Source organism: Mytilus californianus, unplaced genomic scaffold (genome assembly GCF_021869535.1).
Source record: "Mytilus californianus isolate M0D057914Y unplaced genomic scaffold, xbMytCali1.0.p SCAF_6, whole genome shotgun sequence".
Lineage (NCBI taxonomy): Eukaryota > Metazoa > Mollusca > Bivalvia > Mytilida > Mytilidae > Mytilus > Mytilus californianus.
Genome location: NW_026262712.1, coordinates 81,533,811 through 81,672,123, shown reverse-complemented (window position 1 = coordinate 81,672,123; position 138,313 = coordinate 81,533,811). Strand labels below are relative to the sequence as shown.

The following is a 138,313-nucleotide window of genomic DNA, read 5'->3' as shown; positions in this document are numbered from 1 at the left end:
CTCATTTTCTTGGATCATGTTAAGTGTATGTGATAGTTGTAGTAAAGCTTTATATTTAGGAATATCAACATAATATCAATGATTAGTAAAGAAGGCGAGACATTTCAGCGTGTGCACTCTTGTCTTTTTTGTGATTTGGTATTTCAATAGTTTGGAATATGACTTATTTTCACACATCCCAATTATCAAGATTTCCACAATGTATGCCACCCTTTAAGTGGAAAATGAAGATTTGTTTTATGATTTCTCTAAACCAACATTTGTATTATGTATGACAAATTTTGACCATAGTGTTTCAGGTGATAAGAAATTTTAAAAAATAACAAGAATTGACATTTGTCTTGTTTTTCATCAATTTTGAAGGAATGAGTTACTTTAAGTAAGTGGGTTAACTTAAACCATGACTAAGTGATGTTAATAGCTGGTCCTTTGCCAGGTATACGCATAAAAATGAGATGTTTCTTATGTATACAGAATAAGCCCCTCCCCCCAAAAAAATAAAATAAACTAACAAGACGTATTTCTGTTATTTTGAGTCAGCAAAAGTTATTTAGAGAAGGAGGCAGGTCATCCAACACTTGAAACATCTTATTTTGTTCATCCTGATCTTGTTAAAGCTTCATCAGAAGGAATAGACAAATATGGCCGTGTATACACCACCAAATGTGACGTGGATGTCATCTTTGAATATTTATAATTTGGTTACATGTTCGAAAATACGCTAAAATGTTGTATTGCACATTTGAATCTATGATACTGTGTCGTGAATTTTAGAAATGTCCCTAATGTGAAATAGACGCCGAGATCATTGGCCAGACATGTTTTTTATTAGACACACTTTTTTCATTGGTCACCCTTTTCGCATTAAAGTAACCTTCTGCTTTAGATTGCAAACTGGACTATAAACTAATTGATATACGTGATATATCAGAGTAGAGCAATGCACTGGACGTGAATAGGGGGTTACTTGAGAGTAAATATAAACATTTAGACCGATAAATCTATTTGATTCACTGATTTACAAACTCTGATTCAAACAGAAAGTCCACTGACACTAACTTTAATAATCAAGATGTTTGATTTTTTTCAATTTACAACATATTTGTTACGTTTTGAAGACGTTTTTTTAACAGACATTTGCATTCCTATGGGAACCAACTGGGCTCCTCTTTTGCCGATTTGCTCCTTTATTCTCACGAGGCAGACTCATACATGAGAATTTTTAGAAAAAAGAAAAGAAGCTGGCATCCTAACGTCACATTCTGCTATATTAACAGATGATGTCCTATCACTAAATAATTCAAAGTGTGGAGACTATATTGTGTTATCTACTACACTGTTTTTATAGAGTTATGAGCCTGCACTTATCTTGAAAATGTAGTTTAACTCAGCCTCATGTTCATTTGCCTGTTTCAATTCAGGTACCTCTTCAGAAATTGTCTTGTGTGTTATTGAATGCTTTTTTTTGGTGTTTGGCAGATCTTTGATGGTCATTGTCTTATTAATTCACAACTTTTTACACCTCAGGGTAACTTAAGAGTATGACGTATTGTTTTAACACCTGTCTATTGTTCAATACTGTATGCTGACCTTTAGGTGTCTATTGGTTATTTGAGTCGTTGGGTTGCTGTCCCGTTGACGTATATCCTACCTCTCCTTTGAGTCAAAATATAGGGACGTTTAATCCAATGCCATGTTCAGAAAATTTACCGCTCTCTGTGCGTTAAAGAACAAATGCAACAAATATTCGGGGTTCGTAGGTAGCCTTTGGGAAAGCAGAATTTCTGCCCCTATCCAACATGCATCTTTTTCAAGTGACAGTCCAAATTATCCGCCCATCATTCCGGTCGATCTTCTTTGCAGAACCATCCTTTCGGATTTTACGGTTAATTTGTTCTCGTACTGTATATGTATGAACTATTTTCCACTGGACGACAAACTAACAATTCGATGAATCATTTAATTCTTATTAAAATGAATTAGATAAAAAAAAATTTAATCGTACATCTCTGTCAGAAGAATTGGATTGGAGTTGGAGTTGGGTTGGAGATGCACATTTCATAATTGTGTTTTGTAATTCTACATATAGGACCCTATGATAATCGTAAGTAATAACACCAAAATCATTCCAGGTAATAAAGTTAAGAAACGTTATATTTTGAAAATATAGAAGAAGAATGGCACGTATATTGCTCTCACGCTTGGTTGTTTGCTTAATATCCAGTGACAAATATTTGATGCATATTCAGAAAGAGTACAAATTAATACAAAAAGTTGGTTCCGCAAACTAGGTCGAACGAGAAGAAGGGGGAAGAAATTGGACTGCCAGCGGAAAAGAGAGTATGTTGAATAGGGACAGAAGTTTTGTCTATTAACATACTATCTAATACGGTATTTTGAAGGGTTCTCTAACGTGAAGAGAACGTGGAACTCCCCATACACGAGGAATTGGATTTACCTCCATTTTAACAGGATAAGGGTACGTACACATCCTGCAAAAACAAACGGATGCTCACATTTCCTTTCATTCATATCCACACCATACACATAATGATATACAACTAGCTAACGAATGTCAGTTTCTATTCGATCAAAACACTGTATTTTTTCGATTAATGGACGTATTGACTATGTTTAAGAAGGAAAAGGGTTTCTAACCTATTTTACAATTAAATAAAAGTAAGTTTATCTCTTTAATCATCAGAGTCGCTCGTGTAAACATTTATGTCAATATCTTCCTTCCTACACAATAGAAAGACGCACATATATAATATATGAATAACTACAAAATAATCAGCTTATCTGCTGATTTTGTTGACTTTGTACAGTTGAAGTACAAGGTACTAGAATTATCCCGCTTTATACGTTTTATCGTTATTACGTTTTTATGATAAAAGTAGTTGCGTACAGACGGAAAGTTAATGCACAAAAAACTGATAAAAGTAAACCTATATGATATACATAAATACACAAGTAAATGAACAAATCGATACCCTTGGCTGATTTACTAGTTAACAATAACTTTGATACATGTTTCCTGATATGAATCTTAATCAATGGACTGTGAAGGAAAGGCGAAAGATACCATAAGTACATTCAAATTCATAATTTGAAAATAAACTGACAACGCAATGGCAAAAAACGAAAAACGACCAATAGACAACGATTCAGGCTGAGCAACACAAACACAATCAAAAACCGGGGGTGATCTCGTGAGTACCGGCAAGGTAAGCAGATCCTGTTCCACATGTGGCACTCGTCGGTGATAAGTCTAATTCGGTAGGTCCCATTCGAGGTAAAGAGGACGGAATTGTGTTTACGACAATTAGAACATATCCGTCCTTTTCTGTGAAACAGATCGATATTTCAAAATGGTCAGCCAACTTGTGATGGAGTCAGGAAAATTTTCGAAGGGATGATTTCAACTTCACCACTTGGAACTCTTGGTTTAATACCTTCCTTGTATACAGCAACACTCTATCAAGGAAATGCAATTGAAGCTGAACTCGTATCTTTTTTCGTAAAGATTTGTTTTCCACCTACCCTCATTGTCAATTTCTAGATGCAATTCAAGATATGAGACAGACTTATCTTATCTGTTATATCTTTTATTTCATGTTCGATGGGATAGATGCGTTCAATACAGTCACCATACTTTGAATTATTCAGTGCGAGGACACCATCTATATAACGGAAAGTGAAGTTAAGAGATAATGTTAGCTACTTTTCATTCCTCTTAAATAGCTCATGTATGAAGTCAGGCTCATATTAATAAAGAAACAAAGAAAGCAAAAAGAGTTGATTCCCATGGGAATGCCGATTGTTTTTTGAAGATGACGTCCTCCAAACGTAACAAATATGTTGTCAATCGAGAATTCAAGCATCTTGATAATGACAGTTTCAGAGAGTTTTTGGAAAGTTTGCTATAGCTTGCTATAGCAAAAACTTTACTAAGGCATCGGCCTCAAACCGGAAGTGACAGACTATCTTACTTTAGGATGTGTGTTCTACTCCTAGATAATGTAGTACTGGTGTTTGACAACTAATTCTAGGAAGATGCTTTTGAAATTTTGAGTTACTTCTATTTTGATTAGCTTACAGTTTGAATTAAAATGTACTGAATGTTCATCGATAATTCAAATAATTCAACTTCATTTTGAAAATGGCTATCACAAACACTTTATCCCGGATCTGCGCTGCGCGGAAAGTAAAATCAATACACATCTACACGAGACAGCAGTTTCTACGTTATGCTTTTATCAGTATTCCCCAGACATGCGTGAGATCCATATCAACGGGAGTACTATAATCCCGGTTTCAGGGGTTTCCTCCTATCCTCCGGTTGAAGAGAAAATAAATACCGTGTTTAAAATATTTCATGAATGAACATATTTCGAAGCTTACTACGATTTTTACAATGTTAATTAAAGAGTAAAAGCCGGAGTGTATCGAAAGTATCCAGGTATCTCATCTCGACCCACAACAAACTCGGAATATAATAAACTCGGCCTATTACATAATCGGCATCAGAAAATCGGACTATAACAAAATTCGTAATTATACTACTTGCTATTAAACAAAGTTTGGAGACTTATTGTTTTGCTCAGTTCTTATTATTTTTCTTCTTGGGGTCTATTTAGGGGTATTTTGAGGGGCCAACAGAAGGGAGGGATTTACTATAGAACCCTATGGGATATTTTTTTTTTAATTTTCAAATGACTATAACTTGAAAACAGTAAGTGATAGACACACACGGTTTTCAGTAATGATCACAGGATCACAAAACAAATCAAATGAAATATAGTGGGAGTCCCTCTCGATCAGCCCCACCCTTCCTGTTTGAGAACTTGTAAACGGTTGAGATCCCCACCCCTAAACCATATATATTCTTGTATGGGACAATAAAACAAGTCAAATGAAATATAAGGGGAGTCCCTGGGTGTCACCCCCACCCCATCCTGTTTTGAGAACTTGTAAACGGTCAAGATCCCCACCCCGAAACCATATATATTCTTGTACGGGACAATCAAACAAATCAAATGAAATAAAAGTCGAGTCCCCTGGGGTCACTCCCACCCCCTTCCTGTTTAAGAACTTGTAAAAGGTTGAGATCACCACCCATAAACCATATATATTCTTGTATGGGACAATAAAACAAATCAAATGAAATATAGAGGAAGTCCACAGGGGTCACCCCACCCTCCTTCTTTTTAAAAACTTGTAAACGGTTGAGATCCCCACCCCTAAACCATATATATTCTTGTATGGGACAATAAAACAAATCAAATGAAATATAGGGGAAGTCCCTGGGTGTCACCCCCCACCCCATCCTGTTTGAGAACTTTTAAATGGTCAAGATCCCCACCCCGAAAACATATATATTCTTGTATGGGACAATAAAACAAATCAAATGAAATAAAAGGGGAATCCCCTGGGGTCACTAACACCCCTTTCCTGGGAATGACTAATTATGGGAGCTTTGTTTGGGAGACTTCTTAACAGCATCATGTTACAAATATTTCTTGTATTAAGTAATTTTTTTTAAAGTCGGAAAAAAAGTTAAACACCCAATCTACACATTTACAACCTATTTGAAATATTACACATCTACCGTTGCAAACTTTCCACAGGTGCTATCCAGCACTTTGATTTGTTTTAATCACAGTGATTTTTTTACAAAAGACGATTTATTCCTCTCTAAACAAGATACTTGTAACTACGCTGGTCATTCTTTTTATGGAACTAATTCCTTCAATTTATATTTTATAGATATAAGAAGATGTGGTATGAGTGCCAATGAGACAACTCTCCATCCAAGTCAAAATTTATAAAAGTACTAGTAAACCATTATAGGTCAAAGTACGGTCTTCAACACGGAGCCTTGGCTTAGTTTGGAATGAGGAATACCTATATAAAGGGCAGAAAAGTCAAATGTTTTAATACTTTTGCAAGAGTAAAGAGACTTATATTGTATGTACTCTAACAAATCTTTGGATTTTTTTTAGTATCCACATCTGATTCACGCCACCACTGGAGAAGGCAGTTTCACAAAAACTTTGAAGCACGGCTTTGGTTGCTGATAAAATGTTTTTAATTTAGAAAGAGGTTGGAAATGTAGTCATTTTGACACGAGCCAAAGTTTTTAAAGACAACAAAAAAGTCTATTGTAATAAAGTGCACCGTTTCAATGCTGATGATGCATTTGACAGAGTGTAACCGAACTTTCTATTTTTAAAATAACTCAGTCCCAGATTTGTTTGCAAAACAGGAGATAAAGTACACGTAAGCAAATAATGCCAAACCAACAAGAACAAATAACCATTTATAAGCTAACCGGGGTAAGAAAAATATAAGTTAGGTTTATAGTTTCAACGTCGGATAAAACATCCGGATTTGGTTCTGTTCAAATATATATTTCATTAGTTAAACTAATACTAAACATGTGACAGGTCAATACATGTTCCTAAATTCTAAACTGTCTACATATATGATATATACTCTAGGACATAGAACATATATGATATATACTCTAGGACATAGAACATATATGATATATATTCTAGTACAAATAACATATATGATATATTCTCTAGTACATAGAACATACATGATATATTGTCTAGTGCAAAGAACATATATGATATATACTCTAGTACAAAGAACATATATGCTATATACTCTAGTACAAATAACATATATGATATATTCTCTAGTACATAGAACATACATGATATATTGTCTAGTGCAAAGAACATATATGATATATACTCTAGTACAAAGAACATATATGCTATATACTCTAGTGCAGAGAACATATTTGATATATACTCTAGTACAAAGAACATATATGATATATACTCTAGTACAAAGAACATATATGATATATATTCTAGTACAAAGAACATATATGCTATATACTCTAGTACAGAGAACATATTTGATATATACTCTTGTACAAAGAACATATATGATATATATTCTAGTACAAAGAACATATATGCTATATACTCTAGTACAGAGAACATATTTGATATATACTCTAGTACAAAGAACATATATGATATATACTCTAGTACAAAGAACATATATGATATATATTCTAGTACAAAGAACATATATGCTATATACTCTAGTACAGAGAACATATTTGATATATACTCTAGTACAAAGAACATATATGATATATACTCTAGTACAAAGAACATATATGATATATATTCTAGTACAAAGAACATATATGCTATATACTCTAGTGCAGAGAACATATTTGATATATACTCTAGTACAAAGAACATATATGATATATACTCTAGTACAAAGAACATATATGATATATATTCTAGTACAAATAACATATATGATATATTCTCTAGTACATAGAACATACATGATATATTGTCTAGTGCAAAGAACATATATGATATATACTCTAGTACAAAGAACATATATGCTATATACTCTAGTACAAATAACATATATGATATATTCTCTAGTACATAGAACATACATGATATATTGTCTAGTGCAAAGAACATATATGATATATACTCTAGTACAAAGAACATATATGCTATATACTCTAGTGCAGAGAACATATTTGATATATACTCTAGTACAAAGAACATATATGATATATACTCTAGTACAAAGAACATATATGATATATATTCTAGTACAAAGAACATATATGCTATATACTCTAGTACAGAGAACATATTTGATATATACTCTTGTACAAAGAACATATATGATATATATTCTAGTACAAAGAACATATATGCTATATACTCTAGTACAGAGAACATATTTGATATATACTCTAGTACAAAGAACATATATGATATATACTCTAGTACAAAGAACATATATGATATATATTCTAGTACAAAGAACATATATGCTATATACTCTAGTACAGAGAACATATTTGATATATACTCTAGTACAAAGAACATATATGATATATACTCTAGTACAAAGAACATATATGATATATATTCTAGTACAAAGAACATATATGCTATATACTCTAGTGCAGAGAACATATTTGATATATACTCTAGTACAAAGAACATATATGATATATACTCTAGTACAAAGAACATATATGATATATATTCTAGTACAAAGAACATATATGCTATATACTCTAGTACAGAGAACATATTTGATATATACTCTTGTACAAAGAACATATATGATATATATAATTAGATTCTACCACTGCATCGAGTGTGATACGATATTTATCTACTCGAGACAGTTAAATTTTCAAATTTAAAACGCGAGGCTCGCCGAGCGTTTTAAATATTTGAAATTTAACTTTCGAGAGTGGATAAATATCGTATTACACGAGATTTGGTGGTGGAATCTGTTTCTCTAATGATTTTCAAACAATACGCAGTCAAATTTATTCCGTCTTTTCGAATGATCTGCAAAAAGATGTGTTCTTTCTATGTGACGTCATCAGGCATGGTTGCCTTTTTTCGTGCCGTCACAATAGGAAATTCAGAGGAAAGCAAGAAAACTCGACGTCATAATCGGATTTTAACCAATGAATAACTGAGATCAAATGAACCACACGTTGATTAATTTTTTTATATAATGGGTGCAGAAAGGGATAAATTGACGAAGAGTTAGAGAAACTCTATTACAAAGAACATATATGATATATACTCTAGTACAAAGAATATATATGATATATATTCTAGTACAAAGAACATATACGATATTTGCTTTTGAAGAAAAACATAAACGATCATCTAGTACAAAACATAATGTAGATCCTATTTAAAAGGTCTGTAAATATCTGTAAATGAGAAACCTGGTTTGTGCTGATCTTTGTATATTCTAAATTCCAAAGGCAGTATTTGTTTCTAAACTAAGAAAACTCACCTTCAAAACATGAATTTTTGTTTTACTTTTTTGTGTAAATTTTTAATATAAAAATGCGTAATCCTATGTTTTTCTTTGTACTTTTACCGATCACACATCTTCACATAACTTGCAATCTCACAAATGTTTGTGTTTAGTGATCGGTGATATGATCTTTCCTTTTGGAATATATTAGGTCTATATGCACTCACCAAGCACTAATCTTAATCAATTTCAAATATTTACCCAAATATATGAACGTATCTGACTTAGATATTTTTGACAAGTTTTTCCGATTTTAATTGGCAAATTCTGTTTATTTAATGTTCTGCAATTGAATTATGTTTGTTTATTCTACATTGGCTAGAGGTATAGGGGGAGGGTTGAGATTCCATAAAACATATTTAACCCCGCAGCATTTTTGTGCCTGTCCCAAGTCAGGAGCCTCTGACCTTTGTTAGTCTTGTGTGTTTTTTAATTTTAGTTTTATCATTTATATGTTTTGGAGTTTAGGGTTACGTCCATTTGCACTGGACTAGTACACATTTTTATTTAGGTGCCAGCTGAAGCACGCCTCCGGATGCGGGATTTTCTCGCTGTGTTGAATACCCATTGGTGGCCTTCGGCTGTTTTCTGCTGTTTGGTCGGTTTGTTGTCTCTTTGACACATTCCCCATTTCCATTCTCATTTTTTATTATTTCGGCGATTATTGAAAAATAGAAATTCGTCTTTTTTATAGTTGTTAAGTAAACCTGAGACTACTATAACACATGTGTTATAGTAGTCTCAGAGTAAACTTAATATGTTTATGGTTGGATTATATTCGAGAATTATATCTTATAACATGACGTATTCTTATTCAGCCACGGTATCGTCTCGACAAATATAGGACTGAGGGCTTTAGCCTGAGGTCCAATATGGGTAGAGAGGATATTGAAAACATAATTTATCCTATGGAAAGGAAGAACAAATAATACATATACTGTAACATTGAATAAACCGATTCCTCCACTCAATTTCATATATATTATTTAATGATCCAATAATTCTGATAAAAACGCGAAGTCTTCTCTGACACATACACATTGTTTCAAGAACACGGTCACAATAACGGACATCATTTAAAAAAATAGGAATGTCTTTATTTTGTTTTTGTTTAAAAACAACAGTCTTCAAACCATTCCATAAACGGCAGGGTTATTTTCAAATAAAGGCCAGCGCATTGTACATGACTCCATAAATATGATTGGTCTGATAAGGATTTTGTTGATATGGCCCTCCAAATCAAATTGCATTAGAAGACGATATCAGCCCTCTGGTCTGATATATATTGTTCCGTTTATGCCATACCATGAACACAAAAACAAAGGGTATCACAAGAAAATGTGATGATAAAGGTTTGATAATCAGCAATTTGATCATTTTTTTGTAAATGCATGATTCGCAGGAGTATACATATACATATTAAATCATTATAGGCCACATCGATCTTCTGAGGGAGCACGTTTGTGATAAGATCGGTTTGAAACTTGAGCGCCGGTGGACTTTATATGCATATGACTGTGCCTTATTAATTAATAGGGTGGTGTATACAAGAACGGAATTGTTACTTCAAAGTTAAGGTCACAAACAATGATATGTCTTTGTATGTTAATTCAACATCATTAGAACATATATTGTTAGAACGATGAAATTTTGATTGAAAACCAATATTTAAAACTTAGTTTTTTAATATCGCAGACCCTAAGTTCATGTTCATATATGTTCGGAGCGTTGTAAATCGTGTCTGATCTAAATCCTGAAAACTGTGTGTCTTTCAATTAAGAAACTTTATAAAGATGATGTGGTATGATTGCCATGCAATTAGACAACTCTCTACCAGAGACTGAATGATGTAGAAGTTAACAACTATAGGTCTACGTACGGCCTTCAACAATGAGTAAAACCAAACCCATACTGCCAAGCTATAAAAGTCCCCAAAGTGACAATATAAAACAAATCTTACGAAAAAAACAGCCTAGTTTGTTTACAAAACAATAAACGAAAAACAAATAAGATAAAAATAAACAAACGACAAACACTGAGTTACATGCTCTTGGGACAAGCACATACACAATGTGGTGAGGTTAAACATGTTAGCGGGTGCCCAACCCTCCCCTAAACCGGGAACAGTGATGCAACAGAACAACACAAGAACGAATTATACAAAACAATAAACGGAAAACAAATATGATAAAAGCAACAAACGCCTACCACCCAATTACAGCCTCTTCACTCGAGAACGGCACATACAGAATGTGGCGAGATTAAACATGTTTGCGGGCGTCAAAACCTCCTCATACTGTTACTGTTGTACGTGTAACAGCACAACATAAGAACAAACTATGAAAATCAGTTGAAAAGAAAAGGGTTAACACATCAGATCGATACAAAGCACAAAAATATAGGGCATGTCTCTTGGATTTTTTTAATGAAAGGAAACTAACACGAACGAAATGTCCTTTGTCCAATGTTTAAATCAATACACTATGGGTAATTTCTATCGATGGATTACTTCATTCTGTTATAGAGATTTCATTCAGAAGCCGTCTACATAAGACTCATCAGTGGCGTCCGAATCAAAACAAATGGAAGGCCAAATTAAGTACGAAGTTGAAGATCATTTAAAACTGAAAATTCCGAAAACTTGTGCCAAAATCTAAAGTGTTCATGGCTACTTTCAATAATATCAAGTTTATATACTGTAAACATACTGACCTATGATTGGTAGTTCCAAAGAAAAATGAGACGATCGACAATTTCATACATGGGCATGATGAGTAAGAATATATAAGTGTTTGGGTAAGCAGAAGTTGATTAGCGATGGATGTGAAAACGTATCACACGGTATATCATGCTCACACGAAGCTCGATACCAAATTGCAGTTCTGATTGTAGTCATGAAAATAATGCGACGAACATTTCATATATGGCCATACTGTAAAAGAACGTGTTAGTTAGTATTCGGTAAACAGAAAGTTGATGAATCATAAATGTAAAAACACATCACACAGTGAAGCATTCTCAAACGAAGCTTAATACCAAAATTAAAGAAGCTTTTATTCGTAGTTCCTGAGATAAATGCGACACCAAATTCATTAGACAGACGGACGGACGGACGGACAGAGGGACAGACGGACAGACGGACAGAGGTAAACCAGTAAACAACCTTCTTTCGGAACGAGAGTATAACAACAACAACAAAAAAAAACCCCAAAAACCCAAATGATCCTCCCCCCCCCCCCCCCAAAAAAAAAACAACAAAAAACAAACAAAAACAAACAAACAACCAAATTTTGTCCAATATATACTATCGTTTGGTTATTTTGACTTCCATTTGGAAACTAATTTCAATTCATTTCGATTTTCAATTTTGGACAATAGTATTTTCTCATACAGACATTAATTTATTCTTACATCTGTTAGTGTTATTCGACATTTATATATGACAACTCTTTGAGAAATTCATTTCAATTTTTGAAATTGTAATGTGGCATTTATGTATGACATAACTTGTAGTTTTCCACGTCTAGACTTATATCTGTTTTACCATATAATGAAATATCATACAAGTAGATGTTATTCTACACTCTAAAAGCCTGCAGGGTTGCATTCAGACGAATATTGTAAGTCTTTTCGATCAATTATGTCTCCCTAGATGTCTTCGTGATTGAGAAATAGAAATGTTGCTATGGCTAGTACAGTATATTCAACTTTCATCTCGTCTGAGTCAACAATGTTACTTCAATAATTTCTATAATAGTAATATGTCCGTTTTATTTCAATTTTTCCTTCTTTTGTAACAGTTTTCTTGTCACTTGCGGATACCACTTGTATCATATCCCCTTTGTTTTTTGTAAAGTAAATTCAATGCTTTTATCGTATACCATAAAAATATAACATGTAGAATTAGAGAAAATATTATGATCGTTAGAAAGATTTACCAAAAAACACAAGTTTCAAGTCTCCACATCTTCCCTTTGACTAACGGCTTGTGAAATTTGTCAGCTTTTCAACAATTTCTACCAAAACATATTTTTGTCAATTATTAATTGGAATGAGTGTCGTAACATCATCCACGACTCACTAGGTAAATACTGCTAGGACTGGATAAAACGAGAAAAAGCTGACAAAAAATCCTTATATTCTTTTTTTAATTTAGTAATGAACATACATGTAGTTGATATTCGTATTAAATATTTTAAAGAACATTTTACTCCTAACAACAACCACAATAGCCCTATTTCTCGTATCTAACATGAACTACAAGAACTCGCCAAGGAATTTGTTTATGTCCCGGCTGATAAGACTGCTAAGAATATCATTATTGTTTGACGTAAATTTTACATTGAAGTTCTGCAAAAGGAAATAACGAATTCACCAACATTCCAACTGACTCCATTTTCGGAAAATGACATCTGTAACAAACATAAACTTTAAGCTACCTCTTTACAAGCAGAACCAAATACAATGCAAGTTCCAACTATGTACCGGCTTCCGAAGCTTTACAAAATTCCTTACAAATATAGATTTATTTCGTCTTCAAGCCATTGTTTCATTACTAAACTGCATATCCTGCTTACTAGTACACTTGGTACAATCAAAAACCTGGTAATAAATTGTTCAAATAAGGCCTTTCAAAATAGTGGCATTAATAACTTTTGGAGTGTCAAAATTCGTTGGAAGTACTTGATAAATTGCATGCTTATATTGGTGATTTCGAATCTGTTCAAAGTCTTGGTTTTTCTACCCGATATACCACTTTGCCTCATAATCTTATTAAGAAAAAATTCACACACCTAATCAAATGGGCATTTAAAAAGTCAGAATGCGAATATATATGTTCATACTCTTTGAGGTTATTTTTTAGTAACAACAAAAAAAAACTATTTTAATATTTGTTCCATAGGTACTTAATCACAATTCCCTAATGACAGCAGTGCTGAATATCAATTATAGGAATTTAACTTTCCGAATGATTCCTGAAATTTAGCATTATATTTTTCCAACCACTCGCTCAACATAGGAACGGAAGTGACGACGCCTCTAAACACACGAATGATGTTCACTAAAACCAAAGTTTTTGACGGAAATGCAACGAACTCGAAAGTTGTCTATTGGACCTGCTTTGATACGATAACTGCCATTGAATTTTTTCTAGATAACATTTGTGTTCGCTATAGAGATTCCGTATATCGTCTAGTCATCGGAATTCCTATAGGGACTAACTGTGCACCACTTATTGTGGACTGTTTCTGTATTGTTATTAGTTACAATTTATGACTAAAATCAGCAAATAACCATCGAAACAACATCTAATACAAACATTTAATAACACTTTTAGATATTTGGATGATATATTGGCTCTCAATAATGACGACTTCAGTATGTACACTAAAGAGATTTATCCTGCTGAACTGACTTTAAATAAAGCTAATACTAACAATGAACAGTATCCTTTCCTGAATCTTGGTATCTATATCTTTAACGGGAAGCTTAATACCAACATTTATGATAAAAGAGATGATGTTTCATTTCCTATTGTTAATTATTCATTTTTAGATGGTGACGTTCCCTTGTCAACATCTTATGGTGTTTATATATCTCCACTTGTTCGATTCGCTCGTGTATGTAACAACGTATTTGATTTTAACGAAAGAAATCTCTGTATTACTGAAAAATTATTACACCAGGGTTTTCGATATCACAAACTAATCAAAACATTTACTAAATTTTATCATCGGTACAAGGACATCATTCGTAAATATAAATCAACATCTTATACGATCAGGTATTTCACATCCAATCTTTTATGGTAATATTCTATACAAAGCACAAAAATGTCGGCACTCACCTCAAAAGATAACCAAACCTTTAAACAGACTTATTCAGAAGGGATATATATACGATACTGTTGTCAAATCATTAAAGATGGCATATTTTGGTATTAATATTGATTCACTCATAGGGTCTTTGCATCGGAAATAAACGCATTTATTCTAAAACCAGTTGTTGGCATGATATGGGTTATGTTCTTCTCATATATTTTATGATGGTATGATACTAAACCCCTAACGGGAGGGATTGTGCTTGATTTTCATATGATGAAGACAATCTTTCAATCATTATAATTGAGGTCTGGAGCTGGCATGTCAGTAGCTGCTAGTAGTCCTTTGTTAATTTATGTATCATTGTCATTTTGCTTGCTTTCTTTTGTTACCTATTCTGACATCGGACTCGGACGTCTTTTAAATTGAGTTTTACTCTGCATATTGCTGTGTGTTTGTTTATTCTACATTGTCTATAGGTATAAGGGGAGGATTGAGATCTCACAAAACCCCGCCGCATTTTTGCGCCTGTCCCAAGTCAGGAGCCTCTGGCCTTTGTAAGTCTTGTATGTTTTTTTAATTTTAGTTCATTTAAATGTTTTGAAGTTTAGGGTGACGTCCATTTTCACCGAACTAGTACACATTTGTATTTAGGGGCCAGCTGAAGCCCGCCTCCGGGTGTGGGATTTTCTCGCTGTGTTGAAGACCTATTGGTGGCCTTCGGCTGTTTTCTGCTCTTTGGTCGGGTTGTTGTCTCTTTAACACATTCCCCATTTCCATTTTCAATTTTATTTATTATAAATGTTAAATCCGTATCGTGTGCGATGGTCGAACATGGTGCATGTTTTATAAATAAGAGACATGATGAAAATAGGGTTCTCACTTAGACGAATAGATGATGGTCTCATGTAATTCGTACTGACTTTATATTTTCTCATTTGAGGGGTCTTATGATGCACCTTGATTCTATCTGCCGAATTTAGTCATCATGTTGAAGTTATAAAAGTAGAAATGATAAGGTTATTAAAGTTTTTTCCGTCATTGTACCTTGACAAGAATGAATTAAAGCAGTAATAACATTTATCTTTAGAAATTTGAACTCACCCTATTAAAAATGATGAGTTTATGAGCTTGTCTGAAGACTTCCTAGTGATAAACCTGCTTTTAAAAAGTGTCATAGTCGACACTGAGACGTTACAAATTGACAGAGCTTTTTGCAATTGTAGCCTTGACATTCAAAACTATATTATACGTAGTCGATGAAGGCATCAAAATATTAGTATTTGTCAATTTAAGCTGTTATTTATTGTGAATTTATGGAAATATTGGATAAAAGAATAAAATTCCAATACTTTAAAAAACGATTTCCAACTTAAGTATTCATAGAAGGTCGAGCATTTTTATTAGGGATATTGTAGCGAATTCCATCGGTCTCATTTTAAATGTTAATTCTCCGACACATTGCGCTGTTATTGATATAACTAAATGCTAAACGCTTGCAATTTCTTTAAAACTAATAACTTCATCAAGCATTACTGATACAAACTAACTGCGATGGCAATTACATTTTTGGGAGGAATATCTAACAAAAAGGTTAAGAACAGAACAAACACAATCGTCTAACTTTGCCTTAATTAGGTGCAACTTTGCTTTGTGAACAAAAACATTATTTGTACAATCGATTTTATTTACAATCACAATATATCAATTAAATAATGCTTAACCGATACATACGCGTTTTGGTGACCACACTCCGGCAGCGGTAACCAAAGCAAGCGAGCATTACATTTTGTATGAAGCGAGCTTGCGGTTCTTGCTATGAATACATTTTATAAAAACATAATCGTTTGCTGCTTGAACAATACAAAAAATAGTGTTGATCTATAGGTAGACGGAAATTATAATACTATTATCTTAAGTTTCATTCATACGGCGTGTCTATATAGCTAGATGGGAAAAAGAATTATGCGCACGTAAAACTGGTTTGGTTTTTAACCAATGAATGTTGTGCCCGTACAAACTATGCTATCTGGACCATTTGTTATTCATTTAGGTTTTTCTTGTTTAAATCTTTTTTTTCGGGCGAGTGGGTGTTGGTGGTTGATGTGGCCTCTTGTACTATCCAATATTTGGAGATTTCTGTCATTTATTGAGCTCATTTAACACAAAAAAACTCGTATTGTAGTATTGCATTTTATATGAGTTTGAATGTCCTTTTGGTATCCTTCGCCTTTCTTTTATAGAACGAAATATCGCCAAAGAAGAAGGCTAATTGTTGAGCCAATATTTTTATATTTTTTTTGTTACCAATTGCTAATTTTTGCTTCATGACAAATTTCTAAAGTCCTAGTTAGTAAGTAAATAGCTAAAAAAAAATGTATTGGTATTTATATCGAAAGGTCTGACTGCGCTTACTTCACATTATTGTTCATTTAAATTTCATTAAAATAGAATTAAAATAAACTTGATCAAATAAATCAGTTAAGCTTATATGGCTTTCAAAATATTCAATCAACTTCAGCGTGATTTTCAGTTGTATTCCCAGTGGCGTAATTAATTGAAAAACATTGGAAAACATTTGACAGACGCAAAAAGATTAATAATCGAAAATGTCAACCGGGAGTGTACAACAGAGAAATAAACTTTGCTATCGACATAGCAAAATTACAGACTTCGTTGAAGTAAGAAAACAAAATAGTACTAAATTAGAAATAAAACTGAAAATAATTTACATAACATTTTAATTCTATCAGAAAATTATCTAACATAAAGAATTTATAATTCTAAAAGACAATGAACTAGAAAGCTCACTTCAATATTTATCAAACCAGAGAATGACTGATACAATCGTTTACAGTATTGCAAGCTTCAGAAAGTATATACTTGTTAACCTTTAAAAGTCATAGTGAAAACTATTTAAGAGTCTATGAAATCATGATAAGTCATAGTGACAAACATTTGAGAGTCCATGAAATCATGATAAGCCATAGTGACAACCATTTAAGAGTCTATGAAATAACGATAAGTCATAGTGACAACCATTATTTTAGACAGGAGTCAGGAATTAAAAAAAGCTACTTTGTAAACATTTCCAACGTGCTCCTTCATCAGGTTACAGTCGGACTGTGGGTCCGTAGAAAGACATGTCACCCTATCAGGATATATTATTTTGACGCCGAGACGACCAGTCTTTTCTCTTACTAAGCCTATTACAACCAGGGATCGAACCCACGACCTCCAACAATCGACGTGAGCACGTTACAATGATTCCATGGAGGCGGTTCACATGTATTTATTAAACACTATTTGTAAAACAAAATTGCATATTCAGTCATGTAATAGTTTTAGAGATTTTGATATGTAGTGATAGTTTACAAACAAGATACATAGCTAACCGGTCACTTTAACTAGTATGCGATATGTCATCACTGGATATGAATTAATAACAGATTGTTTACAAGATTGACACGAAGGGTGTCGCTAGTGGATCAAGACATGCTGATCTTTTCAAGGCACCGGAGTTAACACCCGACTGTTTGTTGGGGTTCGTGTACCTCAATCTTTAATTTCAGAGCTATAGTTTGTAGACTATTTGTTGTTGTCTTTTTGTCACTTTTCGTCAAGGTGTTGGATTTTTTTTTCGACATATGGCTATTAATTGATCTCTTTGTACTGTGTTGCTTTTTTTAAGTTGGCTTTCTAATCTTATACAATTTTATAAAAAAAAAATCCTAGAATCGGATCCTTTGTGGAATTAGCAACATCTGCACAATCGTAATAAGCACAAGTAAATTCACAATCAGATTTTCAAATGTATTACTCGCTGTTTTCTGAAGTAATGAACCCGGTGTTTCAAGTAAACACTATCATTCGACCTTTTCTTTGTACAGGACTTTATAAAATGAGGTGCTCTCTGTCTTGTCGGATTCAATTTTTAAAACTCTTCTTCTCTGAAATCCTTCTACACGCTATCCATATTTAATGTTGATCGAGTGACAGCAATTGTAGTACATAGTTCCCATTGGAACCAAACGGAAACTGCATGTGTGAAATTATAACAAGCTTGACAGGAATGATGTAGAATGAGCTTGTTAAAATTGACTGAGGAGTTTCACACAAGCTGTTCCCGTCTGCAAGGCGAAGTTTTTTTAAACTTCAGGGGATTCAAGAAAATAAAGCCAGTCGAATCTTAATTTATTAGAAGCTATATTCTCTTGTGGTTATATTCTCTTGTGCAATTAAAAGGGGCAAAATTGCCAAGTGAGTGGTTCAGGTTCCTATTTTATTATTTAACCTTTTTGTTTCATTTAGTTTTTTCTTTAAGGTATCTATCTATAGAGTGATTAGTCATTAAGAATGCAATTCTTCTACTTGTAAGTTTATTGGCCTGGGGGTTTAAAAGCGTTACCGAAGCACATTTTGTAACAAGGGCAAAAGAGCTCATACTTAAAATGTGCGCACGATCAACGCTTTTACAACTCTATAAAATTACAAAAGAAGAATTCAATTCTTATAACTACATTCATATGCTACAATTATGAAATAAAGACTGTTATATCAAGATTTTCGTTTGTTTTTATATGCATTGTAGTGACGTTGTCATGGTGAGCACGTTCAGTCATGAAGTTGAATTTTATTGAGAAATGCAATTTAAATTGGAATGATTGCGATTTCTTTCAGCCAATGAAAAAAATGGATTCTTATGAAACATTCATGTTACGTAATTCTATTTAAAAACATGATAGTTTACAATAAATCTATGAGTCTAGGGAGACGACCTCGATTGCATTTCATAAAGTCAAACCGTCTGATGACCTTTTAAACTTGATGCAATGTACTTTATAGGACATTTTAAGACTTCTTATATGGCTTCATATAAATTAGTTTACGAACGATATTGGCAAATGATCAAGAGTTTTGTTTGTCATGCTTGTGAATGAGCACCAAAGCATGTGTTCAATCTCAGTCTTAATAATCATATTGTCTTCTGCAAAGAAGTCATGACATGAAGGGTGACTGAAATAGACAAAATGATACATAAATGAATCGAAAGTTTACGGATTGAATTCGTTTCACTGGCTTAGTAAAAGCTGAAATCAATGACACCGAAAAGCTGAATACTAAAATGAATGGTTTCCCAATTTAAGTATTATTTATTATTTTTTTTCACTGACTTAGTCTCATCCTTTCGTAGGACAATCATATGACTGTGTCCAGAAAGTTAAGACAACCTGAATTTTTCTTTCGCAAGATTACATCTGTCTACATGTATCACTCATCTGAACGAATTTCAATAGGGAAACACGTGGATCATAAGGAGTCTAGTCAATGATGTGTATGAGACAAGAAGTTTAGAACATCGGGAATCTGCGCAATGTGGTTAAAAGACATAAAAATTAGAGACTGTTAGTTGGCAGCAGACAAATAAGTGGATAGGGTATTCCAGTACATTTGAAATAAGGTTACAATAGAGGTTCAAGTTGCAAGTAAGTATGAGAACCGTTCTTCAACATGTCTTTTTAATTAAGTTATTGATAATAAAGGTTACACCACTGCTGTTGAGAAATGTTTTCTAATTTATATTTGCTGTTTTATAGTTTGAAAATACATGCTCTCAATTATTTTTTCTGTATCGAAATTTAGTACACAATATAAAAATAAGGAGTTGTGATATGATTGCCAATGAGACACAAGTATCCACCAGAGTTCAAATGACGAAGATAAAAGCAATTGACTTACTTTAGGTATTGAACAAAATCTGTTTTCTTTCTGTACTTTTCATTAACCTTTTGTATGAATTCTACCAGACGAGTAAGTATAGTTGTTGAATTTAGACGGTATAAGAAAGTATGAATTCTGTATCATCAAATTAGGTACTTTGAGTATGCATTCAGTTACTTTAATTCTCTTTAATACGGCATTATTTAGTAATGGTTTACTTGTACATGTTTTTGTAGTGGTAAATAGTTGGAGGGTTGAGTTCTCAAATAGCCAATTTAACTCCCCTACATATTAGTCTCTGTACCATGCCAGGAACATTGTCAATAGTCGTCTTTAGAAATATCCTAATATCACTTGGCGTCCGTCGTAAAAGTTTCAAAGATCTTATACTAAAAAAACACTGAACCATTTCAACAAAACATGGGGAATAATCCTTAACATATCTAGTATAAAGTTTGTGGGTTTTTGCGTGAACCAGTGAACCAGTGAACCCCCTTAGAGGTTCACGCCTATGTATTGGTGAGTTTTAATAGCTTCTATGGGCCATTCGGATATTTTCGGAAACAAGATTCTCGAAAATGATCGATCATTTATACAGGTAGTTATCTATGTCTTTGATACGAACCCTCTATGGATAGGCTACCACGCGACATTTTATTTTTCAACGATCCGACAAACTAAGTTCATTTGAAGATCGGATAGTAAAGAAATAAAGACTAGGTTGCAGTCAAAAAATCATTTATATGTTAGAACCTATTTGCCTTTTGACAAAACATATGTGTTTTTAATAATGCGAATGTTTATTAAATATCAAGTATAATGATAACGCAATTATATAATTCATGCTTTGAGACGGTCCCTGTATGTGTTGTGTGTGTAGTTTTAATCTGGGACTATTATACTAACTTAATATATTATGTCCCAGTTTTAAAGCGTGCTTTTATGCATTGTGACAATAAACCTGGGAATAGTTTATTAATATATAATCCCAGAATAAACAGATTATTTCTGAACCTTTATCACGTCATATTTTGTATTTCAATCATAGCCTGGGAAAAATTTCGGAAAGCATGAAAGAAAATGATCAAAAAGGTATATTTCTGTTATAAAAATTTATCTTTCGACGGTCGGAAACACATGCAGTGGTCGGAAAGCAGAAAGATAATTAAACAAAAGGATTTTTCTGTCAAAAATATTTAATTTCATTAATAGATACTACCAGACCAAGAGAATATTCATTACAATTATTAAGTTTAAACTGAGACTAAATTTATCCTTAATAGAATATAATTAAAAATGTTATATATACGTGTATTATGTCCCACAGGTTTGAACAGTGAATACATTTATGAAAATTATATGCAACATATGAGCACCAATGAGCAGGGATGCGTATACATTGCATCTCTGCTTATATTTTGTATAGCAATATATTCATAAAGTGGAAAGTTAGAGTTTAAGAGATTGATTTATTAAATAAAATGTCCATCAGTAAATACTTGACGTTTGTGTTTATTAATATTATATTCTAATTTTAGGAAAAAAAAATCATTGACAGGAATGTATATGAATAATTGAATTTCAATTCTTTTTTTTAATAGTCCAACCTTATAGCATCTAAATCTTTGCAATATGGTACGATTTTGAAAATTGTATTCATTGTGTTTACCAGCTATATCCTACACGTCTTGGTTCATTTACATTATATATCACCCTGTTCACACGACACACTATCGGTTTGCGTTCACACAATTTCAGGATTAAATGGCAATGAATCCGGATTCAAAACACTTGAGGTAGGTAGTTTGACATCCGAATTCAACTATTACACATAAGATTTGAGCCAATATTAATATATGTGATGACGCAAATGCATATTCTTATCTAGAGTATTAGTGCGTATGCGTTCTATCTATTACTTACTTGCGCAAAAAAATACGTGCATGCATAAATATTAATTAATAAATTGGACCTGGCAGTAAGAGCTTGACATGTGACTTTCAAGCATGGTCATCACTTAAGGTGTTCTGACCTCTAGCTGTTTCTCTTTTCTTTTCCTTTTTTTTTTTAGTGAATGTCCTATGATAAACTTTGAGATTTTCGAAATGCTAAGGATTTTCTACCCCAGGAATAGATTACCTTAAATGTATTCGGCAAATCTTTGTTTCGAAATGTTTGGTCCTCAATTCCTTTCAATGTCTTTTTTTGTTGCCTTTTTAACTTTTTTTATTCGAGCGTCACTGATGTAGACTGAACTCGCGTCTGGAGTACAACATTTTAATCCTGGTATCTCTTTAGATCTTTTTATATAAATCGGTTCTTTTGAGAGTATGTTCAGGTTTTCATAAAACTTCTGAAAATAAGATATTCTTCAAAACCAAGTTTTCCTGTAAAATATTTGAATCGATTTAAGTAACTCTCGGAAATCCTTAAAATTTGAGATGTCTTATGAGACCCAAAACACTGTCAGTATATCAAAGGTCTCAACGAAGCTGGTGTGTTACTCTCAAGAAAAATATAGGAACCCTTCTTATAAGTCACATGCCGCAGGGTTTCACTTCACATGGACATTGGACTTTAAATTTATCTATACAACATCAACCATGAGTACAGACATCTTCAATAACGAGTATAAGAATAATTGAAGGCATCCAGAAAACAAAATATGAAGATATGATAGATAAAATAAATGCATCCAGATATTAAAGCAAACTGAGTGCTTAAATTTATATTGCGTTGGTTTGTGCAAATTGCACTAGACATCCGGTTTGCAAAAACTGGAATTTGCAATAGGATTATGAAAAATTGATGTACACTCCCAAGTAATAAATAAAATAGTCGAGCCTTAAAATGTAAATTCAAATAGTAGTTTACATACACTTTTCTATTCACAACTATCCAACATTGCTTTCAATTGACTTGTGCAAGAATCTACACACAATTACATATTTTCAATAAAGATGTTTTAACATCATCATTATCCTATTTTATTCACAGTCAATTATTTCAAATCAAAAGCAAAACAAATCCAGCAACAAGTTTTTGGTGACCAGTCAGCGGTCTCGGGTTCACGTTTTGCTTTTCTTTTTTAAAAGAAAGCCACTTGTTTTTTGGTCAGTCAACAAACATGGCTGTCATGGCTAAACATTTCATTAAGGTAAAATTTGACATGAAGCAGAAATGTTCAGAATATCAAGATCTATCTACTGCACATTTTGACAACAATGTCAGAAGACTCCTTATAGAAGTTGCCCTTCAGAGCTAATTTTGTCTCTGATTAACTGATATTTGAAACATTTCCTCTTGAAAACCTATAAACTTGATTGTACACAACTCAAGAACTTGTAACATTGTGCAAATAATCTTAGGTAGCCCTCTACAAAATGTAACATTTCATGCTGATCTGAAATCAAAGACGAAAACAGAATGATCTTAACATTAGAATTGGACCAAACTGTAAATACATGTTAACACAATTGTAATTTTTAATTTGGTCAATATGATATATTGGTCATAACTATGACCAAGCAAAATAAAAATAACAAAACGTTTAAGTCATTCTTAAATTCAAGAATGCATGATAGTTTATCATTGAACAATATGAGATGCAAACCGTCCTTCTTTTCCAGTAACTATGCGAGTGAGGGATTCAAGCTCCTTCGGTTTAGAGCTTATGATATTAGGTAAAAATACGTGTATATCGTTAAAGACTCATGTTGCCCGTAGACGTCTGTTCAGGTTTTATGAGTTATAAGGTTTTTGCGTTTTGTTGCACTCTCTTTTATCTCATTCAAAGTTATTGGTTTTTGGATGATTCCTTCCTTGCACCAAGGGTTATCGGGCAGTAGTAGTTCATTATAACTGACACCAATACTTGTGTCATACCAAACTGTATAGCTTTAACTAATTTCTGACCACAGGAGTTTGAAATGTAACTACAATATTTTGCGTGACAACATTGGCAATACATGCATCTGGTATTAACCGCAAATTAAATGGCACTTTTCTTAAAAATGCTTTAATCCATGGTTTTGTTGTTGCCTATGCATGTGTTTTAGCTCTTTTAAAATCTAACATTTTATACTATAATTCAATTAAATTGTTATTTGGAAGAAATTTATAAAGTATCTGCACGATATAGCTTTAATCAATTTTTTTGTTGTTATTCTATTGAAAATCAAATTGAATGGATAAAAAGTGAATGCATTAGGCATTTTGAAAAAAAAAAACATTATACCAATGTATTTGGTTCGGAAGGAAGGAAGGACTGGTGATTTTGGTGTTAAACGTCCAGTTTCAATGAGTACATGCATACCAGGAGGTTTACGTGTTGATGTCTAAAATATGAATATTAACGCTGCTTTATGCTAGACCGACAAGCTGAGCAAGTTTTTACATACTAGTTGCAAAGGTAACAATTGTCAGAAAGACATGTCACTCTACTTGGACACTTTTTTTCAGATTCCGAGCTGACCAGCATTTGCTCTTACTCAAAAATGACTTGTGCTTGGCAAAGAGGCAGCAAATGCTAGTTTCCAAGTCCTTTATTTCTCTGTTGCTCTGATACGTTGTTTAAGACAGTTGAAAAATAGAAACAGCACCATCCGTAGAAAAGTTATTAAGCGCATTATGATTCTAACGTAACCCTAAAATCGTGGTCTGGATCTGTGTTGGACATATTGTACATGTTCAATAAACTGCAAACTGTACGTTGTAGTTACTGTGAGTAATTCGAATAACCGACAGCCAAAGAATTTCACGTGCATATATTTTACTCATATATCTAATTCAAATCAAGAAGCAGCAAATACCAGTCTTCAAGTCCTTTATTTCACCCGGCCGTAGATCAACTCCCGCACTTGAAGCGAGCACGCTACGACGATATCACATAAACACTTGGTCTGTGACGCTAATCACTATATGGATAGGATGCAAAACTCTTTCAAATCACAAATTAACTTTTACTGGTTCGAACCAAAACACACCACACGTATATATTTACATTGTCAAAAAAACTTGTTTATCTTCGAGTTAAAAAACATTGATATATTACATGATTTGTTAAAATAGGCATTAACTAATAGAATCTTTAAAATGTACTTCTAGTATTGTTCAATGATCCTAACTGGAACACACAAACGATCGAATGCTACATGTTTACAGCTCAGCATTGTCTGCGACAACTCTACTCTAGGCACATCGTTTCCATAAAGGAAATGAATTAAATGACTTCCACCGAACAACACGAATAAAAGAGCTATACAATTTAGATTTTTGACATGCTTCGTGTTTGTCTAACATGAATCTTCTTCGTAGATATCATTGATTAGGTCGTCAGACAAAAGACTCCTTGTCAAGATAAACATCTTATACTAAAGCCGTTCCTATGGTTCTTGTTACGTAAATGTAAGATATCGGTTTGTATATCATTTATTTGAGTAGCCTTGGGAAAACTATATATGTTGCACAAAACCTTATTTAGCTGAAAATAATGAATTGTTTTTACTTTGGATAATTCAATAGTTGTATCAGCATCTCGCGCCAAGTAAAACCAATAGCTTGACAAGGAAACAGAAACTGTAAAATTGCATACTTCAACGTTCTGTTTCAAACTATCAGTTAACTGAATTGTTTTGGACCCTAAAATATAGACGACATGTGAGTACAAACTCAATTAATTTACAACGAAGTTTATCTTAATGAACAGCAATAATTACCATGCTAGAATTAATTTGGCACGTGCATGCATTCAATATTTCTCACTCCCAAATTTGTGGCAACATTATGAGTTTTTGTCATTGTTAGTAGAAACATTAACGTATGACGTTTTCGACAGTTAAAACTCGGTGAATTATTTTTACGCAATATCCCATGATTGTGTAATGATTCAACTTTTTATGCTTAATACGGACCGTAACTCACCCCTCCTTTTCACTCAAAAAGAAGTGGATCCCTTGCATCCCCACCCCGAAATCATCGTCTGTTATCGAGATATTGTAAGGAACTATATATATGCGGTTTAAATCTTAGATTCATCACGGTCAATTCAAATTTTGCTATTTCAGGACTGTGAATACGATTAATATCAAAGACAACACATACGATCCCATATTGTGAGGCTAAACATAAATAGTGGTTACCCTATATCACCCTAGCTTTAGGTCATACACTTGCTTTCGAAAATGGTTAGAAATTTATATATCTTAGGACTAATTTTCATTTAAATAAATATTCTGACATTCAAAAATGGCGTGAAACCAACAAACAATCATGAGGATTTTATCAATAGGAAGATATTTTTTGTTTTGACGTGATTGATGTTTACCAGAAATGTTACGAATGCAAGATTTTTTATAAGTCACTGACGATGGGAATCCGGAAAATTGGTGCGAGATTACTGTTAAAACATCTTTTAAGATCACATTTGACTTACGTTTTGTAAATTCAAAATTTTAAACATTATACTGGTTTAAACCCACAACTGATCAGTTGTAGTGAATTTTTAAAAAAATAAGGAAAAAGAATGAATCGTTAATTTAGGCTTAGAAAGCTGTGATAATCTTTATGTTTATATATAAATCCAAAACTCAGACGTTTCCAGTCAAACTTTATCGGGGACCAATGATCGAGTTATCAATTAAAGTCAGACTAACACAGTAAAAAAAGACGTAAAAAACTGCGAATTGAAAATTTCAGAATGAAACTTCATAGTTGGTATCTATGTGATTTAGGTACCATTACGTTAATTTCTAAGAATAAATTCACTTGTTTAGATCCAATTAAGCCAATCTGGTTCATGCAGAATTTTCTATCAGAATTCGTTAAATCTTAGTGAAACTAATAAGATCTTTCATAATTCTAAATAGATACATTTAAATTAATTACGTGGTCTTTTTGAATTAATTCGACCGTTCCTTAAGGTTGATTGCAAATTGCATTAAAAAACGTTTGGTTAGAGAACATCTAAGTATGTGTCATGTCATGTCATCATGCTAAATATTTACACACATAAAGAACGTGAGATAAAGGAATATCTAAGTGTGTGTCATGTCATGACATCGTGTGAAATATTTACACACAACTTTATATATCTATATAAAACCGTGACAATTGGCAGATTATTGCCAAACATCCAAAATTATCCAAAATCTTTCCCAAACCTCCTGTCTTAGCTTTTCGGAGACCAGCAAGTCTGAAAGACTTATTTGTGAGAGCTGATGTCTCCTCTTATAAAAGCTCTTCAACTGCAGGATGGTGCAAGACGTTTGGTAACAGACGATGTCTGACTTACCAACAAACACTGAACACTTAAACATTTACTTGCCACTCCACTGGGTCCGTATACACTATATATTGTAATGTAACTTGCAAAACCCAGACTGTTGTATACCTTCTTCAGTGTCGGTGTGGCATGCAGTATGTTGGCGAGACAGAACAGCCCTTCAACAAACGCATGAATGGTCATCGAAGTGACTACACCTGCAAGCCCGACCTCCCCGCAAGTCGTCATTTGAGATCACCTGGGCACGCCCAAGCTTATCTCAAAAACCTTACCATCACTATCATAGACCACAACGAGGTTTGGTCAAGGGCCGACAGACTTGCTCGGGAAAGTTTTTGGATAAGAAAGTTAAGGACAGTTTCCTCAGAGGGCATTAATGAAAAAAACATAGAATGAGTCCCTACCATCACTTGTTTCCAGTTATTCAGGCTTCAGTACAGGACTCTTACAGTTTTAAGGAATTCATTCCTCCTCCCAAACATCAATATTGAAAAAATTTACCAGCGTATTGATTCGTGATAATTTGTATAACGATCAAGATTACTATTACAGTGTGACTACCACATATTACCATCTTATATAAGTACCGTTGTGCAAATCTTTAGACTTTATATTTTTTTCCTTATCCGGTACATATTAAATTTGCTGGTTGGTCCTTTTTATAGACTTCTACATATATATATATATATATATATATATATATATATATATATATATATATATATGAAAGCGCTAGTAAAAGTGATGAATTGAAACCGTTATTATCTTTTAATAATTTTCTTATATGTTACCAGCATACGGATTCTACTTAACCTTTCTTTTTATATATATATATAATATACTGTTTCACTTTTTGGTCTTTTGGAAAATGTTGTTTGTGCTGTATTTAGACCCCTCTACCAAGAAATTTGTTTTGCATGCACACGTATAAAAATTGCGGTTTTTATCCAACGCAATCATAGGTTTGAACGTTGTTTTCAATTTACACTTGTTTATATTTTTTCGTTTGGGCTTGTATTATATTTTCCTTCGGGTTTATATGATCCGTTCATCCTATTTCGACTCTTCAAAATTCAAGAGTCTATCCTAAATTGAGGTAAATTATATGGCCTTCCAAATACCGTTTCGATTCCTAAAATCACTGAAGAGACATTAATTGTCGAAATCCGGATATGGTGTACTAATTTTTGCACCTTTTGTTTGCGGTATACCATATTTTCCGCAGCACAGACAACTTTTTCCAAAAGACCAAAAAAGTGAGAAAGTATATTTAAACAAAACGCATTTGACTAACAGGTCGAACAACGGATGTTCTTAAACCCTGCTGACTGCCATGGCGATTGCCAAATAAACGGATCACCAAATGTAACAAAATGGATCTTAATTATTAATACCAAACAGAAAACAATAAACTTGCGGAAAAGATGGTATACTGCAAACATGAGGTGCATATATTTATATATATAGACATAATCACTCTGAATATCAGCACAACAATGTTTTTGTTCTTCCCTCGCCGGGATTCGAACTCATGCTATTGAGATATCGAGACAACACCGCCTGCAATGTGTCCAGCGCTCTAGACCACTCGGCCACCTAGACTGAACTAAAAATTCAGCTTTCGGTGGCATATCTATTATATACTTCGTCTAAAATTTACCCCGCCAGTTTCATATCTGCAAATTTGCGTTAGCAAATATTTTTTTCTTCCCTAAGCGGGATTCCAACTCTTGTTTCGGTGGCATCGTGGCAACACCGCCTGCACTCTGTCTAGCGCCCAAGATCACTCGACCAACTGTATAGAAAATAGCTTTCGACAATGAGCCAACTCCCTTTTTTTACAGTGGCGTAACAGTACAACATAAGAACACACTATAGAAATCAGTTAAAAAGGGCTTACACAGCGTTTCTAAGACTGTTTATGACGTCTTTACACTAAATCCGTTGGGTGTATACTGATTGATACTTAAGTGTGGGAGAACATTTCTTTATTTATTAGTTGTAATTGGCTTTGGACTAGCTTTCATGAACTGCGAGTACTCTTATTTCGGTGCTTTCCATCTACTGTTTTTATGTTAATAAGCCAATAACAACCAATAAAACATTATTTGTCTAAGACTGAAATATCAATCAGTCACATCCAACATCCATGGATTTATTGTAAAGATGTCATTTTACAGTCAGAGAAAAACATGACCTTGTGCAATGCCAAAATGTAGGTATCGACAGACTGTAGAACCGTTAATGAACATATGTGTATAACATTTATATGTAGTTTGGTTTTAACTTACTGATAACAAAATCAATATGTATATCGATAAAATACAATATTCAAAGATCTAATTACAGTGCTGATTTGGTAACCTTTTGAAATAAGTTTATTTAAAGGATCGATAAGTTTACCCGGATCGTATCTAAATTTACGGGCTCGGTAAACACCATTACCGTAAAAAATAAGATGTTATCCCGTTTATGATGTCTTCTACAGGTACAGCCAAACTTCCAATCCAAATTAGTATCTATTGGAGAATGTGTTAAAGGTTTTGAAGTAACTTGTGGTAATTTACTAGTGAAACATATAGAATCATGTGCAAAACAGTGTAGCCGAGACCATTGATTGGCGCTCTAAAATATCCAATTGACTGGGTCAGATTAGGTGAACGTTCGTCTGTAACGCCCACAACTCACGACGTATTTATTATAGACATTTAAACTGTGGGGTCACCAAAGGGTCTCAACGCCTAAATAAAATAATTCGAAAAACTAATCAGGAATAACCTTTGTGTTTTGATTTATATTGAATACTTAAACGTTCTTTACTTGTGTTTTTGTTATGTTTTGATAATGAATTTTTATGATATCGGACGTTCTTTCAGCAAAAAAGGATTTAACTGGCTTTAACAGTTTAAAAGTTACAATGGATGTGTTGATTATTATCTTTTTTTCGGACGTCAAAGCGATTTAACAATTGCGGTTGTCCAATTATGTCATCTTTTAACTTTTATCTGGTCAAAATTTTATTTTAGAACGAATGCATGATCAACTTTAAAAAGTGTGCAAACACAAAACATATAGGCAAAATATACTTCTTTCCTGTCTTTTTCGTACTTGCAAGTTATTAGACAGTAAAAAGGCTATTTGGATCAAGCCTTGTGACATTTGCATTTACGTTTTCGAATAGGTACAGTCAAGTTTAGCGATTGATAATTCATTGATAACATTCTGGCGTATCACAAACAAACAACTTGTAACGTCTCATTTCATTGGCCGAAAGATTTAAATACAACAACAATTGTAGTGTGCACGTGAATTGACACAGGTGACCGACAATGGAATGTACTACGTTACTACGAACGTAAAAAAACAATGATTTTTGTCGAAATAATTAAATAAGTACTTTGTGAATTTCAAATAGTGGGGTCGAAATATTATACTAATAATTTGTGTTAAGTAATAGTCTTTATGCATGCAGCACATGTACCGCACTATGAAAAATATAAGGATAAAATAAAATACATGTGCCGCTTTTATACGGATGAATGTATGAACCACTTTAATTTCTTTCATATTGACGCTAGGTTACTATCCTGACAATTTCGTAGTTACTTATAATAAGGATCGTATCCTGTGTGCACGTGAATATAGATGTACTATGCAATGTACTATCATGGTCAACACGAAATTCAAATGAATTCAGTGAAGGCATGTTGGTGTAAAAAGGTTTGAAATGTTTCATCGGCGAAGATATTATTTTTGCATGTGTGGAACTAAAAAATAAATAAATACTTGTGAGAAATGTCGTAGTTTGTAAGGAACTGTATAAATGTACTGTTTTCGATTTTAATTGGTTGAAAATTTATCCTTTAATTTCATACCGTAAGAATAGAGCTTTGCATAACATTGTTGAACTATCCGCCAAAGTAACGTGTGGCATGCGTGCGTATTAAAATGAAATACAAAATCATACATGTATGATAAACTTATAAACGAAATATTAAGAAATTAAGGATGACTACTGTAAAAGTATGTACAAAAATGGAGTCACCTTTTATCAATACATTTAGTGAATAACCACACTGTTTAAAACTGATTGTTTTCTATGCAGCTATTTAAATATTTACAATATATAAATTTCAACCGAGGATAGCAAAACAGTTAATTATAAATTAAGAAAGTATATCGCTGGAGTTTATAAAGTACATTTCCTTCCACTGTGCCATGGTTTGCCATCTCCATTTTTTCTCTAAACAAAGCATGGCTGGTTACATGTTCTGAATTTACTTAGAATTTCGGGATTTTTTTTTCAAAATCAAGTAAACTAAATCAGAAAAAAATCACACTATCCTAAAACTTATGAAAGAATATGAATAATGAACATGACAGTTTATAACACAAACCCATTTACTATAAAAATCGAGCAATATCTTTAGTATGTAATTTGGTTATTTTTGTAGTTAAGTACGGTTTCATTTCAAGTACAACGTTAATTCAAGTCCATTGAATAAAAGATAAGGCAGGGTGAGCAACTTGACAAAAAAAAAAAGGCAGGATGACGATTTATGTAAAAAAAAATCAGGACAAACTAATAAATATAGTCAGGACCTAACAGACTGAAAAATAGAAAGACAGGACAGAGATAACAACTAAAAAAATGCAGGACAAAATGTTTCATCCAAGTCCCCCACCCCCAATCAAAATAAAATGGTAGCTCCCTTAATCCAGAACCAATTGAGAGGAGACAGTTGAATTAAATATTTCGACGTGACTGTTAAGATTAAAGTTTAAAATTTTACATGCACATGTATAAAAGCTAGAATTGCCATGGGATAATCAAGAACACAATCATGTACGTGAATACGACGATGGAAGTTTTTAACGACCTTGACCGGCTACGTGAATACTGATCAGTCCATTCAGCTTTATAGTACGCGTGTTCTATTTTTACAGGTGTGAGGTCGAAGGTTTGAATTGACCAATGTAAACGATCGTTCCTTAACGAGTTAATCTATTAAAGTTTGTTTGACTGATTATGTTGCACGACCTTTCGCTAAGCTTGGCCGCAGTTCAGTATACAAAGAATAGTTTGATGATCTTTTCTGCTAACTACTATACTAGTGAAAAACCCTTGGCAACAGAAACATATTCAGCTTTTTTTTTAATCGACCCAATTTACATAGTAATGGACGACTTCGTACATTTTATGATCGAAAATAAAATATGTATATAATATACTGTGCACTGTAGTACGTATATATACTGAGACCCTTTGGCAACCCCACAGTTTAAATGTTTATAATAAATACGTCGTGAGTTGTGGGCGTTACAGACGAACGTTCACCTAATCTGACCCAGTCAATGGGATATTTTAGAGCGCCAATCAATGGTCTCGGCTACACTGTTTTGCACATGATTCTATTACGTTCATTGAAATCAAAAACGTCACTATAGACACGGGCATAGCAAACAAGTCGGGATATATAAACACCGTTAGATGGTGCCAAAAGAACATCACCGTCCAAAAAGAGGAAAATTAAAAATAGGGAACGCAAACTTGTCCCTTTTGTCGTAAATTTTTGTGCTTAGTTTCCCCTGTTAAGCTGAAATGTCTAAATATATGAAAGGATAGTTATTACCGTTTATATTTGATTTATTTAAATCAAGTAAATAAGTTAAGTTCCTTTGGGTAAATTTCGGCAGTATATTTAGAAAATTCTTGATTATTCAACGAAAAAATATCATCAAGATAACGGTAAGTGTTGATGAAATTAATTAAATGGAATTTAGACGGCTCTGTACTGAGGTTGGCCATTGTGATTCCTAACAGTTCAGAGACAAGTCTGGTATTAAAGTGACCCTATTGGCGCCCATATGAATACTTACAACTTGTCGATAAACGTACATAGATGTTGTCGTGTAGAAAATTTACAGCTGTACTGGTATCTCATCACACCCCCAGTAAGTATATCTTGCAGTTTCACCTTTTTCATTTAAGAAGAAGGCTTTATATGAGTTGCAGCAAATGAATTTGCAATCAGATTTGTCAAACGACCATTTAATTAAGTAGGGAAGTGTAATGTAAAGATTTGAAAATTCAAACCTGTCAACCGAATTAAATGGAACATCACAAGGACGTAATTTATATAAATCATCCAAAGAATTGTTCACACTCCAAAAATAGCTAATTCCACAATTTTCATATGTTTAAATACAAAAGTTAATGATAAGGTCTTTCATAAAAGTTAAGGAACTACATGTAATTAAAAGCACTGAAAGATTAGTTGTAAAACACTAACTAGAGGCAGAGATGGAACGATATTTTACGCGTTTTTGTGTAGTTTAGGTAACTAATGCATAGTAGGGACCTTCAAATGTTCAGAAGAGGCCTTAAGCTGAGATGTGGTAATGCTATGATTGTTTACTTTATTTTTTCTCTGTGGAGCGCAATAACCTGAATGTAGAATAATTTGTTAATTCATTCTTAAGAACCTCCGTTTAGTATTCACTTCATACCACCATTACGTTGTTGGCTGCTTTGTCGGTCTGTACCAACACAAACCGCTTTGTGAGTACTTGAAGTTTGTTTCTTATTCTAGAAATAGGCGTATTATGTACCCTTATACTAAGTACTCATTTCTAAATTATTTTCAAAATGTGATATCGAATATCCAAAATATTTATACATTTTCTTAAATGAGAATCAAGAGATTTTTTTTATCAGATTTTCCCCGTTTACACTAAGTTTTACAATACAATGAAAGAAGGTTTAAAATGACATGACGACAAAAGTCTAACTTGATTTACTGGAGTCTAGGCAATAACTATATTTTTTTGACAATTTTTTTTTTATTTGAAAATATTGTTGTGTATTGTTATACATTTGTTTTTGTTTTTATTATATATTCGTGCTGATTGAAGGGTGTTTATAGGTTTACCACTGTCCGTCCGTCCGTCCTTCTTTCTAGTGAAATGTTGGTCGCATTTATCTCAGGCACTACGAATCAAAGCTTTCATAAATTTGGTATCAAGCTTTATGGGAGAATGATATACTATGTGATGTGCTTTCACATTCATGATTCATCAACTCCATGTTTATCGAATACTAACACGTTATTTGTCATTATGACCATGCATGAAATGTTTGTCTCATTCTTCTCAAGAACTACAATCAGTGCAGCAATTTGGTATCAAGCTTCGTGTGAGCATGATATATCGTGTGATACTTTTTCACATCCAGCTGCTTTGTTTAATAAAAAAAGAAAAGCCAACGTAGAAATATTCCGGACCATATGAGTATTTGGACCATACACTTATGGTCATGTCTATATGCGTATATACTCATATGTTCCGACCATACGCGTATGGTCTGGGTATTTAATACGATGAACGTTGAACAGTAATTGCGTAAGGCAAACCCTTCAAGATGTCATTATTCAAGAGTTTCTAGAAATGAAGTTTTGACTTAGATAATAACTTGGTAATCATTGTTACGCAATTAATGAAATAAAATGAATTTTACTTACAAGTGAAAATTATATTAGAAGCATTTTTGCAAGGACATTATTAATTTGACTTTACGAAACACAATATGTCGACTCCTAAATGAACTGTTAAGCAAGAAGTCGAATATTTTACTCATTATAGCAGTTGAAGCATTGACCCCTTCGTTTTTCTTTATTTTGTTGTTTCAATTTTTTTTTTTTTTGTAAATTGAAATTTCTTAAACATTTCAAATCATTTTTAGTTATCTGATTTGTTCATGCTCCTCTTTATACGATTTACAATTACAGTAGTTTATATGTGCTGCCTCTATATTCTTATGTAGAAACCGCTGTTATTGTAAGATCGTATAAATAAGAGTATGAACACATCAGTTAAGTGGAAATTAGAAGAAATTAAAGAAAATCTAATCGAAACGCCGGAGAAAAAGAAAAAAAATGCCCATGCCCCAAACACCTATGGTTTCAAGTACGGACGAAACTGTCGACAGGATAAAGGTGCTTAAAATTGACTCTAGATAGCGAAGGCAAGACAACAAATATACCCAGATTCATAAAATATGTAACAAAGATAAAGGATTTCAGTTAATAATTTGTGCCGATTTTTGTTCATAGAACGAGCTGTGTCTGTTAAGTTATTCGAAAAAAAATACCTATATGGTCTAAATGCTCAAATGGTTCGGCTTGTTAATAACCAAACGAATATATACTCATATGGTTCTACCATACGTGTATGGTATGGTCGGACCATTTGCGTACGGTCCAAATTCTCATATGGTCCGGAACAGATACAAGTTTCTTGTCTTAGGGAGGGATAAATCGTACTTTGTAAAAAAAACTCTGATTCAAACAAAATATTCTCTGAAACTGACATTATCAAGGTGCTTGACACGTGATGGACAACATATTTGTTACGTTTTGAGGACGTGTTTTTCAACAATGACGACATTCCCAAGAGAACCATTTGTGCTGCTCTTCTTGACGACTTATTCCTTTATTCATATGAGGCTAACTTCATTCAGGAACTTCTTAGGAAGAAAGAAAAGAAGTTAGCAGTAACCTTTAACTTCACTTTCCGCTATATAGATGATCTTCTCTCACTAAATTATTCAAAGTTTGATGACTATGTTGAAAGCATCTATCCCATTGAACATGAGATAAAGGATATGACGGATACAGTTAAGCCCGTATCATATTTTGACTTACATCTATAAATTGACAATGAGGGTCGTTTTTTGTTTTTAAGTCATGGTGTTGTCAGTTTATTTTCGACTTGTGAATTTAATGTCCCTTCGATGTCTTTCGCCTCTCTTTCTCATCAACTTCCTGTTTAGCCAGAACTTATATATTCGTGCACATAATGCCCATGTATGAAATCGTCGACTCATTTTTCTTAGAAACTACGAATCATAGATCATTATGTTTATATAATAATTACTATAGGTATTTTCCAAAGAAAATGGTAGGTTAAACCTGGTTTTATAACTAGATAAACCCCCAACTTGTTAACAGTTGTCTATAGTTCCGTAATATTGACAACACTTGGTGAGCAATCAAAACATACATAATAGGTTAATGTGACAATCAATGGACCCAGTAGCCACATCTGTGTAAACATTCAACCAAACATACATAATAAGTTAATGTGACAATCAATTGACCCAGCAGCCACATCTGTGTAAACATTCAACCAAACATACATAATAAGTTAATGTGACAATCAATGGACCCAGCAGCCACATCTGTGTAAACATTCAACCAAACATACATAATAAGTTAATGTGACAATCAATGGACCCAGCAGCCACATCTGTGTAAACATTCAACCAAACATACATAATAAGTTAATGTGACAATCAATGGACCCAGCAGCCACATCTGTGTAAACATTCAACCAAACATACATAATAAGTTAATGTGACAATCAATGGACCCAGCAGCCACATCTGTGTAAACATTCAACCAAACATACATAATAAGTTAATGTGACAATCAATGGACCCAGCAGCCACATCTGTGTAAACATTCAACCAAACATACATAATAGGTTAATGTGACAATCAATGGACCCAGCAGCCACATCTGTGTAAACATTCAACCAAACATACATAATAAGTTCATGTGACAATCAATGGACCCAGCAGCCACATCTGTGTAAACATTCAACCAAACATACATAATAGGTTAATGTGACAATCAATGGACCCAGCAGCCACATCTGTGTAAACATTCAACCAAACATACATAATAAGTTAATGTGACAATCAATGGACCCAGTAGCCACATCTGTGTAAAAATTCAACCAAACATACAAATAAAGCTAACAACGACGCCAACAAAACTATTTTTGATAATCAATTTGACAAAGTCGCCATTGAAAAAGGTTTTTGTAGTTGATAGTACCGTATATTATATACACTTTCAAGACAAAAGCACAAATTACTAGTAAATAAAAGAAAAACTCAAGGGTAAACAAAATCGAAACATCACTGTGAAAACCTCTTGCGTCCGAATCGCACTCAGGACCCACCTGCATCAGGAATGCCCGAACACAAATAAACCAAACATTTTGAGTTTAGAACTGGAACGCTTCCCCCGTCAGCAAAATTAATGAATCAGTCAGTCACAAACCCATGTGCATAGTTGTAGTACACTGCAATAATAGTTTCTTAGTGATAATATCTATTCAAATGAACTAGGTGATACTTGTCAAATTTAAAAAAAAATCTTGCCAAAACAAACATATAAACAAATTCAAATATATTTGGAAAAAATAACAAATAGTCTATAAATGCTAAATTGTATATTTGATACGAGTTACATTTTCTGGGAGAATATTTATATATGTCTTTTTTACCGTATCTCTAAGACTTTTGATCATTTGTACTCTTTATCATTTGCATACGTCTTAACAGCGAAAGAATAATGGAATTAAGTTTCTAATGATTAAATTAACCATATCAGCTGATGTTCGGTGTAGTCAGTCGGATATGTCATGTGTCATGTTGTGATACTAGCAATTCAGGAAATTTTACCTTCTCTAAAATACAACTCCTGAACATGGTATGTCCTACAATACTGATAGTTAAGCTAACTCTCATTTAATTTCATCTGTGTTGTGTTTACATGAATCTCACAAACTTGCAAAATGTTAAAATGGCAGTATCGTTTTCACATTTGGATGCAAGTTGTAGACTCATTTGTGCCATACGATTTTAATCTAAGTTTTTTTCGAATTATATCATCATGTTTTTCTATTGAAAGGATTCCGTTTCACAAATGATACTTTATTCATTTCGATTGACTCCTCCGTACTCAATATTTTGTTTTTACTGAGACTTTGTTTTTCATTTCTGCCAGACAATAATTTATTGAAAATTGCAAATGAAGAATAATTGTCCTGTTAAGAAACTGGTTTATACCGTTATCAATCGGATCTGTTTTCAATCATGCTGAAACAATTCAATCCAAATGTTTCTATTTTTTTTACAAAAAGAAGGCAATTATACGAAAGAGGACAATGACTTTTAAGGCTTTGAAGAAGTGTCGTTTCTTTACATTGCAATTACAACTGTGGACATATTTCTTGCGTTAAGAATTGCATCTCTCAAGTTTGACATTTTAATTTCAGAAATGCTGTTATCAATGTATTTGTGTTCTTATTATCATGAAAGATTCTAAAATCATTATACGAAGTAGAAAATAATACAACAAACACTATTATGCTTCACTAAACACTTATATAACATGCATTGATTGTATACAACAAGTCTATAACTAATTAGTGCTATTGACTTTCATCTCCAAACACTCAGTCATCCTTTAATGTCAGTACAAACAGGAACAAATAATGTACTGTTTAATGAAATGCAAATACATAATGCATAATAGCTTACGTGCTAAAATGTTCCCAAAGAAATAACTATTGCTAAGCATTTTCTCTCTCTTTTACACAGACACATTAGTGATGCTGGCTATTTACCTGTATTTATAACCTATAGAATTGTATAAGTAAACAATCCCTAATGTCCGCGTACATCAACTTTTTAATTTTTAGTTTTTGAACTTGATAGATTTTCATTTCTAGTCAGTTCTTGCTCTCTGTAAAAATAGGGAAAAATGCAGAAACAGTAAGGCTCTCCTTTAAACATACAATATAAAAATTGTTGGAACGAGCGATGGCGATTTTAACGAAGTTAACGCAAAATCAGGAAAGTTCATACATGAAAGGCGACATGTGGTAAAAAAGTAAAGAGAAGATAAAATTCCTTAGTGCTCTGTATATAAAACGTGCGAACGGCAATGTTCTGACAATTTTACTCCTTGCAATTGGGTTTTCAATGATTATCGTTCTTTTTTACTTTTTAGGTAACTATGTTAAGACAGAGGCAGAAGATACCAAGACTCACAAGTTGACGAGAAACTGACAACGCATTGACAATAAAATAAAAACACAAAACAACAAACAACAAACAACAAACAACAAACAAACAAAAATACAAAACACTTTAGCTATCAGACGCTTTACTTTTAACCTGATTGGATATTCCATACCGATATCTCTGCTCAAAGAACGAGTTTGCTTTTGGAAATTCTCACTTCTTCTTGGCTCTACTTTTGAGCATGTTTTAGTCTTAACTATTGACTTTACAGACAGAATTTATCATTTTACTTCTTCCATGCAACACTGACGCATTAACTGCTCGATTGATGGCACCCAGTGGACTGAATAATCTATAAGCGGTACAGGTCTAGTGGTAGTCAATAAGGTATGACACACATTTTAGTAGGGCTAGACGCTTGTTTCTGGAATTAAGTTCTTTATATACGCTCAAGACCAAAAACTAGGAATGATTTTAGTGGTAATCTCAAGAATTTACAAATGTATATTGGTCTATGGTATTTGTGTCATAGTTCTTTTGGTGTAGTGCTTGGTGACTTTATTAATTTTTTGCATCTGTGTGTTATCCCCTTTTTATACTCTTTGGTAATGTTCATGTTCAGTCGGTCTTTCCTCTAATTTGATTCATCGAAATATACTTTTTGGTAATGTTCATGTTCAACCAATCTTTCGTCTAGTTTATTCATAGAAATATATTCTTTGGTAATGTTCATGTTCAGTCAGTCTTTCCTCTAGTTTGATTCATAGAAATATACTTTTTGGTAATATTCATGTTCATTCAGTCTTTCCTCTGGTTTTATTCATAAGAAATATACTTTTTCTTAAGTCTTATAAATGTGGCTTTTATTGATTTTGTGATTGACACGTTTCAACACTAACGCAAATTCAGAGAGCAGGAATTAATTCCGCTTATTTCCAATTATTCCCCTTGTTGTTGATTGTTAATTTCCCGCTTCGACAGGTGAATAATAACGTATTTGGTATTTCAAACGACTAACAGGGCACAGTCTAAAGACATTATGTAATAAAGATCAACTCCAATTACCAAAGCAATATATTTCCATATAATGACACCCCAATGAATCAGTACAGATAAAACAAATCGATATATCTGGCTTTTCTCAAGTAATGCGAAGATAAGGTGACATGATCTGAAAGATTATTCAAAATATATACACTTACAAATTGTACTCTTTACATGCATTCATTTACAATACAATAGACATAACAAATGCAAATTCTGTATATTTGAGTAATTATTTTAATGTTTACTTTTTGGCATCGATGGCGTTCACAAAATTAAAGAAATTATTACCTTAATTAGTAACAATACTACCTTATCATATTGTTAATAAAATCAGTATTTTAAGTGTTTCAAAAGATTTAAGGATTAACAATACTTCAGTAAGTTTTTATAAAACATTATATAAATCCAGGACAAAACCCAGGCCAATCTCCTGCACAGCTCCCGGGATGATACATGTATGAAAGTTTTTGTTCATGTTTACTCATTGCTTACAGAAATCAAAATCCAGTACAACCCCGGAGCCGAAGTCGAGTTATGTCAGCGTATGGAAAGATGGTTGAATTTCTATATCTCATGGTATAGGCGTAGGTAAAACGACTTTATAAGGTCATGTTTTTCTCTGACTTTAATGACGTCTTTACACTAAATCCATTGGATTTTGGATGTGTACTGATTGATATTTTAGTCTTAGATGCATGATTATTTGTATTAATTATTATTGGCTTTGAACTAGCTGTCAAGATTTGTACTTAGTGTCTCTTTTGTTGTGGGGATGTATAAGTTCCCCGTCCACTCTGTGTTTTTGTTAGATGTATTTCTATTTGTATCCATCTAATGAGTTAAGCCTTTTTCAACTGAATTTTATAGTCTGTTCTTATGTTGTACTGTTACACCACTATCAAAGGTTAGGGGGAAGGTTGGCGCCTTCAAACTAGTTCAACCCCACCACATTCTGTATGTGCCTGTCCCAAGTCAGGAGCCTGTAATTCAGTGGTTGTCGTTTGTTGCTGTGTAACGTATTTTCTTTTCGTTCATTATTTTGTACATAAATTAGGCCGTTAGTTTTCTCGTTTGAATTGTTTTACATTTGTCATTTCGGGGCTTATATAGCTGACTATGCGGTATGATCTTTTCTCATTGTTGAAGGCCGTACGGTGACATATAGTTGTAAAATTCTGTGTCATTTGGTCTCTTGTGGAGAGTTCTCTCATTGGCAATCATACCACATCTTTTAATTTTAACCTATCAATTAAGGCCATACGATACAGTTTTGGTCCCACGGGGAATTTTTGATAAAAGTTTGCATACAAGCTAATTTTTATCTAGTCAATTCAAATGTGTAATAAAAAATATACCTTCATGTTCTAATTTAAAAGACAAATAGGGTCGAAAATTTAGACATTTACTGGACATTTCAGTTTCTTGGAAATTTCTATGCTTTGGAAAGACATACTTAACTTTTTTGTTTCAAAAGATAAACGCACGCGAATTTTTTTAAATTCATCTGAAATATCTTCTCGACATCAGTGTTTTGGATTTGTGTAACAATTGTTTGGAAATAATTCATTTTTGTCACATTTTTATGATTTTAGTCAAAAACGGCATTTTTGGTTGTATATTTATCTAATTTAAAAAAATTTCATCGGTGATTTGTTCATCAAAATTTGCACAAATAATCTTCAAACATAATCAAGCTGAATGTCATTTTTAAAAGAGGGTTCATGAACTCGTTTTCAAGTTAAATCAGTCTGAATGATAAAAATGCATCTTTTCTCGATATGTCACAGTTTGACGTTGCGAAAAAGAACATTTTACGTTAGCGACGTCATTATCTCCCTTGTATCTGTATCGTATGCCCTTAAGGATGTTCGCTCCTCTGGGTTTTTGAATTCTTGTCAGATGTTCGGAATCCTCTGGTTTTATCCATGTAGTGCCATAAAAAAATTTGCCCATTAACCCCTACTTTTCTTTCCATAATTTGATTACATATAGTTTAAAATGTCATCTTTGAAAATCTTATAACTTGTTATTTTTTCATCGTTTTTGAAAGAAAAAAGGAGCCAATGATAAATATATGAAAAATCTAGAGAGAATTATTTCCCGCCAGATTTTCAATGGCTTATATCTCGAAAATAAGCACACGGACCTTTCATTTTTTTCTGCTATTTTAGTTTCTTTATTTATATACTATCAATTTAAATCCGCCTTTTAAAAAGCTTGTTATTTTGAAACAGAGTAGCGAACATCCTTAAAATGTTACTATCCGTTCATAGGTAGAGATTAACAGGTATCATCTTATACACATTCGGGTTTCCTACGTTTTTGTATGTGAGAATTCCTGATGAAGGCAAGCACAGAAATGTGCATCGTTGCCATCAAATTTACATACCAATAAAAAGAAATGTGAAGTAGACGTCAATGAGACGCAACATAACAACAAAAACCAAAAACCATTTCGACATCACTACATACACACTGTGTTAAACTCTAGAGTCTAGAAAAATATAAATTTAACAGAAACTATTAAAGATGTATATCAATACCCAAATACCTGAAAGGACAAAAAAGATTAGATATAAAAAGAGTTCATGATATATGAAAGGCAAATCAACAAATGGCGCTTGTTAACTTATTTTTAAGATCTCAGTCCTTATTAACAATCACTGTAATAACAAAAGGTGAATGGATTAAACGAACAACAAAAGTAAGTTTACAAAAGGCACTGAACTCAATCATACCGGTTTGATAGACACCAATGTCACAGATAGAAGCAAAAAAAACAAAAAACAAACCAAAACAATAATATACACTACCGTATCAAAGAATGCTCGCAACTACTGAAAGCAAACTCAAAAGTACTTAACCTGCCAATCATGCCGTCCTATACTCTGCAATCGGTACCTGTATTTTGGAGTAGATTTCATAAAGCAACGTTGTAAACAATGCAAAAAAAACCCACCAGGAATTGGACATTTTTTTTTCAATTTACACTTCATTAAGAAATTGATAGCGAAAATATTTCAATCGGGGCGATGAAAATATCATTTCACAGTTGTATATTTTTCAAATTTATAAAAGAGGGTTTAACGCCACATTCTGTTTATGCCTGTCCAAAGCAAGGAATCTGTAATTCAATGGTTGTTGGCGGTAGCTGTCTGTCAAATCTGTTTCTCCTTTATTATTTGAGAATAAATAAAGCCGTTTGTTTTCTCCTTTGAATTGTTTCACATTTTGTCATGCAGGAGCCTTTATAGCTTACGGTATGGATTTTGTTCATTGTTGAAGGCCATATAGTGCCCTTCAGTTGTTTACATCCCTGTCCTATAGTATCTGGTAGATAGTTGTCTCATTGGCAATCACATCACATCTTGTTATTTATATAACCGTCTGTTGATCTTCTCAGAAATGGAAATTGCAAAATATATAACAAAGATCATGCTTAGGCAAAAGCATTCATTGATAACGAAACCAAAATGGTTTTACAGATTAGTCTCAATGTGCTACATCGCTATATTTCACACAAACATGTATTTATTAATAAAAAAATATCTTGTGAGAATTATACATCCCCTTTGCTGTTTACATGAGTAGTCAACAAGCAGTGATTTTAATCATTTTTTAGTTGTTGTTGTTACAATTAATTCAGATGTACTTTGCTCCGTTAATGTTGTCTTGATTATGTTGGTAAATATACGAATTGTAAGATATATTGTTTTCTATTTGCTTCATTCTCCTCAATACAATTGCTTTTTAGAATTATGCACCAAGTGTTAGTTGTCACGTTTCAGTATTGGTTCGTGGTTGTTTTTATCGTTGGTACTTACACAACAGATGTCGTACAACGTATTTGCCTTTCTAATTGTCGTTTTCTTATTCCACTTACAGGTTTCAGAAAGTTGGCCATTACAATTGCAAAAATGTAGTAGGTTTGTAAATGGAATTAATTGTTTGGTAGCACACTTTATCTACTAGTACACGAATGTCCCTCATTATAATTTTTGATGTAGGTTGTTTTAAGACGCTTTTATAGATTAAACACAAAAACAATAAATGTTTTAAAATGCTTATCGGAATATCAAGCGAGGTAACAAGTGGAAATGAACGGACCAAAAGCTATTTCCTCAAACTGCACTGGCAACAACGTTTTAAAAAAAGATGGTGATTCAGGGTAGATTGAAACTATCTACACGTGTAATTTTCCACACAACTTTTTTAGACCATAATACTATCTAACTGTTTAAGTTGCTCTTAGATTTTGTTCTATTTCACTACCTTGAGTGTATAGTATGAAGTAAGTTTTTACTACTAGGTTGAATTATTAGCTTCGTGCATTTATTGTTTAGAACTATGTAGGTACAAAAAAATGCTCTACTTATTTGGTAGTTAAATATGTTTGCACCTTTTTTTTTAGTTAAACTTTGAAATTACAATCCTGAAAATGAGTACTCTAAACAAATACCATGTAGTTTTATACTAATATGGTACATCACTTTAAAGTACACTATGGTGCTAAGTTAGAGGAGACAGTATTTTATCAAATCGGATGTTAAAATATCAAAAAACAATTAAGAAGATACAAACCAAGGTAAAATACAAAACTCAGGAAATCGCATATTCTCCAAAAGGCACGAGACTCAGTTCATCGGCAAGGTAAGCGTATCATAATATGCGAATCCACACTCAGTCAAATTGCAACAATCAGGAATAGAACATAATCGGTAAATTTACAGATCAAACAACTATTCTGGTATCTAAAGATTGTATACAAAGACACTCAAAGAGAGCATTTGGACAATATTGGTTCGATTTTATATCTTAATTATAGATATAAAACATTCCTTAAATCTTTAACTACATGATTACAAAAATGGAGACGATATGATTTCTATACCCCATAAGAATAACGACACTTTTTGTTATTGAACTTAGTGAACCTATTAAATAAACTCATCATAGATACCAGGATAAAAATTGTGTAAGCCAGACGCGCGTTTCGTGTACAAAAGACCCATCAGTGACGCTCGAATCAAATAATTTAAAAAGGCCAAATAAAATACGAAGTTGAAGAGCATTGAGGGTCCAAAATTCCGAAAGGTTTTGCCAAATACATCTAAGGTAATCTATTCCTTGGGTAGACCATCCTTAGTATTTCGAAAAATTAAGTTTTGAATTATGACCAAATCAAACTGAATGATAAATAGAATAGCTGACTACTGGGCTGGTGCATATTAAAAACCTAAATATAAGATATGTACTCGATTGGAATCACATGTCTGAATTTGGTTTGTCCTCCCAATAAGAGTACGTTGGTGTTGTCTTGTAAATTCTGAATACCTTACACATAAATGCATTTGTATAAGTCCTCCAAAAGGATAAAGAAACCTTAAACAATAGACAAAAGACAATTTTTCAACTAAATAATTGAATGAAATACAGTATTATATGGGAAACAAGTTATTACTTGGATGAGAGAATGAAAAAGGAGAAACTAGAACATTCACACAGTTCATTGATTCTTTATTTCTATATTACCGACATTCAGCTTCTATGAATTACGTTATATCGTTTATATCTCGAAGGGAAATTAACATCCGTCTGTAAATTGTCCGGTTTCTATAATTGATTAACAGCTCCAACATTGGTCAAACATTTCTCATTGGAGATTTCTGTGCTGTCAATTGCTATTGAATTAAACGCATCAGAAGTTTTGAAATAATTAATGGCTACATTACTGGAACAAAATGTCAGTAAGAAAGAAACATGACTTTAAAGATATATTTTTACTAGTCATCTTGAACACAAAAGCATAAATTGATCTTAAACGAATGGAGAAGAGAAATAGACATTTAGCCCTACAAATATAAATTAGTAGAACTTTACACCAAAAATGCACTTTTCCATACAATTAATAATCAGGGGTCAATATTGGTCATTAATCTAGAAGTATGCGATGTCAAAGACACTGAATTAACTGCACTTTCTAGATGAAGAGTAGTTCTTGTACTCAATGACATGCATGAGATGCAGTTTTGTTCCTGTATTGTTATAAATCATATTTTATGGCAAATCTAAGGAAAGATCCGTCTTAATTCCATTTAGTAGAAAAACAAAAATAATACTTGCCGCTATCTTGATGATAATTTTGTTTATTAATAACAAAGAATTCTCTATATATACTGAGGAAATTCATCTAAGGGAACTGACTTTCCAAAAACCTTGTACGCAGGTATAATTAATCTTTTCTGGTTATATTCTGTTTAACACGAAATACTCTATACCAAAATTTACGACAAAAGATACGATTTTTAGTTCCCTACTTTACTTTCCCTTTTATGGTGTGTATATTTCCCAACTCGTTCAATCTGGTAGGTGAACCCCTTTAAAATTTATTACTACAATTCTATCTTATGTTGTGCTCTTGAACCACTGTTACAGGTTAGAGGATGGATTGAACATAGGTAACTATGCAACATACTTTATTCCAATGTACCAAGTCAGGAAACTGATATTTTTTTTGTAATTCAGTGGTTCTCGTTGGATGCCAACTACCATTTTTGATTTTCATTAATTGCTTTTATTTTTTGCATAAATTTATTATTTCTTTGAAATTGTTTCATATTTTGACAGGCCTATCATAGCTTACTATACGCTATAAATTTTGCACATTGTTGAAGGCCGTATCTTGAACTATAGTTGTTTAAACTCCTCTTTCTTTGGTCTCTCGGGGGTAGTTGACTCGTTTGTAATCTAACTACACAAATCTGTATATTTTTTTATATTGAAATATCTTTTGCATTTGTCGGACATAATGTAAACATGAAATATATTAAAAAAAGATTGTAGACTGTGCAATGTAATGTAATGTATTTTATGTTGAATTATACAATTACTAAAATTATTTACGATTTCGCATCAAAATGACGTGGTATCTTTAAACATTTCTTCAATTGATAGAACTAAATCGATTTTTTTTGTATCTGATAAAGGTACAATACAACAATTTGTATATACTTTTAAAAACAGAGACAGACGAACCCGGTAGATTCTATTTGGCACTAGACTTGTAGTTCTTCTACATTGTAATGTGTCGTCGTGACTGTTCTTCAAGTTAAGACAAGACAAGACATAGTTCGCTTTCGTTACCATTCCCACTTCCGGCGTATAGAGTAAATTAGGAATCTATAATCGTTTGGCTTTTTAAATTCTATACCATTGAGATCCTCCTCATTGGTCTCGTGAATGCGTGCTTGCGTGGTTTAATCCATCATTTTCTTCTGAAAATGCCTGTACTTAGTTCAGGAATATGACAGTTGTTTAACATTCGTTCGTTGATTGATATAGTCTAACGGTTGATTTTTTCAGGTTTTATGGCACAAGATTTGTAGTTCTTCACGAATTGGTTGATCTATACGATGTGTCTGTGTCTAAACTAACTAATGACATTTTACCACGTCTTAAATTGTGGTTTAACATCTATGTCGTCTGTCTTCTAAGCAACGAACGTGATCTATTACCGAATATGACTGTTTTGCCGAGTGTGAATTTGCATTGCTATACGACGTGTCTCGGTATTTATACATCCAACATTCATGTATTTATTCATGATGTTTCTGTTGTGGTTTCGGTTGTGTTATGTCTTATCGTTTGTGGTTTGAATTCTGTATTTTCGGTACATTTCACATATGTCTTATTTGTCAGTATAGTCGAGTTTATTTCCATTTTCCATGGATAAATATTGTGTTAGTCCAAATAGTTATGACGTCGTCACAGCTTTTATTTAAAACAGCCTTTCGATACCATCATAGTCTTGACAATTGTTTGGACTAGTATTGTGAAAATAAATGTATGAATTTCAAGATTATATATTCGTTACAAAAATACGTCACTGTTTGTGATGTCTTGTGCTGTCGTTAATGGAAGATGTTCGTTGTTATTCTGCGGTTTACATGTTGTAACGACTACTATATTATTTATTTGTGCGTTTCTCTGTGCTGAGGGTTCTTGCGTTTGTTTGTGCTGTATTTCTGTCACGTAGTGTTGTCATTTTAGCGATATTTTTTAACATTGTCATATAAGCGGGAGGTTTGGCTAGCCATAAAACCAGGTTCAACCCACCATTTTTTCTTAAAATATCCTGTGCCAAGTCAGGAATATGGCAGTTATTATCAAATAGTTCGTTTCTATGATGGCGTTTGTTTTTGTTACACTTCGGTGTTTCTGTTGTTCTGTTGTTTTCCTCATATAGTTGATGTGTTTCCCTCGGTTTTAGTTTGTAACCCGGATTTGTTTTCTCTCAATCGATTTATGACTTTTGAACAGCGGTATACTACTGTTGCCTTTATTTATGGACTTCTACCTCTTTGAATTTACCTTGGATTTTGGTAATTTTGTTAAAAAAATTTGATCGATCCAAAGACTTGAAAAGTTTGATTGATATTTCGTCGCTAAGCACGCGTCATTTAGGAGGATGATCCACGACTTGTCTGCTTGAAGCCAGTATAATTTGTCCGGCTAGGGTGACATGTCTTTCTTCGGACTGTTACATTGTGAACTCAACGTGTCGGATTTATAGACTAAGCAGGCTTCAGATTCATAATTATTCTATCAACATGTTCCAGTTCTGAAATGCATGTAACATTTTCCACTGGAGGTTAAACACCAATTCATTCATCCATCTATACCTATTGATTGTACCAATGCCATATAGTCTTTATTTGAGGAATAAATCAATGTATAAAGTTTAAGTTTGAACCTATTAGTATACATTGAATCACTCGTCTGAAATAGGAAATAGCTGTACAAAGCTTAAACATTTGATCCTGATATAGTTGTATGTCATCTAGCCAGATTATAAGTAACAGCTTCAATAATCTTGAGAAAACAACCCACAAATAACACTGTCATTTTCAGCAATCTGTCTGTTTACAGTATTTCACTATCTTATTTCATTTCAATACAAATCTTACTTAATTGCTCTTTGTATCAACAAACAACTGTACAATAAACAAAATTATTTCAATCTATTTGTTGCAGCTCATTAAAACAGTTACGTAGACTGTTTGTCAATAAAACGGTTTTGTTTTGTTTGATATAATGGATTCGATTTTGACGAAATGTAACAAATTAGTAGTAGAAGGGGTAGGAGACCACGAAAAGGGTGTGCTGAAAATTAACTTAGGTACATCTGAAAATAAATACTATTGCAGTTTGCCATGAAAATGTCATTTCATAGATAGAAAAAAAAAACTACTTTAAAACTGAGAAAAAAATGACGCATAAAAGGGATACACTGCCTATCATTTCGCCTTTTTTCTGAAGGACCATGAAAGTATTATACATAAAATACTTCCATGGTAGGACATGTACATATATCATTATGATAACAATAAAACAACTGTTGAACTCCTGTAAGTTGGGGAATATTTAAAAATCATTGCGATAATAGAACAAAGTAAGTGCATGATATATATATGAATAATTTGATTTTAGTAACAATCAATATTAATGAAAATGGTCTTTAAATATTATAAATTGACTAACAATACGAGTCAATACAAAGATCACCTACAATGGCGATATAAAAAATTAAAACATTGGTCAATGTAGACAAATTATTGGAATATGATAACTCATGATCCCTCATTGTTACCTCCTTAAATATCCGCACTGAAATGACGACCGATTGCTTATACATTTAATTTCCTCAGCAGAACAATTAATATCAAATGCATTTTGCTGATTCTGAGTGGCGTCTCCACCTTTGGAGCATAATAGTTAGCATGTCAAAATTAATCCCAGCTGCTTTATTTGCTGAATAGTAGAGAATTAATTGATCCAAGTAGCTTAATCACACGTAATCTACCTTAGAATATTCTTGTTCCACCTGAATATCTTCTTGAATTCCATTGCTGTTTGAATACGAATGTGCATTTTTGGTGGATTTCGTTGATTTCCTACATTTTGGTCGCCTATATAGTAGATATGGAATAGTTAAACACAAAGAAGAATTGTAAAAGAAAAACGTGGAGACAAAATTAGCATGTCTAGGTATGAAATGTCCAGATCCGTTCATGAAATTGATAACATAGTACGGAAAACAGCATATGAAGCTTAACAGACTTCCAAAATATATTATTTTAAAGTTAACAATGTTATCTGGTAAGGAACCGGAATAATGGTTCATTAGCACAACTAATCCACAGGCTGCGGTAACAGCAAATGGTAAAATAAGAGTTGTTCCGAATATGTAATATGTAGCTGACCTTTTATAATCATTGACCGAAGAAAAATCTAGAGTACAAACCCCAAGACCTAAAACAAATCAAAAGTATGTTTGTATTATTATATCTATGTAAATTCTATTCGAACTTATTCTTAACAATTTTAATACACTACAATGTTTGAGTGTGTACAATATACAAAACATAATGTATAGCAAAAAAGAAGAAATTATTGTTACTAATACATTCGTGAATAAATCATTATAGATAACAGGCTGATACCCGGTTGAAATAAAAAAAAGGAACTCTTCATTATAGAAGGTAAAAATGGCCAAGTTCGTATATTTGAATTGTTTACATCGATATGGCCTTTAAAATTTTAATGTAGATGCATAATTTAGGATTTTTGCATCTTTTATTTTTTTTTAAATGAAGGATACAACAGATACAGTTAAGTCTGCCTCATATCTAGACTTACATCTTTAAATTGACAATAAGGATCGGTTGAGAACAAAACTTTACGATTAAAAAGATGATTTCAATTTCTCAATTGTGAAGTTTCCATTTCCATGTAGCAACATTCTAACAGCACCTGCGTATATATCTCCCAGTTGATACGATATTCAAGAGTTTGCATTCACTATTATGATTTCTTTTACAGAGTGTTGCTGCTTACAAGAAAGCTTATGAACCTAGTGGTGAAGTTGAAACTATCCTTTAAAAATTTTTAGGGACGCCATTACGAGTTGGTTGACCGTTATGGAATATCTGTTTCACAGATGACTACAGATATGTTCAAATTGTCGTAACCACAATCCCGTCCTCTTTTCCTCGAATGAGACCTATCGATTTATACACCGGATTTGAATGAGCAACACGATGGGCGCCACATGTGGAACAGGATCTGCTTACCCTTCCGGAGTACCTGAGATCACCCCGGTTTTTGGTGGGATTCGTGTTGCTCAGTCTTTAGTTTTCTATGTTGTATTTTGTGTACTGTTTGTTTTTTCGTCGTTTTTAGTTTTTACCATGGGATTGTCAGTTTGTTTTCGACTTATGAGTTGAATCTTCCTTTGTTAACGTTCGCCTTACTTTCATAGCGAGTGTATCATAGATATATTTTTGGATTTGAAATAGAACTTTAAACGGCTAAATCAATATGACTTATTTTTGTGTTCGATGCAATTTCCCTTATTCATTATTGTTGAACGTTTAGTACCTTACATGAACAACAGTGAAGCAAAACAACTGTACTTTTGTATAATTGACGAAGAGGTTTTGCTGAGGTAATTATTGAAAAAGAATAGTATTACCATAATATTGGGAATTGTTTGGTTATTTCACGTCACATTGCTTTAAAAATCAGTTCACAAATTTGTTTTGTAAATATGTTGGGACGTAAAATAAACTCGCCAGGACCTGTTTACCCTTCAGTTTCATGTCATTGTACGGGATTCAACAAAATACGTAATCCGTACCGTAAATTAGCTATAAAAGGTCCCGTTCCAAGTTTTTCGTTGGTTCGATTTTTCTTAACAGTTGGTATCTGTGTAATGTAAAGTGGCTTATTGTAACACTGTCTGTCCTTCCTCGGTGTATGGATTTTTAATTTCTACTTTTTATATCTTCCTCCCCATCTTTAATTGCTTGTATTTTTATCTTCGTGTTCTCTATATATTTAAAAATTAATAATTCTGTATTGTCATTTAAGCATACGCTTATGTACACAAATAGGAATTTGCTTTTATAGCAATCTCATTAAAAATATGTATTTGACTGATCATAACTAACTAATAGAAAAGGGCAGAAATCCCAATTTACCTCGAGGTCAAATGTGGAAGGGTGTCGAATACATCTTTTTAATGAGATTGCTATAACAGTTAATCCTATATTTTCAAATATTTCTGATACTAAAAAACTAGTGGTCCTTCTAAATCACTCAAACTAAACCAAGTGGCAAAACAAAAATAAAAAGTCTTTGGAGCTGAGGACAGGGGACTCTTAGTTATGCTGCTTGTGTACATATATGTATTATAATTCGTTTATTTTCGTTGCTATTTATGAGTTGTATTTGTCACATATTATATGTGAGATTTATATATAAACAGTATTCTACATACTTTGAAATGGAAGGAGAACATTTTTATAATTATGCATATTGCTTCTATCCACAATAACCTCAGGTGTATATCTCTCTGTGACGTTATTGTTCAGGTGAGTTATTAGATCATATAGAATATTTCCCGTTTGTTGAGATTCCACGTCTTCTAGTAATACTGTCAATGATGTAACATCTCGAATCCTCACTGTGAAATGAATATCACATTTAGTATTCATTGAACGGATATACATATTCCATTTTTCTTGCAAGCTTGACGTAATCAATTGTCCAATGTATTGAATATTTTCAGCATCTGCTTTAGTTAAAGTGGTATTACATAAATCGGTTGACTCTGTTGTGTGACGTGAAAGTAGTCTCACTTTTATCATCAGTAAGCCTAAAATTCAAAACTTGCAGTAAATTATCATGTTTAGACAAAACATATGTTTGTGTTCCAAGTGGAATCCATATTGCTGGCTTTCTTTATTCAATAGTATATCATATGCAGTTCTTTTCTGAATAAATTGTATATATGTTGTTTGATCATCGTTGAAATAATTTGTAGAATTGTATATTATGCCTTGGGGCAATATCAAATTGTAATTTATATCCTCTTAAGAGGACACGTTAGTTAATGAAATTACTGTATTGTATTGTAAATTGTATACAGCGATATGTATAAGATAGAAAATATTGTAGTTATTCTGCTTGTATTCGGGAATTGTACCAAAAGCCATAGAAATGAACGTCTTTGAAAGTCTTTGAAAGTTTTTGTTAATATTTTTTAAAGTAAATGGGTTTAAATCTCGGTAAGTAATTTGCAAAGTAATGCTAGTGACTGATTATAGTAATTGAGATGATTAATTTGATGATAAATAAATACTTGCTTAACGTCCAGCAACCATTAATTGATTGAGATGCTAAATTTTTAAAGAGTTCGAAGATTTTTCAGTTTAGTGTCTTTGTGTTGATCAAGGAACACTGGCATTTAATCCACCAGTAAGGCAATTTGGTTAACGGAAAAATACATTCTTGTGGTGCGAGAGATAAGACCATGTTCAAAAGAAAGAAAAACAAATAACACGAAAAAAGCTCTTCGGACGAATGGAATTTACAAAGGGATATTTCATTTAATAGACCAAAATATATCATCACTAAAATAGTTTTTGCTAGTGACATTTTTATCCTAGGTCAAATATACGGATACAATGGTACCTTTAAATTGAGAATACTCTCCCCATCCGTACATTGGACCAGTACACAGAAAGAAAGCTGTCATATACATTCCAAATATCAGGATGCGTGTATTGATTTCAGAAAATGTCATCGAGTAACTTCCAGATGATAAACATTTGTATAACCTGAAATGAAATAGTGTATGGAAAGTGTACAACAGCTTAGGAAGAATCCATACTGATGTTATTTCATAAATGACAAGTAACAAGTCTGTATGCTGTATAAATACTTATCCTCTTTGATTTGAGTAAATTCATAGTTAATTTTGAACTAATCATCAGTTAATTCGAGTAAATTTAGAGTTTATTTTGGGTTAATCATTGGTTGATTTGAGTAAATTTAGAGTTTATGCTGGGTTAAGCATCGGTTGATTTGATTAATATCAGAGTTTATTTTGAGTTAATCATTGATTCGCTCATGGAAAAAAAATAAACAAAACTGCCTCACATAGAATATTTTGGGCCAGTTTCATGTTTCTGTACAAATAAAAAATATAATAAGAAAAACAGTTTATCCCTGGTTAAGTATGGTTCTGTACTTCAGTTTTTGTGCAGAGTTTTGTGAATCGTTGATAGTTTTTCTGTATTCAATTTTGAAATTGCATGTCTATCTCTTAAGCCTCTTAGTAATCATCTTTTTTCTATAATCTATTGTTTACCCCCGGAATAGATTACCCAAGCTGTATTCGGCAAAACCTTTCGGAATTTTTGGTCCTCAATGCTCTTCAACTTCTTACTCTATTTGGCCTTTTTTACTCTTTTGATTCGAGCGTCACTGATGAGTCTTTTGTAGACATACACGCATGTGGTATACACGTTTTTATCCTGGGATCTATGATGAGTTTATTTACTATTGAAGATGCAAAAATGAAAAATTCAAATATGTTACCCAGCCACATTCTGTATGTGCCTGTCCTAAGTCAGGAGCCTGTAATTCAGTGGTTATCGTTTGTTGCTGTGTATCATATTTGTTTTTCGTTCATTATTTTGTTCATAAATTGGGCCGTTAGTTTTCTCGTTTGGATTTTTTACATTTGTCATTTCCAGGCCTTTTGTAGCTGAGTATGCGGTATGGGTTTTGCTGATTGTTAAAGGCCGTACGGTGACCTATAGTTGTTAATTTCTGTGTCATTTGGTCTCTTGTGGAGAGTTGTCTCATTAGCAATCATACCACATCTTCTTATTTTTATACTTAGAATACTTATTCTTAGCGATCCATGGTTAGTACATAAAAGTTATATGTTGTCAATTAAATATCCCCTACTGGACAACTATTGTTAAATATACTGGATTTACTCTCTAGTTCATCTTCTAAAATCATATATATATAGGATTTTACTATAATATATTTGATTAGATTATGTCCTATTAGACAAATAGTAATCCCCCATATAGCTGTTTAATCGAAATACGCTGTATGAGAACTCGATTCAGAGAAAAAAGTGTCCCGCCATTTTCACAATGTTACGTTTGCTTGTAGTCTATAGTATTTTGCTCATAAATATGCACTTTCATTGCAAATCACAAGAAAATAACAACTTGTAAACAAAAAACAACATAAATAGAAATCTATTTCACCAACACTTCATATTAATGTAACAAAATTGTTCAGTAAGTGGTAGATAATAATAAGCACAAGATGATTAGTAATCTTAAAAGGTTTTAGAATGACCACTTCCTCTTCAAATTTTCGATTACATTATCTTTCAGATAGCTGGGAAACTGAAACACTAGGATATATACCGAACATAAATTTGAATTACATAAGGAATCCTCTACATTAACTCTAAACACAATTTGATATTATCCCGATTATCGACTAAAAGCTATCTGCTGGACGCTTAATATCTGTCAATTAAGAAATACTGAGTTTACAATATTTCCTGTGAAGGTAAAAAAGTAGAACCAAATATCAACTGATTATTTGTTTTATATATCTAAAAATGGATGAAATATAGTATAATCTGAATTTTAAAGAGCATTCTCTTAAAAATATTCCCCTTTAAAAAATAAATTGATATGAAATTAAAATATTATTAAAAAGCTTTATACCATATTTTCAATGCCAAAAATAAACTACTAGCCAAAACCATTTAATTTTAGGGGGTGGAATCTACGGAGCGTTTTAAAGACAAAATGTAAGAACTTATAGGACGAGTTAAACAAGACAGGATCCTACAATGTTGTAATTTTAAGAAAAAAGTTCACGTGCTTTGTGAAACAGATTATAAAATAAAAAGAAACATCCCTTCAGGGCCCAATATTTCTTCCAAGTTCCGTCATACATATGCATTGTTGCATCCTCAATCGGTTGTTATGATAAATTATCAAAATATTCCATTTCATATAAGAGCTATCGTTAAGCATTTGGTTACATGTTAAAAAATGCGACATGTTAAAGCAAGATAGTGAATCGGACATATATTAAAGTCTTATGTTTCGATCGTCCTGAACATGCATGAAATATTTGCCACTGGACGTTAAGCAACCAACAATCAATCAATCTTTTGTTTCGACAATTATGATTACAGAATAATCGAATGTATATATTAAAGTTTCAAATGAACATTTATTCTCTGACAGTATATTAAAGAAGTTATATGGAAATTATCCAGCAATGAAACGAAACATTACAAATCAAGCGAAGAGAAATGATGAATCTAATATCGACAATAGTGCAAGACAGTGGGTTGTCAGAAACTACCGTGTAAGATGTCATTCATCTCTAACTAGATGGGTTCTTATTCTGGAAGGTATCTGAAATATTGATTATATAGTTTGAATATCTTTATTTTCATGATCATTATTAGATGCAGAACGAGTTCACAAATATTATTAAAGGATGGCGTATAAGCTGATCTATAAGTAGGGCAACTCCAATTATGTGAGTATACTTTCAAGTCAAATATTCCTTGAGGGAAAGAAATTTGATATTCTCAGGGGTTGGGTGGGCGGGAGATATGAGAGAATTTAGAAAAACATGACCCGACATTGCAACTTCCAAAAATAGATAATAGCATATGACAGCTTCTAAATAATTAGCTCGACCCACAAAATATTGGAAAATGAAAATGAATATTAATGCAGGGTTGCCTCGAAAAATATATAATCGTTCCTCGCAATGACTAAAAATAAATATTCTTGAAGAAACAAAATCATCATTACATATCATACTACATCTCGGGGTCAACTTACAGTCTTCAACCCGACATTGCAACCTCCGCAAATAGATAATATCCAATGTCGGCTTAAAAATGATAAACATGACCCACAAAATATTGGAAAATGAAAATGAATATTAATGCAGCGTTGCCTCAAAAATGAATAATCGTTCCTCGCAATGATTGAAAATGAATATTCTTGCAGAAAACAAAATCATCCTTCCATATCAAACTACATCTCGGGGTCAACTTACAGTCTTCAACAACATACGTTTCTATAAAAATCCTTCAATCTCTTAATTACTAGAAAGTTTAGAAAAATCATTGACCAATCTTAAAGAAAGTTATAAAAGGTAACCGGCTTATAATTTGGTACGGCAGACACTCGTTTCGTCTACATTATGTTAATTAGTGGCGCTCAAATAAAAAAATGTTGGAAGGTCAAATCAAACATGAATTTGAAAATCATTGCAAGCAAAAAAAACAAACGAAAAGTAGCACCAAATACGACTTAGGTCATCTTTATCTGAGGGTAATGAAAACTTAAGTGTTTCGAATACTTCCAAATTTTATAAACAGAAAAATTTACAGAAAATTACCATATCAAGAATATTTCATGTCAATAGAAAGTGCTGACTACTCGGCCGGAGATACCCACTAGGACGAAACGTCCACCGGAAGTTGCATCGATCCAGTGGATGTAAAAACTCATGGAAGATGCCAGAATTATAGTTTGATTATCGAGACGACGCGTGTTTTGTCTGCATATAGACCAATCAGTGGCCCTCAAATCAAACTGTTTAACGGCAAGATTAATTACGAAGTTGAACAGAGATTGTACAGACTGGTTAACAGAGACAAAAACAGAGGCTGTAAAAGATTTGCCCTAAACGCCAAGTTCCAAAAGAGGACAATAACATAACTGGAGATGTGCCTGACTTGGGAGAGACTCATGAACAATGTTGCGGAACTAAATTAGATTTTTTTAGCACACAAACCTCTAATTTTCGTTATCGATCAGTAGAAAAGAAATGGTAGGAAAAAGAAGTTGTAATAAAATTCAGGTCAGAAAAAAATTACTTAACTCTATGATATTGTTTAATAAACAACAAACCCATATGAACAATGAAAGTTATACCGTATTAAAAAGTGCACGTAGTTACTGGCAGGAAGTTTAAATTACTTCACCTGCTGATATTGAAACACTGCCGTCCTACACTGATATCGACGCTGTACGTGCCAATATATTTCATACAGCAACGTTATGAACAGTGACGATCTTCTGAAATAACCAAATCAACTTCAAGTTTGTCACGAATTTCGATACGGTAAAAATCAAAGAATTAGGAAGGTAAAATATTATGAAGGAAAAATAAGTTAAGAAATTGACACTCATTTAATATGCAGATATGTAGGAAGCAAAAATAAGCTAATGTATTCTTTATTGATATATGATAATATTCACCATGTCATTAACGGATTATTTATGCGTATAGGAAACTGCCAACTTACGATACATTTATAAATGCAAATTACTATATTGTTTATCAGTAGCTAAACCTTTAACATTTTAATACCTACAAAAATGTCAAACTAAGTAAATGACTCTACCACCACAAGTAGAAAATTATTGATTTTCTGCCAAAAGTACCATAATATGAAGCATTTAAAGTCTTCTTTGAAAACAACAAAAATAAAACATTACAATTCCATCATTACTCAACTCATCTGCGTCCCTGGTAATCCCTTTCAGGATTCAGGAGAGATTTTCTTATTTGGTCGCCCACAGACAATCATTATCAAGTCATCGAAAATTGTTTTTACAAACTACCTTAACTCAAACGGGTAGATTTTATGACAACAACATCATTCTGTAGACCTAAAATGGGAAAGAACTGCAAAGTAAGCATACTGCCCCTTCATAATCCGTTTAAATATTTGGAAATTAATATAGAAAAATGTATAGGTAACAGAGTTATGGTTTATTGTTTAAGAAAGGTTACGCAGAACAAAATTACCCACTTTGAAATAGTTTATTCAAACTCACAGGGTGAAAAATGGACTTATATTCAAAATCAAGTTCGCCTTGAGTTAATAACCAATTTGTAGTGAGATATGTTTGCTATAATTCAAAGCCAACTTCATAATGGTACGATTATTTTTCTTTGGCTGATAGTTGGTTGCCTAATTATAAATCATACTACATCATTACTTGTTCAAAACTATTAAAAAAAAAACATCGAATGTTCAAAAAAGGCAAAGGAAAAAAACAAAAATCATGAAAAAATATAAGACAAATACAATTTAAACGGTTCTTCTCAATGTTAAAATCTATTGTATATTCAGTGTGACGAATTTTTATAAAAACATTGAAAGTAAAATCCTTTTCTTTTTCATCACTGACATGGAATGATGAACCAAAACGGGGACTTTTTGCGTCAGTATTGATATTATCAGGCTTCTGAAAAATTAACGATTACCTTTCAATCGCTGCCAGAGATGTCAACCAGGCAATACTGGATAACAAGACGTAACAAACAATCGCATGGATTTGGCAAGACACATCCCCAAACATCCAGGTTTCTGAAATAGAAATACATTCATATCTTACCGAAATCACTATATAACGTTCCAGTAATAATATCATAATAAGTGCGTCTTGTCCAAACTTAAACTAAAATATAATAACCTGTTTACGTTTATCAAATGATACCTAACATTATGGTTAAACGGGAATATCATTGTATGATCACCAGTGATCAAAAACTTTCTACATTGTAGCAAACTTTAGCGCGCGGTTTTATTACAGTGCTATATAAAAGTCGCAATTGGGATGAACTACTATTTCTATAAATACTCTTAGAGACAGTAATATTACATTGTATATACCAGAATATAATGATTCACCTTACTCATAAAACCGGCCATCACATGACAATCCTTACTGAGGGGCTTGTTTGCAATTGTAGTAACATTTAACAAAAATTCCCATACTTCATGTAAAATACATGAAAAAAAAATGTTTGGTCGTACAGTGTGTTCAACTACTCATGAAAAGAATAAAAGTCCTATTAAATGAGAAAGACACTTGACAAAACGTATTAAAGTGTCATTGTACTGCAGTAGGCTTACAACTGCCGAAGTCCAATAACCCCTGCAAAACGTGTCAAATCAAAATTACGGAATAGTAATTTCAAATGAAGCCTTTCCCAGTACACTCTTTGTCATGGATTAAAAATATGTTGAGATACCCTTTATAAGGTTATACATAATTAAAAATGTGAATAGGATATATAAAACCAAAATTTAAGCATAAAAATTAATCAAAGAAATATTAAGAAAGATTTTTTATTGTATTTAAAGCAAAATGGGAAATCTACTTTAATGCAGCTAATGCATATGCCTCATTTCGTACAATTTCTGTTATTTTTCCTTTTTTTTTTGAAAAATACATGCTTTTATATAACAATGTTGCCATCAAATATATAGTAATATACAGTAAATAAAGAGAAGTCTTTCTTAGTTTGATTGAGTTGTGTTCTTGTTTGCAATAATCAAAACAAAGTACCAATGTAAGGATACCACCCCAACATACAAGACATGTATGGCATGAAACATATAGAAGACCTAAATGTTTTGACTTTACAAGAGGTAAGTTTTTATCTTTGATTCTAAAAATAAATATATTTGTAGAAAATAATAAAAATGAATGTTAAAAACCCACGTCATAAAACATCGGCGTGTCCTACTGTAAATTTAATATCCCATTTTGTTGGACTTTATATGATTGTTTTTCAACGATCTAAGCAAACATAACATTGTTTGACACTATGATCGTGAGAACACATACATACTGAAGCTAGAACACACGTGTTCAAATCTTGATATTTGTCAAATATCTTTCGATTTCACGTTGATACCACCAGTCCAATTGATCACTAAGTTCACCCAATTTTGGTGGGGTTCCTTATGCTCAGTATTTAGTTTTCTGTGTTGCATTTAGTAATTCGTCATTGAACTTTCATGCCATTTTATCCATGGTGTTGTCTGTTTTTTTCGACTGGTGGTTTTTCTTGTGCCTTCCCTGGTATCTTCTACTTCTCTTTTTAATGTTTTTGTTCCTTTTCTAAACCGATGAATCAATTAAAATCTATGAAAACCAGGAGTCAGTTTCACAAAAAACTTACGACTAAAATTGATCAAAAGTATACTGAATTGTTCATGACTTACGATCAATCTTAGTCGTAAGTTGTTTTGTGAAACGGACTCAAGGAATTAGATAAGTTCTATGCATTTTGGTGAATCATTATTAATCATTTAATACAGGGAGAAGAGGGGTTGGTTAAACCTATAATATAAATATTTCTGTACAAGACGGTTTTTTTTTTAAATTTGTTAAGTCCAAACGGTATTGGCTTTCGATTGCTTAGACTTGTTCTGTGCATTTGGTATTGTCTATTTAAAGCTCTCCCATGCCTTGCAATTTTTTTTGACATTTAGGCAGATCGACTCCGGATTGTCTGAACTTTATATAAACTAATTTGTATATTCTTTGTCTTACTTTATGTCTTTTCATAGATTCGGAATTTTGGGTCTTCAATACTCTTCAAACTTCGTACTTTTATTGGCCTTTTTAACTTTTTAGATTCGAGCGTCACTGATGAGTCTTTTGTAGATGGAACGCGAGTCAATGAATTCCGAATTCCTTCGAGAAAATTAAAGAAGACCTACTTTAACGTTAAATGGTGAAACCATAAAAGCGGTTTAATTCAGACACAAATAAACGAGACAAGTAAAGCGAAATTAATTAGAACTATGAACAGAAAACAGAGAAATATTCTATTTGTTATACTTAGTGTAATTTGTCTGTGATTGTGATTCCGTTTGTACCAAAGATGATTTTTTTCGTCATTTTCTTACATACAAATTTAAGGAGACAGTCAGTTTGACTACGAATAAAATTAAATATGAGGTATACGGTTGTTAATAATAATAAAAATCCACTCATCATTTAGTTTTGGTACGCCAAACACAGATATAAATTATATATTTTCAATTTGTATTTGAACATCTTTGAAAGTTGAATGCACGTTAGTTTTACAATGAATGAACATAAGTAGCAGACCCAGGCACAAACTTTGCCCTTTATTGAGTTCGATGGTGTGTATATCTGCTTCCATTTCATTTCAAAACCAATTGAACGTTAGGAAATCTATAATACAGACCATCGGTACTATAAGATGTAATTGAATATACCTTTTAGTTGCGGCTATAGTTAATCATAATTCTTTTGGCCAATCCCATAATTTTTTATCTTTTATTTGATAAATGCACATATACACAACTCAGTGCAAAGGTTGTAAAAGAAAATTAAACAAAAGCGAAACAGTTCTTTTCTGTCTATATGCATATGGTTATTTAATAGAATTGTCACGCGCACTTAGATATATGAGACGAATATTTTTAAGTGAACTAATGATATCATTAGGTATGGTAACATTTATTAACAATGCCTTGCTTTTCATTGCCCTGTAAATGTCACTAAGTTTGTAGTCATTAACCAAAAAAAGAGCATTATTGACCGAAAGATACAATTAAGAAAACACCAGACTGTAAGGACGTCTGCTTTATATTTAGATCTTAACACAGCTAAAATCTAGAATATAAACGTTAACTGTTACAGTCTATTGATAACCAACCAGGAAATATAATACATATAGGAACGACGATTCAGCACAAACAGACAAAATACAAAACTCTTAGGAAATGTGTAACTATACTGATAAAAGATAAAATATACGAATAAGATGAAATGAAATCGTATTTTTTTGGCCTTTTCAAATTTTCTGATTCGAGCTTTACTGATGAGTACTCACTCAGTCATGCAGGTAATCTAGCACTTTATCAAATAAAAAGAAATCAATACTGATTAGGTGTAGTTGCGTATGTTGACATCCCACACATGGTTGCCTGTATTATTTAACATCCCTGTCCTTTAGTGCTTGATTGATGTGATAGTCGTCGCTTTAACTATCATATAATATCTCATTACGTTTAAATAATTTAATTTTGAATGTAACACGTTTTCTGATCGGCTGAAAGTTTTTGTTTATAAGCTCATAGACATAATTTTGTCATGTGACCGTGACGTCATCAATGTTTTTTTTCATGATTTACTCCTTAAAAATGGAATTTAGAATTAAATTATAAGGGATGACTGTAATATTTTTTCTGTCTATTCGAAATATAAAAAAAAAAGTGGTGCACACTTTTAGATAACCGCTACGCGTGTTAATCAGTGTGCACCACATTTTTTTTATGTTATTTCTCCATAGACAGAAAAAAATATTACAGTCATTCCTTAAAAATGATCAATAACAAAGATGATGGTATGAAAAATTAATAAAGATTCAGCACACATTCAAAACATAATCATAAACATAAAAAAAATGTTAAGCTGCATGTTACATTTTCGTGACAATGACTAGCACTATGCTTCATGATGCTCTTTAAGAAGTTGGTCGAATCTCCAAAAGGCAGTTTTTTTTTTTGGGGGGGGGGAGACTTTGTTAACACAAATAAATTTAAAAATCGTCTATATATACAGCATGGGTAAAATGGCACAAACTATTCTCGATGAAAGTTGTCCATATTAAAACGATTACAGAATCAATACTAGTATATACAAATTTCGCTAGGATTATCTTTGTGCCAGTAATACATTTAAGCTTATAGTTTTATGTGAAAATACTAGAACACATTTACTTATTTGTTCGAATCTTTTCTCCGAAACAGGTCAGGATGGTCATGCTAATTGGTTCAAAATTAATTTAGCTGATTGATGATTGCACAAAAATAAGCATGATGGGACGTTGTAACTGAATCAAACAAAATCCCTAATTTAACCCTAAATGACGTTACATTCTAATCTAATCATCAAGCCACTTTAGATATTTACACTTCCTTAAGTCCTCAATTCAAACTATTAAGAAATTAACCTATTTCTGCGCACTAAGACGACCGATGTTAAGAAGTCCTTGTTATTTCTCCGTTGGAACATTTGATTAGGTACAAGGTCGGATGCATTGTTAAAGAAAATGCCAAAAAAAAAAAATAAAAAATAAGAAAAACCAAAGTTGCACTCCTTTACAAAACTTAAAATAAATGTTTATGGACTAGAAACTGTAAATATCAAGGGTATAGGTCTAATGTTACGGTACTCAAATGACATTATGAAACAGCAGTTTTCAAATTATGTATGATTATAATTGATGTTCTGCTTTATCATGTCCTTGTTTTAAAACTACTGCGGGACAAACAACGTATATCAAATGAAAATGTCTATCATGTTTAATCTTCATGAAGGAATTTTCGAACAATTTCTGTTTGATTGAAATGGTGTTCTTTTCTCTGTCCGACTTGATTACTCGTGTCTAGCTTAGCATGTTCTTGATATGCCTAAATCTCTATTTAAAACCATTTTTTTTATCTTCTTCGACGTTTGCGTCATAGAGCTCTTTAACTTCAACTTGAAACATGGAAATAGATTGAAATGAGATTATACTGTAACACTTCATTTATAACGTACATTCCCAATAGATTATTTGAACAAATAAATCTTTAATTATTTTCATAAATAGTACTAACAAGCAGTTTGTTAGATATGTGAAATAGAAGGCATGCAACAACCTAATTCATCAAAGATACCAGACGTACAATTATAGGTGTTTTGTTAAACAAGGCCGACGACAATAAATATTTTTCATGTTGAACACTTTTTAGTATAACATTTAACATCATACCAATCTGTCTTTGTACATTTAAATAATGAAACAATTAGTTTTCATATTCCATATCATTTAATATATTGAAAAAATCATATGGGGAGTATATATTTAGTTTTAATTGGTCATTTTTTTAAAAATGTTTGTCTTTTTTAAATAACATTTCTGGCGTTCTTTAATGATATTTATATGTCATTCAAAAACAAATGCAGATGTCTACAGAATGTCTTAAAGTAGTTTTGAGTGTGACGAATTAAGGCGACAGTATTATATCGATGGGCATATACTGCATCTTATGGTTTCTTTTAATTGGTCGGTTTTTTATTTTCTTTTTTCTGTTTTAACTCTAGCGTACTAGATGAATGATATTCCTGCCTGCAATAATTTTGTTCCCACTGAAATTTGTGTCTAAGAATATTTTAATAACATGTATAGATGTCAAGAGAATATCGGAAAATAGTTCTGATGGTGATGTAACATGGGCTAAATCATATATGTACGCTTTCACTATTGATATGTTTCGCACATGCAAAAAAAATGAGAGAGAATTGTGGTTTGTATTTTTGTTACCTATATTTTAACCCGAAAAATTCAGGTTCTCCCTGTAATCGATCTCACATACTCACTTTTCTTTATACAATAAAAAAGTGTCACGTATTTTGATATAAGCTCTCTGGTGAGAGAGTCTATAAGCTGACTGTTCCCAGTAATTGGGATAGGTGAATACCGAATTATTTCGAATGTTTGATGGACGCGTTTTCATTGACTTTGTATTTGTGCGTCATTGTATCTATCTCAGATCAATGGAATATAATGACTGAATTATTATGGTTATCTATCTATAGTCCAAGAATTTGCCCATTTTAAATTTGTGTGGTCTTGTTTGGACCAAAATAATAGTTGTATTTCGGTTATATCGTAGGTACATACGAAATATCGATTTTTATGATATATGATGGGAACACATTTAGTTGTTTTGAGATATTGTTTTTTTTTTATTAATAGTTTCCAAATAACCCTCAGATAAGAAGGAGGTAGAGCTTGTGTGAATATGGGATGGTCTAGCTCATGGAGATGAAGCATATTCGAGCTCGTATAAATAAGGGATAGTCTAGCTCATAAAAATAAGGCATATTAGAGCTCGTATAAATAAGGTATGGTCTAGCTCATATAGATAAGGCATGTTAAAGCCCGTATAAACAAAGGATGATATAGCTCACATAGATATAACATATTCGAGGTCATAAAAATAAGGAATGAAACAGCTCTTACAGATAAAAAATATAAAAGCTTGTATAACTATGAGGAATGTTAAGGCTCAGGAACATGAAATTTCAATGTATCTTATAGTGCTTATGCAAAGTGAGCAATCAGACATTGTCGTTCGTATTGTTTATTGTAATATAATTTTTTTTTAGACCTTCTTTAAAGATTTTTTTAAATTCAACTAATAAGATGATGATGATGGATGGCTGCTTAACGTCCAGCGGCTAATTGAGAACATGTCAATATAATATGAATATTAACCCTGCTTTGTACTAGACCGACACGCTGAGCCGGATTTTTAACGTTCTTGTTCACAAGATAACAGTCCGCAGGAAGACATGTCACCTAACCCGGACACATTATTCTGATTCCGAGCCGACACGTCTTTGATCTAATTCCTTAATGCCGCGTACTTAGCAGAGAAGCAGCAAATACCAATTTTAAAGTCTTTGGTTTAACCCGGTCGCACTTGAGGCGAACACGCTACCACGAGACCACCGAGATGGTTCAACTAATAAGAACTTCCCCGTTAATGTAATATGCATCTAATTATCTTTTTTTCCTGTTTTTGTTTTGTACTTTTAATTTAATATATTAACTTAAATGTTGTATTAGGGTTATATTTTCTCTATAAGTTTTCAATTCTATATCTTCTTGTAAATGCTTTATTATAATATAATCATTATGTGTTGGTTACGTAAATCAAACGAGTAAATCGAGTGGTTCTTCCTTTGTCACCGCAGTAATTACATAAAAAACACTGACCGTAAGAAATTTTCATAGTTCAAGTATGCAGAAGGTCTTTAATGGATGGTATAATTCACTTTATTATTTTGTTGAGTATGATTAAAACTCTTCTCATCAAAGTTCATTGACGTTTTACTATCAGTGCATTCAAATAAAGGTCAATTATTGAACAAGTAAAAGGAACATTAACAAACAAACATAAATGTGTAGCACTTATGTTACAAGCGATGATAAACAGTGAAGTATCCTTCTGATCTAAATTAGATTAAGTTACATTCCGGATATTAAAACTTATAATAGCGCCTACATTTTGTAGCAAACACTTTATTTCTCAACTGGTTACTTTCATCATTTTCAAAAAAATAATAATCGTCGCTTTGTTTATAAAGAAGTCATCTCTTTTTCGTTGTTGACTACGATAGTAATACAAACGTAAAACCACATTATAATTTATCATCAGCTGTCTAATCTATTTTGTATCATTTTCATTATAACATTTTGCTCGTTGACATTGATCTGGTATCCGCTTGATATATTACGAAATGATTAAATCATGATGATAATGTTTGGTTCAATGATAATCGCTTTTCATTCTAACCTTGATGGTTTAACTTTTATTTCACAAAACTCTTTACACACTCCAGTGCAATTCTGGTGAAACATATTGAAATTTTGTCAATTCTATTATGTTTTTGATGCAGTTCAACATTTTAATATGGAGAATTCAAAAACACCATTTTAGTTAATCAACCTTATCTGTCAAATGCTTTCTTCTTAAAAAAAAACCCAACCATACATACGTATTTTAATTGTGCCATATTTTTTTTATAATTTACATTATCTATTTAAAAGTATCAACTACAACAATATTATCATCTTGAAATTCATTAGCAAAACATATATATTTGCATTCTAATTTTTGTGTTCGATGAATATGGGAACTTTAATCTTTTTTAAAGGAAGATTAGTCCCGCCATCCAAAAAGTGATACCAGGACCGTGTATAGGATGTTCTATGTTTTTATGTTAGCATTAAACGATCATGTGACATACTTAAAGTCAAATATGTCGGATATGCAGGTCTGGGAGATCTTGATAAAATAAGAATAAAAAAAAAGTTGAGTATTCTTATTCGCAAGAAACATCTTTTTTATTATGATGTAGTGTACCTATCAAGTACTCTTGCAAATTGGGGCTAGTTTAAATGTGCTGAGTGTTTTATACGAAATCTATTCTAGGCTGATTTTAAACGTTTTTGCAATCAGACGCCACTTGCTCAATGTGAATTGTTTAAAGACATTTTCATAAAATAATTATCCAGTACATATGGACTTTTTTTTTTAAATATATATATATTAAGTATTGTACTTTTGATATTCGCTATTTTTATTTTTAATGCAAAAAACACAAGATATTTCATCAATCGTCAGAAATACTAGTTTCGGTATGAAATATCGTTCAAACGCCACTGATGATTCTTACGTAAACGACAGTCGCGTCAGCAGTACTGAAACACAAGCCTAATATCTTTGATGATATTTTACTTTAATATATTAATTAAGCTTTGTGCAGAAATGGATAAAAAAAAGTGTAATGATCATTAAACAGTACATCGTCATTTATCTTGGTTTTCTCAAAACAATGAAACAGATAATGCTATAATAGCAGGCGCCGTACTAGTGTAGATTACTTCTACATTTGCGCACATCTCATCTGTGGGAATAACCTATAAAATACAGCTGTACAATCATGCATGTACATATTGTAGTACAATTCTTATCTGTTTTGATCCTTTCCTCGCTGTTGTTTCCTCGCTGTTGTTTTTACTATGTAACGCATTGATATAACAGCTTATCTTATCTTCTTTTTAAAAGTAATCTATGTATTTAATCAAATCTATATAGATATTCGCTACATTTTAAATAATATTTGTCTTCTTTCTTTGTCTTTGAAGATGTAAACGTCTACTGGCGTTATTATTGAAATATTCTATGCAGTCCATTATTTCCTTTCAATTTGCATTTACCAAAACTTCGTAATATAAAATATAACAATCTTCAATAAAAAAAAATGCGTTCAAATGTAATGTGTGCTCCTAATATAATGATGGGAATGTTATCATTAGTATTACTATTAGGCTTTAGATTAAAATGTCCGTCTTCATTTCAATATGAATTTATTTTATCAATATGTTTTTAGGTGAAAAGGAAAGTCTAATGGCATGCGTTAACGGTTAAAGTATGATACCTGGTACTTGAGACATCATGAAATTGTTTCAAATAATTACCAGAGGCATCCATACAAATCTTATAACGATTCAGCGAGACAAAGTCATTTTAGGACTATTACAGTCATAAACAAAATTCATTATCGGTTAATTCTAGGTGTCATCGTAGTGGTCATAAGTACTGACTTGTCTTCTAATTATCGTCAGTGTGACAGATCCGATGTATAATGTCCATTATATTTCAATTTCAAGAGCCAAGACGGACCAGAAATATTGCTTGTAGAGACACTGTTGTGACAAGTCAGTGGTTAATGTTTACAATCTTCATGTAAAAGATATTGACGAAAGCGACCTGTCAATATACATTTATTTACTCTTCCATTTTACGAACGGTGATCTTTTATACTCCCTTCTCAGGATAAAAAATTCGCTTCAGTATCAATGTCAGATTTCAAAAACAAACACTACAGAAAGAAGTTCACTGGCCAATAAAATACATCAGACATCTTTTAAATTTAAGAAAAAAATTAAATTAAATACGGGCTGTTCCTTTGATAAATCATTTTTAAAGCTTCATCTCAACCCTAAGCTTGAGATTTGTTACGCATGTGCTAAGCATGTTCATGAAACAGATTAAAATCATCTTGAAATATAATGTTCTAGAAAGGTAAACAGTGACTTTGCAAAATATGGAATACGTCGGGTATACTTAATTCCAGTAATTCATCTAAACAGCGAAAGAAAGGACTCGGATCTGATTTCCGAAGAAGAATTAAAGAACAATTTAAACACAAATTAAAACGTATGATTCCGATTCCTGTGAAAACTACACGTGTTTCATAAATAATATGTCATTTGTTTACTCTTTGCAGAGGTAAATTGATATAAATTGCTAAAATCACAGTACAGTTACGCTAATTTCTCATGAAACCTTTTGTACACAATGTCTTCTGTAAAACAATTGTTAAATTGTACCGTTATTACAATTAGTCATAACAGTACAGAAGTTGTAATGAAAACAAATTATGATTTGGTAGCAAATCACATCACGGAATTTTACGGATGCCGATAACTTATGGCTTTTCTTTGTTGTATTATTAACTTGGTAAAACTAGTAATTGTGATTTATAGGAACTGATGTCAATGTCGGAAACACTAATACCATTGTTGTTGTTACACGAGAAAGTTAATGATGAAGAAATACGAATTGTCTGACGGTAAGGACGAACCTTTTACACGAGGCTTAGGATTTAACGTTTCCATTCTAACCGGACGTGGCTGCGAATTTATTCATCCCGCCTTATAAGTGGGATTTTCTGTCATTTTGAAGAATTCCAAGGGATAACCATGTTTCCATAAGAAAGTTAGAACAACGGAAGTCTGTTGAAACCAATGTCTTTAAGAATATTAAAGAGTCTTGACATTTATTTATGAAATCTTCGAGGTTTGTTTTCTAAAGTTTATAAAACAGAATTATATTAAAAAACGATTTAGCATTAATCATTGTTATTGTAAATATTTTGCTTTCGGACTTATATACAAACTAGATAAAAAGTACGTGAACAATTTGGTTTTTTGTCCCGGATGTCATTTCCTTTCGTTTTCCATATCAATGCTAAAATTTTGCAAACATATAAATAAATAACTGTTTCGAACCATCTTTATGTATCTATAAATCGATGAAGTAAGCAAAATAAATTTTGTTTCATAATATATCCAAATATACACAAAAAACATGATAAAGTGAATTAAAGAAAGATTCAAAGACTTCAAAAATGACCCTACTACGTACCGAAATTAAGTATGGGCATTCGTAATGCTTTTTTATAATTATACACAGGAGTGTGCTCCTTACGCGTTATGAGGAGGAAAGAAAACCGTTAAAAATTACATTCCGTAAATTTTATGGACACCATCACGAATTAGTTGATCTATACGATGTGTCTGTGTCTAAACTAGCTAACCACATCTTAGATTGTGGTTTACCATCTATGTCGTATGGTCTGCTTAGTACCGAACGTGATCTATTCCCGAATATGACTTTTTTGCCGAGTGTGAATTCGCATTACTATACGACGTGTCTCGGTATTTATACATCCAACATTCATGTATTTAGTTTCTTTTGTAAGTCTGGTTCGATATTGTGTTATGTCTTATCGTTCGTGGTTTGAATTCTATTTTTATTTTCTATAGGTATGAAAAAGTTAAGATAATTAATCAGCTAGTTCTTTTATATGATTTTTAGTTTAAAGCAACTATATGCACAGGATTTTTTTGTTTATACACAGTTTTGATTTAGAAGAAAAACCGACATGGTTAGACAATACAAATAATTACACCATTACAAACATAATTTCATTTTAATATTCTTGTCATGTTTGCAAATACATTAAATAATACCATAAAAAACTCTATTTTTAGAAATGTACCTGTGATAAAATAAACGTCACAAAAATACGTCACTTTTTGTGGCGTTGGTACATTCGTGTGACGCTCAGTTTATAATTCTATTGTAGTGTCCTGGTGTACTGTCGTAAATTCATGGGAGGTGTTCGTTGTTATTTTGTGGTTTACATGTTGTAATGTGCTATTATATTATTTATTTATGTATTTTTCTGTCCTGATTCAGGAATATGGCAGTCCGTTTCTATGTATGTTGGCGTTTGTTTTTGTAGCAGTTCAGTGTTTCTGTTGTTCCGTTTTTTTTCCTCTTATAATTGATGTGTTTCCCTCGGTTTTGGTTTGTGACCCGGAATTGTTTTTGCTTAATCGATTTATGACTATTGAACAGCAGTATACTACTGTTGCCTTTATCTATACAATATCAAAGTCAACTGTATCGGAGAATCATCCTATTAACTCTTTTATTATGATTATATTTCAAAAATCGGAAAAGTTGGCTGATAAATGATTGTTTGAGGATGTAAATTAATTATGAAATATGCACTCATAAACTCAAAATTAAGCAGTGTTTAAAAACTTTATTATAAACAAAGCTAAGACCAAACGCTAACGAAATATGTATTGTACATAAATCAATATAATCTTTGTTTCGTTATGGTCAGCTAAGATGATCGAAATATATCAAAATATTGCAGAGCATTTTAAGAAGTACATTCATGTCGGAAATACCCCAATACAATTCATGGATAACAACTCTCAAAAATTGAAATGCCAATAATACCAACAACCGAAAACCAATAGCACGTTTGATGAGTCTTTTGTAGACAAAACACGTGTTTAGTGTACACAATGTTAAACCTGGTGTCTATGCTGAGTTAATTGATATAGCTCATCACGTTTTTCAATAATGGTACATCATTCGCTTTCAAATTCAAGGGTTCGAGCCTCCATGATGAACGTAAATCAAAGCTTTGGACGCACAAAATGTAAAAAAGTGATATTTTTTTTTTGATATTTACAAATTTTTTATAAAGACTAATCGTGCTGTTTCGTCTTTGTCGGTTTACCATCTCTGTCATTAGACGTTAGTGGTAACGTGCTTACAAAAGTAGAATGATAGATTTGCAAGAGCACACTTGTGGTTATTTAGTAGAGAATGCCATACTGTCTATTGTGTTATTGTGCTATGGTCATTTTTTGTATTCTTGTCTTTCTTTTGCGTATGTACTTTGTCTATAGAGTGTCCATTAGTCACTTTGTTTTTCGTTGTTGAAATAGAGATTTGTTTTTATAATGATCAATTTATAACACAATGTTGACTGCCGTAACCCAATTTTTGACATTTTTATCTACTATATGATGTCTGTTTGTTTTGCTCACACATTGTTGTCAATATAATGGAATTCCATGCGACTGTCATACAAGTGAGAAGTTTAGCTAGCTATAAAACCAGGTTTATTCCAGCATTTTCTACATAAGGAAATGTCTGTACTAAGTTAGGAATATGACAGTTGTTTTCAATTCGTTTGGTGAGTTTGAGCTTTTGCTTTTGCCATTTGACAAAGGTCTTTCCGTTTTGAATTTTCTTTGGAGGTCGGTATTTTTGTTATTTTACGATTTTTTTATCACTGTTTTGTAAATATTTGGAAACCGTTAAGTGTTTACTCGATGTAAAACTTGATAATGTGGGTTGTTTGGTTGCTGATATCTACCCAACATCTTTATATATAACTATTAAAGAATATAACTTTTGAATGTTTTCACTGCATTAATACTATTAAAATTTCGATCCCATCTATTACGGTATATAGCCTTCCCTTTATTTATTTAGTCAATTGTTTATCCTCCATAATTCTTTATGTGTAAAATGAAATGACGCAATTATAGTTAGAAGAGATATCTCTAAAATATAGTTATACAACCATTTGCTGTAACTTAATGCGTGTCTAAAGACTATAGATAGTATTGTTTTATATGGTCATATATAATCGGATTGACAGAGATAACGTATAAAACGGGAAAATTGATATGGTCATTATTTCCGTTCAAAAATACTTGCGTGAAATGTATTTATTTGTTATTATATTTATGGTTAGCTGTCGTACCAACAATCCTACTCTCTTCAATAAACACAGTTATCGAGGCTGCAAGTTCCGGAGGTCAATCCTATATCAGGCTTGTTTAATCTAAAATCTGAATAATATACCTCGTACATGGACTTAAGTAATTTTTTTCAGTATTAACATACTCGTTAAAAAAGGTATCACCAGCTCAGTAGCCAGCACTTCTCTTTTGACATGAATTAACGTTGATATAGTCATATTCATAAATTTACTGTTTAAAAAACCTTGATTTGTTGAAAATACAAACGAATTTTCTACCTCAGGAATATATTACCGTGCCTGTATTTGGAAAAACCTTTCGGATTTGGTGGATCCTCAAAGCTATTTAACATCGTACTTTATTTGGCATTTAACTTTTTTATTCGAGTGTCGCTGATGATTCTTTTGTAAACAAAACGTGCGTCTAGCGTACGAAATTATGAGCCTGGTATTTTTGATGAGCTTTTTTACAAGTGTTCTCAAATTCCTTATCATTTCTGTGCAATTTAAGAATTAGATTGGTTTTCTTTGGTTTTATTTTTTAAAGCGCATGTATAAATAAATAAACGCAAACTCGTAATATAAATAGGAATACATTTTATATTTTCAATCATTATAGGCATTCTGTTTAATTCCGAATCAATATCCCATAATGTTTAGTTGTCATGATTATCAAAGAAGTCGACATTGCTGGTACATGGCCCGCGACGAGGACACCAAAAATAACCAGGACCTGAACTGTATATATTTATAGTTTTAGACATGTGTGAAAACTGTCACATAATCATGATGCATCGATAAGACATGGAAAATATGAATGACCGTCAGTTGAATGCTGTCCATGACGTCTGTATTTCTTTTAACTCATTGCAAAACTATAATGTGCTATTTTCTATCTATTTGTTTTTTTGTATTTTTGTATAAATGTTTTATCGTTTGCAAGTCAAAGGCTAAGTCAGTCATTCTTTTTTCTATAGCAGTGTTGGTATCTCTTTACATTTTGTCATAACTGAAACAACTTTATCGCTTATTATATATTTTCCACAATACATATTCAATAGTCTCCAGTTAATGTTTTACACAGCACATTGAGATGTTGAATGCTACATTATTGTGCTTATAACAAACGGAAGTTGAATACACATGGCAGATGTTTGATTAAGTCGTTACAGAAAGTGATGGACGACAGAACAAGGAGCATTGTATTATTATTTAGAATTAAAACAAAAAAAGTAAACCGAAGGACAGGTACACTTTTACGAAATTATGAAGAAGTCATCACATAATTTCGCTGTAACATGGGAAGCCAAGTGATTAAGATCATGTTAAAATCAATGTTGAAAAGGAATTATGAAAATACCATAAACTTAGACGAATATTACTGAGCTTAATAATGAAAAGTTTATGGAAATTGGTTAAGAAATGAGTTCAGGGTATTTTTGTTGTTTTTGAATAGTTACAAATTTCTAGAAGATAATAAGGAAAATATCACAAAGAAATGACACCCATTGTAAAAATAAAGCTTGTTGTTGCTTTGTGTCAGAACGTGAATGTCCGGCAATTGAACTCCTGTCCATGCCGTTTGTATATCTATTTACTCATTGCTTTACTATAATGCGTTATTTTTAATCTACTTCTTTGTATTTTTGGTATCATTGTATATTATTTTACAATTCAAAAGCTGAGTCGGACGAACGTTTTTTCAATAGCAGTGTATGCATTTTGTAATTACTAACAATATCTTTACCGCTTAAGATATCTCCTTTACAATAGTGGTTCAGTAAATGTTTTACACAGTACATTGAGATGTTATATGCTACATTATAGAGCTAATAACCAACGGGAACTTAATATACATGACAGATGTTTCATTAAGTCGATGCAGAAGATGATTGACGGCAGAACAAGGAGTATTGTTAATGACTGTCATTGAAAGTTCCATCTCACTTATTGGATTTCTCTCAATAAGCTACATTGACAAAGATTTTAATCTTATATATGGCCATGTCAAAAAAATTCTGAAGATACTCAATATAATGAAAATGGTTAGCAGAATATTATATACAATGTAATCAATACAAAAATGATCAAAATTAAGGAGATATATATTTTTGGGGACAGGTTTAGTTTATAAAAATTCATGACTCATGAGAAGTGAAGATACTTCATGGTTCATAGGTGTGATAAACTTTTGCCTAAATACAGAGATGTATACAAATGTTACAGAATGTGCTTACAACTCCAACGTGCAAATGTCATTACGTATGCATTATCTGAAGTTGACGATCAAGATATATGTTACCTAAAAACATTATAATACTGTATTTGTACTTACATTATGTAAGATACAAGTAACACAGATCTGCCAACAATATACAATTATTAACTATTGATGAGGTTGATAAAATGATTTATCAACCCCAGAGATACGATATTCACCGAGGGCAACGGCCGAGGGTGAATGTCATATATCTGTGGTTGATAAATCATTGTATCAACTGAAATCAAAAGTCAACAATTGTTTGTTTATATTACTTTTCATCCTTCTCCAATTTTCTATTATTTGCTCAAGATACTTTTATAACTGCTCCCTTTTTTTTTTAGGATAAATATATTATCTGCTTTTGCAGTTGCTAATGTTCATAAGCTGAATTATTCAATAAAGTTTACTTAAAAAATATACCGAAAACAAGAAGAAAAGGAAAAAAACGGGAATGTGCATGTCGTCATAAATCTATGTCATTGACTTTGACTTGGAAAATCTATATTTAGGTACACGGACGCTGTTCCAAATTTTATATTAACCTCTCGTGATTTTTGCCGCGGTGAATATAATGTTTTATCAAAGACAATTTCCTATGCTTTTAGCCAATGAGAAAACAGAAAATGTATAGTCATATAATAAAATTTTATAAAATCAAAATGTTCACACTGCTCAATTATTACTTTTTAACTTAGTACACAGTATACATAGAATTGATTGTTTCATGAGCTTGTAGCAAGAACGCAGAATTACATTTGTGATATCAATTTTCGTATTCTGCGTCGAATCTAACCAAAGATTGTGTGCACGTATTCTGCGTAACAATATCAGGAACCATCTCAAACGAACTTGTTGAAAATGTGACAACATCATATAAATCGATTTTCTTTGAAAACTGTGACCAAATCATGTACATTGATGTTCGTGGATATTAACAATGAGACTGTTTGAAAATTTTATAATATACTAATAGTATGCAATATTAAAGATATGAGATAGAAAGGAACACAATGGACATAGTGTAATATTTCTCTTTTCATATATAAAATCCTTACATGCATCTGAGAAACAGCGAAGTAGATATGTTCTCCATCTTACAGTCAGGTGACATTCAATCAGAGCAACCCTCACCGCAATGACAATATTATATTTGATAATACTAATTGGCTATATATCGTTAACATTACATCTCTATAATAAAGCACACAGATGACGGGGAATATCAACAACTTATATCATACAAGTGAGAGGTTTAGCTAACTATGAACCAGGTTTAATCCACCATTTTCTACATAAGGAAATGTCTGTACCAAGTCAGGAATATGACAGTTGTTTTCCAATTGTTTGATGTGTTTGAGCTTTTGATTTTACCATTTGATAAGGGACTTTTCGTTTTGAATTTTCCTTTGAGCTCAGTATTTTGTTATATGACTTTTTATAGACTAAAACTAGAGGCAATGGGTCGGGAGTGAGTCTAACAAATATACAGTAAAAATATCCCGACAATCTCATGGTATGGTAATAAAAATAAAACATTTAAAGAACCACATGACACATCCAGATAATAATAATGAGATAACTTTTCAGGAAATGTTATATCTATCTCCGATCATTTAGAATGCATGTGAAAGGTATTTGCTAACCTAGAATGTCCTTTCACATATTTCAAACCACACGGTTTGAAATATGTGAAAGGACATTCTAGGTTAGCAAATACCTTTAACATGCATTCTAAAGTTTGACATTTTGCAACACGTTTTATATGTATGTGTTTATTACTAATGTGTTAGCTATTCACTTTTACGATTAATTCAGTAAAGGTTTCAGATTATTCAGACGCTTTATGTCAGGAACAAGTATTTGATGACTCCAGTTTTGTTTGATTAAGACAATTGTTGTTTAATTGATATATTCTATTCGGATTAATGTTTAAAAATGTATGTTATACGCTGAATATATTGTGTTATTATGGTGTTTGATTGCATCCTTGGTATCTCCTCTTTTATTGGCAAAATTATATATTGCGTGATGATGATGCTAGATGGCGGTTTAACGTCCAGTGGTAAATTACATGCATTATCAGGAACGAAAACTGTGTACTGGGATATACAGAGTTAACTTTATTTTCTATAATGCAAATTATAGGTATAACTACTATATACTTGAAAGTTTGCATCTTTATCATTTATTATCACAATTTGAAAATGTAAAAAACGTACGCATACTTTAAAAATTTTGATACATCCGCAGTGCTTCTCTGCATTTACCTTGGTCAAAAATTTCAGATCAAAGAGGTTGAAAGCCAAGGATATATGAACATTTGAATATTTGAGGAGATATAAGACCAAAAAGTTACCTAAAATAGCAAAACTCACTGTAGGTAAACTTAGCCTAGGCCTGATGGAGTCAAAACTTCAGTTTCTAAATGATTTGTTAAACTTTAAACAGATAATTTATAAAAAGGTATGTAATTTAAAATATGACAATGCACGTGATATGACTATCCAAAAAACTTCTGAATACAATTTGTTTTCTGTTTTATCAAATTTCTGAATACAATACAATACGCATGGTTGTATCAAACGCCTTTTTTCAAATAATATATTAACCCAAACATAGAATGAGTGGCATACTGTCTTCTTAGTGTCCGTCCATTCAAATCTGTAATATTTGTTATTAAGTTGAATGACTTCATATTATGTCTACAGCTTCATAAAACCAAATTGTACAATGGAATTAATTTACAGTCAGCCACTTGTTTGGTGACATTAAAAAATAAAAAGATGATATATTATTTTAGACTGAAGATGATCTCTTTCGTGTTTATCGTTATCAAAATGCAGAAAAATAATTGACAACGAGTTCCAACCCTTTTCTATTCTAACTGCGCACCAAATATACATGCATACGATGATTTAATAACGCATTAGTGTTTATCTAATATTCATGAATTTTACATAGTATTGTATATATAAACATAAATAAACCAAATTTGCATGTTCTAATCCTACATCCGGTAAAACGTACACTGAACACTGTGCTGATGTTTTTAGATATAATCAGGTCAACATCCAAAGAGTTTGAATTGCAGAAACGGTATTATACCTTTATGTACTTATCTCAGTTAAGCTAAGCAAACGTTATGGACTATATATTCCGATTGATGTTTTCATGACATCAGTCAGTTCAGGTCAATCCTGTATATTGATCAGTCCTTTTTCTTAAATCTGAAACGTCAATTTTTGACGGATTCAAACAATATTTCTATAATGGAACAACATTAAACGAAAATTGAATTGTCTGAGATGTTTAGTTCTTAGAAGTCACATTCTGTGACGCGATAAATAAGGTCATCATCTTCTTCCCTGTGGCACTGGATAAATCAATTAAGGATGTTCGCTACTCTGTTCTGTTTCAAAATAACAAGCTCTTTAAGAGTCTGTTATGAATTGAAAGTATATAGATAAGGGAACTAAAAAAGCAGAAAAAAATGACAGGTCCGTGTACTTGTTTTTGAAGTATAATCGATTGAAAATTTAGCAGGAAAGGAAATGTTTCTCTCTAGAAGTTCTTACATTTAACATTTGCCCTTTTTTTCTTTAAAAAATATGAAAAACTAACAAGGGTTTATAAAATTTTCAAAAATGGCTCTTTAACCATATGTCGTACAATAATGAAAAGAAAAGTATGAGTTAGCGGGCAAAAGTTTCATTGTCACTTTATGGATAAAACTAGAGGATTCCGAATATCGGACTAAAGTGAAAAACAAAAGAAGAGAACATCCTAAATTCAAATGTTCATCACTGAAAAGGTTGTTTTTTTCGGTTTGCAAGTAAATCTACATTTAGAAAAGGTAATATATGTCCATTTGAATTTTTATCAAGAGTTTACAGATAAAAAGACGAGATTTGTTACATTAAAATAAACACGTCAAACCCTATTATACCAGCAAACTTTGCAAACAGTTTGCGAATTAGCTAAGGCGTCATTCGTAATGTATAACTTTTAACGTTCTATCATCTATTGCCGCTGGATAAATAGATGTGATATAATAATAATAAGACTACTTCTAAAAGGCACAATTTAATCAACATATATGTTCGACTATGTTTGTATTATCATCTTGTCAAATGCCCGGAATATGATTTATTTGTAATGATCAGCTGGACTACGAAAAAAATCTAAAATGAAAAACAGTAGACAACAAATAATGTGAATGTTCGCAGACGTGCATTAAGGATGATATATGTAGAACTTTGATAAGCATACATACTATGTTCTGGTCATATAAGTGATGTTTATAGCAAGTCCTGAAAAATACTTTCTTTAATAATTTGTAACGTCATTCATTTTTTGTACTGTGTTCTTGAAATGATCATTCTATCATTTGCATTCATACCACATCTCCTTATAGTTATATTTCAATAATGTTTTGGAATATTTGATTATTTTTTTATTACATGATGAATTAGTCGTGCAGATGTATAGTTCGGCTAACAGTGAACGAATTTAATTCTGGAACGAGATAACATAATATATATTTTTGTATTAATAGTTTTATTCAGAAGGAATCATTGTTGCATTTATTCTAACATTGAATTCAAATGCATAATTCATTTTCCCGAATGTCTCATGTTATTATTTTAATCATCTGTTCGTTGAATTTTACATAATAATCAAGGAACAAATAATTCCTCATTCTCATTCTAGGAAAATATGAAACACACCACAGGATGTAAAAATATTTGCAAGGCCCCGTAGTTCTATATACTGACACAGTTCCTATTTCCAGAGATCATTAAATGATAAAGTTCGAGAATTTTTGTTGCGATGAAAAAAGGTTAACACCGTAAACATTCAAGTAAGATATATCTTCTATATATTTTTTCATCGATCTGAAAAAGAATATAAGTTTAGCATATTTCGTTTTGATGAAATAAATGCATCCTTGGCAAACACAAATGGTAATCATTATGTCCGAATTTAATGTTGATTTGAGTGCGTATTTACTCATTTTGTTATTTAGGGATATACGGATTCGGTCTAAGAACCCCTAGTTTTTTGAAAATTAACAGATGTTTTATGAAGGTGATGGCAATGGATAATGCCTGAAAATATTTGCCTTTATGGAAGCGTTAGCAATGGAATAAACTATCAATTGATATGAAAAAGACCTTTTGTTTTCTATGCTCCAAAGGAAATTTTAGTTTGGCATTCCAAACATTTTGTCCAGATATCGCTGCCTAAACCTTATTCCTGAAAAGCCTGTCGTGTGCAGGGAAATCATTGTCGTATTTTTTTACTTACGTGAACCCACTGAAATTTACCAAATCAATATTGCTACGATAAACGAGCTCTTTTAACTCGCACTTTTTTCACTTACGTGAAACCACTGTGATTTAACAAATCAATATTACAAGGATTAACGCGCACTTTGTTTGAATGTGACTTACCAAATTAGACTATTTACCGGATTTGTAATAACATAAGTAACACGACACATGTGGAGCAGGATCTGCTTACCCTTCCGGAGCACCTGAGATCACCCCTAGTTTTTGGTGGGGTTCGTGTTGCTTAGTCTTTGGTTTTCTATGTTGTGTCATCTGTACTATTATTTGTCTGTTTGTTTTTTTATCTTTGGCCATGGCGTTGTCAGTTTGTTTTCGATCTATGAGTTTGACTGTCCCTCTGGTATCTTTCGTCCCTCTTTTGTTTACTTACGTGAAACCACTATGATGTAACAAATATGTAAGACAACGACTAACGACCACTTTTTTACTTACTTGGAATAATTAATGATTTGTTATATTGGTTATTAAAGGCAAAATTTCATAAGCACATTGATGAAATCCTTCTGCAAAATGCCATACTTATACATGTAGCTGGGATTACCGCAGAAATTCTATGATTTCTTATTCTATTTTAATTAGTTTCCCAATTCTATCTGAATAACGCCCTTTCTGAATGCTCACATGTTGCTTTCGTCCTTAGGACAACAATACATTTGTTTATCTATTGCATATTTTCTTTGTATATTTTCAGTTCTCTAATTATGTCCTCCTGTGATGATGTGTACGTATTTGTCAAGATAGATAATGTCCTTATTGCTCGTTTACAGATATTGTAAAATCGTATATTATGAGAAGATTTATATATCTTGTACTAAAGGAGATACAATGAATAAGCGGTACATCGTTAAAAAGATACCATTCCCCCAAATAGTCTTTTTTTAACGATCCAACGTGTCCACTGTGTCTGTTATTCATACTGTTGTTTAGACGTCTTTTCAAAATTAAATTTCTTTCATTAATTTAACCCAATTATCATTGAGTTCAAATATCTATGGATGCATTGTAAATAGCCACCTAATTGTTTTGACCGATTCACAAGAAATCACCATTAACTAGAATACTACAGGTAGTAGATATAAATCATGGAAAAATATTTAAACAAAATCCCATACACTTTCAGTAAACTGTATTCAAATTTCCAGTAAATTATTATGAATCTAAGTGTTATCCGTAATTTACAAATATGGCTTATTCTTACTCATTTGTATATAAATAAGATGTATGCTACCGAATTTCTGGGAAGATACCTAATTCGATCCACATCACTATTTACACTCATAGTATTTTCCGAACATGCATTTGTAAAGATGTGTCATAAAGCAAACAAAATCATCCTAAATAAAAAAATAATTGAATGTTATTAGTTTCTTAGTCAAAAGTCAATAATAAACCAAAATCAGTTCTGAATGCACAAAAATCAACAATACCACACAAAAGAAAAAAAAGGAAAAACATAAAACAGGGAATCGAACTTGCACTGACACATTTTTACTTCCAACGTTAATTTAAATAACATTTTTGTTGACATCATTGTCAAATTTACTATAAACTTTAACTTTTTTGTTGTCGTCTTTGTTCGATTTCTTTGTTTGTTTGAATTTTTTATTTGGTTGTGCTGTATGTCTGTGATGCATGTCTTCACAGGTTTGGTTCCTGGGTCTCAATTATTATCACATTAACCTATTTTGTCTGTTTGAGTTGTTCACCCAATTTTGTCAATATAATGGGATTTTGAACAACTGTCATACATGTGGGAGGTTTAGCTAGCTATATAAGGTTTAACCCACAATTTTCTTCAGAAAATGTCTGTACCAAGTTTGAAATATAACAGTTGTTTTCCACTCGTTCCGTTGGTTGATCATGTTTGATTTTGTAAGTTTTTATGGACTTCCCCCTTTTTATATTTTCCCTATAGTTCATAATCTTTTTTTACAACTTATTCATCTAAACCTGATGGCTGCCAGCTTATATTCTACGAATGTCGGTTTTTTATTAATTTTAAGGGCAAACCCTTTGCGTCCATAATACTGGTGTGTATCATATTTTAAAAGTAATTCATGTTCAAATTGATTTATATATATATATATATATATATATATATATATATATATATATATATATAAACAAGTCTAAATTGAAAACAACGTTCAAACTTATGATTGCGTTGGATAAAAACCGCAATTTTTATACGTGTGCATGCAAAACAAATTTCTTACTAGAGGGGTCTAAATACAGCACAAACAACATTTTCCAAAAGATTTAAATAGACAGTGTGAATTTTATCTCTTTGAAATTTATTCCTTTGTTTTTCTTTATGTTTGGATAGTTTAATTTTTTCAATATCTGCGAGGATATGAATGATACTAATACAACAAACCATAAGGTCCCTAGAAAAAGAAAATTCAAAAGACGGAAACAAAAAACTGAAAGCATTGTTGTAAATTTGTCATCTAAAGAACTTACACGTGCTGAAGAATCTCTTTTAAGTTAAGGTTTAAACTTCTGTCCTATCCCATCAAATGTTAATAACTTTCAGCTAGACGAGGACTTAGACCAATTCGCCAGACGTTTACGCTTGAAAGATTTTTTCTACAATAGGGGAAAGAAAAACCTTGAAGAAGCTGGATTAACAGATTCAGATACTGACACCAATGAAGAAGGAACGCCCATCCCAAAATTTAAGAAAAAAAGTTCATGGAAACCACCTAAGAGTAAAAATGATAACTTGGAGTCATTCATTAACTACGTGAGGTCTGATATAAAGTCCTGTATAACAAATACAAGAAATTATAATTTATCCAAGTCAGAAAGCATTGCTTTGAAAGCGTTAAAAGATCAAGAGGATATCGTAATAAAACCTGCCGACAAAGGGGGCGCTGTGGTTGTCATGAATAAAACAGATTACATAGCAGAGGGAAATCGTCAACTTTCAAACTCCATTTTTTATAAACAATTAACCACAGATCCAACACTAAATACTATTCGAAGGATCAACACCATCCTTCAAGAGATGTTCGACAAAAAGCATATAGACAATGACACTTTTGATTATCTCCGACCTCTTGAGAACGAAGCAAAGGCCTGAAGATTCTATATGTTGCCTAAAATACATAAAACGGGCAATCCAGGTCGACCAATTGTTTCAGCAAATAGTCATCCAACTGAAAAGATATCAGAATTTGTAGACCATCATCTAAGACCTCATGTGAAAGACCTACCCTCTTACATCCAAGATACGACTGATTATCTAAAGAAAATAGAAAGCCTCAATCCTCTACCAAGCAATACTATACTTGCATCCATGGACGTAACTTCTTTATATACCAACATTCCACAAGACGAAGGAATAGCAGCATGTGAAGAGGTATGGAACACTCGTAGTGAAAAAAATCCTCCAACTGAGTGCCTTGTTACACTTCTGAAACTAGTGCTAGAGAACAACAACTTCTCTTTCAATGAAAAACATTATCTCCAGATAGACGGTACTAGTATGGGCACAAAAATGGCCCCGTCATATGCCAACATATTTATGGGCCAACTTGAAAAACGCCTCTTGGCTAGTGCTCCATACCAGCCCTTATCATGGTTCCGATTCATTGACGATATTGATTTCAAATGGACAGATTCACAAGAACATCTTAATGAATTTCTAGGACACTGTAGCTCTTTCCACCATTCAATAAAATTTACATATGAATCATCTATGGAGAAAATAAACTTCCTCGACACTACGAGTTACATCAAGAACGGAACCATTATAACGGACCTTCATACCAAACAAACGGACAAACATCAATTCCTTTCTCCTAAAAGTTGCCATCCTAAACACTGCTCCCGTGGCATCCCATTCAGCCAGGCATTGCGAATCAAGACAATTTGCTCTACTGAAAATACGCAAAATGCTAGACTTGGACAACTACGTAAACATCTGGTTGTTCGAGGATACAATAACAACATCATTGATAGCGCTTTCGAAAGAGCAAGCAAAACTAGTCGCCAAGAACTTCTAGAGTACAAAGATAAGAATAAAGCAGCTAACAGAACACCCCTTGTACTCACTTACCATCCTGATTTTAAAAATGTGTCTTCCATTGTTCAGAAGCATTGGAAAATTATACAAAATGATTCAAATCTTAAAAAAGTATTTTCCTCACCACCAGTCATGGCCTTCAGAAGACCTAAAAGCATCCGTGACAAATTAGTGACATCTGTATTAACAAAGCAGCCTACTCCCTCTCCCGGTTGCTACAAACAATGTGGTCGAAGGAACTGCTTGTGTTGTAAAGCTGCCAATACAAGCAGTTCTTTCATCAGCTCCGTTACTAAACAAAGTTATACCATCTACTCAAATTCCAACTGTAAAACGGAGAACTCAATTTATATATTAACATGTGACACTTGTGGCATTCAGTATGTGGGAGAAACAATGGACACATTTAATATTCGGCTCAATAACCATCGTTCATGGTACAAAACCAACAAAAACTGTCCTCTCACAAGACATCTTCGTTCAACGAAACATTCTTTTGATAATGTTACTTTCCAAATCATAGAAGTCAACACCGAGTGGGACACCACGGCGAGAAGGAGAAGAGAAATTTTTTGGATCCACCAACTCCACACTTTAGAACCTGATGGTCTTAACGAAAAAGATGAGAAAAGATACAGGAAAGATAAAGAATAATTTAGTACACAGCATCGTCTTTTTTATCCTGTAATATTGGGCAATGGAAGTTGCTAACTTCAACTACCAATTTTGTAAAAATCTTGAACTTCATCCAAATTATGAATTATTTTCAAGGCAGCTAAATTCAAGTGCAACATATACATTGAGCTGCAAAAGTTTCTTATCATCTACATCCGATTTCACCTGGATAGATGCACGCTTGATAAAGCTAGTTAGTCTAGCGAAACATTGCGTTTATTTTCATCATTTTGTAAATATTTCAAACATTCTTATATTTACATACTAAATAGTGTGTTAAAATTACATTGTTAGGCAATCTATATATATATATATATATATATAAGTAGAAACATTTATTGCAGCAATTAAAAAGCCGAGAGGTTTCGTTGACGTGTTTGATATCAGTCATACATTACAGAGGGGGCAGATTCCCAGTGACGGCACATACAACTTACAAAAGTTAAAGTAAGTTTTTAAAATAAATCAGTCAATAAGCCAATTCAAACTTAACGAAATTGGGCAAACAAAGGAAAAAATTGAGTATAATTATGTGGGATCTTTTCAGCGACAGATTTAAGAAAAGTTGAATCTAGACAAGAAAACCACGGTAAATGACTATGCTGACGTCACGAGAATGGTTTGAGAGCAGACAAACAGATTACGACACAATCGGATATGTAAATAAACAATAAATAGTCATAAATAGTAAAACTTGTATTGTATTCGTACATTCGAATACAATGCAAGTTTTACTCACACTTATTGTCTTTCTCACTGTCTAAACCAATCAATGAAACGTGTCCATTTCAATGACGTTTAACTTTATTTTCATTTGATTAAATATCTTTCCATAAATCTAAGTGTACCGACAATTTTTGGTAACAAACCCTACAAAAAAAAGTAAAATCACAAAAATACTGAACTTCGAGGAAAATTCAATCGGAAAGTCCCTAATCACATGGCAAAATCAAATGACAAAACACAAATAGACTAATGGGATATGTAAATACACGATTTAAGCCATCCGTGTTTTTCCGGACAATATTCATGGCTGGATTTTGGAAATGTAAAGTATAATGTAAAATGATTGGTATTCTGATGGGATTTAATATGCTACTCTTATCGCAAATTTGTTCCTGTATTACTATATTGAAAATCGCAGTGTATGACTAAGTTCAATAAACACATAACAAGACACCACATGACAGAAGCTGTAGATAGTCAGACAACTTATTCCCCTTAAATAATTTAGCATATTTATATTTCAACTTACTTAATCCATCGTTAAGGTGTCAAAGGTGACTATTGTCCGTTGAAGATCTTGATATTCAAGAATTTCTTACTGTAATTTTCATACCTAGATTAATAACGAATTGGACTTTTCATTTCCTATAATTTGTTTTACCATTTCTTCATTGTGATCTTCCATTGTATCATAATGATACCTCATAACGGTGATCTCCTAAAAGCTTGCTCACCTCGAGTGTGAGTGGTCGTTGGTTCGAGTGTTCGATCTCCGACTGGGTCAAACCAAACTTAAAAGTTGGTATTAGTTGTCTTTATCTATACCTTATTGCTTTTGGATTGCAATTAGTTCATGCCTTTTTATTTGATGGCAGATTTTAAAACTGGATGCAACTGCAAAGTAGCATATTAATTAAAGTTTTATTTTAAATAAACGATATTTATATCTCTACTAAAACATTTGAGAAATATTCAATCGCGTTTCAGTTTCCCATTTTCCATTTTTGTTAATGCTAAATAATGTGATAAATAATTTGAAGAAAATGGGTGTTGTATTTAACTGTAAACGTGGTTCTTAATTATTCAATAAAAAAGGACACGGGGGTAAAAGTTGAGTTAGTATATCCGCTTGAATTCCTTGGAATTGAAGGCTTTTAACTTTGTCATCTTAGGACACGGAGAGAGTAATTAGAATAACGTGCATAGTGCAGAAAAGTAATATTAAAAAATAAAACTTTGCATATTATGTCATTCTGCGGTAGATATTAAAAATTTATATGAGCGTCACTGATGAGTCTTTTGAAGAAAGTGGTGTACAAACGTTTTCACCCTGGTAGCTATGATCAGTTTATTTACCGTAATGCTGATTTATGTTTTTTTATATACATGTTTGATGAATACAGTTGAACGGAGAAGTATTCTATGGAATACAAATTATTTTTGTTCCATCTCGTTAATCTACTAATTGGAAATGAAAATCAAAATACGCTTCTAGTTTAAAAAGAAGTCTTGCATTTTGTTTTGAAAAAGTTAACATGTTTACCTTTAATAGCTTACGAAAAACAAATATGACAAACATGAACCAACACTACTGACTTGGAACAGGCACATAAAACATGAGGCAGGTTTAAACATGTTTGAATGCGCTAACCCTCAACTAACCTAGGACAGTGGTGTAACGACACAAAACAAAAACAAATTATACAAAACGATAAACGAAACACAAATATGAGAAACAGCAATACACGACACTCATTCTGTGACAGGTTCCTGGCTTGGGACAAGCACATATATAATGTGGCGGAGTCAAACATGTTTGAAGGCACCAACCCTCCTCTTTACCTGGAACAGTGGTGTAACATTAAAACACACGAGCATACGAAATCAGTTAAAAAGGGCGTAACTCATCAGATCGATACAAAGCAAAAAAACATCTAATAAAAACACAGACAGGACATGGCAGGGTATTTATACATCCCTCTCAATAAAAAAGACACAACGTACAGATCTGAGAGTATTCGCAGTTACTGACAGCTAGTTCAAAGGCAATTACAACTAATAAAAAAATAATGTATCTAAGACTAATACTATGTTCTGGTAAAGTAAGTGATTCTATTTTGCAAGTTATAAAACAATACTTTCTTTAGGAATAAGTGACATCTTTGCACTGTGTTCATGAAATTAAAGTTGTATCATTGGGAATCAAACCACATCTCCTTATGTTATATTCCAAAATAAAGGTCTTTGAATACTTGATTATATTCTAATAACATGATGATAAATAAGTGGTGCAGCTGTTTAGTTTAGCTAAAAGTGCAAGAATTTAATTCTGGAACGGGACTACATAATAATTTGGTTTTTATAAATAGTTTTATATACGAAGAAGGAATCGTGGGTTTTTATTGCATTATTTCTAACATCGACATCAAATGACATTAATCATTATCACGAATGTGTCATGCTATTAATTTGATCATCTATAGTGATTGCATTTTACAGAATAACCCAGGAACAACAACCAATTCCTTAGATGTAAACATATTTGAAAGGCATCGGAGTTTTATATACTGTCACAGTTATATTTGCACAGATTATTAAATAACAAACTTCAAAAATTTCTCTTTTCCTATTTTAAAGGTTAACATCATAAACATACAAGTTATATATCTTGTGATAGGGTCGATGATATGAGAATATCAGGAGATCGATTTTGTTTTAGCTTACCGGTATCAATTGGCAATATGCATGCGAGCTATTTCCAGCACCTTTTACAATGTTTACCTATTTTCTTGAAAACTGAAACGGATCGACAGAAACCGTAAAAGCAAAAATGATCAGCAACTGAATCTACAAAAATGACAACTGATGTGACTTAAATCCTCCTTTGACTCTTTATTGGAGTTTTTGTAATTCATTTTTTACCAATCTCAATGCATCTGTCTTTTATTCTGATATCTTTCATAAGTAGACCAAAACTACACATTGGCAACAAGAATCAGCGATATATGTATCTTCTAAAGACAGAACATCACTTGCCTTATACGGGTAATTGCTATTTCTGGTTATTTTCGCTTCTTTTAACGTTTAATTGACTAATTCTTCGAAAACAATTTACAGACATGTATAAAATTGCAAGGGGACAATTCAATTCATAAATAGCCACAAATATAGGTAACACAGGGTGTACAAACATGCGAACGTGACCAAAAACATTAATAGATTGATTCCTTACAGGAGTTCTTGTTCTTGAAAAAGAGAGGTGAAATATAGCAAAGTGATATTCAAACTCATAAGTCGAAAACAAACTGGCACTGCCATGGTAAAAAAATGAAAAACGACCAAAGGACAAACACTTTACAAAAAAAATTAAATCACAAAAATACTGAACTCCGAGGAAAATTCAAAACGGAAATTCCCTAATCAAATGGCAAAATCAAAAGCACAAACACAAACACATCAAACACAATTAAAACTAAAGACTGAGAACCTCAAACCCCACGAAAAACTGGGGTTATATCAGGTGCTTCGGAACGATAAGCATATCCTGCTCCATGTGTGACATCCGTCGTGTTACTCATGAAAGAACAAACCATTTGACAATTCTAATTTGGTAGGTCACATTCGAGGACAAGAGTACGGGATTATGATTCGAACAATTGGAACATATCCTTTGTCATATAGTAAATAGTTATTCAATAACGGTCAACCATCTCGTGGTGGCGTCCGTTAATTTTCGAATGGATGATTCAATTTCATCACTTTGAACTCTTGGTTAAATAGCTTCCATGTAGGCAGCAACTATCTAATAAGGAAATCATCATAAGAAATGCAATATCGTATCAAATAGGAGATACATACTCCAAATCCAAAAGCAGCTGGAATGGTGCTACATAGAAATGCAAAGTTCAAAAGGAAGCTGGAATCAATAAATTTCTAGGTTTAAGTCAGGATATGAGGCGGACTTATCTATATCTGTTGTATACTTTATTCCTTTTCTCTACTGACTGTGCAAGACCCTCATGGGTAGTCTCTTTTTCTCTACTGACTGTGCAAGACCCTCATGTGTAGTTGAGGTCGTTAAAAACCCCCCTCCTCGTCGTCATTTTCTTTATCAAGTTCGACGGGATAGATGCGTTCAACATAGTGACCAAACTTTGAATTAATTAGTGAAAGGACATCATCCATTAGGTTAATGATAGCTTTTTTCATTATTTGTAATAAGCAGCCTCATATGATAAAGGAACAAATCGGCACAGTTCGTTCCTATGAAATGCCGATTGTTTGTTGAAAAACACGCGCTCCAAACGTAACAAATATGTTGTCAATCAAGAAATCAAGCATCTTGATGTCAGTTTCAGAGAATTTTTTGTTTGAATCAGAGTCATGACAAAGTTCGATTTATCCCTCTCGAAGACAAGATACATGTTTTCACGTTGGCCATTCTTTTGTTATGAAACAATGCAGGCACAATTATTTTAATTCCTCTATTAGTTTGGAAGAGGGAATATATACTTGAGTAAAGGGGTAAAAAAAAAACAAATGCTTTAATACTATTGCAAGAGAAAAGGGGCTTCGATTGTACAATGACAAATTTTTAGATTTTGTTAGTATCACATCTGATTCACACAGCCTTGGAGTGGGTAGTTTCACAATAACTTGGATGATCTTTTTTCACATGTTATGCAAAAAAATTTAAAACAACACGTTAAATAATTTTATGCGTCCAAAGCGCTTGTCTGGATTTACCTTCATCAGGAAATCTCAAAGCCAAACACAGTTTCTGTCCATTATCTTAAAAAATAAAACAGATAGACGCAAGCTATAAATAGCTAAAATGATCAGCAATACACAATATACAGACAAAAAAGAATGTTATGGTCTTTGGGGGGGGGGGGTATAGCTTTTGTCTTAAACATTAATAGATAGACACAAACTGTCAACTGTTAAAATTATTATCAATTTAAGATATAGAACACACAAAAAAATTTATTCAAAATGTACAATTAAGCAACATGACCATAAACCGTCAATTTACTATTTATTGGAATTGCACAATGAATTGCTCTCATTAAGGGGATACCAAACACTTTGACTAAAGTAGATTTGGATGGTTTATAGAAAACTTTGACAAAATATCAACTTTGACGGCTTGATAAAAATATGAAAAAAAGTAATTTGAACCACAAAATTTACAGGAATAATTTTATTGGATATATAGCAGTTTGACAAACACTAATTTTGACCGTTGACAAGCTTGATTTCTCTTCAACACTTTCTAAATTGCGTCCATCCAAAGCGCTTTTTACTTTCATCAGGTACGGCTAAAGCCAAACATTTGAAAGCCAAGGATTTATAAAATCCGAAACATTTAAAGAACTATATAACAAATAAAAAAAGAAATTAATAGCATGTTAATTACGATCTTCAAGGCATTCCATATACATGTAGCATCAATGTCTTTAATATTGTCATGGCTGCTTTTGTTATATACTTATCCTGGTCAGACAGTAAATAGTAATTTTGGAATTGGTATTACTTTCACTTAAACGCACTTAAAATGCTGCATAATAGATAAAATGACATTTCTGTACACAATTAAATGACTTCAAATAGATGTCAATGAATATATTTTTGCCCAGATGAGCGTTTCACGATCGTCGGATATCTTCTTTGCTGGGGATCTTTTTTTCCTGATGAGATGTACCGTGTTGCTAGTTATATAATAATCTAAATTTTTCATTGTGACAAGAAAATGATTAAACTTCACAGCAAGTCGAATAATGAAGTCAGTAGACATTAACCTTATTACAGAATGAATTTTTTACACAAATCTTGCCTACATTATCGGACCTGAAACCACTATGATTTAATAAATCAATATTAACACGTTCAACACGCACCTTTTTTTAACTTACGTGAAATTAATACCACTAACATTCTATGATTGCTTATTATATCTTTAAATCTTGATTAGTATCCCAATTCTATCTATCTAAAAGAGAGGCGAAAGATATCAAAAGGACATTCTAAATGACGCCCTTTTTTATGCTCACATTTTACTTTTGTCCTTTGCATTTCATCTTTGTCTATTTTCAGTTCTCTAATTCTTTCCTTCTATGATGGTGGTTACGAATTTGTTCAATATTGTAAAAATGTCCTTAATGAGGCAAAATAGTAAAATCGAATATTATGAGCAGATTTATCAGGGGCGGATCCATTAATTTCGAAATGAGAGGGGGAAATTCTTGACTATATACAGCCAAGCGAAGTGATGCGAACAATTTTAGAACGATTTTTGAAACAATGCTAATATAGCGGTGTTAAACATGTGAATAATTCGAAATAGTAAAAACGTTTCACTTACACTTTCTCACTGTCTAAACCATTCAATATCGTTTAACTTTATTTTTATCGGATACACTTTGTTTCCATAAATCAAGTAAGTGTAACTATATTATTTTGGTAACAAAACCTATTAAAATACCCTATTGGGACATGTACAGAAATGGATAAAGCCATCAGTGTTTTGCTTGACAATATAAATAGCTGTTTTGGAAATGTAAAGTTTGATGTGAAGTGATTGGTATTCTTGCGGGATTTACTGTGTTACACTTATCGTAAATTTGTTCCTGTGTTGCTATTAAAAATCGCGGTTTATGACTAAATTCAATAAACCCCAAAAATAACACCACATTACAGTTATATTAATCAATAGATGCGAATTAATAGGAAACATATTTCCTCTAAATGATAAGATTTTTTCTAGTCAACCCTCAATATTTATCTCTCAACTTACTGAATCCATCGTAAAGGTGTCATAGATGACTTTTGTCAGTTAGCTCTTGATATTTAAGATTTTTCTTACTGTGATCTTTATACCAAAAGTGATAACGAATTGGAATTTTCATCTTCTATAATTTGTTTGACACTTTCTTTGTCTTTTAATGTTACCAAATCTCGTGGAAGCGCGCTCACCTCCAGTGCAAGTGGTCATTGGTCAGACAATCTAAGTTGCTGTTCTTTGTCTATATCTTATTGTTTTTGTTTTGGAATAATTGAAAGATTTTTTTATTTCATGATAGTATTTCTAAACTAGATGTAACTGCGAAGCCTTATTTTGAATGTACGATATTTAAATTTCTGATCATAAACATTTAAGAATTATTCAATCGCATATCAAATTCTAAGATTATACGCTTCCGTAGAATTCCGTAAAATTGGGGGCTTTCAACTTTTTATGAAGGACATGGAAACGTGCAGAAAAGTCATATTTATAATAAAATTGCATATTATGTAATCCTGCGGTAGATATAATGACTTTATTGATAATTTGATTCTCTAAATCATTATCTAGAAGAATTTAGAAAGAAGAATTCCAATTAATGCGATAATATAGTTTCTTTTACTTAACGATGATTTATTTTTTTATTCATAGAACCGCGAAGCTTAAACTTAAATGTTGGTTTTTGTCTTTAATGCAAGTTTGATGAATATAATTGAATCGATATTCTGCAGCTTTACAATTACTTTTTGTTCCGTCTTTAGATCTTGTTATTCTACCAAATGGAAGTGAATATTTTACTCTGAATCAAAATACGTTTATAGAAAAGGAGGTTGCATTTTATTCGAAATTCTTTTTACCTTTAGATGTCTTTCTTTTTTCCTTGTTTAAATAGTTATTTGTTGTTATAGTGATTAAGTTAATAACACAATGTTAACTTCTGTACCCAAATTTTAGACATTTTTACCTATTATGTCTGTTTGTTATGCTCACACATTGTTGTCAATATAATGGAATGCTATATAACTGTCAGAAAAGTGAGAGGTTAAGCAAGCTATAAAACCATGTTTAATCCGCCATTTTCTACATAAGGAAATGCTTGTACCAAGTCAGAAAGATGGCAGTTGTTTTCCATTCGTTTGATGTGTTTGAGCTTTTGATTTTGCCATTTGATAAGGGACTTTCCGTATTGAATTTCTTTGGAGTTCAGTATTTTTGTTATTTCACTTTTTCCTTGTGGATTGATATACTGTGAAATTACTTTAATCATTGGGTACCAACTTTTGTGGTTTTTGAGGATGGCATTATCAATAAATTTAAGTGTCCAACGAAATATAACAACTGTTTTAGGTTTGAAATGAATACGGGCATATACTCAAGAAAATATCAGCAAAATCACTATGAACTTGATATACAACTACAGGATTTTACTCATTTGATCTTTAAAAAACTATTCTTTACGACCATTTTTTTTTTAATTTTCATGAAAAACTAGTTTTGATCAAATAAGTCAGACTTCCGGTGATGATATGCGATGATGAAGTGTTCATTTTATCTCCTCATAATTCTCATACCAAAAAAAAAATATTTTCATATTGGTCTTGCTTTTTTATTTCATATAAATAAATTCTACGATTCAAAGTACATTTGTAGCATTAGTAGTTAATCTGTTGATCCTTCGATCTCAGGTTAATTAGTGTCATCACTTCGGATTACATGTGTGCAACAATTAAAATGTTTACTTTGCAATTGTCTTCAATCGAGACAATTTGTAAGCATAGATCAATCAGGTTATATCCCAAAACAATTATTTTATCAAGAATTTGTAGAATGTTGTCAGGTAATGTAACAAGTATTTTAAAATAAACACCTAATTTTTGCCATGTCCCACAAACCATTTCAAAACAACATATGATTATATTCAACAATCTTCGTTTCTGATGACTTCAAATTTGCATGCTTTATTCTACATTCGGTAAAACGTACACTGAACACTGTTTTAAATTTATTAGAATCAAGTCAACATTTACATAAAAATAAGAAGATGTGGTATGAGTGACAAAGAGACAACTCTCCATCCGAGTCACAATGTACAAAAAGTTAACAATTATAGGTCAAAGTACTGAACACGGAGCCTTGGCTCACACCGAACAACAAGCTATAAAGGGTCCCAAAATGATTAGTGTAAAACAATTAAAACAGGAAAACCAACGTTCTGATCTATATAAAAAACGAGAAACAAGAAACACTTGATGTGTTTCCCTCAGTTTTAGTCTGTAACCTGGATTTGTTTTTTCTCAATCGATTTATGAATTTCGAACAGCGGTATACTACTGTTGCCTTTATTTATAAACCATACTAACAAACGACAACAACTGAACAACAGGCTCCTGACTTTGGACAGGTGCATAAATATGCAGCGGGTTTAAACGTAAGCGCAAACCTTCACCCTAACTTGAGACAGTAAAGTAACATCACAACGTAAAAAGACACACTATAAAAGATCAATTAAAATGGTTTAACTCGATCAAAAAGACATTTAAACAAAAACAAGTAAACATGTATATAAACTGAAAATTGATATACCTTCTCGTACTTGTCTCAATATAGGAAAACATACATTATTGACCTTATATTCGGATTGATGTTTTATGACATCAGTCAGTTCAGGTCAATCCTGTACATTGATCAGTCCTTTTTTTATAAAACGTCAAGATATGACGGATTCAAAAAATGGTGAATTGTCTGAGCCTTTTAGTTCTTATAAGTCACTTTCTGTGACGCGATATATTTGGTCATTATTATCTTTCCTGCGGCAATAGATAAATCAATTGTTCCAAATGTTCATAACTGAAAGGGTATTTTTTTCGGTTTTCAAGTACCTACATTTGAAAAAGGTAATATATGTCCCTCTCAATTCTACCAACAGCATACAGATAAAAGACGATATTTTGTTATGTATTTTACAAATTTACCTCAATTAAACTACCAAACTGTGCAAACAGTTTATCAGTTAGCTAAGGTGTTATTCGTTATGTACTATTTTTAACGGTTTTTAACGGTTGTCGCTGGATAAATAGATGTTTGATAATAATAATTTGACTACTACCAAAAAGCACAATTTAATCAACATATATGTTCAACTCTGATATATTATCATCTTGTCATTTGCCCGGAACCTGATTTATTCAGTAATGATCAACTACACTACAAAATAAAATAGAATAAAAACAGTAGATACCAAATAATCTGAATGTTCGCAGACGTGCATACAGGCTGATATGTGTGGAACCATGAAAAGCCTGCATACTATTGTATGGTTATATAAGTGATTCTATTTAGCATACTAGTATTATATAAAACAAAATACGTTTTATTTTTTATAAGTGATGTTCTTGAAATGATAGTTGTATCACTGACAGTCATACAACATCTCCTTGCGTTTGTTCTTCCAATAAAGGTATTTTATACTTGATTATTTTCTAATATCATTATTATAAACTAGTCGTGGAGCTGTTTGGTTGAGCTAAAAGTACACGAGTTTATTTCTTGAACGAGATTACATAACAATTTTGTTTGTATTAATAGTTTCATACACGAAGAAGGAATCATTGGTTTTCGGTGCATTAATTCTTTTATTGATATGAAATGACATTATTCTTTATCACGAACGCCTCATGCTATCATTTTGATTATCTAACGTGATTGAATTTTACAGAATAATACTGGAACAACAACCAATTCCTCACTCTCATACTAGGATGATATGAAACGCGTCGCAAGATGCAAACATATTTGAAAGGCACCAGAGTTCTATATACTGACACAGTTGACCTTTGCAGAGATTATCAAATAACAAAGTTCGAAAATTTCATTTTCTATGAAAAACAATTAACACCATCAACATTCAAGTTATCTATTTTATGATAAAGTAAATGATATGAGGAGATCTGGAGATTGATATTTGTTTTAGTTAATCTGTCTCAATTGGCAATATGCGACCTATTACCAGCACCTTTTACTATATTTGCCTATTATCTTGAAAACTAAAATGGATAGACAGAAAACGTAAACAGCAAAAATGATAATCAACTTTTAATCGAAAAAAATGACAATTCATATGATTGAAATCTCCAATTGATTATTTAGGAAGTTTTTGGCCTAAAATGACGATTTGTTACTAAATCTTAATGTGTTTGCCTATTATTCTGATATCTATCATATACAGACGGAAGCTTCGGAACGACGACATATATCTATATATATATATATATATATATATATATATATATATATATATATATATATGTCTACAAACATGATTATAAGACAGACCATTAATTGCATTCTTTTATGAAAAATTGCTCATAAATGTTTATTGTAGTCAATTTTAACGTTAAATTGTCATATTCCTTCAAACTTTAACAGACATATAGAAAAATACCAAGGCACAATTAAAATCATGAATAGCACAATAAGAATCGGCAATATAAGATGTACAAAATGCGCACGTGATAAAAAAAGAACATGCATCAATTGTTTCCTTACAGTAGTTCTTGTTCTTGAATGGTCATTTTGTACAGGTAATATATAGCGTGTTTGCCCATTTTTCTTGAAAGATAAAATAAATAGATAGACAAAACCTTTAAACAGCAAAAAAATGATCAGCAATACAAAATATACATAAAAAAAATCCTTGTTGATTGAAACTATTAACTGACTTTTTTTAGGTGTTATTCCCTTAAATAAAATGTTTATGTTCTGTGAAAGTTTGTAAGACTTTTATCTTAAACAGTAGAAAGACACAAACTGTCAACTGTAAAAAAAATCATCCATTTAAGATATACAACACACAAAAACATCAATTCAAAATATACAATTAAGTCACATGACCAACTGTCAATTGACTATTGGAATTGCATAATGTATAGCTCTCAGTGAATTGACGATTTTGATTAATTTTTATTTTGGGGTCATATTATCTAGAAAACACTGATTGATAGAGAGAAACTGTAAAAAATAAAAACAACACTTTAGAAATTGCATCCGTCCGAAGCGCTTTTCTCGATTTATCTTCATCAGAAACTCTCAAGGCCGAATATTTGAAAGCCAAGTATATATTAGAACCAAAACACTTGATGAACTATATGACCAAAAACACGAAATTAATAACATGTTAAATGCGATCTTCAAGATATTACATATGGCATCAATGTCTGTAATATTGTGATGTCTGCTTTTAAAGGAGCTTCAAAGAATTTGTTAAGAATTGTCATCATAATTTTTGGTAAATACTGTACTGATCCTGGTACTGATAGTACATGATAATTAATTGGCCTTAATTTCATTTTATGTATTTGAAATCACTTGAAAAGCTGCATAATCGATAAAAGGGCATTTTTTTTGTTACAAAATTTATTGACTGACAAACCATGACAATGAATATCAAAATTACAAATTGTTGTCCCTGTAACAGTTTCATGATAGTTGGATATCCTCTTTTCTTAAGGCTTTTCTATGAGATCTACCTTGTTGCTAGGTTTATGATCATCTGAATGTTTCATTGTGACAAAAAAAGTTATTAAAATTAACATTAAGATAAATAACTAAGTAAATAAACAATAACATTATTACAAATCAATTTAATCCACAAATCTTGCCTACACCAACGAACCGAGGAACAAGCAATAAATTATTGGTTCGCATGACTGTACTAGTTGACATCAAATACAGTTAACGTTCTTTAAGACTTATGTATTGAATCCATTTTCTTTTGGGTTATACTAGGTTAACAGAAGCGTATATTACAAATATAAGATTATATATTATAAGGCCATGTAATGTAATCTTTTCATAATAGTTAATTACAACTTTTGATCGATCTGAAAAGGGATTTAGATGTAAAATATTTTGTTTGATGGAATAAACCCACCCTTTACAAACACAAATGGTAAAAAAATCATTATGTTTGCCTTCAATGTCAACCCGCACAAAACGACAATGATTAACAAAACAATATTACTACGATCAACGCACACCTTTTTACTTACGTGAAACCACTTTGATTGAAGAAATCAATATCACTACGATCAACGCGCATTTTTTTCTAACATGAAACCTTTATGATTTAACAAATCAATATTTCTACGATCAACGCGCACTTGTTTTACTGAAGCAAAACCACTATGATTTAACAAAACAATATTTCTACGATCAACGCGCACTTGTTTTTCTTGCGTGAAACAACCATGATCAACAAATCAATATTACTACGATCAACGCGCACTTCTTTACATACGTAAAATTACTGTCTTTTACTAAGATCAACATTTTCAACAACGTACAGTCTTAATGTAATTAAGTTGAAAGAGTTGCAATCGTACTTATAAGTATACTATAATATATGGCTTACAAAATAAAGATAAAATGTTTAAGTGTAATATTGGTATTTATCGGCAGCGTTCCATAATCGCATTGATGAAATCTTACTGGAAAATGCCATACTTATATGTAGGTGGGATTATCACCACAACTCTATAATTGCTTATTCTATCTTAATTAGTTTCCCAATTCTATCTATCTAAATGACCTTTTTCTTTATGCTCACATGTTACTTTCGTCCTAATGACAATTATACCTATATATTTCTATTAAATTTCTTCTCTGTCTATTTGCAGTTCTCTAATTCTTTCCTCCTATGATGATGGGTACGTATTTGTTCATTATTGGTAAACTGTCCTCTGTGATCGTTATTTATCACGGACACCATTACCAGTTAGTGAACCGTTATGGAATACCTGTTTCACAGATGAAGATGGATATTTTCCAATCGTGGTAACCACAATCCCGTTCTCCTTCTCCCCAATGGAGACCTATCGAATTAGACTTATCACCGGGGTTGTAATTACATGAGCAGCACGACGGGTGTCACATGTGAGGCAGGATTTGATTACCATTCCGGAGCACCTGAGATAACCCCCGGTTTTAGGTGGTGTTGGTGTTGCTTTTTTTATTTTCTGTGTTGTGTTTTTTATACTGTTGTTTGTCTTTTCGGTCTTTTTAGACTTATGAGTTTGAATATTTGTACATGCTTGTTTTCAGATTTAGTTATTATGCAATATCTAGTCGTCAATTTGAATTATTCGAATAGTAAACAAGTTCAACTCGCATTTATTGTCTTTCTCATTGTCTAAACCAATCAATGAAACGTTTCCATTTCAGTGACGTCTAACTTTATTTTTATCTGATAAAATTTGTTTCCCTAGATCAAGTAAGTAAAACGATATTGGTTAGATAACAAAACCTATAAAAATACCCTAATTGGACATGTACAGAAATAATGAAAGCCATCAGTTTTTTGCTTGACAACATTAATATTTGTTTTGGAAATGTAAAGTATGATGTGGAGTGATTGGTATTCTGATGGGATTTAATGTGTTACACTTATCGAAAAATTGTTCCTGTACTGATATTAAACATCACAGTTTATGACTTAATTCAATATACACCAAACAAAACACCACATTACAGATATGTAAACCAAAAGCTGCAGATAATTAGGCAACATGTTCTCCCTAAATGATTTAGGTGATCTCATGGAAGCGCACTCGATTCAAGTGCGAGTGGTCGTTAGTTCGAGTGATCTATCTCCCACTGGGTCAAACCAAAACTTTAAAGTTGGTTGTTGTTATTTTTGTTTATATCTTATTGCTTTTGTCTTAGAAATAGTTCCTGAATTTTTATGTGATTGTAGATTTTTATACTGGATTTAACTGCGAAGTACCATATTAATTTTAAGTATTACTTTGAATTACGATATTTGAACCTCTATCACGATCATTTAGGAAAATTTCAATCTCATATCAGTTTCTAAGTTTCCAAGTTTGATATTGTTAAATAATTTGATAATTAATTTAAAGAAAATGGCCTTTGAACATAACGGTAAACGTATGTCTTAATTGAATGGACAACTCATACGAAAAGGGGTATAGGGATAAAAGTTAAAAGTATTTTCGTTTGAATTCCTAAAAATTGTAGGCTTTTGATGTTCGACCCTCACCTAAGGATATTGAAAGAGTTATTATAATAACGTGCATAATGCACAAAAGTCATATTTAAAATGAAATTTGCATATAATATTATTCTCTGGTAAATATTCATGAATTTATTGATAATTTGATTCTATAAATCATTATTAAAAAGAATTCAATGGGATTATGTAAACGATGATTTATTTTTAATTTACCTTACGGTGAAACTTGAATACTGGTTTATGTTTTTAATACATGTTTGATGAATAACATTAAACAGAGAAGTATGCTACAGCTTACAAAAAGCTTTCTTTTTGTTCCATCTCGTCATTCTACTAAATTGAAATGAAAATTTTACCCTTGATCAAAATACTGTCCTAGTAAAAGAAGATTGCATTTTACTCCAAACAGTTAACGTTTTTAACCTTAAATATCTCTCTTTCATCCTCATAAACTTATATAGTTTAGTATGTTGGTGAATAAACAGTGTAACATAGGACAGGTATTTGTCTATATGGGAATTGTACTTTTCCCCCGTAACTATTGTAAATGTTTATTATTGTTTAATGTTGTTATTTAATGTCTGAATATTTACACATTATAACTTATTAAATTTGGGGAGAACAATCTAAGTTGTAATAACTGTTGTCTGGTCAGTTTTGTTATATATAAGTACAAATCAGCTGAGAATTTAAGAAAGGCATGTCATGAATTCAAATTTTGAAATACTATCCAAATAATAGAAGAATCAGTTGTTTTTCTGTTTAAGCAAATGTTTGAAGACATTACAATTTTTATGGTTGTATCAGACGTCTTTTGTAAAATTATAAATAACCCAAACAGAATGAGTGGTATACTGTATTCGTATTGTCCGTCCATACGAATCTATAATATTTGTTATTAATATATTTGGTCTACTGCTTCATAACATTTAGTTGTACCATGAAATCAATTTTCAAATCAAGCTGTCATTCAGCCACTTGATATTCGGTGACATTTAAAATGAAAGATGATAAATTAGGGACTTCATTTAGACTGAGGGTTTATTCTCTCTCTCATGTTTTATCGTTATAAATAAAAGTACAAACCACTTATTAGACACTTAGTTCCAACACTTTTCTATTCTAACAGCGTACCATATATACATACATGCAATAATTTACTTACGGTTGTATTTAACGAATAAATGAAAGCAAATTTGCATGTTCCAATTCTTGATTCAGATAAGCATACACCGAAGCCTGTCTTGATATTCTAAGAAACAGGTCAACATCTTAAGTATATAATGTGGAAACTAGTATATCTTCTCGTACATTGATCAGTGTTTTTTTTTTTAAATTTAAAACATCATGATATGACTGATTTGAATAATATTTCTGTAATGAAAGAATTAAACGAAACATTTTAATTTTCCAATTCTTCATCTAGTAAAACGTACACTGAAGACTGTCTTGCCATTCTAAGAAATCGATCAACGTCTGAGAAGTTCAGTTCCAAGAAGTATCGCTATTTTGTGTATTTTCCTTTGATCTTTTTTTGTGATAATACTTCATATCATGCTACTCGCTTAAGATAGAAAATCATCCCTAGAAACTAAGGACGCACGTGGCATTGTCAATGTAAACATCAACGACGACATAGGAAAAATAGCGTTAAACAAATTATCAATGGTCTTTCAAACTCGAAGAAGTTTCTCGGTCACATCTCATCTCAGGTCTGTCGCCCTTGAATGAGATTGTAGCTGAAAAACACTCTCTCGTTTGAAAAGTCATCAATAATCTATGATTAAAATTGGTCATCATCTTTTTTTTTCCCCTGACAATAGCTTAATGAATTGTTGAAATTTTCATTACTCAAAGGGTAGTTGTTCGGTTTTCAATGAACCCGACATATGTCAATTTCAAATCTACCAAAAGCATACTGTTAAAAAGATGAGATTTGTTACGTTTTCCCTTACAAAAAGAACATTTTGTCAATAAGGTCAGGCGTTATTCGTTATGTACAACTTTTAACGTTCTATCCTCGGTTGTCTCTGGATAAACAGATGTGAGATAATATTAAGTAGATTACTACCAAAAAGCACAATTTAATAAATAAAGAGTTTACCCTGATTATATTTTCATCTTGTCAAATAGACGGGATATGATTTTGTAATGATCAACTAGACCTCAAAAAAAAGTTTAAAATAAAAAAACATTAGACAAAAATAATCTTAATGTTTGCAGACGTCCATTCATACTGCTATATGTAGAAATATGAAAGTTCTGCATATTATATTCTGGTACAGTAAGTGATTCTATTTAGCAAATTATAAAAAACGACCAGTGACACTTTGTACTGCGTTCTTGAAATGATAGTATGATTGGCTATCATACCACATATTTGTATGTGTATATTTCAAAATGAAGGCGTTTGAATACTTGATTATTTTCTAATGACACGATGATAAATGAGTTTAGCCAGAAGTGCACGAATTGAATTTGAGAATAAGATTACATAATATTTTGTTTGTATTAGTAGTTTTAAACACGAAAAAGGAATCATGGGTTTTCGTTGCATTATTTCTAACATTGATTTCTAATGACATTTTTCATTATCACGAATGTCTCATGCTATTATTTTTATCATCTAGAGTGATTGAATTTTAAAAAATAATCAAGGAACAACAACCAATTTTTCATTTTCATACCAGGATAATATAAAACGCATCACAAAATGCAAACATATTTGAAAGGCTCCGGAGTTCTGTATACTGACACAGTTAATATTTGCAGAGATCATCAAATAACAAATTTCGAGAATTCCTGTTCCGTTAACACCATCAACAATCAAGTTATATGTTTATGATAAAGTCAACGATATGAGGAGGTCAGAAGATTGATTTCTGTTTTAGCTTACCTGTCTCAATGAGCAATATGCATGCGAGCTATTCCAAAAACCTTTTACCATTTTGCATATTATTTTAAAACTGAATCGAATAGACAGGGGCTTAAACAGCAGAAATGATCAGCAATTAAATTTACTAAAATGACAATTGATATGACTGAAATACTCCAATTAACTTTTATAAGAAAGTTTAATTAATTAAATTGCGATATTTGAAAATCTTAATGTGTCTGCCGATTATCCTGATATCTATTATAGATAGACAGAAACTACAGAACAACAACACGAATAAGCGTTAAATAGAGTGTTATTTTGATATCTCGCTATACGGCATATATATTTACAAAAATTTTAATAAGAGAGCATTACTTATATAAACTATTGCTATTTAAAAAGAGAGGCGAAAGATACCAAAGGGACATTCAAACTTATAAGTCGAAAATAAACTGACAACGCCACGGCTAAAAAGGAAAAAGACCAACAGGCAAACAAAAGTAAACAAAACACAACATAGAAAACTAAAGACTGAGCAACACGAACCCCACCAAAAACTGGGGGTGATCTCAGGTGCTCCGGAAGGGCTAGGTTATTTTTTGTCAATTTTAAGTTAAATTATCCTATTCCTTGAAAAACTTAAACAGACATATAGAAAATACCAAGGTCACAATTAACATCCTCAATAGCACAAAAAAGAATCGGCAATACAGGATGTACAAAACACTATTCATCAATTGTTTCCTTACAGGAGTTCTTGTTCTTGAATGCTCATTTAGTACAGGTTATGTAAGCGGGTTTACCCATTATCTTGAAAGATGAAGTAAATAGTTAGACACAAGCTGGAAATTTTAAAAATGATCAGCAATACAAATATTAAAAAAAAAATCCCCACCGTGCTCCGATCAGGTATTAATCTCTAAAGAATGTTTATTATTTTTTAAAATTTGTATGGCTTTTATCTTAGACATAAGTTAGACACAAACTGTCAACTGTAATAAAAAATATCAATTAAAGATATACAACACATAAAAAAAAATCAATTCAAATTATTCAAATCAGTCACATGTCCAAAACTGTCAATTGACTATTGGAATTGCACAATATATAGCTCTCAGTAACATGACGATTTTTATTAACTTTTATTTTGGTAGGAATAGTATGATCTAGGAACCAATAATTGACAGAGAGAAACAACACTTTGGAATGTGTATCCGTCCGAAGCGCTTTTCTGGATATGCTTTCATCAGGAACGCTCAAAGCCGAATATTTTAAATCCAAGTATATATAAGAACCAAAAGATTTGAAGAGCTAAATGACCAAACAAAATTGATAGCATGTTAGATGCGATCTTCAAGGCATAAGATTTGGCATCAATGTCTGTAATATTGTAATGGCAGCGTTTGGAGGAGCTTTAAAGAATTTTTTCAGATTTATCATCATGGTTTTTGGTAAATAATGTACTTATCCTGGTACTGACAGTAAATGATAATCAACCGTTCTTGATCTTATTTGAACGCACTCGAAAAGCTGCATAATCGAAAAGAGGGTATTTTTTTCTCTAATTTATTGACTGCAAATAGATGACAATATAATTTTTGCCCAGGTTAAAGTTTCACGATCGTCAGATATCCTCTTTACTGATATCCTTTTCTAATGAGACCTACCCTATTTCTAGTTTTATAATTATCTGATGTTTTCTTCTTCAAAGCAAAATAATTAGAATTCACTTCGAATAATGAAGTCAATAAATAATAACATTGTTACAGCATGAAAATTATTCTACAAATCTGCATTCATTTTCTTCTGGGTTGTACCTAGTTAATAGAAGAGTATATTATATTTATAAAGTTATAATAGGCAGGCTATGCAATGTTATCTTTTCTTAATAGTTAATAACAATTCTTGATCGACTTAAAAAGGGATATAAATGTAATATATTTTGTTTTGATGATATAAATACAGCCTTCACAAACACACATGGTAAAACAAAATCATTCTGTATGAGTTTGATGTTAACAAAACAATATTACTACAATCACCGCGAACTTTATCTACTGCCGCGAAACCACTATGAATTAACAAAACAATATCACTGCAATTAACGCACACTTTTTTACCTACGTGAAAAAAATTAAAATATTATAGGCAACGTTTAATAAGCGCATTGATGAAATCTTACTGGAAAATACCATACTTATATGTAGGTGGGATTACCATTGAAATTCTATGATTGCTTATTCTATCTTGATTAGTTTCCCAAATCTATTTATCCAAATGACACCCTTTCCCCGCCAGGTTTCGCCGCTGGTTATATGTCGTGTATTATGAGCAGATAAAGGATTACTTCATAATCGGATATGTAAGTATAAGATGTAGGCTAAGGGCGTTATCCCCGAAGATATGAGACGATTACATCTGATTTACATAGAAATAATAAATAAATATTTTATCTTTCCTATTTCTGAAATTGAAATTAGTTCTGATAAAACAGAAAAAGTGTCATTATGTCAAATTTTCTAAATGCAGTAACACTTTCAGAAGATGTTTTGTAGTTTTGGATTTGGAATGAAATCTTAGATTGCGTTTATTTTTCTGTCATCAAATTGATACCTTATCACATTTTTTGTATGGCAATATGAATTGCTGTACTATCTTTTCTGTTTCTAGTTTAAATAGTCTGAACTGTTTGCTGATAAATAATAACATCTTTGTAAATTAACAATGTTAAATTAACGATGTTTAACAACTGAATATTTGTACACACGCTTGTTTTCAAATTTAGTTATCATGCAAAATGTAATCTGAAATTCGAACACTATACATGTTAACTCACACTTATTGTCTTTTTCACTGTCTAAACCAATCAATGAAACGTTTCATTTCAATGACGTTTAACTTTATATTCATCTGAATACAGATGAAAATATCTTTTTTATAAATTCAAGTGTAACAAAAGAGGGACGAAAGATACCAGAGGGACAGTCAAACTCATAGATCAAAAACAAACTGACAACGCCATGGCCAAAACTAAAAAGACAAACAGACAAATAATAGTACAGATGACACAACATAGAAAACTAAAGACTAAGCAATATGCTTTGGTAAAAAAATCTTCAAAATTAGATTAATGGGACATGTAAAGACATGATAAATGCCATCAATGTTTACCTTGTCAATATCCGTAGTTGTTTTGTAAATGTAAAGTAGAATGTGAAGTGATTTTTATTCTGATGGGATTGAATGTGTTACTCTTATTGCAAATTTGTTTCTTTACAGCTTTTACAAATTGCTGTGTATTACTTAATTCAATAAAGACCCAACATAACACCGCATTACAGATATTGTAATCAATAGCTGCAGATAATTAGACAACATTATTCCTCTAAAAGATTAAGATTTTCTAATTAACCCAAACTATATTTCAACTTACACTTATTCAATCCATCGTTTAAAGTGTCAAAAAAAATAAGGATATGTGGTATGATTGCCAATGAGTCAACTATCCACAAAATTTCAAATGAAGTGTATGTAAGGAGTTATAGGCATCGTCTAGCTTTCATCAATAAGAAAAACCCATACCGTATAGTCGGCTATAAAAGGCACCGACATGAAAACTATGAAACAATTCATTTGAGAAAACTAACGGCCTAATGTATAATAAAACAATTTACGAAAATCAAATATGACAGACATGAACGAACGACAACCATTGAACTACAGCCTTCCGACTTGGGACAGGCACATATTGAAAGTTGCGGGGTTAAACTAGTTTGCTGGCGCAAAACACTCCACCTAACATGGGACAGTGGTGTAACAGTACAACTTAACAACAAACTATAAATTGACGAGAACAAATTAACTCTAAATACATTAGGTATGTGTTGTAATTGAGGCCATCCGGGATAAGGTTGGGAAAATATTCGACTGCCACTGGAAAATGAGGGTATATTGGATAGGGACAGAAATTTGGCCTTGTAACAGGTCTCCTACGGACCCATCAAAGAGTTGTTGTAAGGGTTCTTAACGTGCAGAGAACGTCGTATTCTCTTCACACAAGACATCGAATTTAAAGTCCCCATTTTGACCGGACGTGGCTGCGTACTTGATAAATCCCGCACAGCCAAACGGACGCCCCACTTTGGCAAGGGTTTTACTGCCTCTCGGAAGAAGACTTATAGTGACCATATTTCTATTCCTCAGTCACCCTTGGGGAACAAACTATAAAAATCAGTTGAAAAGGGCTTAACTCTTCAGATCGATACAAAGCAGAATACATCTAACGAAATCACAGACCGAACGTGGCAGCGTATCTATACATCCCAAAACAAAAGTGATACTAAGTAAAGATCTGAGAGTACTCGCAGTTACTGACAGCTAGTTCAAAGCCAATAACAACTCATAAAAAAATCATGTATCTAAGACTAAAATATAAATCAGTACACATCCAACATCCAATGGATTTAGTGTAAAGACGTCATTTACAGTCAGAAAAAAAGCATATTTTGTAATTGCTAAATACTTTGATAATTAATTTGAAGAAAATCGCCTTTGAATATGAATGTAAACGTATGTCTTCATTGAATGCATAATGTATACGAAAAGGGTATAGGGATAAAAATTACAAGTTTTTTCGTTTGCAATTCCCAAATAGTAAGATTTTAACATTGAAAAGGTTATTATTATAACGTGCAAAGTGAAGAAAAGTAATATTTAAAATGAAATTTGCATATAATGTAATTAAATATTAAATATCATGAATTTATTATTAATATGATTCTAGGAATCATTATTGAAAAGAATTCAGTGGGATTATATAAACGATGATTTATATTTGATTTACCTTACGGCAAAACTTGAATGCTGGTCTATGTTTTTAATACATGCTTGATTGATAACATTAAACAGATAAGTATTCTACAGCTTACAAAAAGCTTACTTTTTGTTCCATCTAATCATTCTACAAAATTAAAATGAAATTTTATTTTTAATCAAAATACGCTTCTTGTTAAAGAAGATTGGATTGGATATATTAGGGACTAAATTTAGACTTAGGGTTGACTCTCTATCTCTCATGCTTTATCATTATCAAAGTGCAAACACTAAGTTACAATCATTTTCTATTCTAACAGCGTACCATACATATTTTTCGGACCATAACAGTATTTGGACCATACGCATATGAACATGGCGATATGCGTATATACTCATATGGTCCGACCATACTCGTGTGGTCCGGTTAATTAATACGATAGACGTTGAAAAAGTGTTCCATAAATTTAGAGCTTCTAAATTGAATTTTTTTCTTATTAATTCAAATTGTAATCTTTGTTACATGATTAATTAGACGAAGTGAATTTTACTTACAAGTAAGAATTATAGTAAAACCATTTGTTCATGGTCATTATTGATTTGTCCTTATATTTGTACGAAACGCAATTTGTCGACTTATAACAATAATTTCAAGAAATATCTAAATTATCTGTTGAACAAGAAGTCAATTGTTTGACTCACAGGAATTTTGGTCATTGAACCCTCTTTTTGTTTTCTTTTTTAAATTTATTTTGTTTTTTTATATTAAATTAAGATTTCTTAGATATTTCAAATTGATTTTTATTTAATGTGTTATAGCTCCTATTGTTTCTGAAATAATAATCTAAACACTTAGAAAAAAAAGATCCATGCCCCAAAACGCTTGTTCTTTCACTTGCGGACAAAAAATTCGACTAGATTCTAGTGGAGGCATGATGACAGATACACCATGATTCAGACAATATGTACAGGAAATCAGTTTGTAACTCGTACGCGTTTGGGTTCGGAGAATAAGAATGTGCCTTTGTCAATGTAAACATCAAACATAGGCAAAATAGCCATAAACAGATTATCAATAGTCTTTCAAACTCAAGGTTGTTTCTCGGCCACATCTCATCTCAGGTATGTCGCTCTTTGTTGAGATTGTAGCTGAGAAACACCCTCTCGTTTGAAAAATCTTCCATAATCTCTAATTATCTTACGCAATAAATAGGTCATTATTTTCGTCCCTCCGACAATAGAATAATCAATTGTTTTAGATGTTCATTACTCAAAGGGTAGTTCTTGCCAATTTCAATTCTTCAAACAGCATTCAGTTGAAAAGACGGGATATGTTACGTATCCACTTACAAAAAGAATCAAACTCTACATGTATTATACTACCAAATTGTCCAAACATTTTGCCAATACGCTGAGGCGTAATTCGTTATGTACTACTTTTAAGGTTCTATCCTCGATTGTCGCTGGATAAATAGATGTGAGATAATATTAAGTAGACTAATACCAAAAGGTACAATTTAATAATAAAGAGTTTAATCTGATTATATTTTTATCTTGTCAAATAGACAAGATATGATTCATTTGTAATGATCAACTGGACCTCGAAAAAAGGTAAAATAAAACGCAGTAGACAAAAATAATCTAAATGTTCGCATACGTGCATACATGCTGCTATATGTAGAAATATGAAAGGCCTGCATACTATATTCTGGTACAGTAAGCGATTCTATTTAGCAGATTATAACAAAATTATAATTGTCAGCAATCGGTGACATCTTTGTACTGTGTTCTTGAAATGAAAGTATAATTGGCAATCATACCACATATCCTTATGTGTATATTTCAAAATAAAGGTGATATTATTTTCTAATTATACGATGATAAATGAGGTTTATCCAAAAGTGCACGAATTGAATTCGAGAATAGGATTACATAATATTTTGCTTGTATTAATAGTTTTCGTTAAATAAATTCTAAAAAGTAAAATAACACAAATACCGAACTCCAAGGTAAAGTCGTTTATCAAATGGCAAAATCATAAAGCTCAAACACATCAAACGAATGGAAAACAACAGTCATATTTCTGACTTGATACAGGCATTTCCTTATGTCCTTACTTGACTGGTAGATTAAACCTGGTTTAAAAGCTAGCTTCACCTTTCAGTTGTAGGACAGTCGCATAGAATTCCTTGACAACAATGTGTGAGCAAAACAAATAGACATAATTGGTAAAAATAACAAACAATTTTATTTTAAAAATCAAAATCGTTTCGTTCGTCATAGATACTGGTACTGAGATAACCGCTTATGTCAAATTCGAGGTATAAGTCTAAAAATGAAGCAGAGGAACGCGTGTTTGTTGTTTCTTTAACTTCTCGTTCTGGAGGAAATATTAAAGGAATCTAACATTGACGTCAAATGACATTACTCATTATCACGAATGTCTCTGCTATTATCTTGATCATCAAGAGTGATTGCATTTTAAAAAATAATCAAGGAACAACAACCAATTTCTCATTCTCATACTAGGATAATATGAAACGCAACGCAAAATACAAATATATTTTGAAAGGCACCGGAGTTCTGTGTACTGATACAGTTAATATTTGATGAGATAATTAAATAACAAAGTGAACACCATCAACATTCAGGTTATATGTTTATGATAAAGTCAATGATATGAGGAAGTCAGAAGATTGGGTTTTGTTTTAGCTTACCTGTCTTAATAAACAAAATGCATGCGAGCTATTGCAATCAGCTTTTACCATTTTTGCATATTATTTTAAAAACTGAAACGAATAGACAGGAATGAAAACAACAGAAATTATCAGCAATTAAATCTACTAAAAAGACGATTCTTTATGAGAATTTCATTAAATTGCGATATTTGGATAATCTTAATGTGTCTGCCGATTATCCTGATATCTATTATAGATAGACAGAAACTACAGAACGACAGGAATACGGGATAAATATATATATCTACAAACATTTTAATAAGACAAACCATTAATTACGTTTTTATATGATATATTGCTCTAAAATGGTTATTTTGGTCAATTTCAACGTTAAATTGTCATATTTCTTGCAAACTTTAACAGACAAATAGAGAATACCAAGGGCACAATTAAAACCATCAATAGCAAAACAAATCGACAATACAGGATGTACAAAACACCATTCATCAATTATTTCTCAACAAGAGTTCTTGTTCTTGAATTGTCATTTGGTATAGGTTGTGTCAGCGTGTTTCCCCCATTATCTTAATTAGATTAAATTAATAGATAGATGCAAGCTGTAAAAATCTAAAATGATCAGCAATACAAAATAAACAAAAAAAAACAGTTGATTGAAACCATCAACGTGCTTCTTTAAGGTTTTATTTCCTTAAATAAGAAGTTTTAGGTTTGTATGGCTTTTATCTTAGACATGAGATAGACACAAACTGTCAACTGTAAAAATAATTATAAATTCAAGATATACAAAACACAAAAAAAAAAAAAACACCTGGCAATTGACTATTGGAATTGCACAATGTATAGCTCTCAGTTAAATGACGATTTTGATTTAATTTAATTTTATGGGAATATTGTCTAGGAAACAATAATTGATAGAGAGAAACTGTAAAACATGAAAACAACACTTTAGAATATGTATCCGTCCGAAGCGCTTTTCTGGATATGTCTTCATCGGGAACACCCAAAGCCGAATATTTGAAAGCAAAGTATATATAAGAACCAAAACATTTGAAGAGCTAAATGACCAAAATCAAAATTGATAGCATGTTTAATGCGATCTTCAAGGAATAACATTTGGCAGCAATGTCTGTAATATTGTATTGGCAGCTTTTGAAGAAGCTTTTGAATCTTCGTGTTTTTTTGGTAAATAATGTACTGGTCCTAGTACTGACAGTAAATGAAAATCAATTGGCCTTAATTTCATTTGAACGCACTCGAACAGCTGCATCATCGATAAAAGGGAATTTTTTCTGTACTTTATTGACTGTAAATAGATGACAATGAAAATCAAAATTACATATGTTTGCCCTGGTTAGAGTTTCACGATCGTCAGATATCCTCTTTGATGATAGCCTTTTGTTTTGAGATATCCCCTGTTTCTAGTTTTAGAATCATCTGAATTTTTCATTGTGCCAAGAAAAAGGATTCATATTCACATCAAGTCGAATAATGAATTCAATAAACAATATCATTGTTTTTACAGTATGAATTCATTCTACAAATCTTGCCTACACCATCGGACCGAGGAATCAGCAATAAATATTTGGTTCGCATGTCTGTACTGCATGACATCAAATACATTCAGAGTTATTCATTGCAATTATTTTCTTCCGGGTTGATTCTTAGTTAACAGAGGCGTATATTACTATTATAAGGTTATAATATGCAGGCTATGCAATGTAATCTTTTCATAATAGTAAATTACAATTCTTGATAGATTTGTAATGGGATATTGATGTTATATATTTTGTTTTGATGATATAAATACACTCTTGACAAATACAAATTGTAAAACAAAATCATTATGTATGAATTCAGTGTTAACAAATCAATATTACTACAATCAACGCGCACTTTGTTTACTGCCTCGAAACCACTATAAATTAACAAAACAATATCACTACGATCAACGCGCACTTGTTTTACTTACGTTAACAAAATTAAAATATTATAGGCAACGTTCAATAATTGATGAAATCTTATTGGAAAGTATCATACGTATAATTTAGGTGGGATTACCACTAAACTTCTATGATTGCTTATTATATCTTAATAAGTTTCCCTATTCTATTTATCTAAATAAAGCCCTTTTCTCATGCTCACATGTTACTTTCGTCCTTTGATTTTACATTGATTTTTCTATTGAATTTCTTCTTTGTCTTTTTTAGGTTCTCTTATTCTTTTCTCCTATGATGATGGATACAAATTTGTTCAATATTGTTTGAATGAGCTCTTTGATCGTTGATGACAAAACAAAAAAATCGAAAATTGTGAGCAGCCTAAAACCATATAAATCGTGAGAAACATGAGCTGTTGCTTTTTTTTTCGATCAAACATGGGGCGTGTGCCCTCTACTCCCACCCCCAGGCCCCCACTCCCTTCACCACCCACCACCACCACCACCACCACCAAGTTCAGCCATATATAACATGAATTATGAGCAGACAAAGGATTACTTCACATTCGGATATGTTAAAAGTAAAATAACAAAGATACCGAACTCAAAGGAAAATTCAAATAGGAAAGTCCCTTGTGAAATGTTAAAGTCAAAAGCTTAAACACATCAAACGAGTGGAAAACAACTGTCATATTCCAGACTTGGTACAGGCATTTCCTTATGTAGAAAATGGTAGATTAAACCTGGTTTTATATCTAGCTAAACCTCTCACTTGTATGACAGTCGCATAAAATTCCATTATATTGTAAATGAACAATGTTAATTTAGCGATGTTGAACATGTGACATGTGAAATATTTGTACATGCTTGTTTTCAGATTTAGTTATTATGCAACATCTTATCGTCAATTCGAACTATTTGGAATAGTAACTTGCTCTTATTGTCTTTCTTACTGTCTAAACCTATCAATGACACGTTTTCATTTCAATGACGTTTAACTTTCTTTTTATCTGATAAAATATCTTTCCCATAAATCAAGTAAGGGTAACTATAATTTTTGGAATATGAAATGTAAAGAAATGATTAAAGCATTCATCGTTTTGCTTGACAGTATTCATTGTTTTTTTTGAAAATGTAAAGTATAAAGTGAGGTGATTAGTATTCTGGTGGGATCTAATGTGTTACTCTAATCGCACATTTGTTCCTGTACTGATATTACCAATCACAGTGAATGACTAAATCCAATAACCCAAACGAAACATCACATTACAGATATAGCCCCCAATAGCTGCGGATAGTTAGGCAACATATTCCCTCTAAATGATAAACGTTTTTCCAGTCAACCCACAATATTTTTATCTGAACTTACTGACTCCATCGTTAAAAGAGAGGCGAAGGATACTAACGGTACATTCATCTCATGAGTCGAAAATAAACTAACAATGCCATTGGCTAAAAGAAAGACAAACAGACAAACAACAGTACACAAAACACAACATAGAAAACAAAAGACTGAACAACACAAACACCACCAAAAACTGGGGATAATCTCAGGCGCTCCCGAGGGGTAAGCAGATCCAGCTTCACATGTTGCACCCGTCATGTTGCTCATGTTAGTGCAAACCCGGTGATAAGTCTAATTCGGTAGGTCACATTCGGGGAAAAGAGGACGGGATTGTAGTTACGACAATTGGAACATATCCGTTGTCATCTGTGAAACGGATATTCCATAACGGTCAACCAACTCGTGATGGCGTCTGTAAAATTTACGAAGAGACGATTTCAACTTCACTACTTGGAACTCTTGGTTTGACAGCTTTCTTATGAGCATCAACCCTCTATCACGGAAATCATGATAGGAAACACAAGCCTTGGAATATCGTATAAACTGGAAATATATACTCCGTATGCAGGCGCTGTTGGAATGTTAAAACTGCCAAAGGTGATTTTTTCAGTAAACTCTTGATATTTAAGAATTTCTTACTGTAATCGTTATACCAAAAGTATAACGAATTAAATTTTTCATTTTCTCTTATTTGTTTGACACTTTTCATAGTCCCTTGTCTTATAATGAAACTATATGACGGTGATCTCGTGGAAGCGATCTCACCTCGAGTGCAATAGGCCATTGTTCCGACCATTGAAAGTTGGTATTGCTGGTCTTTGTTTATATCTTATTGTTTCTGCATTGGAATTAGTTCATTATTTGTTATTTGATTGAAGTTTTTTAAACTGGATGTAACTGCGAAGCAGCTTATAAATTTAAGTCTTATGTTCAATGTAAATATACGATATTTAAATCTTTAACAGGAACATTTAAGAAAAATTCAATCGGATATCAATTGCCAACTTTGATAATGCTGGATAATTCGATATTTTCTTTATATAAGTAAACAAGTAAACGTTGGTCTTAATTGAATTGATTTCGTACAAAAAAAGATAAAAGGATAAAAGTTACAACTATTTCCGTTCCGTAGAAATTCTTAAATAAAGAGGTTTTTAATTTTCTCATCTAAGGACATGGGAAGAGTAATTATTATAACGTGCATAGTGCAGAAAAGTCATATTTAGAACAAAATTTGCATATTATGTAATCCTGCGGTACATATCATGAATTTATTATTAATTTGATTCTAGAAACCATTATCTTAAAGAGTTTAAAAAGAAAATTTTCATCTAATGCGATTATATAGTTTCTTTGACTAAACGAGGATTTATTTTTTTATTTATCTTACCACGAAACTTGAATGCTGGTATATGTTTTTAATGCATGTTTGATAAACAAAATTGAACGGAGAAGTATTTTACAGATTGTCTTTAGATCTCGTTACTCTTCTAAATGGAAACGAATATTTTACTCTTATTCAAAATACGCTCCTAGTTAAAGAAATCTTGCATTTTATTCGAGAAAACTTTTGAATTTATATCTTTCGTTATTCTTTATGATTTTTTTATAGTTTAGTTTGTTGATGATTAAGCATTGTGGCGTAGGACTGCGTATGTTGGAATAGTGTTATATTTCTATTTGTTCTATTTTTATTTCTATTACTGTAACTACTGTAAATTTTTTTAAATTGTTTAATGTTGTCGTTACATGTCTTATAATCTATGCATTATAACTTTTTTATATTAAGGAGTGGACTTTATAAATTGTGATAACTTTTGTGTGGTCCTTTTTGTTATACGTATAGCAAATATAACATGTTTAATTGAAAGTCTACATATTAAAACATTTACTGTGCACCAAAAGCCCTTGCGAAAGTGGGGCGTACGTTTGGTTTTGCAGGATTTATAAATTCTTATCCACGTCCAGTCACAATGGCGATGTGAAATCCGGTGCCTTGTATAGAGGGAGTGCCACGCTCTTTCACGTTAAAAAGCCTTGCAACAACTCTTTGGGGAGTCCGTAGGTGGCCTGTTGCAAGACTCTATTTATGTCCTTATCCAACTTACCCTCATTTTCCAATGGCAGAGCGAATTTCCCGCCCTTCATACTGGTCGATCCCTATTACATTATCTATCTATTGAATGAATTTTTAATTTGTGTTCGTCCTTAACATGAATGAAATAATTGCCACTGAACATTTAAAACAAAACAATCAATCTATAAATCAAACAGTGAAGACCATAAAAATGAGATCAAGGTCAGATGAAACCTGCCAGATGAACATGTAAACCTCAAAATCATTTCATACACCTAATACAGTTTAACTATTGCTTATAGTATCTGAGATTCGGACCTGACGATAAAACTTAACCGTGATCACTGATCCATTAAACGAGTTCAAGGTCGGATGAATCCTGTTTGACGTGCAAGAAGACCTAGGAAGGATTCCATATATACCAAATATTAGTATCCTGTTACTCATAATAGAGGTTTCCCAATTTTCGACTGTACAAACCGAAGTACGTGGGAGCCGTCATTAAACTTTTGAAATAATTGATGTATTCACTTAATGTCGACGTATGCTTTTATGAATCATTATTAAACGTTTTTGGAGGATTTTAAGCTGCAACTTGGATTTAATTTTTACGTGAATATTCTTCGTATTGATAGCAAAAAATAATGTGTGTAATCAATTATGCTTTCAAGTAACCGTTACAAGTAACCGTAGCACGAACGGTTTGTAATTTTTGTAATTAAGATTTATTTCCCTTAAAATACCAATGGCAAAACCAAGCTAAAATATAAACAACATTTATAATCTATCTGATTTTCACCTGTTATATTATTATAACAACATAACATAAAAAAAATAAATAATTTACTAAGAAACTTGTACAACCACTGACACCAAAAGATGTCTGCGTTATTGTAGTAAATGCATTAACGAATAGACTGTTTTATAACAGGTCATGCTACCATATATGATAAAATGTTGTTGTTTTTAATACAATATAGTTAAATTAGTACTTCCTATAATCAAATAGATGGAAACGACACGGAATGAGCTAATTTTGTTGATTTGTTCTTATATTTCCTAGACTTTATAATACACAGGGGGTAAACGAGAAGTTGTTGTGATCGTGTTGTTGTAATCCTACACAAACTAAATTTTTAAAAATTTTCATTTGCTTTGAAACTGCAATTAACAAATGCCAACCTAGTACAAAAAAGTATAATAAAAATACCGAACTCCAAGACAAATTCAAAAAGGAGAACCACATAAAGCTACTTTTGTATAAAATCATTTTTGTAAATTTGTCAAGTAAGAATACCCAGAAATTAAAATGAGTTTTGATCCCTTGGTAGTCTTAAATGCAACAATTTATAAACGCATGTATTTCAATATTCTATTAACATATGTCACATCAATATACATCTAACTGAGAGACTCTATTATCAGATTTTTTTTATAAAGCTTGGAATGACCTTCCTATCCTTTTTTTGTATAAATATTCAAAATTTTGCAAGCAAGTGACAAATCGTAGTTTAGGGCAATCTGCAATTTGAGAAAACGTAAAGAATGTAACCCTATGTTGTCATTTAATCTTTAGCTAATCGATTTGTCCCGTAATTCTTTCTTTTGGCTTGATAGATGTGTTGATAAAGGTTATAACTACACTGCTGTTAATTTCATCTTATATTTTGGCGAATATGATATCGATACATTTATATACAGTTTTAAAGACGACTGTATTGTAATCATGTACACTAGTTTTCTTGGATGTGTGTAATCAATTATGCTTTCAAGTAACCGTTACAAGTAACCGTAGCACGAACGGTTTGTAATTTTTGTAATTAAGATTTATTTCCCTTAAAATACCAATGGCAAAACCAAGCTAAAATATAAACAACATTTATAATCTATCTGATTTTCACCTGTTATATTATTATAACAACATAACATAAAATGAGGTTTCGAATTTATTGGGTAAGCTTTTAGAAAACATACACAAAAATGAGCCATTTTAAAATACAAAATTAACCTCATTAATAGTGTATTTTTGAAGAAATCGAAATAAAACCATACGCACTCTCGTTTTAGCCAGCACACATATTATGATACGCCTATGGAAGTATCTCTAATTTACATATAGATCATAAGGGTGATCAAATTTCATGTTTAATAATCAGTATCAATTGTTCGCATTCTTTAATGCAATTAAATGTTATAACTTATCTACGGTGTTCATTTTTTTTTTTTATCTTAACCATTCTTACAGTTTTCTGCATGTTCACGAAAATCGTCTTACACATGTATGCGAAATGTAACCAATAATAAAAGTACGATGAAATGGTCAAATTAGAAGATACGCTAATAAACTATTTCAAGAACACGAGTGTCAGTGCAATTTACTATAACTATGACAATGTTCTAGTTGGTTTTTTATTCAATGATTCTAGACATTGGAATTTGTGTTATCGGCAATAGAGATGTAGATATTTATTTTTTCAATATTCTTTCAGTTTTACTTTTTAGAATGCATTTATAGAAACAAATCTTCAGTTATTGATAAAAAAATGATGAAAGGTGTCCATTTCTCACTCAATATAAAATCCAAGCTCTCTCTCCTTTTCAAGAAAAAAGTATCCTATTGTAATGATTAAAATAGATTACTTATATAATATCTAATTTTAAAATCAGGCAAGAACTAATGCGAAATCAGACAACTTTGTCATGTTAACGTATATAACCAACTCCAGTAACACAACGTGTTACAAAAAGTCTGTCATAGATAGTAAGTATCTCAAATTCTGTTTATACATGAGAAAAAGTAATATTCTTTTCTTTTTTCTCTATATATAAACAAATTGAAAACAATACCAAGAACAAACAGAAACGCAAATCTATATTTATAATCGAAAGGCCGGGTCAACTCAGTTCGTGTAAGGTCTGTTTGATTCATGCACTCGTGCACTAAATAAATAATCTCATAGAGATTAACAAACGAAGCGTTCAAGGTACCGTGAAATCGTTATCAAATAAAAAGTTTAGGTAGATTTTGCTGATATGGAATTCGATATCTTTAATTTTATCATGATGAATAAAAAAATTCCGACATTAATGATACCTCCAAATCAACACTAACGGTTGAGTTACGTCCCAACCGTAACTAATAGGATAATAGCAAATCGGGAAACCTCTAATAAAGGAGTAATTCACAAGAAAAAAAGATACAGTTTTGTAAGTAGCAATGAAAATAAGGACAAGGACAATGGACATCAATCGACAGAAACTACGTTTCAAAATGCATCTGTATACAAAGTTTGAAGTATCCAGGTCTTCTACTTTCTGAAATATAAAGCTTTGTACAAATAGTTAACATTGTCTCCGCCGTCGCAACCGCGACGCATTAGCATCCGTAAGTCTCGCATTCCACGACCTTCGTCAAAAATAGAGAGAAAAAAAAAGTGGAAAATGTATCAATGAGATGGAAACCAAACAACTATAGGCAACACAACGAATAACGAGATTTCAACACATAGTACGTTAACGTTGTCAAACATAGGCGATCAATTTAATAAAATGCATAAATACATTGCACTAAATGCCTAGTAGAATGAATGACAGTGTTATATTTTTAACGTTCTAAAAAATACTGTGCGACTTCAATCGTGCCACTACAGTATATCTTATTAAAAGTTAATTTACTAAGAAACTTGTACAACCACTGACACAAAAGATGTCTGCGTTATTGTAGTAAATGCATTAACGAATAGACTGTTTTATAACAGGTCATGCTACCATATATGATAAAATGTTGTTGTTTTTAATACAATATAGTTAAATTAGTACTTCCTATAATCAAATAGATGGAAACGACACGGAATGAGCTAATTTTGTTGATTTGTTCTTATATTTCCTAGACTTTATAATACACAGGGGGTAAACGAGAAGTTGTTGTGATCGTGTTGTTGTAATCCTACACAAACTAAATTTTTAAAAATTTTCATTTGCTTTGAAACTGCAATTAACAAATGCCAACCTAGTACAAAAAAGTATAATAAAAATACCGAACTCCAAGACAAATTCAAAAAGGAGAACCACATAAAGCTACTTTTGTATAAAATCATTTTTGTAAATTTGTCAAGTAAGAATACCCAGAAATTAAAATGAGTTTTGATCCCTTGGTAGTCTTAAATGCAACAATTTATAAACGCATGTATTTCAATATTCTATTAACATATGTCACATCAATATACATCTAACTGAGAGACTCTATTATCAGATTTTTTTTATAAAGCTTGGAATGACCTTCCTATCCTTTTTTTGTATAAATATTCAAAATTTTGCAAGCAAGTGACAAATCGTAGTTTAGGGCAATCTGCAATTTGAGAAAACGTAAAGAATGTAACCCTATGTTGTCATTTAATCTTTAGCTAATCGATTTGTCCCGTAATTCTTTCTTTTGGCTTGATAGATGTGTTGATAAAGGTTATAACTACACTGCTGTTAATTTCATCTTATATTTTGGCGAATATGATATCGATACATTTATATACAGTTTTAAAGACGACTGTATTGTAATCATGTACACTAGTTTTCTTGGACATTCACAATATTCTGGATTTCTGCAATACTCATGAAATACGAAGACTTGATTAATATCGTGAAATTTGATAAAATGTAAAGGACTGTTTGGCCATGACCTTGTAGGTGAAAAATTGGACATAACAGCTTAATCAAAGTGCTGATGTACAGTATACTGTTTACTCGGACAATTGATGAATTATTCATAACGTTTTCCATTTCAACATAGATCTGCTAGGAAATACTTGGAGTTGTTTTCTTGCGTCCATAGTCATCTACTGCATGCATTTTAGCATGAGGACAAATAAAGTAATTATTTAATTTTGTACGTTCTGACGGCACAGAGAGTATATTGAATATGATCAGACGTGTTTTCTTGCAACAGGACACTAAAGACTCTCAAGACTTGTTTAAATGGTTCTTTACATGCCAAGTGAGTAGCATAGTCCGAACAGTAAGATACCGAATCTAATGTATTTTATCGCTTGTGTCTGTGTAAAGAGACGTCCTATCCCTCATAATGAGTTTTTAGACTGACTGGAGAGGTACAGGCGACCATAATTATTTCTAAACAAAAAAAAAGCTTGTTGCTGTCACCAGTATGCAGTGCTTCTTACGAAAAAAATTGCTTGACATTATCACTTTTCCTTTTTTTTAGACATTTTTAGAGTAGGCCTTTTTTAAAAAAAACAGTTGAAGAATTTGACATAAGAAATGAATTCAAGTCAGATTTATTGAAATGGTGAATCCAAGGTAGCGTTTTTTGCATATACAATGCATGTAGCTTCTATGCAAGGATTTATTTGCAGTTCAATTTATTTGTAATTAAATAACTATTCTGTTAAAAAACTAAATTTTGTTCAGCTGTATATATATTGAACTCGTATTCCACATATCATATACTAATAATTTGTTCAGTTTAAAGAAAAAGAATAAGCATTAGCAATAGTGAATCATGGGAGTATAATGCCTTCATGGTATAATCTATAGAGTTTGATGTTAAAGAGTATAAGCATTAACATTGGCATTGTAATGTGCTATAATTTTGATAGTTTATTGTAATACGTCGAAGTTAACACCATAAGCTCTTTGTAATTAGTGGTGCCTAATCCAACGAAAATGTAACAAGCAAATTGGAAAGTGTGCGTAACTTCATCCAAATGTATATTATATTGCGTTGTCTTTTATGATTATTTCTTCAACAAATCATTACATATAAAACGTTAAGCCTGTTACCGAAATATTCAGTAGCGTATTATGAAACATTAGTTGTTGTATTTGTTGTGTGATGTTTGATGTTGTTTTTACCTCTTTATTCAGGGGGAGTTATCCTGGCTTTAAATAACAAATAAAAGACCATAAATTCAGGCAATATTCTCTTGATTGTTAACCTGTTTAGAAATTCGGAGTTCCCTTCCCTTTTGCTTACAACATGAGTAAAACTACTAAAGTATAAGCTTTCATTCCCTCGTGGTTATCCGTAAAAACCTAAATCATGGATTTTAAGTGAACGCGTAGTGATTTAAATGATCATAACATATATCACTACCAACGTCCCAGCAAAAACCCACACTACACACATTTTAACTATTCAAAAAAGTTGTGAACAAAATGAACAGAGGTTATAAAGATCACACCAAATTCTCATAAACCAAAAATCATTAAGATATGACACAAGAAAACAACGTGCAGGTTTCTGGCTTGGAACAGAAACAATGTAAATTAACATGCAGCGGAGTTAAAATAATTTTTTTTCGATCTTTGCTTTTTCCTTTAACATCAATCAGTGTACCAACAGAAAGTACATAAAACATACTATAGAAATTAACTCTTTTATAACGGTATGAAAGAAAAAAAACAATAATAAACAATACTGTACTATATTTCAAAGAATGGTCACAGTTACTGAAAACAAACTCAAAGGGCCTGCTGATATACAACAAAATATTAAATCTATAAAACAAAACCGTTCTAAACTCGGTTGTTCACAATGCCCGACATAGTACCGCGTGTCGGACTACTAATGAAAAAGCCTATTATACAACTATCATGTCTAAAATAAATTCTTTGAAGTATTTCCAATTACAATTTTGTACAAAAAAAAAAGAAATCAATCTATATTCTAACGGAAACTATATCCACTTAGTTTTGAGGATTCATGATAATAAAAAAAATATTCTTATTCTTATCATGAATCCTCAATGCGAATTAATAAAAATTGGAAGATGTAAGAGGATTCAAAAGGAAGAATGTGTTCTTACCTTTTGATGCTGAAATACACAGGAGAACAGTATTCAAAATACTACTAATAAAACTAACAACAACAATGTTCTTCATGATTACACTGGATGCTCTGTCTATTCTTTTTCTCGTTGCCATTTTCACTTTCAGTTAAATCCTTGAACTGGAAGTATCTACATTGAAATATTTCTTTTTTTTTTAATCCATTTTCAAATTAAAAAAGTATACAGTTGCACCATTACTACTTCCTACCCAATGGTATCAATGCAAAAGTTTCTACTATTTAAGATCGCATTGATTAAGTTATTATACAAATGACTGACCCAACACAGATAAAATAAGTAATAATCAGGCTAGTTACTGTCGAGTATTACATAGTTTTAGAAGTAATCATTTCATTTCCTGGCGATAGCTCAACGTGTATAGAATTGACGATCAGATGTGAATTCATAGTACTTCTGCTTAAGCCGCTGACATTTATTGATGAAAATAAAACGATCGATTTAACAAGCCAATTCAACCTACAATTATGGTACATATTTTACAATCTGAGCAGATTAGTTCATCCAATCTGCTTAAAAATTGTGACACATGTTGTTGATGACAGATTTTGTAATTTTTTTTCATTTCTCATTAACCTGATATAAGATTATATAAATGAAATGGTGAAAAATAATCTAAGCAACAGTCACTTATAATGTTGAAGACGGTACACGAACCAGAACAATAGAGGACAAGAAACAGGCGGTCGGACAAAAGCAAACGTGTTCAATAACCAACACGACACGCTAAAATTTGGAAATAATCGGTCTCTATTAAAACCGTGAGTTAAATGATATGCTCCGGAAGGATAAGCATAATGCTATTTCTGCTCTTTGTGCGGGTTGTTTTCTCTATGACATATTCCCGTTTCCATTCTCAACTCTATATTTTATTTTACATTGAATACCCATTATATTGCCAAGTGACTTATTGTACGGAATTGTTTGTAATGGCTTAAATTGGTATAGATCAAATGATATACATGTATATGCCACTTTATGATTATTTCAATAATACCTGAATAAACTTAGACAACCAGTTCTCTCAACAACAATAAATCATTTCCATATGTACTAATGACATTTAACCATATGAAATAGTACCCTCACTATGTACCAATACTAACATACAAAATACTAAATATATTTAGAATAAACACAAAAGAACAAAAAAGAGAAGCAAAAAGGAAAGTATATCTACAATTCTTTTCATTCATCTTTCAGATAGTTCGTTGTCTAAACATATCTGCTAATACCTTATTTTACCTTATATTTTACTATGCGTATTTACATTTATAAAGCCCAAGTCCTATGTGTATTTCATTTTTAGATGAAATATGTTGGCAAACGTGTTTTCTAATGAGGTGAATAGTAATTCATAATACATTTAATGGCAATTTTACCCTTTTAATTTGAACAAACCCTTCCAGGATTGATTATAATCTTCCAACCACCCTTGTCTAAATTTATCTTTTAACTTTGACCCATTTGACATACGACAATCATTTATATTTTCTTAATGAAAAACAACCATCTATTTTCTAATACTACAACTGCTACAAATAATGTTTAATAGGAATATGGAAGTTGTTATCTACAGTCCGTTTCTATGTATGTTGGCGTTTGCTTTTGTTGTTTCTGTTGTTCCGTTGTTTTCCTCTTATAGTTGATGTGTTTCCCTCGGTTTTAGTTTGTTACTAGGATTTGTTTTTGCTAAATCGAATAATGACTACTAGTGTTAAACAGCGGTATACTACTGTTGCCTTTATTTATATAGACTAAGTATACCCAATAGTGTATTATTGTCCGTGTTATTAAAAAGCCGCATCAAAAGTTAATCAAATAACGAAACTGTTCTTCATAAATCGTTAATTTGGAGTCGACTGTTTTAATATCAAATATGCTTCCAGAAATTCGATTGCACTCCCTCAAGTATATCGTATTTTTTTCGTATCCCAAAAAGGAAGAATAGGGATAAAGGCTATGTCAAACACCTCTAGTTTGTACTCCGTCATAAGTGATTTAAACTGCTCTTTATCATAGCACTACACATGCATATCTTTAGTTGTTTGGTCTAGTAAATATAAAATAATTTTCTTGTTGCGAAAAAAGAGATAAAAAAGCATCTCTAGAGAATATGACACACAAAATATTATGTTTCTTAACGCTGTCCGATTTAGATCATTAGGTTGTTGTGTTGAACGTTAAACTTCACCTACATACTAACTCATTTTAAACTACTCAATCTCTTCATTTCAATATCAACTTCAATTAACCTGATAGAATACCTCTCGCTAAAACCATAACTTTGGTTTTTCTAACATTAATTTTCAATTTCCACTTAAAACAATATTGCGAAAACACCTATTTAAAAATAACTGCAAACAGTGAGTTAAATAGTTTTATCGGTATGTTATAATACAAACTGTTTTATGTTGATGTTTTGCACATTTTTAATATCAACTGTAATAGACTGCAAACTTTTAATACCAACATTTTCTAGATATTGCTTGAAATTGTTCAAATTTAATGGGAGAATAACAGAGGAGAAAGATTTCCCTTTGTCTAACACTAATGCCTGTACAAAATTTATTATTATGTACAATACGTGATGTAACATCAGTATACATATTTTTATATAAACTCTTATAAACTTTCCGTTTACATTATTTAAAAAAAACGTTTATTTAAAACAAAACTCCTGTTTTAAAAAAATTGAAAAGCTTTTTCAAAATCTACAACAGCCTAAATAAAGGATTTTTCTTTGATCTCAGAGAAATTCAAAACTTGAATATATAAAGAAAAGGTGATCAGTAATAGAGTAACCATATCGAAAGCCTACTTGATTTTCTTTCAACGAAATAAACCAATCGCATAAGTTAGAACATTTGTAAATGTTTCCTCAAGTAAAATAATAAAGTTAAAGGTCAACAATTTTTCGAATCTAATCTTAAAATTACCAATAAAACAGGCCTCCATCAATATACCCATATCAAAAATAAGGTTAAACGATGCAACATATGTATCAATGTATTCTTTGATTATATTATCTGCCCCAAGTGATTTGTCATTATTCGTCTTTTTAACAGCTTTATGAATTTCTTGTTAATACACAATTAGGTGTATCATTGTCGGAAGATGAACTCATGTCATTTTAATTAATAATATGTGTTCATCTTCAACTTTTAAAAAAAAGTCAAATGTTCACATTTGAAAAAAATAACTTTCCAGGTTTTTAATTTTCTCATAATATCACTTATATTTCCATTAATTTTCTAAATACTTTCATCCATCACTGTTGTATAATATTTCTCGCTCTGTTGCAATCTTTCTCTCAAATTACCTGACCCACAGTGTTTACAACGTCTTTGCGATTTCAACTTTGCTTTTTTGGAATCTATAAATGTAAATCAATTGACTTTTTGTCTAAAGTATTATACATAGTTGTACCAAAAGTAAGTTAGGTAGAATCAATCAAGAAAACGGAAATGTTTTGCACCAGATTATTCATGACTTATTTTGTGATAATTTAAAAGATCATGTTAAATATTGAGCTTGCATATTACACAATTAATTTTATTAGTATCAATATTTTTTCTGTACGGTTCAGGAATAATCTTACATCAGAACAATGCTTTGAATATAGTCAAACAATGAATAAGAAAAGAACTTGACGATTAAATTGGGTATCTTTTTATATTGTACAATTCATTGTGGCTGATCAAAAGTTCATAAAACTGACAATTTATATAGCAATCATTCGTATAAAGTTCAAAGCTAACTAGACAATAACAGTTATTAACACAACTTGATATTGATATTTTCTACAACATATAGCGTGCAAATACTGAAACATATTGTTATAAATCTTTAACGATAATTCGGGTATGGAAACCCTACAGAAAGTAATTGATCTGATAGACATTTCGACATTAGAGATCTTAACGGTATCTACATATAATGATTTGTTAGTAGTGGTTATCATTGCTGGTTAAAATTGTACGCTCAGAAACAAAATGATCAACAAAACAAGTTTATATGTTAAAAATGCCATTAAGTCTTTTTTCTGAAATAACACAACACGACATCCTTCACTTATAAGATGGCAAATTTCAATCGCCGGCTTAAAATCTATATATTATTTCCTGTAAATGTGATTTGGGAATGAAAATGTATTTGTTATTCATGAAAAATCACTACCAAGTACACAAGGGTCTGTAATTAAATCCGTAGATTTCCTGTTTCCAACGTAAAAATTGTTGTCGTATATAAATGCTATACATAGTTATAGTATAAGCTTGTGAAATATAATGACATTTACCAAGATTCATCACATCACTCAGAATATCAATGTTCAGCTTGTTTCGATATTTAAGAATCCAAGGTTATTAACAGTTTCTTTGCAAGATAAGTTAAAGCAGCAGTAATTGACTTAATTTTCATTAATATTCAGAGAGAGAGAGAGAGAGAGAGAGAGAGAGAGAGAGAGAGAGAGAGAGAGAGAGAGAGATAATTCATTTAACTGTTGTACTTGCTGAATATTATCTAATGAGAATCTTTAAAATACCATTTGCATAGAATGTACATAAAATCTATCACACATTTTGTCAAAATAAGCTTTAAAGACTCCGTTCTTTTCACAGTACCTTGTCCGGCGATGCTGCAATGGATTCAGTCAAGATATTGAGAGATATTGGACAGTAGATGAAAAGTGATACTTATTAACACTTTCCGAATGGATTAATGCTGTGAGATGATTGATATAGATCCAAAATAAGGAAAATCTAATGGTTTTATTAAAAATCATGCGCCATTAATCCTCGTAGACCAAAATGTTGCAAAACATCTTTTCTACCTTCACGACAAATATATTGTTGTCCCAAAAGACAAAGCCCGCATAAAATAGTTAATCATATTACATAAACTGCTTGATGAAGGAGTACGGTACAGACAACTAATTTTGAAATCCAACATATACTCCCTCGGAACTAACAAAATATGGAAATTCTGAACAATCATATATCTGTTTTATGTTCCTTTAGAATGACAACAAATAATGAAGTACGAAATCTTCATTAACTTACAGGACACCAAAATTATATATAAGTATCCTTACAAACAACTTTATATAGACGTTTCTGCCAAATGCATTTATTTTATCAGCAATGAAAACCGTACATCACAGTAACTGTGAAACTACCGACTGTAGGAGCGATTTGATTCAGATGTGGATACTGAAAACTGAGTGCTTACAATCTAGGTCACTTTCGTCATGCAACAGTGTAAAAACATTTGTATTCTCTAATCTTTACACAAATATTCCTAATAATAAACTTAAAAGCAAATTGAAAGAATTAGTCGGCTTTTTTCCACAAAAAGAAAAAACCGACGTAGATATAAATATATTTTGTTTCAGGAAAGGACAACAAAATCACCAAGACGACAAATAATAATATTGAAAACATATTTTATAACGTTTAGAGGACGTATTTTTCAATAGATAATCGATATTCCTATGGTCACCAACTGTGTTCATCATCTTACCGCATTGTTCTTTAATTTACAATATTCAGACTTCATACAGAAGCTTCTCAGGAAGAATGAAAAGAAGCTTCAACGTTCTCTCACTAAATAATTCAAAGTTTGGTGACCATTTTGAACGTCCCGAACTCAAAAGCCATATCTTTGAAATCATTTGCACATGGCCGGGGCTATTGTATTCGTTAATTTTATCTCTCGCTAACAGATATGTCTTGTGAAAAATTCCCCCGTTTGATAACTTTCAATCATAAATAATCCCTCAATTAATTTGAACGGGGGAAAACCATGATTTGTTTTTAATATTTGTATTTTTGTAATGTTCTATTGATATACATTATCTCGAGACGTTTCCTTAGTGTGGAACTCTTTACGCCTTTACATATTTATAACCATGTCATGATCTCCAATAAATGATCGCAAATTTTTGATTTTTTTTTGCTTTTCATAGGAAAACCATTTAGTACTTCCTTGAATTTGTGGTCCATACTTATGCTTACCTATCTTTTGATATGTTCAATTTCTGTATATTAACTTTTATGAATATTGAATCATTCGAAACATTTAGGTGTTTGTACCTCCAGACAAAGATGATTCCACATTGAGGATAAGCTAGCTATAAAACCAGGTTTAACCCACCACTTTATTTGGAAAATGCCTTACCAAGTCAGGAATATGGCAGCTGTTTTACACTTGTTCCGTTGATTGATATCGTTTGATTTTTCAGTTTTTATGGACTTCCCCTTTTTGAATTTCTCTTGGAGTTCGGTATTTTTGTTATACTTTTTCAGTCTGGTTAACAATATTTTGAAATGAATCTTCATCTTTGAATGGTTGAAAACAAGATTTTTTAGTAACAACTTCTCTTATTTCATTTTTTGTTCATGGATGTTATTAATCTAATAGGTGTTTAATTGACATGAAGTAACCAAATGGTTGAAAGTAAACCAGGTGTTACAGGCTTGATTGTCAGGTGCTTCCCTTGATCCAGTTTGGCTTATAGAGTTTTGTTTTAAGGTGGATCATTGCTATAGATTTTCTCAGATAGAAGGATCTTATACTTTGCTTAAATGTAAATTTTACCATGCTTTTTTCTAAAATGTTATAAAAAGTATGGGTCACTGTGCTATTTTTCAAGCTGCAAGTCATGCAAAATAGCCCAAATTTGCATAGACTATTGATGGAAAAAAACATGTTTTTAGTGATAAAAATAAATCTATCAGATAGAATTTTGAAATAAAATATAAGATATATTTTGCTTTAAAAAAATAAAAAGAAAAAATGGTGTCACCTAACTTGTTTTTCTTGCTACAAGTAAAAAATGAAAATTTATTTAACATTCCTTTATAAAAACAATACTATTTTGGTTATCTCCGCTTAAATGGCTTAGTTGATAAATTGATTCAAGAAACACAAATATTTGGTATTTGTTAAAACAGTCTAAATAATGCAATAAATCACTTATTTTTCTTTAATTAGATACACAAATGTTACACAAATCATTGGCAATCTGTCTCAAAATTTGCAGATTTAAGCAAAGAACTAGACCAATTGTGTACTGCTGTTTTACAATCCAGGATGACGGTATAAAGTTAATCTACAATGTACCGTTAATCAAGTTTCAAAAAGAGTTTTATTATATACTTATATCAGTAAATGGCAATCGTACTGTATCATCTATCCTTGATGATATCGATATCAGTCACGATTCCATAGGCGTTTTCAAACCATTATCTTTATGACGTGATACCATCGATATCAGTCACGGTTGCAAAGACTTGATCATACCCCTACTCTGAATCACCCCATGCCACGCGAAGAACGTCTACTTCAGTTATATAGATATCAAATGTATATGATATGGCTTTTTCTAATATCATACAACTAATTTAGTTCAAAGAGCTCTCAAAATTCCACCTCTCTGATCTGCTGGAGGAATTATATTGGTGTCTCGTATTTATAAGGGTGGAATTTGAAGAAACAAAATACATTATGTTCTCTATCTTTCGCTTTTGAGGGGTCACACATGGCAAATATAAATCTCTAGAATATATCATATTACACATTATATTTTTTGTTATACTTGTTTGATTTAACCAGTACAGTTGGTCATTGAGAAGTTCGGCTTTGATCGTTCCTGAGCGTAAATCCAGAAAAGCGCTTCGGACACATGCAATTTATAAAGTTTAACCTTTTTCTTCACTTCTTTTTGAGCATTTCATTTTAGAAGATTGCAAAACAAAATTTTATCTGTATGATTCTTGAGTCTTTCTTTGTATGTGTTACACTATGAGCGTCAAAGGTGAGGATTTGGGATACGACACTGCTAAGACCTTTTTTTATTGGAAGGTTACCACTACAGAACTACTCTACAAAAGGATTCTAGTGGCAAGTTTTAAATGCGAAATGTTTGTGTCACAAAGAATTAGACAAAAAGACTTGTCGTCGTTGATTCCTATATGTCTATTTTCCTTTTTTTTTTACTTAGTTTATTCTAAACAAAAGTAGCATCGGTTATCAAGGAGTTTTCACACATTTCAAATCACAACAGTGTGTAAGAAAAGGCAACAGTTGTATACCGGTGTTCAAAAGTCATAAATCGATTCAGAGAAAACAAATTCGGGTTACAAACCAAAACCGAGGGAAACATATCAAATATAAGAGGAAAACAAATGAACAACAGGAACATCGAAGTGCAACAAAAACAAACGCCAACACACATAGAAACGACCTATCTAATAACAACTGCCACATTCCTGACTTGGTATAGGACATTTTAAGTAAAAATGGTGGGTTGAACCTGGTTTCATGGCATGCCAAACCTCCCGCTTTATGACAATGTTAAAATATATCGCTAAAACACTACGTGACAGAAATACAGCACAAACACATGCAAGAACATTCATAACAGAGAAACTCACAAACAAATAATATAATAGTCGACACATCATGCAAACCACACAACAACAACGAATATATTCCTTCAAAGAAAAACAAATGATATCAAAAACAATGACGCGCTTACGTAACTAACATGCAATCTCGAACATTATACAATTATTTTCACAATATTCGTCCAAACAGTTTACATAACAATGATGGTAAGGAAAGGCAATTTTGTAATTATTTGGACTACAAACGATAAGACATAACAGATTATCCAACCGAAACCATAACAGAAACATCAAAATAAATCCATTAATGTTGGATGTACAAAACACCGAGACAAGCCGCACAGCAATGCAAATTCACATTCAGTATAACAGTCATATTCGAGAATATGACAATGATGGTATTGAAATGCAATTTTATAATTATTCGGACAACAAACGATACGACATAACACATTATTCAACAGAAACCATAACAAAAACATCAAAAATAAAATACATGAATGTTTGATATACAAAATACCGAGACACGTTGTATAGCAATGTAAATTCACTCTAGGTATAACAGTCATATTCGGGAATGGGTCACGTTCGGTACTTAGCAGACAGACGACATAGATTTTAAACCACAATCTAAGACATGGTAAAAATGTCATTAGTTAGTTTAGACACAGACACATCGTATAGATCAACCAATTCGTGATGGTGTCTATAAAATTTACGGAGTGTCATTTTTAATCTTTCCTCCTCATAACTCTGTTGGAGCAGTTTCTGCGTAAGGAGCACACTCCTGTATATGAAGTCAGTATAGTTAGAACATGAACGAGCATAACGTATCAATTGAGATATGTACACACCATACGACGGAGCAGAGGGTATGTTACTGCAGACAAATGGGAAATTGATAATTGGGAAGTTGAAATCATCCCGTTTGAAATAGATTTTAGTGTGAAGTCGTCCATCTGCGTCAATATTGAGGAAAAGATCAAGGTATGAAGCAGTCCTTCTTGTATCAGTCGTTTCCTTAATTTCAAGTTCACTGGGATATATGAGATGCAAGTACTGACTGAAATATGGGTTATTCAGTGATAGGACATCATCAATATATCTGAAAGTAAAATTAAAAAACTTTGCTAAGGTCATACGCTAAAATATCAAGATGATGTCTCTCCACCGACATTCATTAGTGTATTCATTGTTTGTCAAATAGTTTACATGCATCCCGAATACTCTCGTTTTATTTCTTATTAGCAGGTTTTTATCATAATTTCAATGGTTTGTAAAGAAAACTATCGACATTATTCAGCAACGTTTATATGATTTGGTTTGTTTCTCACAATTTTTATCCCACGTATCATATTATTCATTTTTATTAATGATTCATAACTTTTGTAATACGTATTATATAAGACATTAATATCCCGGAGATAGGTCCTATATATCATTCCAAAGATTGAAAATCTATATAAGTCATTAACTATTATTGTAAGATGGCGTTTTTTGTCAGTTATCTGTTAAAAACTGATGAAGTGTAAATATTATTGACTGTTACGCAAGAAACTATACGAGAACGAATTTGTTTAGTATTTTAGTATGTATATCTTTCCATTGACTAACCGTTACTTACTTTTAACACACTGATGTTATTAGATAAGTATACTTAAACTGTTATTATCTTGGACTGTTTCGGTTGTTATACATCCTTGTCTTTCAAACAAATATTCAGCTTTGAGCATTCCTGATGAAGGTAAATACAGAAAAGCTCTTCGGATGCATGAATTTATAAAGTGTTGTTTTCATATTTTTTAATCTTTACGACTAAACAACGCGGAGTGTAGATCATCAAATATTTTTTTTAAATAAATCGTGTACTGCACTTTTATGGAAAAGAAGTGCCTAGGGTATAATATCAATCAAATTGTTATTTTACAATCAAAACACTAATCATATAGCAGACATCGAATATAGCGTCAGATTTATTGGTATGTTAAGTTGAAGTCAGTTGTGTCTGTATGTCTGTGATGTATGTTTATACAGTTTTGGCTGCTGGGTCCCAATTATTAGGAAGTGTATATTAAACCACATTTTACTATACTGTATGTACTATCAACTACAAAAACGTTTGTGTTGGTGTCATATCAGATTTATTTGTATGTTTGTTTGAATTTTCAAGTCAGTTGTGTCTGTATTTATGTGATGTATGTTTACACAGTTTTGGCTGATTAGTCCCAATTATTGGTAAATTGTACATAAAACCACATTTTACTATACTGTATGTACTATAAACTACAAAGAAACTTTTGTGTTGGTGTCCTAACAGATTTATTTGTAGGTTAATTTGAATTTTTAAGTCAGTTGTGTCTGTATTTCTGTGATGTATGTTTACACAATTTTTGCTGCCATGTCCCAATTATAGGGAAAGTGGATATTAAACCACATTTTACTATATTGTATATGTACTATCAAATACTAAAACTTTTGTGTTGGTGTCTTATCAGATTTATTTGTATGTTTGTTTGATTTTTTAAGTCAGTTGTGTCTGTATATCTGTGATGAATGTTTACACAGTTTAAGCTGCTGGGTCCCAATAATTTCAAAGTGTATATTAAATCACGTTTTACTATACTGTATTTACAATCAACAATACAAACGTTTTATTGTCACGTCAATCAATTATGTCTATTTGGGTTCCGTGATCATTTTTCAATTTTGTCATTATATCGGAATTATATACCACTGTAATACAAGTGGGATTCGTCTTGCTGTAAACCAGGTTTAACCAGACATATTCTGAACTGTACCAAGTCAGGAATATGACAGTTGTTTGCCATTCGTTCCTTTTGCTGATATAGTCGAACGTCTGATTTTTGCATGTTTTATGGACTGCCCCCTTTTTTAATTTACCTAGTAGTGTGGTATTTTTGTTAATACTTTTATGATACATATAAAATTATAAGTATGCAATGTATTAAGCATGGAATGTTAGGGCAACAGTAGTTGACCGAGTTTTAAATCTCATTAACTTTAAGGAAGACAAATCAAGTTAACAAACATAAACTGACGGAATCCCATGATCCTTAAAGGAGGGAGACTGGACGCGTAGTCACGTGTCTCCTACCATGCATGCATCTCCCACCATGCGAATCTAAACTGAATCAAAATGTCACAGTCAGGAAGAGGACAAAATCGATACAATTACAGATCAGACGTCTTTTTCGGTATCTAAAGATATAATACTGCGATCACATGTCGCTACTGAGTTGAAGCACACACATATCGTATCTATCAACAAATGTAAGCGGAAGGTTCAATGTGTGTTCTATATGAAGGATAGGCTATGTACTGAGTATAGAATGCAAAAGTTGTATTATTCGTTTGTTTCATTATTGTAATTGGTACTGACGTTTTCCACTCCCAACTTGAATATCAAATTGAAGGTTACCTCCATAGTATATTTTGTATTTCACATTTGTTAACACTGAATTGAACAATGCAATTCGATCCATATTAGATCATTCTACGAAAAGAGAGACTTTAAATTCAATGTTAAATCAAAATCTATTTTGTTATGATACAGTGATACTGTCTTACCAATTTTACATTCTACAAATGTTTTATAAATTAGATTATAAATACAGCAATTAAGACTCTTGGCGTCATATTTAATCTAAATGCGCATATTTTTTCGATTACGGTCCATTTTATTTCATTAATGTATTAAAATAGTACGGACGTAGAATTAGATAATTGTCAAAACATGAAAATTTCAATAGAATTGAATTTCTACAAATGAAAGCGCTTAAAATTTTAAATCAAACAGTTTTTTTGTAAACTGTATTCTTTCATGTATGCAAAAAGGAAATGGAAATGTACTCCGATAACATAGCATCACAACAACATATTAATACATATTATTCCTGAAGAAATTATTCTGCTGAGAAATACTTGATTTTGTTTAATTGTTAATAATCAATGTAATCAATATGTAATCACTTGTATGAAATTGAACTTAATTGTACTGATCAAATTATTGGGCGTCATAATTGACAATAAAAAACTTTGTATTTGTATTTGTATTGTATTGTATTTGTATTGTATAAATGTTAGCACATGGTCTTAATTAACATGATGTTTTGTAAATCATATTCTTTCGTGTATGAAAAAGGATTATTTGAGTGTACTTCAATGACACAGCAACATAACAACATCTAAATGTCAGCATGTGGTCTTTAACAATATAATATATATCAAGCTATAATTATCAATCGCCCAAGTCTTGGAAATCTGTAAAATTTATCAGAAACTACCAGAGACCTGCTTTCAACGCCAAATTCCTTTATAAAAGATGACATACATAAAGAAGAAGACAAACACTGAAACTGGCATACTTCAAACATATGGAGGATATGAATTTATTTTGTGAATACTTCATCATTTCATTTTTTATCAAGATCAATAAAATAACACACAATAACACAGAACATGTTGCACAATACAACAGTCAGTTGAGGTTACGTACCTACCTCAATCATACCGGTATAACAGTCAGCGAAGACAAAGCTTTTCAATTAAATCTCAGATGATACAAATGTTACCATATCAAAGAATTCTTACAGTACCTCACAGCCAGCATTTGATAACCTTCTTTCCCATATTCATCATCCGCTAGGGTTACATTACATTATAACTATTCTTTTTTCACTGCCGGTTAATTTTCTAAAATGTTTGAGAGATTATGCACTTGACAAGGGACGCATAAATACATTTTCTCCAATATACAGACTGGTCAGTATAATTTGTGATATAGCTCTTTTTCGTCTTTTTAAACCAGTAAGATCGGAACCTTTACATGATGAAAAGAGGAAATCCCTTCCAGTCCAGTTTTCTAATAAAGGAATTAATGTAATAAACATCAGCAAAGTTCTTCATCATAAGGTGGTAACATCAAAAATTCAACTTTATTTTCAAAATCAGTCTGTTCCTATTGTATCCTACAGTTACACCAAAACCAATGCACCTAAAGTATTCAACTATAAGCAAGCATTGCAGGACCTTGATTTAGTAGAATACCTAAACAATCCTCTGACATGTGACTGTTCCCACTCGCCTTATATTTACAGCCCTTCTGGCCATGTTATTACTGGGGATCTAAACATAATTCAACATGAACATCTCCGAAAGGTGATATCTCATGGTCCTAAGTTCAGAGAACACCAAAACATCAGTTGGAACCATAATTTCAAATTATTATGGATACTATTGAGGCCTACGCCGGAGCATTGGCTAAACGAGAAAAAGTTGAACTGGACACTTTGTCAGAATGGGTCAAAACGGTCAGGTCTCTGATAAAACGTCGAATTCATAAGTTGAAAACTGTGCGAATGATCGACCAAAGTCCGTTTTCAGAGACAAAGAAGCTGTGAAATGTCTATCGTCTCTTCACAATAAATCTGATGGTGTTCCTGCTGACAAAGCTTCAAAAAATATTGTCTTTGTATGTAAATCGTACTACTACGGGTTTCTTAGGAA

The 138,313-nt window shown here is 31.9% G+C and overlaps 1 protein-coding gene across 1 annotated transcript; it reads right to left on the bottom strand.

The window, feature by feature from the left end:
• Positions 1 to 50,077: 50,077 nt before the first annotated feature.
• LOC127705795 (uncharacterized) lies at positions 50,078 to 124,547 on the bottom strand. Its single transcript, XM_052210143.1, has 5 exons — positions 124,335 to 124,547; positions 59,867 to 59,969; positions 54,206 to 54,351; positions 53,010 to 53,387; positions 50,078 to 50,980 (listed from the first exon to the last, which is right to left on the bottom strand). Exons 1-5 carry the CDS (start codon positions 124,450 to 124,452, stop codon positions 50,517 to 50,519), a joined length of 1,209 nt encoding a protein of 402 aa, XP_052066103.1. The 5' UTR covers positions 124,453 to 124,547; the 3' UTR covers positions 50,078 to 50,516.
• Between the last annotated feature and the right edge of the window lie 13,766 nt (positions 124,548 to 138,313).

Bases quoted from the DNA above. Each gene is read 5' to 3' on its own strand.
- LOC127705795 (XM_052210143.1), bottom strand. From the start codon at position 124,452: ATGGCAACGAGAAAAAGAATAGACAGAGCATCCAGTGTAATCATGAAG. The intron at 53,388-54,205 runs GTACCATTGTAT...TTTGAATTTTAG, and splicing joins AGAGTATTCTCAATTTAAAG to GCTTACTGATGATAAAAGTG. The intron at 50,981-53,009 runs GTATGTAGAATA...GATTTGTTTTAG, and splicing joins TGTTCTCCTTCCATTTCAAA to GTCTTGGGGTTTGTACTCTA.